Source organism: Quercus lobata, chromosome 2, assembly GCF_001633185.2.
Source record: "Quercus lobata isolate SW786 chromosome 2, ValleyOak3.0 Primary Assembly, whole genome shotgun sequence".
Lineage (NCBI taxonomy): Eukaryota > Viridiplantae > Streptophyta > Magnoliopsida > Fagales > Fagaceae > Quercus > Quercus lobata.
The window spans coordinates 15,940,253-16,082,677 of NC_044905.1; the positions used below are offsets into that span (position 1 = coordinate 15,940,253).

Genomic DNA, 142,425 nt, shown 5'->3' on the forward strand with positions numbered 1-142,425 from the left:
ACCGAAAATCGAAACCCTAGTTCCCCGTTTGGTCTCTGATACAATAAGGTGAAAAAGATAAATGCTTTTAACAAAAAAAAGGAAACAAGAGCCAAATTTTGAGTGCTTTGACTTCGTTTCCCTCTTTTTTTTTTTCTCCATAGCCAAACAGAGCTTCGAATGAGTTTAAAAAAGGCGATAAGAAAAAAACAAAAAACAAAAAAAAAACGGTTATTAAAATTCTAAAGAAAAACGAGGGTGAAAATGAAAGCTTGCCTGTGCAGGGAGTGATTCTAAGGGCGCATCAGAGGAAAAGCTTTTTTTCTCGAGAAAGAAGAAGACGAAGAAGCAAGCGCACCTTCCAGTTCAAACGGCGTCGTCTTAGGGTTTTGGCAGTTAAGAGAGAAATGCAGGTATAGGGAGTGTGAAACGTGAAAGATGAGAGAGAGAGAGAGAGAGAGAGAGTACAGTAATAAAAGTGGGGTTTTGTAATTGTGAGAGAATTCTTATCTAGAAGAAGAATAGATAGAAAGTAACGTGTTCATGGCATGTACGGTACAGGTGGATTTTGAATTGCCGGTGTGTGGAGAGAGAAAGAGAGAGAATTTAAAAAGACGAATCGAGGCCGCAGAAACCCACGGCGGTCAGAGCGTGTCTCTGCTGCCTTTGGAGCTCAAAATTGCCTTTGACTCGACGCACTGATTAACACCTGTACTTTATTTAATTATAGACCGAAATGACCATATTAATGTCCCTTTTACCATAACACTCACTGTATTATTACCCATTTGGAGTGTTTGTATGCGAGGTCATATATGCACTCAAACCGAGTATGGTATAGAGCGGCTCCATGAGACCATCCTGTCATCGGTGAGATCCACGACAAAGGATCCACAAGTTTTTATTGGGGTTATTATGAAATTGTCTTATAAGATAAATTTTCAAGGGGACATTTAACTTATTATGTTTAGGGGTTTGTTTGGATACCGCTTATTACTGAAAATTGAAAATCTTGTAGCAAAATAATTTTTAAATGTGTGAATAGTGCCGTGGACTTAGTTTTAAATAAAAAATTGCTAAAATCCGTACTTGCGGGTCCTGTGAACAGTGCACGGGACCCACAAAAAAAAATGCAGACACAAGTCTGCTTTCCTTTTCAGTGCAATCCAAATCCAGCCTAGATGGAGGAATGTGAGAAAAGAAGATGATTGGAATGAACTAAATGTTCTATTTACATATTTATGATGATGAGGCTTCAATCTTGTGCATTGGAACATTGGATAGGCCACAAGACTGACATGTAGCCAATTTTAAAGACGCATCATGTTTGTATCGTGTTTAGAGACATTTAGTATGTCACTAAACTAAATGGAAGTCAAACCATGTTCACAATCTATATGTATGTCCATGACTACATGGACAAAGTTTTTCAAAATATTCCTCCAACCCACTATGTGCCAGTTGGAGAGATATTCACATATACTTTTAGCATATGACATGTTTAACAATTATGTAACTTTAAATTATTCAATAATTTCCCTGCAAATCCTTAACCCATCCCATTGTGTTTAGATGAGGGAATACAAGAAGAGAAGATTATTAGAATGAACTAAATGTTTCATCTATATATTTATGACGATGAAGCCTCGATTTAATGCACTGGGCATTGGATAGGCCATGAGACTATCACCTATTTAATTTTAGAGACATATTGTGTTTGTATCACGTTTAGTGCCTCACTAAACCAAATAGAAGCCAAACCCTATTTATAATCCATATGTATGTCCATATCTATATGGACAAAAAATTTCAAAATATTCATCAAACTCACTACGTGGCAATTGGAGAGATTATTCACGTATACTTTTAGCATATGAAATGTTTAACAGTTATGTAACTTATTTAAATTATTTAATAATTTCTCAGCAGAACCTTAACCCGTTGTGTTTAGATGAAGGAATACAAGAAGAGAAGATTATTAGAATGAACTAAATGTTTCATCTATATATTTATCACGATGAAGCCTCGATCTAATTCACTGGGCATTAGATAGGCCACGAGACTAACACATGTTTAATTTTAAAGACATATTGTGTTTGTATCACGTTTAGTGCTTCACTAAACCAAATAGAAGCCAAACCCTATTTATAATCCATATGTATGTCCATATCTATATGACAAAGTTTTTCAAAATATTCATCAAACTCACTATGTGGCAATTGGAAAGATTATTCACGTGTTCTTTTACCATATGACATGTTTAATAGTCATGTAATATGTTTAAATTATTTAATCAACTCATTGCAATTTAATACACGTATATAGTCTTATAAATCGTTATATAATGAGTTAAAGAAAAATTCTCTAACATGGTTTGGGTGAAAACCTTATCATATAAATTTAAAACGTGTATTTTTAATGACATTTTATAATATTGTCATCTGGATTTTTTTTTTTTTTTTTTTTTGGGTAATACAATCGACATGTCTAAAGTTTAGCCTATGCTAGCCAGATCCAAGATATTTCAAAACTAACCAACTTAGTCCCTAAAGCGTTTCTCATTTTTCTCATCTCTCACAGTGATTATAGACAAAGTTGGTCAATTTTGAAATATTTTGGACTTAGTAGCCAAACCCTAAGATTGTTGACTGTATTTTACCCTTTTTTTATTATAAAACTAGGTTAAATCTTATCTAAAAAAAACACCTAACTAAATAAGGTAACTTATTTTATTTTTGATGAAAAGGAAACTTATTTTCTAAAAAATCTATAATTTGCCTTATAATTTGTTACTATTTTTTAATTAAATGTATAATTCTAATTCATCTGCATCTCTATATTAAATATAGATAAAGTATTTTCACAATGTTCCTTTAACCCACTATGTGGCATTCTGAAATGTTATATACGCGTACTAATTTATTTATAAAATTTAATGACTCATATGATTCAGAGATGAGTTCAAGTTACACCTGGTATAACTCTAAAGAGTTACACCTTTTTTAAACCATTGGATTTAAGTAGATCCAACGATCAAAAAAGACCCTCATTAATGCTAATTTTTTATTAGGATCTCATTAATTATCCCTCATTTATTATGTTTTATATCTATTTTTAAACCCAAAAAAAGTGTTACTTATGACTCTCTCTCTATGTTTCTCTCACGGTCTATCATAACAAACCTTGAAGCCTGTTCATCCACAGATTCTTCAAAACCCTATGAAATTTTAGATAGAGATGTAGAGCTCTTGTCACTCACAGGACCATTGACATAGCTTGTAGTCACTCCAAAATTAGCACCAAAACTTCCAAAACTCAACTTGGTTCTTTCAGACTTGGGGACATGGATATGGTTTGGAAGAATAACAAGTTGACGTTGTGGAAGATGTAACTCCTCCAGCTTCCTCTGCAGTTTTGAAGTTGCTTCTTCCATATCACAGACACTAGTGTCATGCTGTGTCTAGGCAGTGGCTTCAACCAAAATAGTGGGAGCCTCAAGTGTAGCAGCTATTCCAGAATCTTGAACATTAATATTTGTTGGCTTTGGTTTCCATTCCTTATTAGGACCAACTGTTGAAGACAAAATCATAAACTACTCATAAATATTAAGCAAGTCATCAAAATTTCATTAATAACTCAGACTAAAACAATCAGTGTTATATCACAGAAATAGTTATAGCGGACCATAAAATGTTAGTAGATACAGCAAGAAGTAATTAGGCGAAAGATTGAATCAGCTCTAACTTCCTCATTTATAGCCAAAAAGATTGACAGAAACACATGCCTATGATGGCAATAATTCGTTCAAAAGAGAATTAACTAGGCAATAGACATAGAAATTGACAAAATCTATAGTTTTCAAGTAGCAAAACCCATGTACAATATCTAGAAAACATCATCGGTAATGGAGAATCCGTAGACGTATGGCTTGATCTGTGGGTTCCTTGGCTGCCAGGTTTCATCCCATCCCCAAAGTTTGGCTCAGTTGCCCCCTTGCCTCTCAAGGTGTCTGACTTGATCAACCCTAATCTGCGTTGTTGGAAAGCTTCTTTGGTTCACGACCTTTTCGATCCTACACATGCTCAAGCCATCCTATCTATCCCCATTCCCTTTAGACCCAGATTTGAAAAGCTCATTTGGGTTCCTGATTCAAAGGGTATTTTCTCTGTTAAGACTGCTTACAAAGCTATAACTTCCCACACAAACCCCCACACTCCTCCCAATGTGAATTGGAATCTGCTGTGGAAGGTTAAAGCTCCTAAGAGGATCAAGATGTTCCTCTAGAGAGTCGGGAACAATGCTCTCCCTACCAAAGAGAACCTCTCAACTCGATTGGAAGTGGATGATCCAACTTGCCTGCTTTGTAACCAAGCGCCCGAGACCATCTGCCACCTTTTTCTTACGTGTCCTGTTGCAAGAGCATTATGGTTTTCAACCTGTTGGGGGTTCAAAATAGATGAGCACTCATTAAGGTCCCACACAGACATTGTCCAGCTAATTCTCAACCCACCTCCATCTCTTTGTCCAACTTATGATCTTGGCTGGTCTCCCTCACCATGGCCCTTACCCTTGATGAAATTTGGCAAATTCGTAATACAGCACTTCATCTCAAGGCCCCTATTAACATTCTGGCCTCCAAGCAACGCATTATATCCAGGTTCAGTGAATGCTCTCTCTTCCTCTCAAAACTTGAATCCCCCAACCTTGAATCACCCACTCCCAGGTGGGCTGCCCCCCCCCCCCTCCAAGGCTTTGTCAAAATCAATACTAATGCAGCAATTACCAACTCAAGATCAACCTTAGCTGTCGTTGCTAGGGACAATCATGGAGCTGTTCTCAAAGTATGGGCTAGAACAACCCCTGTCCATCCTCCTCTCCAAGCCGAAGCTTTGGCCTTGTTGTGGGCCGTTCAACTTGCTAAGAGGGAAAGATGGAACCATGTTATTTTCGAAGCTGACTCTAAAGTATGCATCGATACCATAATTTTGGGTGATAAGGATCAAGCTGGGTTTACTTCCCACATCATCTCTGATATACTTGATTTATCCTCGTCCTTCCTATCTTGTTCATTCTGCTGGGTTCGTAGAAGTTGTAATATCGCTGCTCATACTGCAACTAAGTTTGCTTTAAATTCTCGTTTTTCCTGTTTTTTTACTTCGGGCAACCTTCCCCCTTTGATTGCTGATGTTTGTAAGGAGGATGCCCTCAATGTTCTTTCCTTTTCTTAGTGAATGAATTGCAGATTATCAAAAATATATATATATATTTAGAAAACATCAGATAATTATTACAACCATAACTTAGCTTAAAAATCAACAAACTCTTTGTTTTTGTTTTTGTTTTTTTTTTAATTGATTGGATAACCAAATCAACAAACTCTTATTTAAAAGTACACATGCCCCAAATAAGAATAAAAAACATCTTTCTTGGATTACATACAGATTGACTTAACAATTTAAGGAATACAGGCAGCAACAATCAACTTTAGCATCCATGGAAAGTCTAAAAGCACCAAGTTGAGTTTTGGAAGTATTGGTGCTAATTTTGGAGTGACTACAATCTATGTTAATGGTCCTGTGAGTGACAAGAACTCTACATCTCTATTTGAAATTTCACAGGGTATTGAAGAATCTGTGGATGAACAGGCTTCAAGGTTTGCTATGATAGACAGTGAGAGAAACGTAGAGAGAGAGAGAGAGAGTCAAATATAACACTTTTTTGGGTTTAGAGATAGATATAAAATATAATTAATGAGGGATAATTAATGAGATCCTAATCAAAATATTAGCATTAATGAGGGTCTTTTTTTGACCGTTGGATCTACTTAAATCCAATGATTTAAAAAATGTTTAACTCTTTAGAGTTACACCAGCCGTAACTTGAACCCATCTTTATAATTTAATATATATATATATATATGTATATATGTATATGTAGGGACACAAAATTTGGCCCCCAAGGAACCCACCTTGGAATTCTACTATAATAATTCACACAACTTAAATACAGATAAACAATAAGGAATAAACACTTCACAATGAAAAACACAAGCAGTGGATTTCTTTGACCATTCATGTAACAATTATAATTACAAACGTTAATATAAGAGACTTTCTTATTCCCGTGGTGACACTGTTAGTGATACTCTCTCTCTCTCTTTCTATTTCACTCCCTAGGTAGATTTTTTTAGATCCCCCTTTACTTTACCTCCCCTCCCCCTTTTATAGCTTCAATCATTACTCTTATCACCACAGTTGTCCTGTTGCCTACCAGAGCCTCAGGGATATTTTTCTCCACTTTATCAGATTCCTCCTCTCCATTATGCTAGAATTCTGACTTTTGGGGGTTGTTGCTATTGTTCAGGCTATCTCACTTGCATTTGATGCGGCGGAGGTGAGGTAAGAACCTCATCACTGACGCGAAGGTAAAGATCTTCAACCTTCTTGCATATTCCTGAACCTTCCCGTGGTTCCAAGATTCTTCTAGTAATCACACGTGGACCACCCACGCCTCGTACCTCGGGTAAAGTGGCACCTTATCATCTCCACAGGAACTAATCTTTTGCGTCACTCATTTTTTTTGTGATACTTGTTATGATCCAGCTATTCTCTTTTTGTGGTCTAATTCTTTCCGTGATACACAGACCAAACCCAATTCTTTCTCGTGGCCCAACTACTTCTTGGGCTTTAGGCTCGAGAGGTGATTGTTCCACTCCCCACAATATATATATATATATATATATAGGGTGGAGATACTATTTTCGTCCCTATATTTTCACCTGATTCCCACTTTGGTCCTTACTTTTTTATTTTACCTTTTTTAGTCCCTAAAATAAAAAAGACGTTCTATTTTAGTTCCTACAGTCATCTCACTAACGGAAATTGTCTACATGGCAAACGGAGTGTACTGTTGGCACACTAAATGCTGACGTGCCTATTAAAATTAAAAAAAAAAAAATTATTTGGCATTAAAAAAATGCCACATTAGCATTCAAATTTAAAAAATTTATTTATTAATTTTAACTAAATAGAAAAATTAAAAACAGAATTAAAAACCAAAAATCACATGAATTAAGATCTAAGTTTATCTTGAACAAAAACAACAAGAACGCCAACCCAAATTTAAGAACACAAAATTAAAAGCCAATTCTTCTTTCTTTTTTCCTTTTTTTTTTTTTTTTTTTGGATGGGAAGTACAAGCCAATTCATTAATGAAGCACATTACTTATTCTTAGCTTGGGTGCCCTTCAGCCGGCTAAACCAACCTATACCATTTAAACCCTAGTTAGCTTGGGCGCGTTTCAGACCTAGAACCATGCCGAAAGTCAAAATCATCTATCTAACCTAGCTAGAAGGTGAAATTTGAAATCTTTCGAATGATTTAACAAACCTTTTTCCAAATAAGAAAACAAACTTTTTCCCTCCGTGGAATGCAGACTGTAGAGTAGCCATAACCCAAAAAAAAAAAAAAAAGCTCTGGTAACTTCTTGCTTAGCTGGGCGTTATCTATCCAACGGTTTTGTGGAGTTTGCTACTCTCATTGAGCCGATTTCAAGTCTGACGTTAATTTCGTTTGGGTTTGATAGTTTTGAATTTGAGGTTGGAGGTGGTTTGGTTTCAACTTTGAGGTTTGGATCTGAGGTTTGTGTTTGGTTTCTCAAAAAGTATAAGAAAATTTGGGTTTTGAGTTTTATGTTTGGGGGCCAAAAATCTAGGTTTGATTTTTGTGTTTGATACTTTGGTGGTGTACTGGTGTGGGGGTTTGATTTTTTGAATTTGTTCATGTTTAATTTTGTGTTGATGTGGATCTGGTGTTAATTTTTTGGGTTTTAAATTTTCTAGGTTTGTGTTCTTATTCAAATGTTTAATGTGTTCATGTTTAATTTATCAATATTATCTGGGTTTGTCAAGAATGTTGGCGTGAATTCTAATGCATTTGTGTTTAGGCCAACAAATTATCAACCAGCTCATGTCTCATGTCTTTCTCCTTCCCAAATTTTGCCAAATGATTCAAGACCTGAACTAAAAGAGAAACACACACATACACACACAAACATGTAAAGCCAAAAACCAAAATAAAACCCAGAAATGAAACGCATAGCCAAAAAGCTTTGCACCTAAAAACAAAACATCTCAACTTACAATCTTTAACTCAAACACACGCGCAGAGCCAGAACCCAAGAATCTCATTGAATGGAAATTAAAATAAATATAAAAATTTGAGCCTCAAATTTGAAAGAGGGAGAAAGAGGGTTTACAAAACCCAGAAATCCAAATTTTGGATTTTAAATTTTGTGTTCATGTTTAATCTAATGTGGATCTGAAGTTTAATTTTGTGTTATTATTTTATGGGTTTGTGATTTTTGGTTTTTAATTTTGTGTTCTTGAATCTGGGTTAGTGTTTATATTTATTTTTGGGTTTTAATTCTATTTTTTTTATTTAGTTAAAATTAATAAATTAATTTTTTAAATTTGAATGCTGATGTGGCATTTTTTTAATGCAAAATAATTTTTTTATTATTATTTAAATGGCCACGTTAGCATTTAGTGTGCCAACAGTATACTCCGTTTGGCACGTAGACAATTTCTGTTAGTGAGATGATAGTAGGGACTAAATTAGAACGCATTTTTCATTTTAGGAACTAAAAATGGTAAAATAAAAAAGTAAGGACCAAAGTAAGAATGAGTTGAAAATGTAGGGACGAAAATAATATTTCCACCTATATATAGACACAATGATAGTACAAAATTTGGCCTTTCAAACCTTTGTTAGTAGTGTGTCAATTGTAACCCATGCAAAACACGACAAGTTTGACAATATATATTTAAAACAATGAGTAGTAATGAAAAAGAAGTCAAATTATATACTGTATTTTTTTGGAAAAAAACTTACCTAATTTAGTTAGATATTCAAACCTACTTCTATCATTTTTTTTTTTTTGGTTTTGTTTTGATAACTACTTTTATCAAATTTTGTGCCTACTTGTTTCAGCTTTCCCAACCCAAAAGCCCGTTTTAAAGAAAGCTAAACCACAAAGCCCATTTGGTTAGGTATAAAACGCAACTTTTTGGAAAAAGTTACGTTTTGGGTTTGTGAAGAGAACGCGCAAAGTGAAAAAGGAGCTCTGAGGTGCATTTTGGAAAAAGTCTGTGCGCATTGTCATATATCCGTTGGACGATCTTGGGCAATTACCAAATTGCCCTTGCCTTGAAGCTCACTCACGCCATCCTCTCTTGACCAATCCGGACCAATCTTCTTCGTCTTCTTCCCAAATTGCCCACTGTGTTTCAAAAGGCAGATCACGCTATCTGCAGTCCTCAGTTTTAGAACTAGACCTCATCTCTCTGCTACAGTGGGTATTGCCAAAATGAATTGCATCTTGATTCTTGATGAGAATCATGTAGTCACTGATCACTTTGCGTGGGTGTGGTTTGAGAGAGGTATTGAAGATTTTTAGTGAAATTAAGAGAAATTACTTGTGAAGATCAAGATGAAGAAGTGCGTGGGTGTGGGCTGTGTGGTAGAATGTGTGGAGGAAAGTAGAGAAAGTGAAAAAAGAAATGGTATGTTCTAGAATGAGAGTGGACGAATTCTAAAAGCTTTGATCTTTTGGTGTGTTCTGGTGAAGAAGAAAAGTATAAAGAAAAGTCAAAAGTGAAGATAGGGAGAAGTAAAGAATACGTGTGTCGGTGTGTGGAGGAGAAAAAAAGATGAAAAAAAATATAAATAAACATGTGAATGAAAGAAAAAGAGATAAAGAGAAAAACAAAAGAAAGAATAAACAATTAAAACTAAGTAATGCTACTATAATATTTTCATAATAAATCTTAAGTAGTGGGTTGTTACTAGCTAATACTAGTGAAAAAAATAATTTAAGTGGTGTGTTCAAATTAAAATCAGTAACAACTTACCATGTATAATTTGTTGTGAAAATATTGTAAAAATATTTTTACAACAAATTTTAGTTAACAATAAATTATTATTTTTACTGTTATTATTATTATTATTAATAAGTAGTTTTTTTTTTTTTGGAGTAAGTATTATTAAGTAGTTGATTTAAGTATGAAATAAACTCTCTTATATATACATTGTCATTTTTGGTAATTTATAACTCAAACCGCTACTTTTATAAGTTCTAACCAAACACTTAACTTTTTCAAAAAGCACTTTTTAATAGTTTTTACCAAACACTCAATTTTTTGAAAAAACGCTTTTTTATACTGCACTTTTTGAAAACTTCACTTTTTCAAAAAACTGAACCAAACTCACCCTTTATTTAGATGGAAACAATATAAAAAAGTCATTAAAAAGTGAAAGACTTATTTTTATACATATTATCTATTACTGAAATTAAATATATAAAAATAAGAATTATAATCTTAAATTTACGGATTCAGATCCTCTAGATTTCTTAGGGTATTCTACCAATAGATTTTCTTAAATCTTAACCATTTTTTAATGATTTAATAGTCTAGATTCTGCTATGTCAGCATTCCACTAATAATATTCTTAAGATAATAAAATAATGTTGAAAACAAAACAATTAAGATTATTGTTAGTAGAATGCTGACATAACATAATCTAGACCATTAAATTATTAAAGAATGCTGACATGACAAAATCTAGACTATTAAATCATTAAGAAAATCTATTTGGTAAAATACTATAGGAAATCTATTTGGTAAAGTACTCTATGAAATCTAGAGGATCTGAATCATAAATTTACACAATTTAAAGTTTACAAACGTCACCATACAAATATAGGTGGTTTGCTGTTAAGTGCCAAAAAAACGTAATTTTGGTTTTCATAAATTATCATTCTTGGTTGAGCTGGGTTGAGACAGTACCAAAAAAAAAAAAAAAAAAAAAAAAAAAAAAAAAAAAAAAAAAAAAAGAAAGAAAGAAAGAAAAAGAAGGATTTTTTTTAATATAAAAAAAGAACAATAAGTGTCCACAACTTTGGTGACATTCTTGTTATACATTCCTTTGACTTTTTTTTTAAAATACAAACTTTGTTCCACCTGAAAACGATGAAAGATATGTTGGTTTTTAATATTGCTTTTCAAACCTTCACCCTTACCCTCACCCCTAACTTCAATAAAAAAGAGCTAGGCGTCGAGTTTCATGTAACTTTAGCTTTCGCTTCGCCTTCCCAGTCGCCCTTCGTTCCTAACCCGACAACACCAAGTTGTCTGGATCATTTAATCACCGAGTTGAACTATCGACCATTCACCCATTAAGCCATTCGCGCCAGTAACGAGTTCCTAAATAGTAAGGTCTAAGGGATATTAAAGATCCTCTAAATTAGTTGACACATGTGACGAATTCTTCCCTACCAGATGCCAAAGTAGAAGAAACTTTTAATAAAAACTTGTGAGCTATTACCACCACCTGATAATCAAACGGCGATTTCGCCTATCTCTTTTACAAATATTGTTTTTTCAACATTTCTTACCAATCAAATGGTGATTCCGCCTATCTCTTTTACAAATACTGCTTTTTCAACATTTCGACTATCCGGTTGGGCCTTTTCATTCTTCAGAAACTTCTTATCTCACTATTAATTGTGTAACTCCAGCCCATCATATTAATATCCAACAATTAATCTTGTAACACCCACTACATCAAAATAATGGACCTAATTAATTAGATTAATTTGGGTAGTAATTTCGTGAGGCCCATTAAGTCTATAAATAGACTCAGTCAGACCCAATCCAAGTAACTGAAAAAAATACACTAAAAAAATAGAGAGGTTCTTGGCAAGGAAGGGTGTTCTTTCTGGTGGAGTTTTGGGTTTGAACACTTTGTGTAGATGTTGTTCTAGCCATACGACACTTGTTGGGCTGTTGTATCCTGGGGGAGACAAGTCAGAGAAGGTTTGCACCGGTTACAAAGTTTAGCCAACCAAAGGCTTGAATCTTCTTAAAGAGAACGAGTGTCGTGCCTTAGTCGAAATAATGTTGTGTAATTTTTCTCATTGAATTAACAATATTCAGAAGTACTATTTAGCTTCTCTTTGTGTTATTTCCATTATTATTGTGTTTGCACTAACAAATTTAAGGAGATTCAACACATGGAGCCTACACAAGAGAAATCAAATGAACCTGTTGGAGATCTCAACAAGCCTTTTCGTTTTAAGGGAGCCCACTTCAAGAGGTGGAAAGGAAAGGTCCTCTTTTACTTGATTCTTCTCAAAGTCACCTACATCCTCATTGATAAGCATCCATCAAAAGTTTCTACCGATGAGATGAGTGAGGAAGAATATAGTCTCCATCAAGAAAGAATAGATAAATATACAAAAGATTAATGTAATGGTCATTCTTATCTTTTGAATTGTCTTGCCGATTATTTTTATGATTATTATGAACTCTAAGTCTTTTATCACACCAAAGAATGTAGGGATTTTATTTAAATCTAAGCTACTTGATGCTCTCAAAATTTATATTATAAACTTAGGGTATGTTTGGTAATTGTTTTTTCCTCTTATTTTCTGTTTTTTTTTTTTTTAAATTCTATTTTTGAAACTAAAAAACTTGTTTAGCAACTCAAAATGAACAGAAAACGAAAACTGTTCTCAAAACTCAATTTGTGAAGGAAATTGAAAACATGCAAAGGGATGTTTTCAGTTTCTAATTTTCAAAAGTTAATGAAAATACGCATTTAATTTAATGAATCTATCTCATTTAATGAGTTAGCATTAGAGTTCAAATCCTAGTAACAACATATTTTAGTATTTTCTATTTTTTTTTTCAAAAAACTATTTTTTATTTTTAATTTCAACTAACCAAACATGTTTTTGATTTCAAAAATACAAGAAATTTGTTTTTTCTTTATATTCCCAAAAACAAGTTTTTGAAATTAGAAAACAAAAACTGTTACCAAACATATCCTTAATTTTTCTAAATCTTGTTGCCTTATGGTCAAACTAGGGGAAAAAAAAATTTGGTGACTTATATTTGATATAGTGTAGCCATTACCGTTAGATGGTTGAAATCATGTTACTTTCACAGAGTTTAACATTTTAGAGTGATTTGCTAGTTTATTTTGCCTATCTTTTTTTTCTTTTTTTTTGGTTAAAAAACAATTGTTTAAAAAACAAGTTGGGTTCGAATCAAGCCATCTTTGCTTCAAGTAAAAAATTAACAGATTTAGATAAGATATATTCCTTTAGGTTTGAGTTGAGTTAACAAATTGGATCAAATTTTGCCAGTTATTTATTTTTAGAATAGATATTAGGTAGTTCGATAGCATTACTCCCTCCTCTCACATGAAAAATATGTCTCATTAGTCATGTAAAAGGAGAGAGCAATACTCCCTTGCTCTCCAATAGATTTCCTATTTTTCATTAGTAAATTCATGGCCTGCCCAATAAAGATAAATTATCTGCTATAAGAAAGTCCAAGCCAAGGCCTAAACTGTATTCATGACTCATCAATGGACACCCCCACCTACTATATAAGGCTGACCCAATGGAAGTAGATTAGAACTCTAAGGCGGTTCCAACTACAAAATTTTCGGCCCTTAAAAGTTTAAAACGCACCCATAGTGAAGTCAGCGTCTCCTTACACTAGCCGCTAATTTTTATATATTTGACCAGAACAAAAGGTTAGGGTTTCAACTCTCAAAACTTCCTTTTTCTCTCTGGATTCAACATTCATCTTCGCCACGAATTTGTTTTCCGCGATATCTTGCAAAATTTAGGAACTGCTTAATTTTTCTGGTAATTATATTTTCCACTTTTGAAAGATTAGCATACAATTTTTCAGTTTCCAATTTTCGTTTTCTTCATTGTTTGCGTGCTATTATTTTTCTTTGTTAATTCAGGTCTCATATAATCTCAATCACTTGTACTTTCATCACATAATAAAGAACTTGAAGTTAGTCAATCATATCATATAGTTGAGGAATTGTAGAATTGCACGAATTCTTATCTACTAGGGTTTCGAATCTTTTTTTTTTTATAATTGATTTGTTATGTATTGTTTGGTTTGTGAATTCATAGGAGAAAGCAATGGATGAAGGGAAGCATAAATCTAGGAAGGAGGATTCGGAGAGGGGTGAGGTGGAGGACTTGAAGGAGTCGAAGTGGCGCCATCGTGATCGCGATAGAGAAAGAGATAAGGAGAGAAATGGGGAGAGACACAGGGACAGGGACCAAGATAGGGTGAAGAAAGACCGTGATAGCTGGCGTTCAAAGAGAGAGAAGAGTAGTGAATTTGATGACAAGGAGAGAAATGGGGAAAGACATAGGGAGCTAGTTAGGGAGAAGAAGGACCGTGATAGCCGGCGTTCTGAGAAAGAGAAGAGTAGTGAATCTGATGAGAAGGAGAGAAATGGGGAGAGGCATAGGGACCAGGAGAGGGAGAAGAAGGACCGAGATAGTCAGCATTCTAAGAGAGAGAAGTGTAATGATTCTGATGGCAAGCATGATAGAATTAGGGAGAAGCATAGAGACAGGGACAAGGATAAGGATAGGACATGAAGTCGTGATGACGACAGAGAAAGAGAGAGAGCTGGAGAAAAGAAGAGGGAAAGAGAGAAGAGGGAACGTGAGAGAGAAGAGCGAGAGAGGGAGAGAGAAAGGGAAAGGGAGAGGAGGGAGCGTGAAAGGGAGAGAGAGAAGGAAAGAGAAAGAGAAAGGAGGATACGGGATAGGGAGAAGCATCGAGAAGCCGATAGTGATGATGGTGATGATAATCATAGGGAGCATGACAGGAAGTGACGCAGGAGAGATGATGATGGTTACAAGGATAGAGATCGTGAATGGAGCAATAGCAGGCCTGTTTGGTACATGTGTTTAAACACATGTTTTTAGTTTTTAAATAATATTATACGTATTTCTACACATTTTTTCATCCACAATTTAAAGTTTACAAACGTCACTATAAAAATATAGGTGGTTTGCTGTTAAGTGCCAAAAAAGACGTAATTTTGGTTTTTCATAAATTATCATTCCTGGTTGAGTTGGGTTGAGACAGTTTGAAAAAAATAAAAATGGATTTTTTTTAATAAAAAAAAAAAAACAATAAGTGTCCACAACTTTGGTGACATTCTCATTATACATTTCTTTGATTCTTGTTTTTTAAAATACAAACTTTGTTCCACCTAAAAACAATGAAAGATATGTTGGTTTGTAGGAGATGAGACTGACAATGACAAGAATCTTATGAATTTGATGACACAAATATGGGGTTTACTCTAAGTCTTTTATCACACCAAAGAATGTAGAGATTTTATTTAAATCTAAGCTACTTGATGCTCTCAAAATTTATATTATAAACTTGGGGTATGTCTGGTAACTGTTTTTTTTTTTCCTTATTTTATGTTTTTAAAAACAAAATTTTTATTTTTATTTTTGAAACTAAAAAACTTGTTTGGCAACTCAAAATGAACAGAAAACAAAAATTGTTCTCAAAACTCAAATTGTGAAGGAAACTGAAAACATGCAAAAGACTGTTTTCAGTTTATAATTTTCAAAAGTTAATGAAAATACACATTTAATTTAATGAATCTGTCTCATTTAATGAGTTAGCATTAGAGTTCAAATCCTCGTAACAACATATTTTAGTATTTTCTATTTTTTTTTTTCAAAAAACTATTTTTTTAATCAACTAACCAAACATGTTTTTGATTTCAAAAATACAAGAAAATTGTTTTTTCTTTATATTCCCAAAAACAAGTTTTTGAAAATAAAAAATAAAAACTGTTACCAATCATGACCTTAATTTCTCTAAATCTTGTTGCCTTATAGTCAAACTAGGGGAAAAAAATGGTGACTTATATTTGATTTAGTGTAGCCATTACCTTTAGATGGTTGATATCATGTTACTTTCACATGGTTTAGCATTTTAGAGTGATTTGCTAGCTTATTTTGCCTATCTTTTTTTTTTTTGGTTAAAAAAACAATTGTTTAAAAAACAATATGGGTTCGAATCAAGCCATCTTTGTTTCGAGTAAAAAATTATCAGATTTAGATAAGATATATTCCTTTAGGTTTGAGTTGAGTTAACAAATTGGATCAAATTTTACCGGTTATTTATTTTTATAATAGGTATTGGGTAGTTCGGTAGCATTATTTCCTCATCTCATATGAATGATAGATTTTATTAGTTATGTAAAAGGGGAGAGCAGTACTCCCGTGCTCTCCAATAGATTTCCAATTTTTCATTAGTAATTTCATGGCCCGCCCAATAAAGATAAATTATCCGCTATATGAAAGTCCAAGCCAAGGCCCAAACTGTATTCATGACCCAACAATGGACACCCCCACCTACTATATGGCCGACCCAGTGGAAGTACACAAGAACTGTAAGGCGGTTCCAACTACAAAATTTTCGGCCCTTGAAAAGTTTAAAACGCACCCATAGTGAAGTCCGGGGGTCTCCTTACGCTAGCCGCTAAATTTTATATATTCGACCAAAACAGAAGGTTAGGGTTTCGACTCTCGAAACTTCCTTTTATCTGTGGATTCAACATTCATCTTCGCCACGAATTTGTTTTCCGCGATATCTTGCAAAATTTAGGAGCCGCTTAATTTTTCTGGTAATTCTATTTTCCACTTTTGAAAGATTAGCATACAGTTTTTCAGTTTCCAGTTTCCAGTTTTCGTTTTCTCCATTGTTTGCGTGCAATTATTTTTTCTTTGTTAATTCAGGTCTCGTATAATCTCAACCGCTCGTACTTTCATCACATAATAAAGAACTTGAGGTTAGTCACTCATATCATATAGTTGAGGAATTGTAGAATTGCACGACTTCTTATCTGCTAGGGTTTCGAATCTCTCTTTTTTTTTTTTTTTTAATTGATTTGTTATGTATTGTTTGGTTTGTGAATTCATAGGAGAAAGCGATGGATGAGGGGAAGCATAAATCTAGGAGGGAGGATTCGGAGAGGAGTGAGGTGGAGGATTTGAAGGAGTCGAAGCGGAGCCACCGTGATCGCGATAGAGAAAGAGATAAGGAGAGAAATGGGGAGAGACACAGGGACAGGGACCGAGATAGGGTGAAGAAAGACCGTGATAGCCGGCGTTCAGAGAGAGAGAAGAGTAGCGAATCTGATGACAAGGAGAGAAATGGGGAGAGACATAGGGAGCGGGATAGGGAGAAGAAGGACCGCGATAGCCGGCGTTCTGAGAAAGAGAAGAGTATCGAATCTGATGAGAAGGAGAGAAATGGGGAGAGGCATAGGGACCAGGAGAGGGAGAAGAAGGACCGAGATAGTCGGCGTTCTGAGAGAGAGAAGAGTAGTGATTCTGATGACAAGCATGATAGAATTAGGGAGAAGCATAGAGACAGGGACAAGGATAAGGATAGGACACGAAGTCGGGATGACGACAGAGAAAGAGAGAGAGCCAGAGAAAAGAAGAGGGAAAGAGACAGGGAAGAGAGGGAGAGAGAGAGGGAGAGGGAAAGGGAGAAAGAGAAGAGGGAGAGGGCAAGAGAGAAAGAAAGAGAGAGGGAAAGAGAAAGGGAGAAGAGGGAACGTGAGAGAGAAGAGCGAGAGAGGGAGAGAGAGAGGGAGAGGAGGGAGCGTGAAAGAGAGAGAGAGAAGGAGAGAGAAAGAGAGAGGAGGATACGGGACAGGGAGAAGCATCGAGAAGCTGATAGTGATGACGGTGATGATAATCATAGGGAGCATGACAGGAAGCGACGCAGGAGAGACGATGATGGTTACAAGGATAGAGATCGTGAACGGAGCAATAGCAGGCCGCGCAAGCACAGGGCTGATAGTGAAGAGAGCCCTAGAAAAAGGAGTACTGAGGATGATTCTGATAAGGAGAATAAACTGACCCGTGAAGAGGAGTTGAAGGATGAGCAGCGGAGATTGGAGGAGGAAATGGAAAAGCGGAGGAGGAGAGTGCAGGAGTGGCAGGAGACGAAGAGAAAAAATGAAGAAGCTGAGAGAGAAAAGCGTGGGGAAGCGAATGCTGAGGAACCCATGTCTGGGAAGACCTGGACCCTTGAAGGAGAATCTGATGATGAAGAAGTACCTCCTATGGGGAAACCAGAGACGGATATGGACATGGATGAAAATGTCAATCCTACTGACAACGAAGTTGGGGATTCAATGTTGGTTGATTCTGAGAATGGAATAGCTTCCACTTCACAGAATGGGGCTGATGGTGATGCTGGGGATGAGGAAATTGATCCATTGGATGCCTTTATGAATTCTATGGTATTGCCTGAAGTTGAGAAGCTAAACAATACTTCGGCTCCTCCGAATTTTGATGATATGGATGTGGACTCAAAGAACAAACCTAAGAAGGATGAATTAAGTAATGGTGAGCAGCCTAGGAAGGGTTCAAATAAGTCTATGGGGAGAATAATGCAGGGTGAAGATTCAGAGTCAGATTATAGTGACCTTGAGAATGATGAGGATCCTGTACAAGAAGAAGATGATGATGAGTTCATGAAAAGGGTGAAGAAGACAAAAGCTGAGAAGCTTTCTGTAGTTGACCACTCTAAGATTGATTATGAACCGTTCCGGAAAAACTTCTATATTGAAGTGAAAGAGATCGGTAAGATGACTTCTGAAGAGGTTGTTGCTTACCGAAAAGAATTGGAATTGAAGTTACATGGTAAAGATGTACCAAAGCCAATTAAAACCTGGCACCAAACGGGACTCACGAGTAAAATCTTGGAGACAATAAAGAAGCTGGAATATGAAAGTCCAATGCCAATTCAAGCTCAGGCTCTGCCTATAATTATGAGTGGTCGAGACTGCATAGGCGTTGCCAAAACTGGCTCAGGCAAAACCCTTGCATTTGTGCTGCCAATGTTGAGGCATATCAAGGACCAGCCACCTGTGGTAGCTGGAGATGGACCTATTGGGCTTATAATGGCACCTACAAGGGAGCTTGTACAGCAGATCCACAGTGATATAAAGAAGTTTTCCAAGGTACTTGGTATCAGGTGTGTGCCTGTGTATGGAGGTTCTGGTGTTGCTCAACAAATTAGTGACTTGAAGCGTGGTACAGAGATTGTTGTCTGTACTCCAGGTAGGATGATTGACATACTTTGCACAAGTGGGGGGAAAATTACAAATCTGCGTAGAGTTACATATTTGGTTATGGATGAAGCTGATCGGATGTTTGACATGGGTTTTGAGCCTCAAATTACTCGAATTGTTCAAAATATTCGGCCAGATCGTCAAACGGTACTCTTTTCTGCAACTTTCCCTCGTCAGGTAGAAATTTTGGCGCGTAAAGTGTTAAACAAACCTGTGGAGATACAGGTTGGTGGGAGAAGTGTTGTGAACAAGGATATAACACAGTTGGTTGAGGTGAGGCTGGAAAATGAAAGGTTCTTAAGATTGCTGGAACTACTTGGGGAATGGTATGAGAAAGGGAAAATTTTAATATTTGTCCACTCGCAGGAGAAATGTGATGCTTTGTTCAGGGATCTCATCAAGCATGGTTATCCTTGCCTCTCGCTTCATGGGGCTAAGGACCAGACTGACCGTGAATCAACCATTTCTGATTTTAAGAGCAATGTCTGCAATTTGCTGATTGCTACAAGTATTGCTGCTAGGGGTTTAGATGTGAAGGAGCTTGAATTGGTGGTAAACTTTGACGTTCCAAACCACTATGAAGATTATGTCCATCGTGTTGGTCGTACAGGTCGAGCTGGCAGGAAAGGTTGTGCTATCACATTTATTTCTGAGGAAGATGCAAGATATGCACCTGATCTTGTAAAAGCATTGGAACTTTCTGAGCAAGCTGTTCCCGATGACCTGAAAGCTCTTGCTGATGGTTTTATGGCAAAAGTGAATCAGGGACTTGAGCAAGCCCATGGTACTGGTTATGGTGGAAGTGGTTTTAAATTTAATGAAGAGGAAGATGAGGTGAGGAGAGCTGCAAAGAAAGCACAGGCCAAAGAATATGGTTTTGAAGAGGACAAGTCAGATTCGGATGATGATGATGACAGTATACGGAAGGCAGGTGGTGACATATCCCAGCATACTGCCTTAGCTCAGATAATTGCTGCTGCCTCCAAAGTCAGTACAGCGAGTGCACCTATGCCGACCCCTGTCTCTGCTGTACAACTGCTTCCCAACGGTGGACTACCTGTTACACTGCCAACAATTGGTCTAGCAATACCTGGAACAACGGCAGCGGTGTCTGCGACCGGCCTGCCTGTTGTTGCCAATGATGGAGCAGGGGCAGCTCGGGCAGCAGCAATTGCAGCGGCTCTCAACTTACAGAAAAATTTGTTGAAGCTTCAAGAAGTTGCTATGCCAGAACATTACGAAGCGGAGTTGGAGATTAATGATTTTCCCCAGAATGCTCGATGGAGGGTTACCCACAAGGAAACTTTGGGCCCAATTTCGGAGTGGACTGGAGCTGCTATTACTACGAGGGGGCAGTATTTTCCACAAGGTCGGATCCCAGGACCTGGAGACCGCAAGCTCTACTTGTTCATTGAGGGCCCTACTGAACAGTCTGTCAAGAGAGCTAAATCAGAATTAAAACGAGTTTTGGAAGACATCACAAACCAGGGATCACAACCAAACAGTGCAGCCCAACCTGGCAGATACCAAGTTTTATAAGTGTAAGCACTTGATTTCAATTCATACAGCCATTATTGGCATAACATTACCTGCTTCTGTTGGATTTAAGTTGAGACCCAACTTCTGGTTATTCTCTCTTTCTTGGTTTATTGTTGGATAAATTTCTGTTAACTAGTTTTTTGCCCTCCACCTTAAACAAGGGAAGGAGGTGCCATTTGAGCTAGCTCATTAGCTAGGAAATGACCTTTTTGATTTTAAAAAATCTCTACTAGTGGCTTGGGGATTGTTTATATTTTTATGGTGTAACTTTAGTTTGTGAGTAGCACAAGATATGTAATATAATCTAGAATTGAAATCGTGACTTTTTTGTTCTTCTTCTTTTTCCAGATTTCCCTCCCTCCCTCACCATTGTAATACCTTGTGGTGTCTTGGATGTAGCATAAAATGTTATGAATTGTTTCTTGCTTACCACATTTGTTCGACCCTTTTGATTTTTCTTTTCTTTTGGTTTTTCTTTTCTCATGGCACGAGGGATGTTTTAAGCCTATGCCCGCATTTGCTATCGTGGATGTGAAAGAGATGGCGATTATGGTGCGATACTTTTTTCCTCGCATTCATGTTGTTTAGTTTAGTCTGATGTGTTTTGATCTAGGTTTTCATCCTTCATATCTGACTCTTAGTGGCATGAGTTTTAGGATCTGTGATGTTATGTTATGTAAAAAATTTAATTTTGTTCTTGTATGTTTTTCAGGTTCAGTTGGGAAATTTCAGGAGCCAATTGTTGCTTTGTGTGCAACTTTTGTTATGGTGAAGATATCGACAGGACTACCATCTAATCAGGACACCTACTAGTAAGAAGATCTCCATTTCTTGGTTTTTCATGGGGTTGCTTAAAAGTGATTAAATTTAATTGGTTTGGCTGAGCTTAAAATGGATGTCTATATCATACTACATAACAAGTTACTTGGTCTCTTTACAGTAATAATCACCTCGAGTGCAGAATGTGTTCCATACACTTGTGAACTTTGGGGATGTAACATATGACCCCTATTGTTGATGATATTTTTGGTTTGATTCTTTTTCTTTAATTTGGATATTCCTATATGATTGATATTGGAAATTCTTCTTGGTTTGATATTTGGCCATGTGGAATTGTTTAAAGTGAAAGTCTGCTAATGTTTTGTTTCTCTATTTCAGCCTGAACCCTCAGCAGATCAATTTCTAATGGTTATTTTAATTTTTTATGCATCAAAGTTTGATTTAAGCATTTTTAATTGGTTCAGCCACCGGCAGTAAGCCTTCCAGGACTGTCAATCTGAAACTCTTTTCCTATCATATCAGAAGCTAGTAGGGAGAGAACTGAAAGGAGGTTTGGAAGAAGTGGACGAGAGGTAAATCAGCATATTGGATTGGTATACTGGAACTCTGGTATGCTTTTTTCTGAACTCGTGTCTTGGATGTATGTGATGAAGGAATTGCTTCACTTGGTGTTGGATTTCTATGGATCAATCTGCTCGTGCCTCAGAAGGCTGCTTCCTTCGTTTGATTTAGAAGATTTTATGTTATTTTCCTCGTTTTATTGTGATGTGCAATAAGTGTGATGCGGTGCTATAGAGAATTGTTAGGTATCTTGTGGGGGGACAAAAGGTTATGTGGTGTTGAAAATATGAGTCCTTGCAATTTACAGCCTTAACACTTTACTTTGGTCTTGTCCCCCATAGTTTAAACTTTTAGATTGTGACCATAGTGTTTGGAAACAAGTCCATCCCTCAATGGCCGGTGTTGATGTGTCTGTCTAAACAATGTGGTTTTTGCTTAGAACATGTATAAAAAGAAGAATAAAAAATAAAAAATTTTCCTTTTTAACTCTTTATATTAGCTAATTTGTAAAGCTAATTTGTAAATATCGGGTCCCCTCTACAAACACCACCCGCAATTAGCCACCCAATGATGTGTATGAACGGATGGGTTCTCTTGCTTTAAAGAGATAAATCTTACACATCTTTCCTTCTGCTCTTCATGTCATGACCAACGCACAAAACTAAATCTACACTACAATATTGTCACCCAAATAGACAAACGAAACATTGAACCCTAAGCTCTAGCCACCAAAATTAAGGAGTAATACCAACATTGCCATGATTAAACCCACTAACTACTCAACCTACCTGCAGATTAAAGTCAGTATGCTGTCGGCCAAGCTCATTGCCACGGGTTTGAAATTTTGAGACCCTTTCTTAAATCAGGGGGGAGAGAGAGAGAGAGTGTGTGTGTGTGGGGAGAGAGGGAGAGGAGGGAGAGGGATAAGAAAGTAAAGGTAAAAAAAGGGGGAAGCAAAATAAAACAAGGAAAATGAGGGCAAAAAAAGAACGATTATGAATTAATATAATAAATACACCAACATGAGTTTAATAGAGTTTAGAATGAATTACGTTGTTTTGAGCTTAGTCAGCACTTAGCAGAGGGATTACATGTTTCCAAGCGTTATGTAACGTTAGAGATCATAAGTTGAAATTTTAAATTATGTTCACAAACTTTGTTTTTTGTTTTTCAAAATTATTGATCACCACTGCTACATTTTCTTCTTCTCAAACAACAAAAGATTTTATCTCCTCATACAAATCTGAGTCCACCACAACCCCCAATTGGAGAGAAAACTCAAAAGGGAAAAGACGAAAATTATGCAAAATCAACAGTTACATACATTTGATAGGAAAGAGTATTTCAATCCTGGTTCCTGGAGATATCGAGATAATGCAAAATCCTTGGTTCTAAAAGGGATTTTCAAAGCTAATTGCGTTTTTAATCCAAAAAACCAATGGGAGAGAACAATGACAACATGATGATAAGAATATTGAGGAAATAAAAATAATAAAAATATGGACACAACAAAGACAAATAGGGGTAGTGTCGAATTTGGCAAAAATCAACAGGACAAGTAAAGGGTCATCAAATAGCTCACAGCCCGATCTAGAAACCCGACGACCCATTGGGTTGATGGGCGGCCTAGCCTTGTTATTGAGGCCCATGGGTAGTCCACTAGTCTAGTGGGTGAGGCCGTGGGCTAGTTTTTATACCCATGGGTACCTAGTGGGCTAGCCTAGTAACCCAACCCGTTGGCCTAGTCCAATAACTCATAATTTATAACAAAAATATATAGGAAGTGTATGAAGAATTGATCTTGAGATATTATAGAGGAATTTCTTAAGAAAACTCCCTCAATCACTAAGATACTCAAAAGTAATTGCGCTAAACTTAGTTTACTAGATATACATTTTTCTAGTAGTCAAGCAAATTTGAATTAACCATTTGACATTTTTTTATTATTAAAGATAAAAATAAAAAAACTATTTAAAGCCTTAATAAAAAAAATTAAATAGGTTTCCATCAACAAAAAAAAAAAAATTAAATAGATTTGACTGTAAAAAAAATTTGTAATTAAGTATTAAATTCTTTAATTATTTCCTTAAAAAAAATAGATTGATTATTCCCTTATAAAAAATTGATTCTTTCTTTATAAAAATAATAAAATAATATGTTAACACAAGCCCATGAGTAACTCATTAGGCCCAACCCGATAGCCTAACTCGCTAAAGATAAAATGGACATTGCCCATGGGCAGGATCATGGGCTGAGGTTTTTTCTTTCGGCCTAGCAGCTCATTGTGCCCATGGGCCAAGTAAAAATGGGCCGGGTCGGCCCATTGACGACCCTTAAAGGACAACCATCGTTGTAGATGATGTCTTTGAGCACAAGCCTCACATATTCCTCACAAAACTCCTTGTACTCAGAAGTGTCTCCGACAAACTTTGAGATTTCGATCACTGTTACCTTCGGCACCACCTTGAACACCTTCGTCGTCACTGCCAGCTTCCTTTTCTTCCCATCCATTCTCCCATGCATTTTCCACCTTCACACCCATCACACTAAAATTCAGCTTCTTCACCACGACATCCGACTTTGTGACGATCATTGTTGATGAGCACTTGGACGTGAACATCAACTCAGATTATCTAATGCTCTAGAATAGGTTCAACGAAATGAACCTGGACGACATAAAAGAAAGGGCTTTTATTCTTTCACATATCCACTTTTTTACATTATTTTTTCCCATCCACTTTTATATTTTAAACGCGGACAAAGTTTTTTTTTTTTTTTTTTTTTTTTTTTTTTTTTTTTTTCAACTTTTTATAATGTGTATATTTCTTATTTCTATATCAATTATGGACGTGTTAGTGGCGGAGTCAAGATTTGACTTCAAGGGGGCAAAATTTATATACATCATGTGCATTCATTAGTACATGTATATGTATATTACTTGATATAAAAAAACAATACACATATATTCTAGTGATATTTTAATATAATAAGACCTATATAATTTGCCCCAGGAGCCAGGAGGGGTGGCCTAGTTGGGAGAGATCCCGCATGCAAGCACAAGATCCGTTGTTCGAGTCGTGGCGGGTACCGTGTGGGAGGAGGGTTCCTAGCTTGCATTGCGCCTCTCCTGCTGGCTCTCTTGGGGTGCTAGGGTGAGATTTGTGGCGCCCCGGTCACAGTAGCTATGGCTTAATCCAACATTCCTTAGTGGGGGTACCCCTATTAGGTCACGCCCTGGGGGGTTAGTCACAAATGGTCACCTCCGCCCCCTTTTTGTTCATAAAAAAAAAAGACCTATATAATTTAAAATAAAAGAATAGAATAATGCTATTACTTTTTAAATAGAGTATTATAGAACAGTATATCAGAGCCTATTTGTTAACCGATATTAATACTTTAAGAGACTAAGACACGTTGCACTAAAAGAAAAAAGAAAAAAAAGAAGAAGACGTGTGATGCTAGGAGAATATAGCTTAGTTTTCAAAGAATCTAATACCCCACGTAGTCAGAAGAGGGTTAGTCTCATTCCTAGAGTTTAGATCAAATTCTCTTCATGTATTCTATACGTTTAGGATTGAGAAGAAAACAAGAAAATGAAACCATCACAAGACAAAGTTAGGATATCTCTTAAGTACCTAATATTTTTTGGCAGGCCGGGGGAAGTGCCCCCCCGACCCTTTGACTCCGCCCCTACATGTCTATGAAATAATGGATGTAAAGTAATGTGAGTGAATATTTTCTATAAAATAAACAAACTCAAAAGCGTAATAAAAAGGCCACGTAGCATCCACTAGCACAAATATATTATTTTTATCTTATTGTTTGTCTCGTCAGTTTTTTTTCATTCACTATTTTATATCGATAACTGAGATGACACATTTCAAAAGTTAGAAACTATTTTTAATCATGGGACAAAGGTTGAGGATGAAATTAGTAATAAAACAAAAAATATATATAAAGGATTAAAAATAAGAATAAAAATAAAAAACCCGAAGGAGAGATGGACATCTTAAACTACAACTTATTGGATGAATTCAGGCTTGAGCCTTGACCATTGAACTTGATATCTGATCCTCAAAAAAACTTGATATCTCTAACATGGTCAAATCTTCCTCAGCCATTGCAATATTTGCTTAGCGGACCACTGAAAATGCTTGAATGGCCCTATCCACCACCGATCAACCCATAGTAAGGAGAAAGAAAAGGGAAAAATAAGAAGTAAAAGAGGTTTGTACCATTGCTTTTAACCTTGAAAATGCTGAGGCTAGTTATGGAGAAATTATTAGAACCTCTAGGACCACTGTGGTCCTCCTAGCTCCTTCCCACCCAATAGAAAAATGTCACCTATTTTAAAATTATGACTCAGCTCTCTCTCACCACTTACATATTAATTTAAATGTGGTTAAAATCAAAATAGAGACACAATTATTTGACTCAATCTATTGAGTCACAAAACCAACCAGATATAACCTAGAATCACTTTGGATTTAAACTTCTAACCCCAATTATGTTAGCCGCTTCTCACCTAATTTTTTGAAACCCAAATTTTTATTTTACTAGCTCAGTTCTCTTCTCTCTCCCTTCCCACACCATTGAAGGAGCCTTTTGAACAATCTTATGCTGAGCTTGTTTCCTTCTTTTCCCTTGGATGAGTAGTGAGTATAACTGGCTGTAAATTATGACTGAAGTGATTGTTGGAATCCAAACATCACAATTGCAACTAACCATGACTGATCAGGTTTACATGTTAGAATGACTCGTTTCACTCTTCAATGTATCATTTTCTTAGTTTTGTTTTGTTTCCAAGTAATAATTTCTCTTGGTTATGACTGTTAATTGAGCAAAGTGATAATTTTTAAAAGCACAAATTGAATAATATATAATTATCCCTTAAGATTTTATTTAATTTATTTTGAAATTGCGTTTAAATATTGTCATCATCAATAATCTATATTTATATATATATATATATATATCTAAAAGCTGAAGCGTAACATTTATTGTTGCTACGCTTTTATTGAAACACATTAGCAGCCACATTATCCACTTACTTCCAACTCTCTCTCTCTCTCTCTCTCTCTCTCTCTCTCAAGTCCCTCTCTCTCTTTTAACTCATTTTCTTTTTATTAATTTTCTTAGCTTATTGTTACATACTCTCAAATCTTTTCCCCTCCCTTTTACCCTTTCATCTTTTGACTACTAACTACCTTAATATCTCTCTTCTTCTATCCCTTTATCTTCCTTTATTTTTGGCTCTTCTTATTCTCATCTTCTTATTATAAATTTCCAATCCTCTCTCACATTTGGGGCATCTCTCTCTTTCTCTCAATATATATATATATATATATATAATTTTTTTTTTCATTTTTTGGTGGTCTTGATTTCGTATTATGTGACTCCTATGGATTTGTTGTGCAAGAGAAATAATTGTCCACTCCCAATCCTTTGTGATCATAATTCAGTGTATCAGGAGTTTTTTTTTTTCTTCGTATTTATCATTAATATTTGTTTGTAGCTCATTTGTATCAAGCCACATCATAGAATTCATGTTTGTGATTTCAGCCAATCTGATATAGATATGGGAGTAAGGAATAAGTATACCACTAATGCTTGGGAAGCCTAAGTATACCACTGTTAATTGTCAATTACAATTGTTGTTTATGTTATCATTGTTATGTGTTGAACTGAAGTAATGAACCTATATAGTTGGCCTAAATCGAACATGACCGATTAACCGTGCCAAATTTTGAGATGCATATCCTTTTGAGTTATCAAATATGCCTAGACCATATGAGTTTCTAAGTTTTCATTTTTTTTCTTTGGTTGAGATTATGAGTTCCTTTCCAAAGTATTATTGATAATTGTGAATTGGAATTTTTCATAATTATTTTCCTTCTTTTTTATATATATTTTTAATTTTTTACATCCTATAATGTGGTTGATGTGGTATGGCTAGCCTCATATTACTCTATAAAAACTAAAAAAAGTGCAAGTATATTTTCAGTTATTGAATAATTAACATCCTGTTGTAGGTTATTGAATTATTTCAGTCTAATATTATCAACATAAGCTGTTTTCAAAGCTTACTTTAAGTTGATGAATTTTTATGTTTTTTAGAACTTTACTTTAGATTGATGTGATTTAATTTTGTATTTTTATGATGGATTTTTTTTTCTTTGATTTAATAGATGTCATCTTATTACAATATATAGATAGTATATAAAAATATATCATTATTATATTATATAGCATGACTTGAATAATTTGATGTTTATTACTATATTTTATATTTTTACTCTTTTTGTTCTTATCTTATTTTTTATAAATTTGTTTCTCTCTCACTCTCTCGATTTTTTATTCCTTCTTGCAACTTTACTTTAGGTTGAGGAATCATTGTATTTTTTATAACTTTATTTTTTGGTTAATACATTTTAGTGTTATATTTTTGAGTTTTCCATCATAATTAATCTCTCCCTCTTATAGTTTTGGTTTAATTTTTTTTTTGAGTTACTTAATTATTTTGTAAATGAGAATTTGAATTTATATAAAAATAAATAAAAATTCTTGGCTATGCATTTGAATGTGTCTATCAATTATTTAAGTAACATTAAGTGCAATTTTGTTATGATTTTTTATTATCATAATAATCTTCTTTAAGAGAATGAGGAATTTGAATGATTTATTCAAAACTTAAAAAGTTTAATTGAACAAGAAAAAAATAGAAAAACATAGTGCACTATAACATAATTTCAAATAATATGGACCACCTCATAAAAGAATAATATCAATCAAACACAACCCAAAATAATAGAATGATATATCGGTAGAGTTAGAAAGATAAAATAATTTTTGAAATTGTTTAATTTTTTGGGAAAACAAAATTATCTTCAACAAAATTTAGAAAAAAAAATTATACCACGATTATAAAATAATTATCTATTCCCGTGCATCGCATGGGTCTGCGATTAGTTTAAATAAATATAAAAAAAGGTGTTGTATAATTTTTATTTTAAAAAATCTCTCATGTTAATTTAGACAATTTTTTTTTTTTGGGATAAAACAAAGGATTTATTTATTAACTAAGGAGCACTGTTATAAGTATTGTCTATTGGGCACTCGTGAGGAGTGCCTAGTTGCAAAATATCACACACATATATTTTTCATAAACAAAATTTGGACATTCATTATATTCTCTAAAACTGCATTGGTGCTCCCGTCCCCTCTTTGCTAGTTCATTTGCCACACCATTTGCTTCACGAAAGACATGACATGGAAGGACAGTCCATTCTTGACCAAGCAGCATCTTGCAATCCAAAATCAAAACAGAAAGTTCCGATGCCAGAATACCATATGTTGTTAGCCAATTGAGGAGAATTTGAGATTCAATTTCTAGATTTATATGTTTATACCCTAATTCTCTGGCCATTTTTAAACCATATCTAACAGCCCATATTTCTGCAATATTATTTGAGGCAACGCCAATGTGAATTGAGAAACCTTTTATCCATATTCCCGTACTATCTCTTAATACAATGCCACCTCTTGTTTTACCAGGATTATATTTAGAATTACCATACGTATTTAAAGTAACAAAAGGGGGTTGTGGAGGATGCCAATATATTATTTTAGTGACTTTTGTACCTTTTGTTTTTCTATTATATGCAAGATGATAAAATTCTGCAGTTAAATGTAAAGTTTTGTGCATAAGCTAGTTAAGTGTTTTAGAAGGAGGATTGAATATCCTATTATTTCTAAAAAGCCAAAGTTGACAAATTCCATAAGCAAATAAAATATTCCATGGCATTATTTGAAAATAGCTGGGAGATATATTAGTCAAATTTTCGTGTAACCATTCTACTAGTGATTTATGGAAAAAAGATATTTCTTGTTGTCCAGGAAGAGCAATTCAGAATTCCTTTGCCCAAGGGCAGTCTCGAATGACATGTAAAATACTTTCAAGATTTAAACATTGAAGACACTTAGGACCAATATTATGTTGGTGGTGAGCAATAAAGGAACGTATTGGTAATCTATTATGGGTGCATTTCCATATAAAAATTTGAAATTTTTGTGGACATGGGGTTTTTCAAATCCAATTCCATCTACTTTATCAAATTGAATCCAATTCCAAAGGGATACTTCTAATAAGTTCCATGAATTCAACTTTAATTTCGTCTTTTGCATTGGATAATGGGCTCTCAATACGATACCTGAGAGTTCATCCTAGTATCCAATTTAATCTTTCTTGTTTGGTCACTCATTTTCTGTTTCCTCCTACAAAAGTTCAAATTTGGGTATGATTCTTAAAAAGAAAAAGAAGAAGAAGAAGAAAGAAGAAGAAGTTCTAATGGGGTACGTCTCTTTTGCCAATTGCAATTTGTGTTCTTTTTTTCCTCTCCTTCTGGCTTTTCATTTATGTTTGTCTTTATCTTTATCAATCTTTTGGCTGGGGGGTTGCATCTGCAATACGCCAGACAGTGATGGGTATTTGGTTGGATCATAGATAACACGTAAGAGAGTTTATAAACACACAAATATTTAAAGAGAAAAATCAGTACAAACTTGTCATATTAGCAATGTCAACAATATTGTCAAATTTTTTTGTATATGTTGCTCGACTTATAATTAAGCAACGTTACGATTAATGATCCAATATTAATAGTTACGATTAATGATCCAATATTAATAATGAAGGCCATCACAGTTAGCTTAACAGTATGCTTTCAATCTAAATTATCTAATGAACTGGTTTACTAATCAAATTAGTTTTCATATTTGATAAACTGATCAGGAGGTATTTAGAGAAATTGCATAAAAAGCATTAGTTTATAACATCTCTTTTTTATTTTTGGTGTAAAATGTGGATGGTTTCCTTGTCATTTTCTTGTTGAACTAAAGATGAAAGTGCAAAACTTTTGCCGTAATATGATGCAACGTTATTTGGTAAATATTTATTGGCTATTATTAGTTGCTAAGAAACCAACTTTAGGATCAAGTGGGGTGGTATCTAAGTTAACACTTTCTCACTTCATAATATAGTATTTGAACTTGAATTTAAGCACACTGATATGTCTTTTTGATTGTAATGGAAGTGTTTTAGTAATTTTTATTTTTAAGATTGCAACTAAAAATAAAAGTTACGTAATTTCATCATTGATGCACTTGTTATATCTTTTAGTAAATGATGGTTTCTTTAATTTTCATCACTGTTCTAATAATTAAAGCGATAACTTTAGTGTAAAATTCCTCTACTTATAAGAGTTATAGATATACCTTTAGTGCGGTGGTCACTTCACAAGTGCTTGTGGTATGCGGGAGGTAAGGGTTGGAGTTCAAGTCTCCAAAGGAGAGCTTCACACACATATACACTTAGATTATGCTAAAGTAGAATTTCTATTTTTAAGTAGTTTTTTTGTAAAAGCATAGTGTGTTTTTTTTTTGGAGTCAAGCAGAAGACGTAGAAGTCTTTGTTAATACACTCCACAATAAAGTGATAAAAATTGAAATCGAGTGGTTATGGAAAAGTTTGATGGTTTACATCGAAACATTATTTACCTAGACAAAACTTAAGCAAAATTTAAGCATAGTTCTTTTGGTGTTATATTTTAGATTCCTCAATTATATTCCTTGTATTGATTAATAAATCACATGATTAAATTTAATTATTTTTAAGAAAATAACGTTTTTTACACTCAATCTAACTGAATTTAATTAAAGATAAAAAAGGTAAGTATATAAGTTTTGTCCTATATATTTCTTCCCTTTTTTAAAAATAAATAAATAAATTCAATAGTTAAGAGCGGAAGATTTGCACCATGGATGTCAGCCTTAGAAACATTGAATAGTGCCAACAAGCTACAAATAAGGACCTTCTCAAAAAACAAAGAAAGAAGAAGCTACAATTAAGGATGGCATTAGGGTAGATCAGGCTAGATCATGGGTGCCTCGTACCTACCCTACAAGGTAGTTACCTGTCCCGTTTTGCTTCACATGTTGAGGCAAACTACCTTGCCCCGTCCCTGTCCCACCACCTTGCAAAACCTCACCCCATTTTAATTTGCCTATCCCCATACCATTACAATATTTCTTTTAATAAAACCTGTTACGTGCAATAGTATAAATCATACTTGAAATTGCAATTAAATTGATTACATCAAATCAAACTAATTTTTACTAAGGACTCAATAATAAAAATAATACAAAGTATTTAACAAGATAATATAACAATAAAAACAATAAGTCTTAACATTCAAACATTTAAATACTTTGTAATACAACAAATCTAAGGAAATATTGTGAAAATTAATAACACGAGCATTTTTGTATATATATGTGAGCCAAGGCAAGTTAGTCTCTGCCCCGCCCTAGAATGTGGGGCAAAAATCTCAACCCATCCCCACCCATCACCTCTACGAGGTAGAGAAAAAGACCAGGATAGGTTGGATTCAAACAGAGCAAAATTATCATCCCTAGATAAAGGCTTTTGGCCTTCTCAATTATTTTTGAGTCTAATAAATTTGGGGGCATGATATCAATCACAAGCCGTAAGGTCTGTAATCTTTTAAAGATGTGCATTAAAGTTTTTGAAGGGTCCTAACATGCTCCCATTATATAATGAAGGGTCCTAACATGCTCCCATTATATAATGAATGGTCATGTTAACAGATGCCCTTAGAACAATTGTTAATAAATTATAATAAAAAAGTTTTGATACAACTTTTATGAGAAATATAAAATACTATTAACAACATTTACTATTTTTATTATTCTCCCAATAAAATATTTTTAAAAATAACTACCTGGAAATGAAAAAGAATAGATTGCATAGTGAGAGTCGGCGGTCGCAAATGGCAACTAGAAAGTAGGCGGTTTCTCTCTAATTAATTTGCTCCGCAGAAAACATAAAAAACAGATGCCCATCGTGTTACAAACTTTTTACGCGTCTCTTATTTGTTGTCATTTGTGACATTGTTTGCCATTTATATACTAGACAACACACACATATGAGATCATTCATCTACTACTTTCTTTTCGGAGATCATTTTGGTCTTCGACTTTGCTACTACTTCCTACTGCTACTACTTCCTACGAGTTATTAGGTGAGAGAGATAAGTCTTTGTTTTTGTTTATGTGTCAACACGTATTCATTCTATATTTTTTATGGTTCAAAAATTGGGAAACCTTAACTAATATTCTAGAGGTATTTATTAGTGAACTATTTTAAGAAAGTTTTTATGGAAAAAAAAAAATTATATATATTTTGATAGCTTTTTCTACTACTTATAAAAGTGATATAAAAACTTTCTTAAAATAATTTATTAATAATTGTTTTAAGGGCACGTCATAACCCAATTAATATTACAATTTTAATCAATATTTTTTTTCATTATTTAAAATTGTGAATCAGATAGACATTTAAATACAGCTAGGCTCCCCCGTCTTATGTGTCAATGTGTCATGTCTACCTTTTTTTTCTTAAATACATTCATGAAAAGTAAAGTTAATAAGGCGTAGAAATTGGCTTCATTGAGTTCTTCACACACGTGGGGGGTTCATTGCATGGGAGAAAAATAGGGTCGATTGACACGGAGGAAGAGGAGGGTCTCTTGACATTTTGAAGGTGTGTTCTGTTCATGGTTTACAGTTTCTGTGTCATATGACAGCAAACTTTTCTGAATCTTTCTTGTTTGGAAATTCAGAAAAAAAGTTTTTTGATTCAGAACGACTTTTGGTGCCAGCTCTTATTAGCTTTGTTCAACCATTCTTTTATGTAAGCTCCTGAAGCTGAACATATATGGGTTCAGGTTAAATGAATGTATAACATTTAACTTTTTCAATGTCAGTAATCATTTTCTTTTTTTTAACCTTTACACATGTCTTGGGTGGGAGTTGTTTAATCTTTAACAATAGTTTAATGAATGTTTCACGGCTGTCAAATATATATCATAATTCATACATGTTCTTGACTTCTTGTGATATATTTGGTGCAAATATACAGTTCTGTTTCATAAAAGCGTGGCAAGAAAATCTTAAGAGAATTCTTTTGTATAGAAAATTTTTGAAATAGTGGAAAGAGTGCCATGTGAATCAAGTGATTCACTCATTAACCTGTTCTGTTTTTTATGGCATCTGCTTGTAGCGTTTAATTTGTACGAATGGCATTTTGTTTTGTTTTTTATGGCTGTTCTGTTTAAGATTAACAATGCTAACGTTGTGTTATGCCCCATTATTCAGTTTCTGACAGCATATTTCAGATATAATTTAAACTACCAAGGCATTTTTCATAATATTGGCTTTATATATATATATATATATATATATATATAGCAGGTGAAGGTCATTTTCAGAGTTGTGAAGAGATCTCAACATGGGCCTTTTGGAGCTCTTCATCACTGCATCAATTCCGGTGTTGAAAACGCTATTGTTAACCGCACTAGGGTCTTATCTTGCCCTAGAAAGCGTTGATATCTTGGGGGAAGATGCTAGGAAGCATTTAAATACTGTGAGTTGTTGATTTATTCAGTTCATGTTAGTTGTGCTTGTAACATATGTAAGAAATGTTATTGAAAAATTATACATCTGAACATTTAATTTTGATTTTGTTTTGGGATAACAAAAAGGAAAGGTACTTATTTATGTTTTATGTCATTTTTTAAGCATTATCAAATCAAGCTGTAGAAATGGTGAGACATACATTCTGATTATCCAATGCACTGCTCAGTTCCTTAGTAGGTTTTTTGTTTTTTGTTTTTTTGTTTAACAGGTAGTATTTTATGTATTCAATCCAGCCCTTGTGTCCACCAACCTTGCTAAAACAATAACAAGCGAGAGCATGCTTAAGTTGTGAGTTACACTCTAATCACTGCATCAATTCAGTTAATCAATACCAACGCTTTCCCTGGGAAATATTCGACTCCCTTTTAGTATCAGAATTATAGTATTTTGAAGTAAATTTGATTGAATGTGTAGGTGGTTCATGCCAATCAATATCCTCATCACATTTATTATTGGCTCAGTTCTTGGATGGATTCTTGTCATAATTACAAGAACCCCTCCACACCTGAGAGGTCTTGTAGTGGGTTGTTGTGCTGCAGGTAAACATATATAAAAGATCCTAACTTGTATTCGAAAAGATTGCTTCAACTTCTACGTTAAATGCAACTAAATATAGTTTAGAAAGTACAGCTTAAGCGGTTACGTGGGCTCAAATAGAAAGAAAATAAAGTAGCATTGTCCATCCCATCATCAAATTGACTATTACTTCTGCCATGGATAATTTCTTACAAGTTTGTTGTTTCCCCTACTGAATGTCGCCTATGTGCTGAAAGATACCAAGGAGAAGACTAAGACCACTAACTGTTTGTTTCACCAGAATTGAGAGTTAATGTTTTCAACATAGCAAAAACTTAATCTATCAGCCTCATTTTTGCTGTAGAAGTGCAACAATATTTTTCACGCAATAAGCTAGAGTGAAGGAAAAATATATTGGCAATTGCTGATGGTGACAAAATGTAATTATTAAGGATGTCGTTCTGTCACTTGGAGTGTACAAGGACTTTCTTATTAAAGGGAAGGGACTTCAGGAAGCTCTTTGTCCTAACAAAAGTTTGATGTCTTGCTACTGCTTTTCAAGCTGCTTTAATAATTTTTTCTATTATAACTCTAGTTGGCCAATTGTGTATTGGAGAGGGGCATTGGTGCTGACTGTCAAAAACTGGATCACTATAATAGCTTGTGAAGGCTTATGAACTTTACTTACCATTGGCTCATTGCAGAAATGATGGGTTAGTTTGACCATGGATATTGGGATTGTAACAGCTGCTTACCTTGAAAACAAGCAATAAACAGGATATATTCCTATTTGCATAAATTGTTTCCCAAATTCTTTTCTTTGGTATGAAACACAGCTGCATTAGCTGCTTCAAGAAAACACTGTATAAAATCTTCAAAAAATGCTCCAATGTTTGTCTGACTAAATATGTACCACTTTGTAAATCATTGACAAACATTTTTTTTCCTTATAAAAACAGGAAATTTGGGGAACATTCTTCTCATTATGATCCCAGCTATTTGCAAAGAAAAAGGAGGGCCATTTGGAGCTCCTGATGTCTGTCATACGTATGGAATGGCTTATGTTTCACTTTCAATGGCGGTATGTATCTATTCATTTGCTTCATATATCATTTTGGACTGAAGGTTCTTTTTAATCTTCATGGAATTCGAGGGAGAAGGACTTTAGCTATTCTTGCTTCTTGAAATTACAAGGTGTTTATAAGCACTTTTACTATATAATAACCACCTTTAATTCAGTACACATAGGCCAGCTCTTGGATGGGTTGTGGTTGGTATCTCCTGAGGAAACAATATTTAAATCTGGTTGTGAATAATCATATTTATTATGTACAATTTCTCCTTTGCTTCAAATTTGCTTGTCCTAATGTATGTGTAATTTGTGACTTTGTTTCAGTACATCTTGCCCTGTTTGACTATGATAGACTAATTTCCACATATTGGAATTGTTTGTTGTGATATTTCAGATAGGAGCCATTTATTTGTGGTCTTACGTGTATAACATTGTTCGGCTATCTTCAAGGAGAATCACCAGAGAATCCAGAGGAAAGGACATCTCTAGAGAATCCTCCACCTCAGACCTGGGGAGTTGCACGGAGCCACTACTTTCTTCCACCAAGGAATACTCGATATGTGAGGTCCCCAAGGAGTACTCGATAACTGAGGACCATGAAGAGCAACATTCACTGCCCTGCGCTAGAACTGTAACGAAATCTGAGGTTGCTCCAGCATCATATTTATGATGAATTCTATGCTTTCTCTGTGAAACACTTCTTATATTATCTTCTAGTGGGGTGTTATATATGACTTTTCTTTGCCATTATTTCATTTTCACTGCAAAGCTCGCCAAAACTGTTTCAGAACCTAATTTAAGGAATTCTTGTGCAAAACTGTGAGAGAGGCATGAGAGGGTATATCCCTTCACTACTACAGTTTCAGAACCTAATTTTGATTTGGATTTTTTTAATCTCACTGAAATAATTCTAAATAAAGATTTACCTGGTAATGACTATTTACAGGTGGATTTCTTTTTCTATTTTTGTTTTAATGACTAGAGAGCTTTACTTCTATTTAGTTATATAATGTGGAAAGATTTCTATTTCTTTTTTCTTTTGGTAAGTATTTTCTGGTATTGACAGTGTCAATTGTATAATTAGATCACCTGACTCAGTCAGGAAGCCATGTTGGCAGCCTATGATGAGATCGACTTTTTTCTAAGAAAAGTTTCATCATAACAATGATTTTCTTTTATAACTTTATCCCCAAGTAGTTGACGTATAAAGTTGTCTATATGATTTTTTTTATTTGATTCGTTGTGCTAGATCTAGTAAATACTTCACACTGCCTGTGATTTGATAAAACTATGCTATCATATTTGCTCCTCTTCAGTGAAAGCAGCATTCTGAAATCTCAATATTTATTCCATTGCAGGTTGCAATTGCAGATAAAATAAAGCAAAAGTTAACAAAGCTATTTAAAAAGATTAATCTGAAGGCAATATTTGCACCTTCAACAACTGGAGCGGTATGATGTTTTAGCTTATTGTTGTCATCTCATCCCTTTTGACGTACGTTTTAGCACTCTTTGATTAGGTAGGTATAGTCCTAATGAACCTGTCATGATATTGACTAAATTTTATATGAAGACAATATTTTCCCCTTCAACCACAGGAGTGGTATGATCTCAACTTATCATCGTCATTTCATTCCTCTTGATGTACTTTTAGCACCATTTCATTAGGGTAGGTGATGCAGATACATTAAGGAAGAATAAAATATTTTAATATTTTATGTTGTTTTTTTCTTTCATAGTTGAATTAGGGTTTTAATTGTTTTTCTTTTCCAAGTTAAATTGTTTTTCCTTTTTCAAGTAGACGTAGGTTTATTATGTCTTTTCCTAAAAGGAGTAGGAGAAATTCTATTCCTATAAATACTCTTTATAGAGAGGTTGATTATTGTTATGTGTGTTTTGAATAAAAGTTTGCTAGAGAGGTTTTGATGCCCCTTGGAGGATGCCCCTTGCATTTTTTCACAAGAATGAGTTGTACAACTTGGTGAAGGAGATCTATTATGGTTCTTGCTTTTTATAGAATAAAATTTCAATTTTTTAGAGAAACAAGCCATGTGCAACATCCTAGTTCAAACTGAATGTATTTGAGTTTGGAATTAGAACCAGGATCATGTCTGAAGCCACATTCCCCCCAAATTGAACAAGAAAACATGACTCCATTCTTAAGTGCCCAAGCCTGTCCACCCTGGCCATGACTTCTTTATGATTTGGCTAGTGTTGATTGGTTTTCTTGCTATGGTGGCTTCTGAATATTTGCTTTTGATAATTTATTGATATGTTGACTAACCTCATGCACTTTTCTTGTGTAGATTGTTGGGTTCACAATTGGACTCATCCCTGAGATCCGAAAGTTATTCATTGGTGAAGTTGCCCCTCTTCGTGTGATCCAAGACTCTGCTTCCTTGTTGAGGTGTAAGACTTAAGAAAAAAAATCTATTAAACTCTAAATAAATTGGTCATGATTTTGTTTCGGGATGCAGGATAATAGATAACCACTAGTGTCGGTAGATTGAATGGTCTTCATCTGTCTGTTGAACTTAGCACATATCATTTATATAATGTGCACTCTCAAATCTCAATCCTCAAATATAATGGTGTTATATGTCATTTTGAAAGTTCTTGCTACACTAAGTCGCTAACTCTATGGCCTACACAAACTATTTGCATCATATCACACATTAACTTGGATTTTCTCTACAATTAATTGGCTCGTTGTATTTACATAGTTACTTTCTGTAATGAGAAATTTTTTGATATTACTTCTCCCTTTTGCTAAGCTTCTGAATTAATCTATAACTGCAGTGATGGAGCCATCCCAGCTCTCACTCTAATAGTAGGTGGAAATCTTCTCAGAGGTAATACTAATAACTGATATGAAGATTAGTGTAACTTTCGTCGGAACTTCGTTCTCATTGGCAATAGTAAAGTTGTAATTGATATTGGTTTATTTTTTCTTCAGGTTTGCATGGGTCAGGAATTAGTAAATCCCTCATCTTTGGCATTGTAGTTGTTCGTTATATAGCTCTGCCTCTGACAGGGATTCTCATCATTAGAGGTGCACATCGAATTGGTTTGGTGCATTCTGATCCATTGTATCAGTTTATTCTTCTGCTCCAATATGCAGTCCCTCCTGCTATGAACATAGGTACCAATATCTCCATATTTAGATAGAGCTTCCCAACAATTTTACAGTTTTTTTGGGACTTAAAAGTAGAGAATCCACCATTACATATTAAAAATGACACAATCTGTTAAAAGCTTAGTTGGAAATGGAATTTTCTAAAATCACTTAGTTGGCTGCTTTGTTCCCATATTTGATTTTTGACATCCTTGAATGGCAGGAGTTATCACTCAATTGTTTGGAACCGGAGAGAGTGAATGTTCTGTAATCCTGCTGTGGACTTATTCCTTGGCTTCAGTGTCACTTACTGTTTGGTCAACCTTCTTCATGTGGCTTGTGTCTTGAATCTCACAGCTTTCATTAAAATGACTTCCACATCCAGGAATTGCAGATTTGCAGCAGATTTTTAATTCAGAGAGACAGCTGCGTGTAGCTCAAAGAAGATTTGATTGACACACCTTGTAGTTCCACAAAATTTTGAAAGTATTGTCTCATACAGTATTTGATATTCACATTCAATTAATCTATTTTGAGTATAGAAGAAAAAAAAGTCAAGAGAAAGTTAAGTATAGCCCGCTGTTTCCTTAATGGTTTCATGCTTAAGAAAGTTAACAGTTATTAGCATTAAAAAGAAAAGCAAACTTGTGTACCATCTGTGTGATTTAGGTGATTTAACATCTATATCTGCTCAGTAGGTGATTTCAACTTAATATTTTTAATCTTTTAGTCACATTTTGTGTATCGTGTCAGTTTTCTTGATTAAAATTACGCAACTAATTTCTTACAAAAAGCAACACACACCCCACCCCACACAAGATAATATTGAATCTACATTTATCAATAGCTTTTAGCTGTACAAATTTTATTTAACAAATTGTCTTCCTTCCACTTAGATAAAATAAAAGCCATCATTAGTTTGCACAAAGTTTTTTTTGTCTTTCAAAAATTCCAATTTTGTTTTTGTAACTGTCAATATGAATACAACATGCACTAAAATAATTAACTAAAACTTGCTTTACCATCAAAATTGACAACACCACAACCAAGCCTTAATCCCAAAAATTTTAGGATCGATTATGGATCCTCAACAAACATCAAACTTGTTTGGGTTATGACTTTCCATCTAAAGATTAATTAGAATGAAAGTCAATTGAAGTACTCGCGCATAGTGTGGATTATAACTGTAATCTGAACAGTAAATAACTGTAATTTGAAGGACTAATATATAAGCAAACCATATTGTCATTAGAATTGCATAAGCAAGGTTGAGCAATTGTCTAGAACAGATTCTTTGTGCTACAAACACAATTAACATGACTTGAAGTATGCTTGAGGGAAGCAGATACAATTTGCTACAGAACTTCTGTTACAAGCCAAAATAAGATTTCTCATCCGCATTAGCTCTGTTCAGAGAGAGTCCTTGTTCAGATCATCAAAGTAAGGATGTTCCATAGCTTTCTTTGCTGAGATCCGCTTTGAGGGCTCATACTGCAACATTTGCTGCAAAACACAAGTGTCAAGCGAGTGTCAATCATCATATAAAGATAAACATTTTAAATTTAAGCCAACGCCAAATTATGAGCAACCAACTTACTGCTAGCAGATCGAGTCCATCCTTATCCAAGTTAGGCACAGATGTTGACAGATTTTGAGGGCTCCATTGGGGGTACTCATGCCAATTCATTAGTTTGCTGACCCCAGGCCACACTTCTTCATTTGGAGTACCTAGTAACCTGCATTAGAAACCAGAAAAAAGAAAAATTGTGAGGACACATCATTATATAGAAACCAGGGAGGCCATTAGAAATGAATTGTTGTTGTCTTTACTGAACCTGAATATATGAAGGAGCTGTTGCAGTTCAGAATCTCCTGGGAAGAGTGCTTGCTTTGTGACAAGTTCAGCTACAATTCAGACAAAAAAGATTAATTAATCACACATTAAGCAAATGTGATATAATTTGGTAGTCAACAAATTCATGGAGTAGGGATGTGTACCAAATATACAAGCAACAGACCACATATCTACAGCAGTAGAGTAATGGGTCGAACCCAGAAGGACCTCAGGAGCTCTATACCACAGAGTCAATATCTAAGAACAGCCATGACACAAAAGTTTGATTAATTACTTGTTAATCAAGCATAAAGAACAAACATAAACAAGCATGATTGTCACAATTTTTTTTACCTCATGGGTATACTTCTTAATTGGCACAGTAAATGCTCGAGCTAGTCCAAGATCTGCAATCTTAAGCATCATTGTCTTTCGGTCCATCAACAGATTGTGGGGTTTCAGATCCCTGATCATCACAAAAACACAGTTGATTCCAATTAATTACCCAAACAAAATAAACCCCATTTGAGATTGAATTGTTTCAGATGAAATTGAAGGAAAATAATTACCTGTGTAAGATTCCATGACCGTGGCAAAAGGCAACACCCTTGCAGAGTTGGAACATTAAACACTGCATTGAAAAAACAAAATCCCCAAACATTTTCATTTTGTAAATAGAATAATTAAGAACACAGACTTTGATAGGACAACAACTATGAACAATCACAAAAGAGTTTTCAAATGTAAAATTAAGAATAATTAACCTTAACAGTATTAGCAGGAATGTCCTCTCCAGATTGACGGAAACTCCGAATGAATTTCTTGAGATCAGTGTCCATATACTCAAACACCAAGTACAGTACTGTCTTCCCTTCTTTATTCTGACCTTGTTTCACATCCATCAACCTTTTTCATCACCAAAATTAAAAATTTAAAAACACAATATTTTTCAATCTTTAACAAAATTGAAGGATCTAAAAATCTAAAAAAAAAAAAAAAACCTAGAAATCTGACAAGAAAGAAAAGAAATTCAAGAAACCAAGAATCCAAACAAAAAAAAAAAAAAACCCTAGAATTTGAAAATTGGAACCTGACGACATGGGGATCGCGAGAGAGCATGCGGAGAATGGAGACCTCGCGAAGAGTGGTGGGAGGGACGCCTTCTTCGTCCTCGTGGAGGCGAGTTTTCTTGAGGGCTACGATTCTGCCAGTGGCTCTCTCTCTCGCTCTGTACACCTTCCCGTACGTCCCTTCTCCTACTTTCTCTAGCTTCTCGAACGCCTCCATTGCCGACACCGCACGAGTCACACCAGCTTTCTCCATTTCCTTTCTCTTCTTTTCTTTCTCTCTCTAACGCTCTCTCTCTCTCTCTTTGTTTTTTTCCAAAATGTAAAATGTACTTACAGGGGGCTTAAAGTGAGGGATTTCGATATTTATAACGGTTTGGGGGAAAAAAGTAGGGTTGGGTGTAGGGGCGTGGAGAATGGAGTGGGAGTTCTGATCGTTGCTCAACGGATACTTTTTTTTTGAATTTCAAAATGAAAATTTGTCCAGATCAGATCACTATTCACTACTCGTATTTTCTACTATATAATATATTAAGCTTTTATGGGCTTGTGCTCCATTTTTGATTGGTTGGGTACAACTGGACGGACGGCCCATCATTTTTTTTATGGGAACGGCCCATCATTATTAATACTGAAAATAAATCACAAATGGAGTATTTTCAAGCCCATGAAAAAAAAATTACCTTATTTATTAATTATATAAAAAAAAAAAAATTCACTACAATGTTTGAAGCAAAATAAAAATGGATTTTTGTGAAAACTGTTTTTTAAGGAGTTCTATCATTTCAAAGGTGTGAATACATGGTAACAAATGGACAAAACTTATGTACAGTACCTTATGTGTTGTTCTTTAAGTTCTCCTCTTAAGATTCTACTATATGACTACTTAATTTAAAAAATATACTTCTATTCATGAGAGAAAAGCCACATGGTAGAATTGTAAGAAATGAACTTAAAAAAAAGCACATAAATACTGTACCTAAGTCTTGCTTGTAACAAATATACCAAAATTAATACATTCTATTTTTAGTCATTTTTTATTCTCTTTTCCTCCTCTTATCTTCCCCTCATTTAAATCATAGGAAAATAAACCCAAATGTATAATCCTAAAAGAAAGTCACTTTCCACCCTGACAATTTAAACCCCCGTGCTAGAATGACCTTACTAATTCAGTATTAAACCCAAATACTAAGGCAAGGCATACGAAGTGCTTAACCACTAGACTCTCACTTAAGGTCAAGATAGGGAAAGAATGGAAGAGGGGGAAGGTGCCCTAGTACACTATTTTTACTACTTTATGGCTACACTCACTTTTTTCTCTCCTTTTGTCCCTATCTCTCCATTGAAATGCGCTATTATACAATCGGACTTGAAATTTTTTATACCCGAAAGCTTGGCTGTAAGTGCACACATTGAAACATAACAAGCAGCAATAACGCCAATACCTATTCCAGAGATCGAAAAATTGTTTGGTATTCTACCTCTAAGTTAATGAAATCCACCTGAAATTCCTCATTTGTTAGAGCATCACCAAAATTACAAGAACAAAGGAACTGATCACTAAATTATAAAAGCGCATCAAAGTTTATTCGACTTTCACCACCACCCACTACAGAAACTATTCTATGGTCACGTCCAAATATAAGTCCACATAGTTTATGACCATCCTAAACTAGGGGGAAAAAATTTATATCCTCTTTTTAGTTACTAAACAAATATGTTAACAATGAGCACTAAGTGCGTGCACCCTTCCTAGATGTATTTTACAGTCTTCTACGACAGCTTTTCAGTTGCTACATGTATTTTACATGAAAGATGATGGAAATGGCGCCACCAGCCCATCACCAACCAGAAAAGTTAACTTCTTAGATTGAGCCTCACATTCTGAACCTTAACTGATATCTTTAACTTCTGTTCTTCCAAGTTTTTCAAAACAGCTGACAGTTTTGCTCGATATGCTTCACATTGCTGACTTGCATTCTCCAACTCAGCAGTCAATGCCTGAATTTCCTTGTCCTGATCCTACATAAGGGAAACAAAAAGACTATAAATTAATTTAAATTGAGACACAGGTGCACATATAAGAAACAAATTAAATGCATAAAAGAACCAGAATGAAGAAAGCCACTTTTTGCACACAAACAGCTCCAAAATACAAATTATTGAAGAGGTATAATACGAGTTGATTTTTGAAGATTCAGTGTGTATGTTTATTGGACAATCTTCTAGACTCCTGTTCGTTAGCTGAGACTCGGCCAACAGACTATGCCTTTTTTTTGGTTCACATTTTTTGTTTAATATTGAAAAGTTCATTTGAGTTTGAAAATTGAGGTTTGAGCATCTTATTTAACAGTCAAATGAACTCGATCAGTTCTACAAGTCCCATACCAATGAAGTCAAATCCTAATGATAAGCAAATTTATTATACAAATAACAAGAGATTTTATACCAGAGTTGGTCTTTTCAACAGAGATATAAATGAATAGCAACAGTCAAGAGAACAGAAAAGACCAACTCTGGTCATTTTGGAGTGGATTAGGTCATCCATCTCCCCCCACTTCTCCCCAAAACCCATCCAAGTACTCAAACCACACTTCCAACTCCAAAATGACCTAATCCACTCCTCATTGACAGGAACATGTTCAATACCATAGTGTATATCAAGTAATCTTTTTAATTTCTCTCTCATAGGTTATTTAAAACATAGATACTTTATAATGATTGACAGCATATATCTCACAAGAACCTATTCAATAATGCCCCAAGTTTTGGTGAGCTGTGTCTTTGAAGTGTGAAGGATAAAGTAAAGTCAGGTCCAAATCAGACCCACCTGGAGAAGAAAACCTTTCAGCAAATAAATTTTCCCCTAAGAGTAAATTTTGTAGCATAACATACAGCCAAGGATTCCTTCCTTCATATGAATCAAGTGTTACATGTAAGGAGTAAAAAGATAATACCAGAAGGAATGCATTATCCATGAACGGCACATCTTCTAGCATTGTTAAGCAACATTGTCAAGAAGAAAGAAAAGTTTTTTCCTATGCTGGGGTTGCTTATCTGCTGTTATGCTAATAATAGGCAGAAGCAAAGCTTCAAAAGAAAACTCAAACAGATACATAGAGTAAGATGTATCTAGAGTTCAAAGAATACAAAATTTCTTGATTGCCTGCTGCTGATCCCATTATAGAAATAGCTGATTTTCTTGATGCAGTTTTTTTCTAACCTCATAATCTAACTTTTAGTCAAGAGATTACATTCAGATATTCAGTAGAATATGCGACAGCTTAGAATATTGCTCCCTATAACTTTAGTTTTAGTTTGTCCTCACTTTTATGTTTGTTTGTAGCCATTCTGGTTTCATCAACCCACATAAAGACATCTACAGACCTTCAATAGACAACAAATACAAACGATGAAGTTCTTGAAAGATAAGTAGAGAACAAAGTACCCTTACAAATAATAATACAGTTCAGTATTAGGACTTTCTAACCTCATAATCTAACTTGTAGTCAGGAGATAACATTCAGATATTCAGTAGAATAACTTAGAATACTGCTCTCTATGACCTTTTCCTCTTTTTTTTTTTTCTTATTATTTTTTTCATTTTTTATTTTTATGATGAGGAACCCCCTCAAGGTATGGGGCAGTGGGACCACCCCTGAGGGGCAAACCCTGAATGTCTACACACCACCATTGAGCAGGCATCGGGTAAATTGCAAAATACCTCAGTTAGGAGTTGAACCAGATATTTCTAGGTTTACAGTTAGTCCAGGCACTCTCCCTTACTGCTGAGGCACCCTGGGTGGGGGATTTTTTTAATAACTTTAGTTTTAGTTTGTTTCACCTTTAAACCTATAAAAAAAAAGTTTGTCTCATCTTTAAACCCTCAAGATCCATGCAATGGACCCACACTTTTATGTTTGTTTGTAGCTGTTCTGGTTTCATCAGTCTACAGACCTTGAATAAACAATAGACACAAACGCTGAAGTTCTTGAAACATAAGTAGAGAATAAACTCCCCTTACAAATAATAATACAGTTCAGTATTAGGACATATCCAAGGTTCATGCTAATAAACCAGCATTTTTATCTAGCAATAAATCAGCTCTTATTCCTGTGGAAGAGGAAGATTACTGAAGAAAAGACTCAGTGAATTAAGTAGAGCATGTTTACTAGGGGGGGTAATCAGAAGATGATATGATGCAGAGGCCATGAAGGTAGGATATCTTTTATGAGAAAATAACATACCAAGGAGTAAGACTGAAGCTGTGGACTCCCATTATCCAGCCCACTCTGATGAACCCCAGAACCATGCTTCTTGGCAGCAGCAACCTTCTTTGCAGCCTCTTGAAGAGCAGCCATCGCCACATTATAAATAGGCACAGATTCAGCCCCTTCTTCTACATATTTGATAGCTTCTTGTCGTAGATTGTCATAACGAGCAGCAGATGACTCTTGAGAATCACTGGGCAATCCAAGAGTGCACTGATCCAACAAAACCCCACTCTTTGCATTTCTTGTCCACCGTTTCAAGATATAATGAGATGGAAGTGTCAAAACATTGGTTACTCTAAATACTGCTAATATGTGCCTACATATAATACCTGCAAATTCAAACATTTGACAGCTACAACTGGCTTTCTTTTCAAAAATGTTGAACCTAACAAAGTGCGTTTTGTGGTCTTCCCCAAATTTTGCCACCCGGTACATAGTTTCTGATCCTGTATCATCAATTATAGTTGCAGGATAAGCAAGAGTTTCAACCAACTCTTCTTGGAATATCATAAATATTTTCCTTGTGTAAAGATTTGCTGCTTGTTTTTCCATGGGAGATGGTGTTTTTAGAACTGGTAAAGTATTAATTGTATCATAATCTGCCTTTACTTCTTTTTCATACCGACTGGCAATTGCCTTTTCATACTGCTTAATCAGCACCTGAACATTAGTTGATGCATTTATATAGCCATCAAAGTATGAGTTTATGTTATCACTTCCTTGATTAATTGACATCTCCCCAAAGAATGTATCCCGTAGATATACCGGGACCCATTGGTGGCGAGCATTATACATTGACTGAAGCCATTCATTATCCCCAAGATCATATCTTTGAAGAAGGGACTCCCAACATGACTCGAACTCATCGTTTGTCTCTGTCAAATTGATGCACTTCTGGAACTCCACTTCAAAATTAGGACGTGCGTGATACACATCAGACAATTTCTCTTGAGCTTCCCTTAACACATTCCATTTACAAAATCGGTGACGGGTTTCGGGAAACACTTGCACAACTGCTGCCCGTATGATCCGGTCTTGGTCTGTTGTGATTGAGATGGGAAAGCGACCAGACATTGCAGCTAGCCAAGTTTGGAATAGCCAAACAAATGAGGACTCTGACTCATTAAGGAGTAATGCACACCCAAACAATACAGGCTGTCCATGATGGTTCCACCCTGTAAATGGAGCAAAAGGAACTCGGTAACGATTAGTTCTATATGTTGTATCAAATGTAACAGTGTCTCCAAAGTAATTATAATTCATTCTTGAATTTGGATCAGCCCAGAAAATGTTTCCTGTTAAATTTTCAAAATCACCCTGGACTGCACAAAAGAAATCAGGATCCTCAGCCTGCATCTGCTTCAAATAGTCAAAAACAATCTGACCCCCACTCCCTAGACTCCTTTGCCTGCTACTACTCATATAATTCTGGCAATCGACTTTAGTAAAACCAACATTGTTAATTCCACCAGATTCTTTGATCAACACAGACATCACCCCACTAGGGCCCATCCCAGCTGCTTGAAGGGTATCAATCAAGCTTCGAGCAGGGCCCGATACATGCCTATGTGACCGGAGGCAATGCACCTTATCCGGGGGCACAAGCTCGTGATTATGATCCTTCACGAGTTTTGACACAGCCCATTTCCCAGAACTCTGCTTCTTCACCGTCATCTGCGCTTTACACCCAACTCTAGTAACCGTCCGCTGTCTCTTAGACCTATTTTCACCTCCCTCACGACGAAACCCTTCACGGGAACACACAATTTGACGGCATATGATGGAGCCATCACGGCGTGAACGCTGGTACACACTGACCCGGGTACTAAAACCAATACGTCGGGCATACGAGTTATAGAAAATACGTGCAGCCTGTTCGGAATCAAATTCCATACCTTCATAAGGTTCAAGATTGGGTTCTTCCCCATTGTGGGTCAAGAACACATTAGACGTACTAGGATTAGAACCCTCAAATGACTCACCATTGTAATCTCTTTCATAGTCATCATCATGGTTTTCTAAGTCTAGTGTGGCAGTGTCATCTTCCATAGAACCACTAGCGTCAAATTCCATAACCTCATTTTCAATGTTCAGTGGTTCAAAATCCATAACTGGGTTAACAAGTTTCTAACTTTTCCATTAAATTATCACCTTTTTATAGCAATAAACAGTGTGGGTGCTGGAAAGTAAGAGAGAGAGAGAGAGTAACTGACCGGGAGATCAGGAGTGAATAGAGAGCCCAAAGTTGCAGATTATCAATACCAGGAAGAGAGAGATTGATTGTACAAAATGGGTTTTTGGTGAGAGAGAGAGAGAGAGAGTGGTAGCTCTGGTTTGTTCAGTTGAGGAGGGAAATTGGGGTGCTGAGGGTTTTCAGTTTGGGGAAAAAGTTTTGGGTGTGAGAGAAAGATATCAAACTTTGTTGTTCCATAGGACGAGTACTGATCTCCTGCCACACGACACAAGCTTTCTTTTTTGTTACACACACTGACACTAGTACACTACAGTCCTCAAGTCTGGATAAAGATCAGGTTGCAATTGCTAAAACCATGCAATTAGCCAATTACACCATCTCCTTCAATTTTTTTTTTTTTTTTTTTTTTTACATTTTTAACTTTTAACTTTAACTTTTTACATTTTTAAAATTTTTTATTTATTTAATAATTGAGATTGGAAGTTACTTTTAATTTCCATTCTTCAATGTTATTGTATCAGATCTACACTATTGCACCTGATCTCAATCCTTCAAGTCTACACTACTACGAGAAATATTTAGTATTAAATGCGTATCAAAATTCAATACCTTACAAACAGAGGAAAGACATATGTTAATAAATAGTTAGTATTTTTATACACACGTCTCTTATTTATTGAGTTTTGATACAAATGTCGTGATTTTATTTAATACAAAATAATTTTTCTTAAGCTGCCGACTCTCTCTCATATATATATATATATATATAAATATATTTTTTTTAATTATAAAAAAGAAAAGAAAAAAGGACTACTTGATGTAGTCATTGACTCATTGCTTCCAACTTACTTAAATTCTACTCATGATTCGTGTGGGATCATTAGTGCAATAGTGAGATTTGTTTTACTTTTGAGAGGTTGGTGAAATTGATTAGGGTAATTTCTATGTTTTGCATGGAGAACAGGGGAAGAAATACACGGAATAAGACTTACAACCACTTTGAGTAGGCTATTTTCAGCTAATCTAACATTTGGAAAACAATATGGATATATTAATGCAAATAGAATAATATATGTGGGGGTAATAAACAGGGAAGCCCAGACCAATGTATATATTGGGCCAGGGGCCCAACCCAAGGAAGAACTCCTCCTTGGACAGGCCAGGTTAAGGAGAAAGGGGACGGTCAGCCATTTGAAGGTGACGCATCGGATCACTCCACGAAAGAGGATAAGTATTAAGAAAGAAAAAGGACAAGGAGAGGCATAGAAATATCTGAGAAAAAGCTGTTGTCAATGCATTAAGTGTTCTGCAACTAACTGAACCCTGCTTTCCAACCTTTACAACCACTCCCAACGACTCTAGGGAGGGGCTGATGGGACAAGTATCAGCACCATAAATCTAAATCTACATGTGGGCGGTGGAGATGAAAGGAAGATAATATAAAATAGAGGAGAGAGCAAAAACAAAAGGGGGGATGGGAAACAAAGGAGAAAAAACAACATATTAAGAATCAATCTCCTCCTCGGATCTTATCCGAGGACGACACTCCCTAGTGAACTGATGTTATCATTCTTTCTTTATCATTTGGACATGTTGGTCGCTCATTTGACTCGCTAAGGCCCGAGTTTCCAACCAATTTCTCTACAAATTCATTGTATCGGGCTCGTTGGACCAAGACTCCATACATTTTGGGCTTGGGCCCTAAATTGTGACCTTACAATATATATATGCAAGTGAGTAAACTTTATTTTTATTAAGTATTTGAATTTTAACCTTAACATCTTCCGTGAAAATACAAAGAGATGCAAGTTCAGATACAAAACTTTAATAAAAATGGATAAAATATTTTTATTTATTTTCCATTGTGTAAATCTCAAAAACTTACACAAGCAATAGAAAAGTCTTAACTAAAGTACAAAGTTATGGATTTTAAAACTATTTAAGTTTTAGAAATTGATATTGATGTTATTAAAACTGATCTTTTTTTTTTTTCTTTTTTTTTTGGGGGGGGTTTAAGCATAAATAAGAGGATTCAACCCCATAACTAAAAATAAAGAGATAGACGTAGTCAATTATAAGAGCATCTCCAACAATTTAGCCAAATTTTCACACTATGTAGAGAGCAAATAGTTTTACTTTTCTACTTTTTTAAATACATTTTTCAACTAACTCTATATTCATTATCTATCACATTTAAATATTACTTTTTCATTATTCTTTAATCTTTATTCATAATGTGCACAAAAAAGAGAGTGGTTAAATATTTTAATTAGTGGAGAGAGGGGACTGAATATTATAATCATAAAAATTCATTTGGAGAGCAACAGTAACTCTCCATGTGTGGGGAGTACAGTAGCTAATTTATTCTATTTTTTACAATTTGGAGAGGTTGTTGGAGCTAATTTTTGTGGGTTTGCTCTCCAAGCATGACTTTAGAGAGCCTATAGGAAATTCTTTGAGACCACTAACATCCATTAAAAATTATACCTGGTAATGACAATTAACAAGGGTATTACTATTATCCATTAAAAATTATACTTGGTAATGTCAATTAACAAGAATGCATTACCAATTAACAAGAGTTATATGACAAGGTACCAACATGTAGTCGCTATAAACATAACATCCACTCAAAATAATCCTTTTGTACCAGTTTAATAATCTCTACCAACTTGGGGGAAGGACAAAGGACAATTTCCCTAGACACCAGTTTCTCTAGGGTCCCAAGTGTTGACTAGTTTAAATTTTTCTTCTTCCATAGTTAGAGCCCCTTGATTACACTTTGGAATGGGTGGAGAACTATCCAATTATTAAACCAGAAGTTAATGGATTTTTCATGATTCAGCCAGCCACTTTATCACATATAGCATCAGTATTGCACAAACTAGTCCAAACAATGAATTTTCTCCTTATTTTGGTATTTGCGTTTGAGAGTAATCACCCACTTATCCTCCGATCCAATTCGTAGTGCCTAATTGCTCTTTGATGAAGAGCTAGGTTCCATAATGCTTTTCCTAATTCTAATACCCCTTGCTTTTAGGTCTAGTAACAGTGTCCCAATTGACAATGTTTTACCTTTTGTTTTCCTTGCTATCGTCCTAAAGGAAACCTCTATTATGCTTGTCCATTAACTCACATACTCTACTTGGTAGTTGGCCAGATTGCATAAAGTGTGTGGGAATAGTTGTCATTACCGAATTTGCAAGATCGAGTCACCCTGCCATCGAGAGCTTATCCTCTCATCAGTGATGATTGGAACTCCCAAGTATTTTCCAAGACTGATGATTTCAACAACATAAGCAACAACAGTTCAAATTCACATCTAGCAATTATTCTAGAACAATTATTATACTGTAAAGAATATGACATTATTGCAAACTGGATATAATCAAACAGAACAGAAGCACATCAATAACCTGTTTTGAGGTTTCATAAAGGAACTAAAAACGAAAATCAGCAGTACAGTTGGATAGTACATGTTTAATTGAAATAGGTGCAGACTTAAAGAAAACAATGTTAGGCACCTGTTAATCGAGCAATAATTTCATTTATATACTTATCTGAACTTCCACCCTCATCCACTGCTTCCTTGGCAAACTCTTTCCACTGCTTAGCATTCGTCTTAATCTCCTCTGTTCTCTCCCCATGCATAACTTCACTGATGCATCTGTCAATTTCTTCCCTAGTAGCAAGATTATTCCCATTTACCTTTGGTTGAACACCCACTGCCCAAACTTTCTCGACAAAATATGCATTAGTCATTTGATCTAAAAACTGTGGCATTCCCACCATTGGCACTCCAAAGCTTATTGCCTCAACAGTGGAGTTCCATCCGCAATGTGTTATAAAGCATCCCAGAGCATGATGGGCCAACACCTCCAACTGTGGGCACCATGTCACCACCAATCCTTTTCCTGCTGTCTCCTCCATAAAGTTATTAGGGAGATTGCTATCTTCGGTTATCTTCACCACCCATAAGAAGTTGTAGCTAGTTTGCCTTAGGGCCCATGCCATTTCAGTCATCTGTTCAGCGTTCAAACTTGCAACACTGCCAAATGAAACATACACCACTGAACCAGGTTCCTTTGTGTTAAGCCAACTCACGCATGACTCAGTTTTTGGCTTATAGAGATTGAAACCATAATCTGTGTCGTCTTCCACCCTCTTGTCCAGATAAAAAGATGGCACGGTTGGTCCAATAGTCCTAACAGGCCAGAGATTGGCCATCCATTTTACAACCTACACCTTCCCAAATTTACTTTGTCAAAAGTTGATATGACAAAATTGTGTTGATAATGAATTTAAATTATATAATTTAGGTCTGCATACAGATTTGGTTTTGGCAGATCATGGTTCATCTATATCCAAGCTTCCACAACATGTATCAAAATTTCCATTCAAATTACATTTCTATCAGATTTGATGAAACCTATTAGATTATGAAATAATTTATCATAACCAAATGGAATAAGTAGATTATCAATTTACAAATAAGATGTAAATATGTCCGTATGAATCTGGATAATGCATCCATTGATATAACTGCATATGTAATCTATGACAAGTACTCACATGCATGTGTGTCAGACTCAGGGCCGGCCCTAGGCTTAGGCCAATTAGGCCATTGCCTAGGGCCCCCTTACTAGAGAAGGCCCAGATTTTGGGGCAAATTTTTTTATTTTTTTTTATATATAAATATTTTTGGGACATTTAAACATTTTAATTTCACTATTAAGAAAGCTCAAAGAATTAAGTAATGCTGGAGATAGAGATAAGAAAAACTTAAATAAATAGGTCTTACAAATAAACATATTACTAATCACAAGTAATTCAAAAAATATTCAAGTCCCGCCAATGAAATGGTTTTTTTTTTTTTTCTTCTAAAAAAAAAGTAATTCAAATAGGAAAACATTAAAAATACAATAAATTTTACTACATAATTTTTATTTATTTAATTATTTTTACACATGATAAAAATTCTACTCTAACCTAATCTAAGTGTATATGTGTGTGAAACTCTCTTATAGAAACTTAAATCTCAGCCATTGCCCTCCACACTCAATAAGAACTTATACTTGTGGAATGATCACTGTACCAAGGGTGCGTGGTGGTCTTCATAACTTTTATAATTTGATGTGACAATGAATATAATAGGTAAATTTCAACAAACTATTGAATGCATTTTTAAATGAATATTTGTGATTGGTGATATATCTTTGTAATTCTCATATTGTAAATTTTATAATATTTCTAGTATTTTTGTAAGTCTCATGTCACTGATCACATTCATTACAACATCAGTTTGTAGTAAAATTTGTTATAACTTTAGCATTTTCTCAAAAAAATAAATCATATTAAAAATTAAAAAGAATGGATTTTAAAAAAGTTATTTTATAAAATGCTAGTTAAATATTATTTAAGTGATAACATAAAAGCCCCATTTGAAGATTTCGCCTTAGGGCCTCCGAAAGGCTTGGGTCGGCCCTGGTCAGACTTAGATAGTTTTGAACGAATTGAAGTAAATTCTATGTATGAACCTCTTGTAAATGGATCTAACAGGGTGTTCATCTTTATTGGACTTGTGGATTAAGAACACTGTCAAAATCACATATTGATAGTTGTGCCAATCAACTAACGTCCACAGAAATAATCTTAAGGATTGGAACTTCAAAGAAAGTAGTGGATAAAGAAAATTTAAGAATGTATTAACTGTCTCACTAATATTTCAATGCACTGAAAAAGAGTCAGAAAATATAGTACCAAACTCACCTCTTCTTCCAACTTATCAAAGGAGTTAAAAAGGACCCAATCCGCTTGCTCAATGTTGCTGAATTGGTTCAATATGAGCCTGACTACAGGGGGGTAGGGTCCTGTATCTGAACCAAGAGATGCCAAGTTTGGAAATCCAGGCTTTGGCATTCCAGGCATTGAAAATGCAGGCATGGTTAGTTGCTCGCCAGATAGCTCCACATGCATTGGATAGTAGCTGGCAATGGCAGCACATGGTTGAGTGAAGAATGCAGTACCAGCAACACCTAGTTGCTTGGCTATATTCAGAGCCCATGGTAAATTAGCATCATACACTAGGCACTTCACAGGGTACTTGGAGTTCTCTAGTTTCTTGATGAGGTCAACTAAGCCCCGTTTGCCACTAGCTTCAAACCTCTCAAGGAAGCCCTTAAACCCACCTGGTCCTCCAATCCCACCTTCAATGCAGTCATCATATATTGGCTCAATTGTAACTGATCCAGCTCCAGTTTGCATGGACTTACTGACAGAAAGTAAGGCTGCTATTGTGATTTTGAGCCCTTTAGAGGCCAAACGTTTAGAAAATTGGAGCATTGGATTTATATGGCCTTGTCCATGGAAGGGAAGAACCACAACATGAGCACTGTAAGCTCTCTCTTCCTCCATTTCTCTTTAGATTTTTTTTTACCTGCATTATTTCCTGAGCTGATATAATGTTGGCTTTGTATAGAGGTCATATAGACAAAGATGCAAATTTTATAAGATTGATTTCTAAGCAAATGACCATATAACTGGCCAAGTAGATCCAAGCAAGGAATGCATCATGAAGTGCACGAGTAGAAGTAATGCATGTCTCTCCCGTGTACCGCATGAGGGTTCAACTCGGCAAAAGGCGGCATTGTGAAAGAACATATGTAAAAGTAAAACAACTCTGAGCCTCTAAAGCTCATTTCACGGAAAGGGTATCTCATATTTTGGATTGAGATTAGGTGCAATACCTAGAGAATGCAATACTTAGGGTATTGCACTTGATGCGATTGCTTTTAATGGCTGAGATTGATAGTGGTAAAAAACAACTTTCAATCTCAACCATTGATTAAAAAATGTTAAGAAAAACTTTATGAGAAGTAAAAAGTAAAAGTTGAAAAAATAAAAAGTAAAAAAAAAAATTTATGAGACAAATGAGGTGAATTGCACCCGGTGCAATATCCTAATCCCTCATATTTCCATATACACCTCCAAATTTTCAATAACTAAACTATGTCTAGTTCCACTTGTCAAATGGAAAGTACAATTTACAAAAGGGAGCTACAAATGATGTTCGATGAAGATGTCATCATTGTTGTCATGGTGCTACAAACAATGCCGTGCCACTAATATGCATCAAAATCTGTATGATGTGAAAGGAAGGTAGATAACCAGCCTTATGTGCAACTCATCTTTGACAAAGCATTAACTAGTTCTGTGCGAACAACATGCTGGTAGATTAGTTTTTTGTTGGTGCAAAAAATGCTACAACATTTTTATTAAAGCTAAACTTGGTAAGGTTTCTTGTCAAAATAAAAAAAAAATCAAAAATTTTAATCCTGCCTATCTATCAAAAATAAAAAATAAAAATCAGTAGCTAAACTTGGTAAAGTTTCTTCTCGAAGAATAATTTAGATCTAAATTCCAACTCCGCCTATTTATTTATAAAAAAATAAAAAATAAATAAATAACCCTAGTACCTAAACTTGGTATACCAAAATTTAAAAGCCACTAAATTTCTACCCTTCTTATGTTCACTCTGTTTCTTAAGTTGGTAAGTAGCAAATAACAATCATAAACTATCATCTCAAACAATTAATTTGGCGTTAATTTAATGGCAATGAACTCACTAAACGCCATCTCATACTGTAGTACAAGTAACCAAAAAAAGAGTCTCAAAACAATATCATTATCATATATGGTTAAGAGAATAGAATGTAAGTGTCAAAAGAAAGGACAAAGGAGGCCCTAAAGCACAGGTCAAAGCCTAGCCATATTGTAAACAATCAAAAACCAATGACAAAATAATAATACGATCTATAAATCTAAAGATTAAAAAGAAAAAGCACTCTGATTAAAAAAGAGCAAAAGTGACCAATTCTAAACCAATGAAAATAGTTGTCCGGAAAAGAGAGAGAGAGACAGAGCTTACCAAACTGTCAAAGCAAAAACCCTTTTGAAAATCAGAGCTCTCTAATTCTCCACCAACCCCCAACCAAACCAAACCAATGAAGGAAGAAAGAAAGACGGCAGGTCCCAGTTTAATACTTTAGTCACAACGGTCAAAGGTGCTTTACTATCACGTGCTGCTGTTTCTTTGAACCAATGCCCTGACAACACGTGGCTCTCTTGAAAGAGTATGGAGTGGATTCAGCTGAGTGTGTGTTCAGAACCCACGTGAATCAGTGCATGCATTTACTGGGTTTCAAACTTTCAATCTACAACCATGAATATTTTGGCTCGGTTGTTAAAAATGAGCTTTTTCACTGTTTACAGTTTATAATGCTTCAATCCAAAGTTTTTAGCTGATTACACTGCTTGAAATAAACCTTGCTTGTACTGCAATTAAGGTTTCATTGGACTCGTTCAGGGGAATCCAAATCACTTGTGTCTTATGGTCTTTGTCTCTGCCATTGAACTACATGATTTAGGTAAGACGTACTTGTAAAATTGATATGAGAGACAGAGAAACAATTTGGGCGGATTTGGAGAGAAAAAAAGGAATAAAAATAAGTAGATCCCACTTATTTAAATTTTTATGAACCAATTTTACATTTTTGCCCATAACTCTCGTTCATCTTTTACATTCGTGTGGGCATAAAAGTAAAATTACATATATTTTTCTTCTGGTTTCCTTTCTCTAGAGTTCTCTTTCTTTTCTCTTTCCCTCCTTATTCAACCATATGTGAGAGAATTATTTTCTTTTTTCCTCTCTCATCTTCTTTCCTTTACTTATTTCTTTTCTAGTAGTGAACCAAAAATTTATATTTGGGAGGCCAAACATAAAATTAGAAAATTAATTTTTTTCTCGGTATATATATTAATTATATCCATACTAATAATAATGTACATACAATTTAATAATCAAAATCCAAAAGTGTATTATTTCTGAATTACCGTCTCCTAAATTTGTCCATGAACCTAAATTTTTCAAATTAAATTATCGTCCATTAAATATAATGACTAAAATTTGAAAAAAAAAATATTAATAATTTAAAGATTACTAAATAAAAGACAAACAATCATTCAAATTTCAATATATAAAAAAATAATCTAATAACTACAACCAAATACATGTTATATTATTTTTTATATAAATTAAATGATAAAAATAATATATTTTAATCTTATACATTTATAATGTTTTGATATATTGATTATTTTAATTTTTTAAGAACAAATAAACCTATGAAAAAAAAGTCAAGTCAAACAAAATGTAAATAAAATAAAAGTACACGGGCACACTTGCTTTTGTAAAAAGGATTTTAACCACACACATCTCTCTCCTCCCCAGACTCTCTCAAGTCAAGTCTTCTCTAGAGAGACCAACCTCTCTTCTCCCCAGACGCTCTCAAGTCAAGTCTTCTCTAAAGAGAATTCTAATCAATACTGTCAAATATGCTACAATGTTTCAGGGAACGGAAAAAAACCATAGCCCAAACAGAGGAGAGTTTCTACTTGGAAAACGGGGGGCTGATGTTGGAGCAGCTTATCACTTCTTTTGATGGCAAATACAATTCCTTTCGAACATTTTCCAAACAAGAGCTCGAAAAGGCAACAAATGACTACCATGTGGATGGAATACTATATAAGAGTTTCCACTATATAGTATACAGAGGAACCCATGATGGTCGTGAAATATCTGTCAAGAAGTTTATGTCAAGCTCGTTTCAGACGTACAAAACATGGTGCATAAATGAGGTAGCAGTTGTGTCCCAGATGAACAACCACAACAACGTTGTTAAGTTCTTTGGTTGCTGCTTAGAGACTGAAATCCCAACATTGGTGTATGAATTTGCAGAAAATAGAAATCTCTCTGATCATATCTTTGATGATCATCGATTGCTATCATGGGAGAGCAGGCTTAGAATAGTGACCGAAGTGGCACATGCAGTTGCATATGTTCACATGGGAAGACCCAAGACTATTGTCCATCGGGATATAGAATCAAGAAATATTTTCTTGGATCATAACTATGTTGCCAAAATTTCTGAGTTTGGTTTCTCATTACCAATTCCCTTGGACAAAAAATATGTAGATGCCGAAGTTGTGGGCGCTGTTGGGTTCATTTCTCCAGAATCACACTATACTGGCCGATATACAGAGAAGAGTGATGTTTATAGCTTTGGAGCTGTCTTGTTTGAGGTTTTAACAGGAAAGAGAGCATGGAACATATTGCATAATGAGTTTGAAGTTCCTGAAGAAAATTGCAGAGGAGAAAGTTCAATTGTAGGGGTCCAGAGTTGCAGTTGGGATGAGATTGAAAGCAATATTAAATCCTACTTTAAGGCTAATCTGTTGGATGGAGGAAACAGGAAGCAACAAATTGAATGTGCAGAGCTTGCACAAAGATGTCTCAAAATGAATTCTGATGAGAGGCCTACCATGAAGGAAGTTACACAATCTCTTAGAGAGATCAAAAGGCTCCTGTCTCATTAATAAATATCATCATTTAATATAATCTAGTTGTAAGGATAATATCCATGTCTCTCTGCTTTGAATAGTTATATTTGCACCAAATGTAACATGTGGATCTGTTTAATTTGCGAAGGATTTTTTTCTTTTTTCTTTTGCTGGGGATTTGTACCTTTTCCAGTTCATTCCTTCAGTAAGCCCCTTCAAAGAGCTTCTCTATCATATATAAGAACATTTATAAATCATTCTTCAATGGGTGGCAAGCAGGACAATATGGATTGTATACTGCCTAGAAGTAACATTGCCCGGCAACGAAAGTACTCATGCATTTCATTCACAGAAAATAATTTAACTCGCTTCTTTTCTGATGTGTGGTTTGTCAAAGGGGAAAGGAAAAAGAAATAAAAGATAATGAAGATAGATCTTCCTCTCTTTACTTTCTTTTTAAAACCTGCAGATTGAGAATAATATAATTTTCAGTTTTTTTTTTTTTTCTTCAGTTAATTTTCCATTCTAAATTGTGAAGCAAACGTTATGTAAAATATAAGCACAATATATAATCCAACAAAAACTGAAGCCGCACACCTGGCTTGCAATTCAAATCAGAAACTGGAATTATCAATCACAAAAATGTCATCCCAATACCTCTCCACTTTAAAAGCCTAACCAAAGGAGGAAAATTGATTCTAATCCACAATATCTAACAGACAAACTTCCTTCGGGCTCTGATTGAGATTTAAAAACAAAAATACAAAATGATGAAGAATAGTTAAAAAAGAGGCTGTTTCCTTGAGCAGGCACACAATAATCTATCAAATAATGCCACACGAAATTGTATCAGACCACGTCGTCAAATTCCATGAAGCCATTGATCTTATAGAAGCTTCAAAACAGAGAGCATAATCAACCTTCCTATCATAAGGTAAACAAAAAAATTTCTCTTCCAAAACTTGAATACAATCCACTCATAATTATTTTGTACCAAAAGAAAAATGTTAAATAACAAAGAAAAGCTCAGTTTAATAACATCATCTGTCAGATCTGCCTACAATATAAGGACATAAAATTTGGGGGAAAAAGAAAAAGAAGCAAAGAGAAGTGAAGATAACAAGTATTTTGGAAGACAAGTACCACGGCCATCACAACCAGAAAGGTAACAACTGTGTTTAAGGGGATGTGGTAGTTGAAGGTGATGCCAATGCAGTAAGAACGTCTGTCACAGACGCCATGACGCTCAAAGCTGCTTTCAGAACCTCCTGTGAACACCCTGGCTTTACGATGGTTCGCACCTGGAGAAAAGAGAAAAGGTAATTTTCAGAAAAATAGATGACAATAATGGAGAATACATGTCAAATGTTGATATTCACATCATGACTAGAAAACAATTTTGCACAAGTGCAAATTTGAGAAGAAATAGAATTTGTGGCTTTGATCCCTAAATTAGGTTGTCATGTCACATGTGAACATACAAAAAATTATTAAAGTCATGCTTGAACATCCCAATTATCAGAAACATCAACAGAAAGTGACAGATTAGAAGATCTTGCGGTCTGAATAATTGTCCTTGTTTTTTCCCTTTTCATTTTAGTTCATAGCATGTACAAAGAAGACCTGAGAGAGAGAGATCAAAGAATAGTAAGCACCTTGTCAAGATATTCCTGCAGTTTCTTGATACGGCCCATGTAATCCTGGTCTTCAACACATAGAGTTACAACCTTAGCATCAGCACCAGGACCATCGAACTGAAGGGGTCCTGGATTTCTGTAGATATCATCCATCAGAAATTTTGCTGCATTTTTCCTCAACAGACTGCAAACAAGGTCATGAATCAGTTGACAACCAAAGTGATAATGGAATCTCACGTGAAGCAGAAAGACCAATGTTTCATTTGATTTATATGAACATCAAGCAAAGCTGTGGCCACTGGCCCACACACACACACAGATTCTATAACAAAAATAATGCCATTTAAAAATAAAATAAAATGATCAAACAAGTCATATAATCAGTTAGAAATTTTTATTCTTTTCTTCCCTTCTTCCTTTATCCTAAATCCCAACTCTATATCAATCAAGCATCTTGATTCTTGCGTGCAATGATGAGGAGACTTACTCATATGCTTTGCCTCTCAAGTCCACAGTTGCTGGATGAATAGCAGGTTTTCCTATTGACAAAGCCCCCGGATTTTGAGACCAACGCTTCACAGTCATCATTGCCTAATGTCCAACAGATAAGGTCAATGGAGTTAACATTCTTGACAAATGCAAGCATTACCAAAGAACCAAAAATGCTGGACTTTCACTTGACTTGAAATAAAATACATTTAAGGAAAACTACAAAATCCATATTTGTGAGTTGCAATAGATGAGAAATGCCTTTTTTTCCTCTTTTATTTTTTTCCTGATAAGTTAGTGGCCCAAGGGGAGGGAAGAGTTGAACCAGTGATTACACCTAGTAAATATAATTTTACTACTAATTTTTAAGATCGTAGGTCCGCACCTTGGGGTTTATGGAGGAGAAAGGCTATATATAAGTATAAAAAGAGAGAAAACCCTACTGTCATTGGAGCAGCAGCACAACGCCATTTATTCACAGGATTCTTCAAGTTAGTTACAGTTGCCAAGTAACCATTCAAACCAGCTGCTAACATATGATAGCAGATGTGTCCAAGAACCTGCAAGGATATCAAATCACTATGATCATGACAGGTGATAAAATATTTATAGCTAAAAGACTGACAAGCCAAAGCAATGCCAAGTGTTTCCATACATAGGCATAGTCACAGTCAAATTTCGAGGGTAATGATCCCCGAGCCTGATAACCAAAGAAGTGACAGATAGCATTGAATTTCTTCCCTTTGTATGTGCCTTCTTTCTGCTCAAAACACCAAACACATCAGCAACAAAGCGATTTGTTACAAAAAATAACTTAGTATAAGCAGTTAATTGTAACCAATTCTAAGCCAATTATGGTTTTCTTATCTCAAGAAGCACTTATTATCTCACCTAGAATCATGGTTCAAATATTTTAGGCATCAAAAAGAAAAACGTACATGATAGAAGTAAAACAAGAGGTTAAGGAATGCCTTCTTAGAGGTGTTTAATGATAAAGCAAAAGGAGAGCTAGATCATCATATGGCACATAGATTATCAAAACTTTAACGACGGCTACAAGCTTTGAAGAATGACAACAAAATGCCATGCTAGCATAAAAGAAGAGAGATAAAAATGACAAGCAAAGAACAAATGGACACAATGGATTATGGGTAGTTAGGCCAATTGGACTCATTTTCCCATCCTCTTAAGTGATTAGCATTTCACTTCTATTATCATTTATTGACATTTCCTTTTTTAATAGAGTAGAGGTTTTTTTTTTTTTTTTTTTTTGGAGAAAAATAGAGTAGAGATTCAAGTATGAGAAACAGAGAGGGAACATCATTGGATAATTTGCAACCAGAAAATTATTAGCAGGAAAAGAGAAAATTAAAAATACAGTATTGACAGTATAAGGGGGAAAAAAAAAGAAAACAAAAACTGAATGGAGATTAATCTATAATACCAGACGCTTGTTCATTTCTGCCTCCACAAGATGTGCAAGAAGTTTCTCTGTCTCAATCTGTAATATAAAGCAAAAAGGATATAAAAGATCTTGAAGTTTGATGATTCCTTTTCAAAACACAACTCTCTGAAGACCATTACCTGGGACAACTGTGCAGAGTCATCGGATTCAGGGTAAAGGAGCAGCTGTAACATTCAAAGACACAATCTTAGATGAGCCCCATAACTCGTTTGAATAAGATTAAGTACAATGTCTTTCAAAGTGATTTTTTTGTGGCAAATTGGTACCTGTTTCTTAATAAAGGGTGGCAAAAACTCAAACAAAGCAGATGCCCAAGGTGAAAGTTGAGTAGATATCTTGTCAGTGGAAATTCCTTGCCTGAGCAAACTATGAATTTCCTGAGGTCCAAGATGTTTATGTTAGAGCATAAAATAATATAACTCATTAGTCTCACATGAAACTATGAAGAGAAAATTGCAACATCAGTTTTTCATGGAAACAGAAGCCACTGGTATGAAATGATGGTTCAAGATAATTCATCTCAACAGGGGGGTGGGGAGAGAGAGAGTTGCTATGACAGGAATTATTAGTTTGAACAGCCCGTTACCTTCAATAGGGCATATATTTCAGGGATGCTTTCAATAAGACCTTCTGGTAGTAAGATGACTCCATGATACTTGTCTGGTCCCCAAAATGAAGGGGGGAAAAAGAGATAGGTCAGATAACAAAAATTGAAATTATCACCAACAACATGAAAAGGCTTGAATTATTTAGAACCTTGCTCTGCCCTAGCTTGAACTGCATCACAAATTTGTGCTGCAATATTAAAAAGTGTAAGCTTTGAGGCAGCCACCTCCTCCCCAAGAATAACCTGCAAAGAGCATATCAAGTTATATTTAGAAAAGAGATTGAGAAAAATATAAAAAATGTGTTGATAACTTCACAAAGGCATAATCAAATTGCATAACACCAGACAAGAAAAGCTAACCATATTGGGATGGGATTGGAGGGTGCACTCCAAAGCAACATGGGATGCCTTCCGGCCCATGAGTCTGATAAAATAATAATACTGGAACAGAAAAGAAGTTATGGAGACTTTTAGATTGAAAATAGAAGAGAAAGGAACAAAACAGATAGCATACTAAAAGCAATTACAAGAGCTCTTGATTCACCATAAAAGAGGTTTATGGCGCAACAAGATCAATAAGGCTACAGAAAAATTCTAACGTCAGTTCACACTTTACCTTCTCCGCGGAGAGTGCATCAGTGCAGACATTGCTAATGAGCTGGGAATTGACCTGAAAGAAAAGAAGAAAATTGATTTCTCATCCTCAAGATTCTTTAATTACACCTAATTGCAAATAGAGGTTAACGTGCCCCAGCTGCTACTTGCATGTAATCTCTCAAGGGAATAAGAAACAGAACATAAAGGTAAAAGGGGGTAGTTTAAAAGAAAAAATATAAAGGGGGAAAAAGTTTGTCATCTTCCTTAATCAATAAATTTGCATGCATATATTTCCCTACCAAGTAAAAGGTCATTACCATTTGGCTAATTATGCACTAGGGAGATAAGGGCTTCCTCCGGGAACCTTTTTTTTTTTTTTTTTTTTGGGTTCCTTTTTATAGGTGACTTCCTCTGAGAACATGATGGTTATTACTACACTTCACTTTCAAGTAAAAGATCAACATCAATTGACTAATACCTTACATATTGTATCAAAACCAACATTGGTCTCCACGAACTGGTTCTTCAGATCTCCATTCAGAGTAACAGGTACACCAATCACCTGTCAAATTAATAGAAGTTCTATTAATAGACTGTGGTATCATAAAAATATATCTAGATTAAAATAACAAATGATGCAAGGAATAAAATTGCAACAAAAGCATTTAAAAATTCAATTGCTTTATTCTGGAGACAAATACCTATAAATATGAATCAAGTAATACATAAACTTATAATAAATACATCACATGCAAAGTACCTTCGTTGGGCATTTTGCTACAGCAAACGTTTCAGCAAGCTGAGCAGCATCTGTGTTTGATGTCACTCCTACAAAAATATCATAGATTTATACTCAATAACTTCAAATTTAAAAATATATATATGTGCTAACTGCAAACATATTCTACACCTTACCTCCAATAATGACAAGGCCATCCAATTTCAACTCTTTGCAAGCATTTAGGGCAGAATTAACTTGCTCAGTTGTTCTAATTTGATCCTTTGTCCGTCCCAGCAAATCATAACCACCTGGCCAAGCACAGCCAATTTATACAGTTCATAAAATTCAAATAATTTAATATCTCAAAGTGGTGATTTTCTTGCAGGATACCTACCTTGATTTTTGTAGGTTGAAAGAATGTCATCTGTAATCTCAAGAGTTTTCTTTGCAAATAAACCTTCTGAACCACCTGTTACCAGTTACAAAGGCACTGGCTTAAGTAATAATATTTGCTTCAACAGAGAAAATGCACACACCATTCACTTATATCCCAACGAAAGCAAAAATGAAACATAATCTAGAAATGAAACCCATGCATAATTCTTTACGAGATCTAATGTTTTAAAGCAACCAAACAAGCCAGTTTAAGCGTTGATGTGAGGAAAAAATCATAGAAAATAAATAAAAACAAAGTAAAATTGAAAATGATTATACATATCTAGATTTATACACACACACACATATGGATAAAATAAAATAAATACAAAGACACAACAAACAAGCATACTAATTTAAATTACAAAAAACTAGATACTAAAAACTCAAATAGAAAATGCAGCTTACCGAGAAATCCAAGTAAAGTACTCTTGGGGTTGTGAATTTTAAGAGCACTGTAAAGACCCCATACAACATTATGTCCTCCAGGAGATTGTCTCCCACAAAAGACTATTCCCACCCTGTTAAAAGATATTACGTTAGATAAATAAGATGTAAGTGTAATATAAAAAATGCACATGAGAGGACTATGCAATTATAATCAGATGTGCACCTAAAAGCCGGATGCTCGGTTATGATCTGAGCATCTGGGACTTTTGCAGTGGCCCTGAGAAAGTGAGCCAAAGGCTGACCATAAGTGTTTGGAAAGTAACGAGCTATGGAGTGGGCATCAGCGGGGTCTGCTGCTGCAGCTGCATCACCAAATTCAACCCTGACAGTGGTTCCCTGTTTGATGACAATGTAGGATTGCCTCAGTCATTATTCCAACTCTGTTAAAAATTAAATTATTAACCAGAAAGCACCCTTTCATGGCACGGATTAATAGATATCTCATTTATGTTAATTTTCATCATCAATAAACAGTAATAACTACACTACAATACATGAGTATATGATTTATCGCCATCAAATCAAAACCCTAAACTAAAAACTGAAATACAAAAGAAAATATTTCATTTTTTGCTAAACCAAGAAAATATTTCAGAGTAACACAACTGACATGGGAAAATTCTGAACATCAATGCAATGGAACAACAAATACGATTGAAAACAGTAATACCAATTAACAAGAAACCAATAGTCAAACTCAAAAGCATAAATCTTGAGCTAAAAAAGTTGAAACAAATGAATGTTGCAGGGTTTTGAAGATATTACAATCCACAATTCTCAGTGTCAAAACAAAGCAAAACAGAGTGGCAGTAAACAAAAATAGATCTAGTCAACCAGTTCCACGAACTCTTTTCGCACGTAAGTAGATCTAACACACAATCAGATCACAGGTTTTTTGTCAAACACATAGTGAACAAGCCACTGCATGAAAAAAAAAAAAACCAAAACAAAAACAAAAACCAAAATATATTCACCATAATAAGAGAAAACCCGATCGGAGATCAACCACAAAAACACAAAACGAATACGAGTGTAAAATAAAGAACAGATTTTTAACACACGACAAGAATTTCATAGTAAAAGAGGGCGGGACCTGGAGACAAGGAGGGAGTTCAGGTTGGTAAAGAGATCGGAGTTGTTGAAGGTCGGAGAGTTCTCTGGGAATGCCGTAATCTGAATCCATGAGAGAATTCCTTGGTGTTCGCTAACTCTGTCTGCGACTCTTTGAAGTTTTTTGTTTTTGTTTTTGTTTTTTTTGTTTTACCTAGTTTTTGAGGTTTTTGGTGTTTGTTGGTTGGGGTTTGAGTTTGAGAGTAGCAGTAGTAGTTGTACACTGTGGGAGGGTTCTTAAAAAGACCGTTTTTATAGGAGGGGGAAAAAGTGGTGACTCGGCGATAGATACAACCAACCATGTTGAGAACACAGGTTTGGTTGTCCAGTCCTTGCTCTTCTTTCTAATTCGCCTCTGTTTTTTCAATTTTATTACGTACATGCCATGGGTTTTTTTTGTTGGTTGACTGATTTGCCCTCCGCTTCTCGAATCCTTGAATTTTATTCGTTGAGACTTGAGATCCTCATCTGAACTTCACCGACCCTTTTGTCAATTCTCAATTTGTCATCGTTGGTACTTGGTATATACCAAGATCAACGTGATTACCACCGTTGATTTAGCTCTTTCTTACTATATTTTGTTTTTTTTTTATCAAATATTTTTTCGAAAAATTTAGAATTATTTTTAAACCAAAATAAAAAATTAGAAACGTAAAATATCAAAATAAAAACAACTCAACCATTAAGGCACAAAAACATACTTTAGTGTTTTTTTTTTTTTTTTTTTTGTCAGTTTTATTGGATCTGGATGGTATATCCATGATTCTAGCATGAAGTCATGAGCTCGTAATGGCCCATGCTGGTGCTTTGAAAGAGACGGGAGTAGTTAAAAAGTCACAATTATCATCGCAATTATCTTACATGATAGACTGTAATTGGATACTTGTCATTTTTACATGAACTTATAATTTTTTTTTATTACTCACACTTTATCACATCATTATTGTAGCAAGAAGTTGTGAAAATTTTTGTGATCCTAAACTTTTTCAATAAATTATGATATATACGATATAGACACCATCTTTAATCCTTCACGTGAACTTAATTTAAGAAGATAAGTGTTACGATTTATAATATTTTCAAAACAAATCATATATAGTGTTGTAAAAACTTACCATTTAGAATTTGTTGTGAAAAATATTATATACATGACATTTCTCATTAAATAATGATTAAAACATAAATCGGTTATTAGGCAAAACAAAGTTACATATTCTCTCAGCTAACAAAAAAGAAAAAGATGAAAAGTTAGATATATTTAAGAGGAAAAAAATTTCAAGCTTTTGGTATATGCTGAATACCAAAAGTCAAAACATCTCAGTTCCTTTTTCACAGTTCCCAAGTATTCATTTTCATTTCATGTCCCTTTTTAGTGCCAAAAATAGGTATTCTATTGAATATTTCATTCATTTTAATTTTTCTTAAACGCTTTTATAATTTTTTAATACAAAACATCACGTTGAGAGGTCAAATGCTACGAAGCATGGTTGATCTAATCATCAATGTTATTATTATAATTAATTAGTTCTCTCATTTTCACTTGCTTTCATTATTTATCTCTTTAAAAAATTCGTTCATCTCCTTAACAGTCTTTTTCTTTATTTTAACCGTTTTTACTTGCTTTCTTCATTTATCTCTTTAAAAAAAATGCTCTTTCTTTCACAGTTTTTTTTAATGACAAAATTTGGCTACAAATTTAATTATATATAATCGAGTTTATAACCAAACTTTATTCTTATTTTTAATTTGAATTCGAGCCATAATATTACTTAAGTGGTTTCGGCCGCCGTGGGTTTAAGGATGTAGCCTACAAAATAATATACTAATACTTTAAGATAGAATTTGAACCCATTAGCTAGGGAGCAAAATTGGTTCGCAGATTTGTTTAATTTGGTTGAATCAAGATAATTTTGTTTAACATTGTACAAAAGTGACTTTTAGTAAGATAATTTTATAACTTAGATGTGAAATACAGAAAGTTGAGGGGCAAATTCTAGAAAGACAGCACTGGTCGCACTTATAACAAAGCTGACCGGAAGATGGGAGATGAAGATGGAAGATAGGTGCTTGCTTTGCTTGTGATTCATTGTGCACATTCGGTTGGAATATCCTGTTAGGGACATTTTTGTAACTTAATGGAGGCCCACTGACTTACCAACCAATGTTTTATGTAATACTAACTTGAAAAACACTGGCTGTATGTATCCTCCACCTAACTCTCCACCATGAACTTTTTTCTCTAACATCATATCTCTAGGCAGGTCAAGGCATTGAGCTACTCTAGAAATAGGAAGGGTCAAGGGTCAATTTTCTTTTTCTTTTTCTTTTTTTCTTGAGCTCTAGAATAGGGAAGGGTGTTGGTAATGGGACAAGATGGTTGGATTTTGAATGCTCCGTTCCCTTTTTAAGACCGAAAAAACTCACATTCACGTGAGGTGAGGAGAGCAGAATAAATCTGCGCAGGATGTAAACATTTTATCATCTTAAATATAAACAAGATTGTTTATATTAAATTTCTATGAAGATCAGTGAAGGGTTTTTAAGATAGAAATTAAAATGGTGAATTTGAAATACTAATATTGAATTTGAAAATATGATATTCTAAAAATACTTCAAGCTAAGACTATGTTTTAATGCATACCATTTTTTTTTTTTTTTTTGAGAAAAAGGTAAATGAAACTTTATTACTGAAAAAAACAAAACTAAACAACATTCTCCAAGTCCCGTGGAAGTTCTTCTATCCACACATCGATGTCAGCAGATAAAACTGCTCGTCTAGCAAGGGCATGAGCTAGCTTTTTGCCCTTACGATTGACATGCATAAAATTACAAATAAAAGACGCAGATAACAGTCTTATCTCATCAATAATATGTCCATACAAAGTCTGCACTGGCCTAGTATCGATAATGGCTTCAATAACTTTCAAAGAGTCACCTTCAATCACCACATTGTGAAGGCTGAGTTCCTGAGCAAAGCAGATGGCTCTTCAAGCTGCCAAAGCCTCCACCACATCAGCCGAACCTGGGAGCCGCACTTTCTGACTAAACGCAGCCATGACAAGCCCAGCCGAATCCCTCACAACCACCCCTAAGCCAGCGCACCTCTGTTCCAGGAATAAAGCGCCATCAAAGTTTATTTTGTAAACACCTGAATCAGGTGGCTTCCAACGCAAATCCATACTCCGGGCAGCCATCCGTGGATTCATCGATTGTACATCCCGAAATTCCTGCAAAAGCTCTGAAGCTCGGTGCATCAACAAATTCGAACCCCAAGTTTTCTGCCCCTCCCTTACCCTGTTTCGCCTCTCCCAGATACCCCAAGCAGCCATAGCGAACAGAGCAATCAGATTAGATGACCCATGCACACATAAAAACTGAAACAGATCACCAAAGTTAGAAAAATGATGAGCTCGAAGAAAAGAAAACCGAGCATCTGACATCCAAATGGGTTTTACTGCATCACAGAACCACAAGGCGTGAATCTCGTCTTCACCATAGTCACCACAAGCATCACAAATACCAGAACTTAATACATGTCGCCTGTGCAGATTACATTTAGTGGGTAACGCCTCACGAACCGCACGCCACAGAAAATGTTTCACTTTGTTAGGTACCTTTAGCTTCCAAATACCATTCCATAACCCCTTTCCCGCCTCCACATCCGACGAGCTAGGTTGATTCTGATGCTGAAATGCTGCCAATAAGCGATCCGCGCTCCGGACTGAGTATACACCATCATCCGTGTGAGGCCATATCAGAGCATCAGCTGCCTCATGATTGCTAACGTGGATGTTTTTGATGGCTTCAGCTTCCCACGGATAGAAGTTCAAATCAAGAAGCTCCTCATTCCAGAGATTAGAACCAAGCAGCAGCAAATCCTGGACCATATTTAGAGAAAGGTCCCTTTGTGGAGATAAAATCCTTCCCCCACCGTCAAAAGGCAGCCAACGATCACTCCAGATCTTAATATCTCGCCCGTCCCCCACCCTCCATCGAGCACCCCTCAAAACACCTTCCCTAGCTTGTAAAATGCTTCGCCAAGCAAAGGAGCAAACCGGAGAGGCTGCCGCATCAAAAATATTACCAGAAGGAAAGTACTTTGCCCGAAACACCTTATAAGCCAACGAGGTCCTATCATGAAATAAACGCCAAACTTGCTTCCCCAACATGGCATCATTAAACATACGTAAGTCGCGAAAGCCCATGCCTCCAATTGACTTTGAAGAACAAAGAGTCTCCCATTTAACCCAGTGGATCTTTCTAGAATTCTCAGAGCACCCCCACCAAAACTTACGAATCATAGCTTCTATATCTTTAAGAAGACCAATAGGAAGCCGAAAGACATTCATAGAATACGTTGGGATTGATTGAACCACCGCTTTGATCATTATTTCCTTGCCGGCCTGAGACAACAATTTCTCCTTCCACCCTTGCATTTTAGCCCAAATCCGTTCCTTGATGTGATTGAAACACGCTTTCTTCTCTCGACCCACAAAGGAGGGGAGTCCCAAATACTTCTCATAGTTTTGAATAACCGGCACCCCTAGCAAAACTTTTAATTCTTTTTGAACCTCCGCAGAAGTGTTTCGACTAAAGAAAGCTATAGTCTTATCCGAATTCACCTGCTGACCGGAAGCAGACCCATACCAAGCAAGGATAGTCTGGATTTTAGCACATTCTTCAGGAGTTGCTCTACAAAATAACAAGCAATCATCGGCAAAAAACAAATGAGTAATTTTTGGACCCGCTCTACAAATAGAGTATCCTCTGATCTCCCCAGAATTTGCAGCTTGACTGAGAAGGGCATTCAAACCTTCTGCACAAAATAGAAATAGGAATGGTGACAAAGGATCACCCTGTCTCAGCCCTCGCGAAGGATAAATAAGACCCGTAGGTTCACCATTCACCAGAATCGAGTAAGATACCGTTGTTATACATTGCATGATCATGGCCACCCAAGTATCTTGAAAACCCATCTTCAATAAAATTTTCTCTAGAAAGACCCACTCCACTCTATCATAAGCTTTGCTCATATCAAGCTTTAACGCCATAAAATTTGTCCTCCCAGAACACTGAGTTTTCATATGATGCAAAGACTCAAAAGCAATAAGAATGTTATCTGTAATAAGCCTATCAGCAACAAAGGCACTCTGAGTCTCAGAAATAATGGACTTTAGAATAGGTTTTAACCTATTAACAATGACTTTACTCAAAATTTTATAGATAACATTGCAGAGACTGATGGGCCTAAATTGAGCAACAGTTTCAGGATTGTTTACCTTAGGAATCAAAGTAATAAAAGTGTGATTTATAGACTTCAGAAGATTACCTGAATTGAGACAAGAGAGGACAGCATCTGAGACTTCCATACCAATATCAGGCCAAAAGGTTTGATAAAATAGAGGGGGCATCCCATCAGGGCCCGGGGCTTTTAAAGGAGCCATATGTTTTATAGCCATCTCCACCTCCTCTCTACTATAAGGACAAGTCAAAGCTTCATTCATAGAGGTGCTGACCACGGGCTGCACACCAGCCAATACACGCTCCAAATCTGAAGGACTTGAAGATGTAAACAATCTAGTGTAAAAATCAACAAAAACCGCCCTTACTTCCCTTTCATCCGAAACCCAAGCACCCCGAGAGTCCCGAATACCTTTAATAAAATTCCTCCTTTTTCCTTGAGTGGCTACCCCATGAAAGAATTTTGTGTTCCGGTCTCCACAAGCCAACCATTGAGCTCTAGATCGCTGAGCCCACATACGATTCTCCTTATCTAATAAGACATTCAGCTCTCGTCGCAATTGTACCACCACCTCATAGTTACCACCCTTGGCCGAATCCTCCTCAGCTTTCCAAAGCAATTCTTTTTTCAGTCTAAGCTGATTTTTAATGCTTCCAAAATGATCCTTGCTCCACGATTTCAGCATTTTTTTTACACTTCTTAATCTTAGTCACTACTCGGTACATCTGATTCCCAATCGGCTGAATCTCCCAAGCCCTTTTAACTGTTGCACCACATTCTTTCTCAGCCAACCACATCTCTTCAAAGCGGAAAGGTTTGCGCTTCCACCTAGTTGCTTCCCCATTTGGATCAAACACCAACAGGATCGGTCTGTGATCTGAAGCTACACAGTAAAGATGTCTAATGGTAGCTACTGGGAATCTAGCCATCCAGTCATAGTTAGCAACCCCTCTATCCAGCCTCTCCCATATAATTTGCCCATGTCTATTGCCCTGCCAAGTAAACTCCGGACCCGTAAAGCCTAAGTCCACAAAACCACAAGTGTCCAAAACATCCCGGAAAGCTTGCATCTGTCCATGTGGCCGAATCCTACCACCACGTTTTTCTTCAGAAAGTAGAATTTCATTAAAATCTCCCATACACACCCAAGGTAGATGAGGCTTTGAATTTAACATGCGCATCATATTCCAAGCCTCTTCCCTATCATTAGTATCCGGTTCTCCATAAAATCCCGTAAATCTCCAAGCCTCACACGAACCACCTTGAATTATAGCATCAATATGAAATCTGGAAAAACTATCAACCCATACCTGAATTCCATGTTGCCAAAGGAGTGCCAAACCACCCCCTCTATCTTGATTATGAACTACAAATAAACCAGCAAACTTCACCTTATACTTCAACCTTTCTAATTGCTCTTTATCAGCCCATGTTTCTGACAAAAAAACAATTAGGGGAGCTTGTGCCTGAATCAACTCTTCAAGCTCTGACTTTGCACTTGGGTTCCCAAGCCCACGGCAATTCCAAGCTAAGCAACTCATTAGGCTCGGCGGGGCTGAACATCAGCCTCCACCGCTTCATTGCTTTTAACGCTAGCACATCGTCTCTTAGTAAGCACCAAATCCACCACCCCCTCCAAACACTCAACACTTCTTTTCCCGCCACTTATACTATCAGGCTGCATCACCACGTCTCTCTCTCTAGCTTGCCTTTTCCACCCTCTAAGTGACCCACCCGATGGAGTAAAATTCTCCAAATCAGCAGAGGCCCTGTGATCTACCTGCACCTGTTCAGCATTACCATCTATCCCTGTCCCCGTACCCATGATTGTCTCACCTAACGGATTAGCAACTTGATCTAAAGCATTACCATCAAAAGCAGCCAAGTCTGAATCTATCTCCCTAAGTTTATCATCAAATTTCTCTTGGCTACTTCTATCCGTCCCAACAAAGGCCCCCATCAATCCAACTCCCTCATCAACACCAATTTCCTCCACGACCTCACTAGGTTGAGAGACTCCATACCTCTCCAAACCACCAACAGTATTCTCCCTAGTATCCATCTCTTCGTTATCTAGCCTAGAAGGAGACTGCTGCCTTTCCTTTTCCACGTACTCCTCACACCCTTCCACCTTCACCACAGAACACTTTTTTGGAGCAATCATAGGAGCTCTCATCCATCCTCCAAACTGTTGATCCTTCTCAATAAGGCTGCCCTGACTTCGCACCCACAAATCACAGTCTTTGTCACAATGCGTCAACAACCCACACCAATAGCATAGGTTAGGCAATCGTTCATAACGGAATCGAACCCAGCCAACCTTACCATCCTCCATGCAAAGTTTACGCCCCCTGCACAACGGTTTTGAGGTGTCTACCCGCACCCTAATCCTCATAAAACTACTTCCATCATGAGTGCCCCACTCTTTCATACCGGACTGGACTTCTCCAATAACCTTTCCAATTTCACATGCCGACTTCGAATTCATATCACCAATAGGAAGGTCGTGGAGTTGGACCCAAAACCTTGTCATATTAAATCTCAACTCCTTAACCGGAACACTCTTATCCAGGCGCCGGAGCGAGACTAGGAACTTATCATAACTCCACGGCTCACCCATGATAATCCGCTCGGCATCCACACTATCCTCAAAGACGAACAACACCACATGATTACCCACATCCTTCACCTCGAAACCCCTCTTTGTACGCCACACAGATTTAAAAGTCCGAGCAATCGCCTCCATATTCAAGCCTCTGCGAGTATAAAACTTCGCCGCAACCACATGACCGCTCCCCTGTTCAAAAGTTTCAGACTTATACGTACTCCCTTCTTCCTCCGTCAAAGACAAACGCTCCCACTGAACCGATAAACTCTCCATGCTAATCTTGTGACCTCTCACTCTCTGTAGAAAACAGCGACGAGAACTAAAGAACCTGCACTAGGCAGAACAACGTTCTACTACACTGGCTAGGGTTTGAAAGCCACCCCCTAGGTCAGAGAGAGAAACTCCACATCTTTTTTTTTTCCTACAACTTACATGCATTTAATGCATACCATTTTATAATATGTGTTTAGATTTATCTTGAAATAAATCATATCATATACTATATAATAAAAGTTTGGTTTAGAAATCGTGGTTACGCCAAGTGACTACACCAAATTGCAGAAATTTTTTTAGATTTTAAAAAAATAAATATAATTTTTTTTGTTCTTATCTTTTTCTCCTATAATTTATATAATTACTTCTAATTTTTTTTTCATTCAATCTATATGACGTTTTTTTTTTTTTTTAAACATACATTCTAAGTTAATTCTTCTTCTCTTATCATTCCTAGAATGATTATAAATCTAATTTCCTCACAATTGAAAATTAATTCTCTCTCTCTCTCTCTCCACCAAATTGCAAAAAATTTGTTAGATTTTTTTTTAAAAAAAAAATAGACATTTTTTTTGTTCTTATCTTTTTCTTCTATAATTTCTAAGTTGATAATTTAAGTACAATACAAATTTTTCATCTAATCATTTTCTTATTATAATTTATAAGTTAATAAATAATATCAATTTGATTACAATCCAAAATCTTTAACTAATCCTTATTTTTTTAATTTAAATTATATTTCTACACGTATTTTTTTTTTTTTAAAAGCAACGTTTTGCATTTTAAAAAAATAGCAATGTAGTACATGTAAAAAAAGCAGCAACTACTCTTACTATTTAAATAAAATGCTAAATTCTTTGAATTTCCTTTTGCACTTTTTTTAAGATTTAGACTTCAGCTTTACACTTCCACAAATTAGACTAACATTAGACTTTTTGTTCATATCAACTTCTTCAATGTGGAGTGTATATATACTAAATAATTTATAATGAATATGTACCGTACGGTTCTTCTTCTTTATTCTTTACTTCTTCTACCTACAACCTTTCAAGTATGTATTTGTTTGCTCTAATTTTTTTCATAAATTGAATAGGTTTTGTGTACTTTTTGTTTTTTGTTTAACCTAATTTGTTAATGTTTTATACAATTTATATGATTATGGTTTGATAATTAATCATTAAATATGCTTAGGCATGATTTTTTAAATTATTTTTTGTTTTATGACATGGGTTCTAAGGATGATATGTTGCTTTCATCCTCTCAATTTTGATTTAGAGAAAAATATTCTTTTTAGCTTACTATTAAGCATGTCTTGATATAAATTAGATTATAAATTGTTCGTAACAATTTGATTTTTTTTTTTTTCCTGATTGAATTAGCTTTGGCTAACTATTAGAGTTGTACACTTTGATCTATAAAAGAAGTCAATCTATCCATTTAGTTTTTATTTTTATTTTTATTTTTTTATCAATCATTAAATATGGTTTGACATGATTTTTTATCAATCGTAAAATTTTATAATAAAGAACAATGACAAACAAGAACAAGGATACACTAAAAATATAGTGTATAAAGAGGTATTCAACAATCTCCTAAAGATACAAAATTCTTGTTAGAGGACAATTGGTAGGTTACAAAATAATAATTTTTTATTAGGTGTTATCATTTTATATTTGATAATTATTATACCAGAACAAATTTTTCCTTTCATTATTATAATAATTATTTGAGAGATTATTATTTATCAAATAAAATGTATATTCTATAAGTTTATGATAAAACCATGCAACGCACAAGCCTTTGACTAGTAAGATACATACAACACAAACAAAGTTTTTTAGCATGCTAATTTAAGTTATTAAGTTATTATTAGTTGAATGGGCTTTACGAAGTTTTTTACTAAATACTCTCTTTGTGGTAGGGGTGTGCAGAAAACCCACCGACCTGCCAAACCCGGCCCAACCCGACCCGACCCACGGGTTGGGTCGGTTTTTAAGGCTTGGTGGGTTGGGTTGGGTTACCAAAAAAATTATTATAGTGGGTCGAGTTGGGTTTGGGTCATAAAATTACAAACCCGCCAAACCCGACCCGACCCGGCCCACCCATATTTAATATATATTTAAAATATATTTTATATTTAATAATTTTTTTTAAAAAAAATCAATTGTAGGGCACTTATATATATATATATATATATATACACACATATATATTTAAATATATATTATATATTTAATAATTTGCATTTCCTCAATTCTTTCTACTAATACTAATTTAATATATATATAAAATATATTATATAATTAATAAATTTTTTTAAATAACCAATTTTTCTTATCCTATATAAAAGCCAATTAGTTCACACAAATTCTAATAAATTACTATTGTTGTTTAGTCATTAGAGTTGAGCCTTCAAGGAGTTACATTGATACTAATCTTTAGGTTTTTTTAATATATTAATATTTATATTTTTTTTTCTACTCAATTTAATAATAAATAAAAAATTGTCAAACCCATGGGTTCAACCCGACCCAACCCGACCCACGTGGGTTGGGTTGAATTTTTTTTGACCCACCATGGTGGGTTGGGTCAAAAAATTCCCTCAACCCGACCCATGCACACCCCTACTTTATGGATAATTAAACGTAGCAAATTGAAATACCTTACTTTCTAAAAAAAAATTAAAAAATTGAAATGCCTTAAATTTTTAAACTTTTGCTATAAAACACTCCTTAAAAAGGTTGTAGTCCTTATTTTATGATTCTAATAAATTTAAAAGATTTAAGTAGCTTTGCATCTTCAAATCCTTTATACATGTTAATCTAAATAGAAAAAATAATTAAGAAACTAATAATTTTGTAGATTAATAAAAATATAAAAAAAGATTGAGATATTACAAGATGTCAAGATTTAAATCAGGATCTCACAAAGATCCTACATATTTATAATTTTACCTAAAGAGTGAATTAGATCATAAAATTTGAAGATTTTAAGATGTAAAACGAGAATTTACTAACCATACAAAGGAGGTGACTTTGACATTAATTTTTCTTTTTTTAGAAAGTTGCTTTGACAATTATGGGATAAAAGATACGAGAGAATAAAAGAATCGCTAATGTTGATAGTAACCAAATATGTATAAAAAAAATTATGAATAAGATATATATTTAATAAAGATTAAATCATACTCCCAAATGATAAACAAAAAAAAAAAAATGATTCTCAAAAAAAAAAAAAAAAAAAAAAAAGGGGGGGGCAAGCAAAACCCATTCCTCCTCTCATCCCTCTTCAAGAGGGGGAGAACCCAAAGAGCAACTGAACAAGACATTTTTACCATCCCTGTATTCACTACATGAGAACATATTCTTTTCAAAGAATGTTATATACTTAGTCCAATGCCAAACAATCAAACAAAAAATTAATACGGATATTATCATTAATTCTCGCCCCAAAGGCCCAGATTATTTATAGTTGATCTGTTAGAACTCTAGGTTAGGTCAAGTTCACCTAACCTGATAGAAGCACATTCACATTCCAAATGAGGAGAAGAAAATGAAATCACACCCAAAGCATATGGGTCATGTGGCCAGAGATCTCCAACAACTATCTCTCAAAAGTCAAAATGTGTAAATCTCACAATAATGCAGTAATCTCTCAAAGTGTGTAAATCTCACAATATCGCAATAATTTCTAATTACAATGTGTAGAGCTCGCAATAATCGTTCAAGTTTTCTGCTAGTTAAGATCATCTCCAATAGATGCTCTATATCTATTTTTGGAGCAAAAACATCACTGTTCACACTCCATTCACACTCCAACAGATTCTCTATCTCCATTTTTAGATTAGCTTTGTTAGAAGAACACTATAGCTTTTACTATTCATTATTCAAAAAAAAATTCTATTAAAATAATCAGGTATTGAATAAAAAAATATCAAAAGATGTGTAGTTGTTAAAAAAAGAATAAATAATGAATAAAAAATAAATGAAGAAATAATATTTAAATAAAATAGAAAAAATGATAGAGAATCTGTTAGAATGTTACTGTTTATTGTCCAAATAATACAAAAAATTGGCTAATTCACTGGAGATGGTCTAATCTTTAGCCCTTCAAAAATCGTACCACTATGCTCCAAATTCTTGACAAATATTCAGAAAAGGAAAATAGGTAGATATCGGGTAACTTTTTAGCTCACCCGCCAAAGACAAAGAAAGCAGTCCCATATTGGCATATTCTGTGCCTGTCTCTCTAGCAAACCTCACACCCCCTTTATTTTGGGGTTAGGCTCAAGAATATTGTCTTCATTTTTAACAGATGAATTTAGAATGAGTAAACATTCGGTCTGGGCGTGGCGTAAAACCAGTGTTTTACGCCACGCCAATGAGAGCAAGCCACGTCAAAAAAAGCTCTAGACAGCCAAAAAAAATTAAAGACTCTCCCACAAAAAACCCTTCACGCACGCACAGAGCTTCCTTCACAGCCTCCTTCAAGCTCAGAAAAAACCTCCTTCACACCGAACCTCCACAACATTTGGTTTTTGAAGTTTATGTTGGTTGCTGGAGTATTTTTTTGTATGTATATGCATGTGTGTATGTGGGGTTGCTGGAGCTTTTGTATTTGTTTGCTGGAGATTAAGGGCACTTATTAGTCATTGGTATCCACAACAAAATTTTGTTTAGTGTTTTTTCATCTATGCTTGATGCTACTTGGGAAGTCTTGCTAGCTTGCTATTTTGGAAGCAAACAAATTAGCTTTGTCTTCTATAGATGAACTTTGCAGCAGGTGAGGCTTAAAATGTGTTTCCACCAATTAGAAAACCAGAAATGGAGCCCAAACTCATTTTAGTTTGTCTTTGTAGTTAAAATTGTTATGAGGTGAAGATGGTACAGTTTTGAAATTTCTTCTGCAAAAGATGTAAGTAGATGGTTTTGAAACAATATGATCTTGGTCTATCATCATATCAAAACACAACACAACATCTTTCATTAGATTCGAAATCCAAATTGGGGAAAAGGGAAAATCATGAAAAACAAACCTTTAGATCGTAGCTCACGACGGCTCCGGTTTGTTTCCAAGCTCCGGCGAACTCTTCTTCTTCGAAATCGTTTTGCTCTGGCGATCTGTGTGGTGGAGGTGGAGGTTCGGCGTGAAGGAAGAGAGGAAACAGAGGAATGGCGTGAACCAGCGATCTGTGTGGCGGTGGTGGAGGTTCGGCGTGAAGGAAGAGAGGAAGCAGAGCAGATGGCGTGAACCGGCGAGCGTGCGAGCAGGTTGTGGAGGTTCGGCGTGAAGGAGGTTTTTTCTGAGCTTGAAGGAGGCTGTGAAGGAAGCTCTGCGCGTGCGTGCGTGAAGGGTTTTTTGTGGGAGTCTTTATTTTTTTTTGGCTGTCTGGAGCTTTTTTTGACGTGGCTTGCTCTCATTGGTGTGACGTAAAACACTGGTTTTAAGCCACGCTCAGACCGAATGTTTACTCATTTAGAATATTGGTTAATAATCCATTTAAAAAAAATTATTAAAAAAACAAATAAATAATATAACTTTTTTTTTTTTTTCATAAAAGTAGGGTCAAACATTTCCTAAAATGAATTGTTAACTATTACTCTAAAAACACTCGTTAGCATGACCCAATTATAATAAGGATGAGTAATAAGGCTAAGATTTAGGTTCGATTAGAAACAATTTATTTAACTGAAACTGAAAATTTTTTGCTGAAATTAAAAACTTTTTGTTGAAAGTACTGTAGATAAAGTTAAAAGTTAAATGTTAGTTGAAATAGTATAGTAAAACTCCTAAATATCAAAAAATAAAATGAAACCCATAAATAATAACAAAAATTAACTAAATAGTAAAAAAAGGAGTCCAATATAAGTTTATCCCAAATGCAACCTTAGGGGTGAGGAACTGAGGATCTGTTAATTGAGAATATATCACCTTCGCCAGATATTCCTTCTCTTGCCTGAAGGAAGATGAATATGGCTACTCCATGCACAAAACTCAGTCACCATTGTGCTACAATGAGCATGGTAATATACTAATATACATCCAGAGTTTTTTCATGATTTTGAAACTTCAAACTGTAAATAACCAGCATGAAAACTTATATATGATTTGATAAAGATGATTTGTGTTGAGGAAAGCTCCTTTTACTTTTATAATTGCTTCATTATAGTCACGATCCAACAGAGAAAGGTGGAGGAACCATGCCTCAATAATGGAAACAAGAATACATATTTTCAACCCAAAATAATATACCATGCAAAAAGGCAAAGAATAACGATTCGGCTATAATGAATAAACAGGGAACCATAACTTAATTTACTCATTAAAAATCCACCAGCATGTCCGTTAGTAACTTAGTATCATTTATTATCACTTAACTAACTACTCTCAACACCTAGACATCAAAAGAGAGACAACTGAGCATATAAAGGAAGAAGAAGTCTCCCACAAAGACTCAGAGAACAAGGTTTGTGACAGCAAGGTAACTCGGTTTCATTTTTGTCCTCGAAGCTTTGCATCTCCTACTCTTTACAAAAGATTGTACCATCAAGTCTCCAAACATCTTACTTCTTGCCCCTCTTAGAGCTACTCCTGGGTTTCTCTGTCCCACGTTTACGAGTGGAACCATTTCCAGGATTAACTGGGGCATTGCTGGCAGATTGAATAGGCACATGATGCCCAGGAACCAAAGCAGGGAACCCAACAGCAGGGATTCTGCAAAGTAACCATGGTCAACATCATCCAAGTTAAAATACATGATTAGATTAGCCATCACATAGGGCAGAAGCATTATGAAAACAATACTCTTTCTTTTCCCACCTTTAAATGAACTAGGTAAAAGCTAAAACTAAAGATTTACTGAAACCATAATGGTAATCCAACCAAACTTTGCAAGCACAGGCACGACAACCTCTTACAAGTAAGGTCATGAGAAATGAGATTTAGTAGTATAAGGAATACATAGAGCTGATTAATCAACTGAATACAAACATGCAAGTTGCACGATGTAGCTGGACAAGAAAAACCAAATAAGTTACACACCCATGTGAAGGCCAAACTTCTAAAAGATCATCAAGGCTACAAATTTTTTTTTAAAGCATGGGTGAGTGTAATTTGGTCAAGATGAAGTTTTGTGCAGAATGTTGCTAGTTCAGAACAAGCAAACCTTCAATTATATATCTATCAAGAGATACTTAAATTCAACTTTCTGGAATATATTTGAATATCATCTTATCTAAGTTTAGTCAGACTCAATAAAAAAGAAGTGCTTTAATACTCTCCCCTCAAAAGAGGGGGAAAAAATCGGACCTAGACTGACCAAGTGAAAGATCTTCTAGTTAAATTTGTCAAATCTTATGCCACACTCAGCCAATTGTAAGTTCAAACCAGCTGAGCTCAAACAGAAACACCTAGCTCAACCCGGTCCACACGATAGTTCAGTTCACTAGGCAGTTATACATGGCAGGTTTCCAATGGTAATTCTATATTTCTCTCAGAATTAGCTATTAAACTACTTAGTCCCCAAGCAAAAAAATAAAATATGGTAATAGATAAAAAGCAAGAACAAGATGGTTATGATTCATACCCAAAAAGAGCACAGCAGACTCCTGCTTGGTCGCTGAAGCACCAAATGCGCTGCCTGAATGCAAACTAAGCCGTAATGCTTGATTCTCGGCGTAACAGCACTGAAGCAAATGCCCCAGTCTCCTACATTCCCCTTCCAGATACCTACTCTTTAACTCAAGATCCCTCACATACATCTTTTTCCTCTCCCTTGATCTCACAGCCGCATCCCTATTTCTCAGCTGCCTGAAAAATCAGACCCATCATGACATACAACTCTTGAAGACTCTTAACCATTCAGATAAAGTAATGTATCAAACATTCATACTCTTCCCATTGTATTGAAAGTCACAAATTCCCCACAACATCTTATTTTGCCAAAAAATTATTGCCCATATCGATAAAATGTAATAAAGCACCACAGACAACAAAATTCCCAACATAATTGTTCTTTGTCATACATAATTTCCTAATAGTAATTTAGTACCACGAATGAACAACAAAATTCACCAACATAATTTGTATTTACTAAGCAGTTCTATATAAAATTAAATAAAATATATAATACACAAAGACTTGTTCTTTAAACGATTATTATACAAAATCAAACCCTAATTAAACAATACCTATAATAGAAAGTCCCTTTTTTTTTTCAGATTTAAACAATAAGCATAACGCAAAATTGATATTCAAACCCTAATATAAAAAATTAGCAGTACCTTCTTCGTTTCTTGGAGGTAGGATCATCAGCACCATCATTATCATCATCTTGAGTTTGATCATCGTTATCGACCTTCTCCTTCACCGAACTACCGTTTCCGTCATCGGAATCACCGGAAGAGTCCTTATCGATCGGAGAAGACGCATCGACGACCTCACCGGAAGCCTCTACAGGGGAATTCGCGAGTATATCGGCGAAAAAGCTGTCACAGAACTCGTTGCTCGGTTCCGCCGCGCCAGAATTGTTGTTGCCGTCGTCGTCGTTCATCAAAAAGGTCTGGATCTCGTCGATTTCCGGTGAAACCGAATCGGGTAAACCCATGGGTTCGAGAGAAAAAGCATTTACGTCCTCTGGTAATTCATCGAAGAAACCATCCCAATCGATTTTTTCGAGTATTTCATCGTTTAAAAAATCAGCATCATCCATAATAACCCACTAATTGGGATTTCTAAATTAAAAATTTTAAAACCCTAACTGAAATTTTACAATAAAAACGAAAAAAAAATTAAAAATTAAAGGGAAAATGGTGTTCTGGTTGGGTCTAATCAGAAGAGCAGTTGTGATTTATAGCTGTATTTAGAAACGCGTATTTTCGGTTTCCTTTGGGAGTAAGAAAAGGAAAGGTCAAATTTTATTAAAGTAAAAAAAAGGGAAAGGCTACAGAGTGGAAACTAGTTTCTATGCAACAGCACGGTGGTCCAATCATGGTGGTCCACGTGTTATTGGAGGAGATTGGGGTTTGTGTGTGATGACGTGGACGAATAGAGTTTTTGTTGTACAGATTCTAGTGAGATCCTCGGAGCAGAGGATTAATGTGTGAGCGTTCCCGTCACTCAGCCAATAGAATCGCAGTTAGTGGACGCTGAGAAAAGTTGTGGCGTTAACACGTGCAAATAGTGTGCCTTTTTTTTTTTTTTCTTTTCTTTTTATATTCTTTTGGGATTGTTTTTTTAGGGTGTTTCATTGCATTCCAAACAAAAATTTGGAAAAGAAAAAGATTTTCAAGTCCATAATTCTTAAGATAAATAATAAACGTAAATCCACCACGAGACCAACGATTACAATATCAAATTCATCTATTTATGTCAAAAATATTGTGACTTAATTGATTAATATTTGTTGTTGTTTTTAATAAGGTTTTCAAACCCAGACCGTTCATTGAACTGTAAAAGTGAGAGATTTAAGGTTTTAGAAGTCGAAAGTCGAATCGTAATGACGTCATAATTAATTTAATAATTAATTAAAGCCTAAATATAAATATTAAATTTATAAAACTAGCAAAATTGACTAATATATCTATATATGTGAGGGAAATTTAATGATTTTCAAGCATATATTTAATAATTAAATAAGAGAGTTAATAAAATAAAATAATAAACATGAAAATATTAAAATTTATGATTAATTTTTAAAGTAAAGTTGAATATCTTTGAAAGATTTTAATTATAATTTTTTTTATTCCTTATAAAAGATGGATAATTTAATTAAATAGAATAAAATTGTATTAAGTTGTTTTTATAAAAAAAAATTGCTAAGGGTTGGACCGCACGGTTCTTGCCACTGGTTCGTGCGGTCCAACCCCGGTTTTAAGAGTTCACGAAATTGTCACATGTGCCTGGTTCTTTATGCTTAAAAAATCGAATTTCAATCCGGTTCCCGCTTTTCACGATCCAACCTCCTAGTTCGGTTCGGGTTTGAAAACCTTGGTTTTCAATGGAACCATCAACTCTCCCACACCTATCAAAGCTTAACCCATAGGCCATAGAGTTCTAGCCAAATCAATAGATCAATGATCAATTGATGTGGAGGCCGAGTACACCTAGGCTTTGTAGGATGGTCAATAAATGTGCCCTGCTCAGGATTATTTAGTAAACAGTTAATCGCCTTCCACGAGAAGAGAATATAAGATTAATGTTATTGTCATTAGAAAAAAGTAATAATAATAATATTAAAAACAAAATGCCATATGGGTTGAAGAAACACCACCTTGTATTAAAAATATTTTACAGTTTTGTGTTCAGTTGGATTAGTTGCCCCTTCCTTGAATTAGTGTTTTTGTATTGGTTGATTTTTTATAATAAAACTATCGTTTATTACTCAAAAGAAAAAACATAAGATATCATCAAAAGCTAACACATTTATGAATTTACTTTCCCTTAAGAGCTTAGCACATTTTTTTTTAGAGAAAGGTTTTAACTTAGCAATTGCTTTTGATTATTATTTTTTATTCTTAGACTAAAATAGAAGTTGATTTTTTGTGTAAACGGAGTTATATATGAGTAATAATAGTCAAATATGAATGAAAAAATTATTCAATACTCGAAAAGTAATATTTCTTCCTTTCTCATATATATATATATATATATAGCGAGAGAGAGAGAGAGAGAGAATTTCATCCTCTCATATGAATAATAAATTATACCATGAATTTAATTAATAGACCTCATTATTATATGAGGGAAAAACAGAATAATGAATAATTATCCCATATGAACAAATAGCCCAGCTAGATAAAGAGGTCCAATGGACATGTACTTTTATTATATATTAAAGACATGTTTAACTATGTTTAGAGCTTGAATATTTGTCACTTGAATAAATCCATCATTTTGAGGAATGGAAGAGAGCAGGTTGGTTAAATCTGGGACAGGGAGACTTGGTACCAGGTAGGTATAGGTAGGTGTCAATTGGATAACAAACCTGTAGACATTTTCTTAAAATAATTCTATCGCAAGCATCATATATTATCACTCGTGTTAAATGACTAGTTCAAAATTATGAATAGAATTATTAAGTTATATAGAATCTATAAATAAAGAGAGATACTACATCCACAACATTTTCACAACAAATTATAAGTGGTTAGTTGTTATTGGTTCAAATTTAAACCTAACACTAAGATTACTTTTTTGCTCCAATAATAACAACCAGTAACAAACTACCACTTAAGATTTGTTGTAAAAATATTCTGAAAATATTATGAACATATCATTTCTCATGAATAAAACCATTCAAATTATTGAACAACAAACCCAACCTTAACGCATACAATAAGAGCCCGTATAGATTAAGATAAGCGAAGGAAAGGAGAATAGAATTAACTAAAAATAGGCTAATTTTGAACTAAATCTACTCTACACTCCCTTCCGTCCCCTCAATCCAAACGGACCATAAATTACTACAGCATTCTCTACACAAATCACATGTCCTTGGTCATGTGTCTCTCACGTGACAAGCTTCACATTTTCTCAAATAAAAAGACTCCAGGGGAAACAAAACAGCATAATCCCTGAAATTGAACCACCAAGAAACATGCAGCAAAGGTCATCGTCGGATGAGTTTGCAGTTTCTGTGTAAGCCAACACCATCTAAAATAACCATAACTAGATAAACAAAGCAAGAAATATCTTGCACATGACCTTCGATTGTTTTTCAAATTAAGGAGTAAAATTTCCATTCAGACATGGAAGGGAAAAACAATCGCCAAGAGCTTCACAGCACGTTGGCACATCTGGCCCTCTCCATACAGAAGCCAAGTGGGCTCAGTTCAATTTCCTGGGGTCATGTTACTCTACTCAATGTAGCAAAAAAGAAACAAAAGATAAACAAACCTACGCTACACCTCAGACATATAGCTACAAAGTAAAGTTGGAACCAGAACTAAACAATAAACAGCAAGCACAGTTGCAACAGAGAACACAACACATGACAGAAATGCAAAATCATCCCAGATGCCTAACACCTTAAAGGAACCAAGCTTTTTGATAATTGAAAAAGATAAAAGAGTCCATCTTGCATGGAGGACGCAGTAAAGGAGGGAATTCTTCCCCGTCTTAGAAGAGAGCTTGACATAATTTTTAACCAAGCAATACACTCTTGTACAGATCCTACCATTATGAACCTGAACACTTCTACATGACCATGATTTACTCCTTGTTATGCAATAAGCACATGATTATTGCACTTTGTCATAATTTTTTCACGATTTCAAACATCCTATACACCTTTAAAATACACACACTCACAAACGATAGGATTTGAATTTATGGTATCCACTCCATGAAGATTGCCTTTTATCATTAGGCCAAGATACCAATTGGTTTTTAATTTAGGATCAAACCCCACCATTCTATGCACTTATTAAAGAAATGAACAAAGACGTGTCACATTTTACATAAATTGCCCTATAAAGTATGTTGAATTAAACGTCTGCTTGAGATTTGCTTATTTCCAGTAGCTAAAAGCCAGTTTATTACCAAAAAGCGAAAAGTTAGATTGTTTGCAAAAAAAGTTGAAACAAAAAGCTAATAAGCAATTGCCAAATGCACACCACATATTCAAGCATGATTATCATAAAAGAATAAAAGAATAATTTTTATTGAAGATGACAAGCTTTGAGCACCAAACTCCAAGGACATCAAAGTCCTGCACATCTCATATGACCCTGTATTTTGTGCTGATAGATCAGTGTCATGGAATGACTCCAGCTATGAACTTCAATAAACTGGTAGTAAGGTAACAGTAGATAATCAGGCTCTGTATAGGTAAAGGTGGGGTGAAGAGTTCAAATGTTTAAATAGAATATGTATAAGGTGCTCCAAATTTCCTTCTCACATTATGTAATTCTGAATAAGTGGAACTTCACCATTTCCTGTAACATCAAAGGACCTGTCACTACAGATCACACTGCCAAACCCCATGAAACTTGAAGACATGTCAATATTGGAGTTGCTGAAGTTATGAAACTTCAATCCTCGACTTCTTTTCACCTCCAACAAATGAACACTTTTAAGTTGTAACCCATACATTAATGTGTATTGTCACCCTCCAAACAAAACAAGTTGTCTTTGCCAGATCAAACATGGGTAGACCCTATATCTGCAGTGCTAGGGCAAAGGGTGAAAGAGGTGAATTTAGGACTCTCAATAGTAGATGGGTAAAGAGTGTTTTTGTTCCTCAGGGATTCAAACCTAGTATCCTATAAAGCCACAAAACATTGAGAGAAGCACTACCTCAAAGCTAGATTTAAACTCAGACTTCGTGTTGTCAATATTCCCGCGTTAAACATAACCTGTTTTTGCTTTCCTAGAGGCAGAAAAGCAGAATATTATTCCCTGATAAACATGTTTATTTTGATTAGAAGAAAACAAAACTTAGATACACACTTCATAAACTAACCAGACAACTTGCCCATTTTCTGACCCACTTTGAGTACGGCAAGCCCAATTTTCAGGGCTAACAGACCTGGCCCTAAAAGCATAAATAAAAATCATTAGAGAAAGAGAGAGAAAAAAGAAAAAAGATTCTGACTACAAAATAACACCAGGAACAGATATATAAGATAATGCTCTAAATCTGTTGATCAATGACCTCCAGATGCTCAGGAAGTACCTACATATTGCAGTGACATCTAGGATTACAGAAACAATCACAACCAGTTACCTAAAATAGATGTGGACTTATAACCACAGCCCAAATTAAACTCTGATACAAGACTAGCAGAACCCACTGCACAATAAGTGTGCCGAGGTCCTACAGTAAGTTGATATTGACCAAAGACTACATTATATTATACATCTTCCTGGAAATTTACACAAAGGATAGTGTCAATAAACCCTAAAATATTAACCTTGTCATTGTTATTTAGTTTTCCAAAATCTACAACTCATCAAGTCAAGCTCGATTATCAAAGGAACATGGGGCTTATGCCTCTAACCATTGAACTGTCAACTTATTGAACAAGTAAAACCTCAAATGAGAGAGATTGAAAAAATGAATGACAGATACCTGCAAGCCAATTTCACAGCTCCTTTGTCCTCAAATGACAAAAGACTGTCTTTTATATTATTTCTAATTATATTTTAAGCACTAGGATTATTTACATAAATGCATTTAAATTAACGGATGCTCTTCAAAAAACCCTGCCACTCTAAGAATGGGTATTCCTATTTGATTTATGTAGCTGCTTAACAACCTACTATAAGATCAGTGCAGCTGAAAACTAACTAACTTGGCACTGATAGCCAAACCTCAAATAACACTCAAAATTGCAAAAGGCCAACCAAACCACAAAGACCTCACCAACTTCCAAATACAGTGCTCTAAAATCTTAGATCATGAATTGAGCACCAAACACTCCAGAAGAGTTCCAACTTTCTCTAAATAACAGAATTAAATTGAAACTACCATATCCTAGGGGGATTACTATTTACTCCAAACAAATTGATGCTCACTTATGATCCCAAGATTTCACACCTAGTTAAAAAGAGCGTATTCTATACAAATTCAACACAAGCTCTGAAAGCTTTAACTATCACCTTGAAAGCAAACCTCAATTGACAACTCCCAAATTGGTCCAAATTATTTACATTGCAATCCTAGTATCAAGCGAAGACTAAATGAATAGCAACAACCTGATCAAACATTTCACTCAAAATGCATAACGATTGAGCAACATTATGAAGCCTGACGATGGGTAATATCATCCACTTGGGCTAATTATCAGGTAACAGATAATAGGCCATTGATAAGATCAAGAAGAAATAATAAGAAAGAGGCCCAATTCTAATGTAAAAAGTATAGAGTATCCTATTGAAAACTGTTTAGCATTTGGAAAGCAAATGGTTCGACAGCACCTTAAGACTCCTACAATCAGACCAGATGCGTACCACAAATAACATAGATTCTGGATTGGCAACTCAAACTTAAGCCAATACACTTAAATTAATGCAGAAATTTGAACTAAACACTAACCCCATTAAAACCCATACTTGAACAATGAAATTTCAACATAAAGGAAACTTAGAAGCATAAAATTTTCAAAGATGATCAACATTACCCAGTACCAGCAAAGTTAAAAGATTAAAAAAAAAAAAAAAAACTACAATTCAACATACAACATTTAATCTACTATCTTAAGTTGACACTACAATCATGGCCCAATGGTTCAATTTAAAAAGAACACCAATTTGGAAGTCTCAAGTAAGCATTAAAACAAACACCTGAAGAACAACCTAGAACGAACTAGATTTAAAAAGTAAATTACCAATGCCAAAGCCAAAGTGAGCTATATATATATATCATATCATATCATATCACTCCCTCTCCTCCCTTTCTCGATTCCACTGCTCAATTCTAGCTCGGCGCTCCTCGCTTCCGTCCCTAACAGGACTCCTGCTCCGCTTAGGACTCCCATATCTTCTCTTAGACCCATCTCTATCATGCCTATCATACCTGTCCTTGCTGGATCGCCCGTTTCCGCGATAATCACGGTCCCGAGAATCCCTCTCACGCCTATCGTGATCCCTCCGGTGCCGCAGCGGGCTCGAACTCCGGCTCCGGCTCCGGCTCCGGCTAACCCTATACCCACGGTACCTCCCAAACAGCTTCCTCCTCAATTCTCTCCCAATCAGCTTCACGTGCATGAAATTGCAGTACCCACCTCGGTTACAGTTATTCTCCTCGAATTGCCGACACGTGGCTTCGCGAAAATCGGTCACCGGCGAGAAATCGGCGATAATGGGTCGACCCGAATAGAACCGGCCCTGTAAGGCCTGTAAAGCCGAGGCGGCTTGGTCTTCTTCCTTGAACTGAACGTACACGTTGCCGATCATGTGGTCGGCGAGGTTGTCGCAAACGTTGAGGCTCTCGATCTCGCCGAACTTGCTGAGTTCCTCGAAGATGTCCTCGTAGAAATCCTCGAAGTGCTCTTGGATCTTGCGCGGGTCGATGGTTTGGCCCTGGGCGTCCACGCCCGGCGTGATCATGTCGGGTCGTTGGTACATGTTGGACAAAAGCAAGGTCGGAGAGATCGTCGGTCGGTTGTGGAGGCGAGAGCAACGATCGCCGTGGCGACACGCGCCGATCTTGAAGTAGAATGGGCAATTCACGCGGTCCTTCTCGGTGCCGAAGATCGAAGCCAAGTGCTCCGCCATGTTAAAATCGTTTGATTAATTTTAGGGTTTGAGAAATGGGGGAAAAAAATTGAATAAAAGCCTTATTTAGAAGAGGGGGGGAAATTGAAAATGAAAATGAGAACCCGGGGTGTGAGGAAATTTTAAAAAATATATATATAAATTTGGGTTTTTGGATTTGAGGAAGGTTCTAGGCTTTATATTTAAGGCTACGTAAGAAAATGAACTTCAATGGCTGGTTTTTGATTTATCCATCGATTAGGATTAGTGACTCGAAGGAGGAACTTTTTTGTTCACCACTCACTTTATAATTGGGTATATTTATAAATGACAATCACGAATCAGAAGGTGTAAAAAGCGTGGGTAGCATCATGAGCGTTTATTGCGTTGACTTTTCTGAGTTCTTTGAACAATGACAATCTTGTGGGTTTTTTTATATTTTTTTTAATGAGAAAGTTAATAAGTACGTGCTTGTTAAGGTGAATCTTATTTGATAAAAAATTAAATAAATAAATAAAAAATGATATAAAATTAGTTTTACAGTTTATTTTGATTTTTTTTTTTTCTATAAAGCTGGCCCATAGTTTATAAAGCTGAAAGAAATGATATAAAACTGTAAAAAAAAAAAAAAAAAAAAAAAAAAAAAAAAAAAAAAAAAAAAAAAAACTGCAAAAAGAAAGTAAAAAAAGTTGCTCTAACACAGCCCTTTTTTTATTACCCAAGCTCTACTTGGGCTTGGGTCAATTCAGCCTAGTTCGTTTGATGATCTGAATAAGCCCAAGGCTAAACTTATTTGGTTGGGTTTTCAACATTTTGTGAGCATCTGTACAATTTGATCGGATTGTTCAGGTCTAAATTGTCTCTTTTTTTCTTTTTTCTTTTTTTAAATGATAAAAAAATGTCTCACGGATGTGGTCACAAGCCATGCCCACTTAAATCCGAATTTAACATAGTGTGAGGCACCGCTAGATACGTTAAGACTATTCATGACAGCACAACTTTTTTTGTTGAAGCATGTAACTCGAGCCAGCATACCCCTGCAAGCATCACGTAATGCCAATCCGAGACTCCTGCCAACAACTCTAAATTGTCTCTTTTGGTTCATTGAAGTGAAGTTGCTTTACTTTGTGCGAGTTTATAGTCCTATATTTAGAGTGACAATGTAAACAATATCCTAGAGAGTAGAGAGTAACGGCTACCCTATTGCATACTTGTCTTAAAAATACATTGTCATAATCACTTTACCCTCAATAGAACTAGAGTGAGGATCTCACATGCTGGCGCTAATTGAAAAATGATTTACGAAATACTTATGTTGTAGTATAAGCTTGATAAAAAAAAAGTAAAAAAGAAATCATAATCAAAATGGCTGATTTTGTGCGTATCCGTTGATAGTTACAATGGTCTTAAAGCACTGCTTGAACATCTGGATTATGTGTCATATAGTACAATTGGAACTTGATTATTCGCAAATGTTATAAGCACCGATTCATATTTGTTTTGATAATTATTGTGACAAGATTATTAACGTTTATATAGAGCATAAACATTATCACCTTTTTGGGTTCCTTCTTCCTTTGTGAAGAAGTATTGTTAACATGCCCATCTAAAATATGTCATGTAGCTTATAGAAGACCCGAGAGAGGCGCTTTGATAGCAATTGGACTTACATCTATATAAAGCGTTACAAAGATGTTAGACGAACGCTCTTTGAAAAATGTACTCAATTGTAGCATGAAATTCATACTAGATATGCTTTTTCAACCATTTTAGGAGGTGGACGAAAAGATATCTATTACGACTATGTGCCTTGTGACTATATTACAAGGGACTCAGATATATTGAACTCAAGAGGGATTAGATATGCCTAATTTGATGTTACCAAATGAGTTGGGGCATATTTGGATGAGTTTGAGGGACATGATATGCTAATCCTTAACAAGGCCTAGTGGTAGTGCTCCTAAATTTTTCTAGCAAGCATGCTCGACAGTTGCATGGCCTAATTTATTTACCCATTCAAACAAATTTGGAAGTAGCACAAAAGATGCATTATTTTCTCGTGCCCAGCGTTCAAATGGAAGACTTATAAAAATGTTGGACCAGACTTCCAATAACTACCAAAGTCAAAATCTATAAATAGGGGCAGTATAACTAACTTGTGAATGAATAGAGGAAGAGGTTGCAGGACAGCAGGAGCAATCCAAATTTATATTTCAAATTGAATCATTCAAGAAAGAATGTGAATTGAGCAAAAACAGCGTGCTTGCTCAACAATGCAACAGTGTTTAAGAGGGGAAAAAAAGAGAAAGAAAACTAATCAATCCAAATTTAATGGTTCAAATTGAATGAAAGAAATGGATAAGCATAGATCAGGCTTTAGAGATAAAAGCTGACCCCCCACACATGAAATCATGCAACACTGCAAGAAGCAAAACCACAAATGATTGAAAATCATCTCGGAAGGCTGTTTGGAGGGAAATTACGTAATGGATTCTCCCTCAGTAGCTCCGTTTCCCTGCACAATTAAAATAGTAAAAGGCTGATAAGTATCACACTACCACTTAAGAGATTGCCAGTATACTGAAATAGACAACAACATATATATTCTCAAGTAGATTTGCTTACTTTTTAAGGTCTCGGCCATCCCCATGCCTAAGTTGCAACATCGACTTATCACCACCCTCATTATTCCTCTTATGAATTCTGAAACAACAATAATAAGAACAACACATTATCAGAACAGAATTTGAAGAATGAGAAAGAGATCTAGAATGCATTGACACTTTGATTACATGTCAAATGAAAAACCATTAACTAATACAGTAATACTCCACTTGAAAATTAAAATGTCCCTTAAAAACATTTCAAATTTCAACACACATCAGCATAACAGCTGCATATTATTACAAATGATGTACAAAATCATATGACTTCAAATCCTGTGTTCACATCTTTTCTTCTTTGGACAAACCAAAACAACTAAGATTGTAATAAACATATTCAGTAGGGTGCAATGCAGGATATAATTGGGAGACAAAGCTAATATATCTAATAATGGTTGCTTTTAATAAAATTTAAAATGATACTCACTCTTCACATTCTTCATCGACAAAAACCTCAATACTACTGGCAGTTATTCCTCCTGTTATAGACCCAGGTTTCTGAGGAACCTAAAAGAAGCAGAATTAGAGTTACTTAGATGCTATAAGAATGATGCAAGGAAGAAAAAGTCTAAGGCTTTTAAGGGAAGAGTGGGAAGAAGGTGAATGGTAAACCTTGTATGTTGTCCACTTGGTAGGGATTGCATTATTTTCTTTATTTCTCTCTGCACGAGCTCCAAGAGTGCGCCAAGAATTCAAGTCTGTCTTTGATGTATCTGGCTGACGATCCACATTGCTTATATCTTTGAAAATAGTGAGCGGAGTTGCATGAGCCCTATAACCAGAGCAAAAAATTTAGAATGGAAAAATGAAAATGTATAGTTTACACTTGCTACCATCAATCATATCTAGAATGTCTTATTGACATATTGAATGAAATCATCCGATCCAACTTTAAGGAAGAGAAACATCAATGGACTAGTCTATATAGATGGCATCAAACATGCTCATGATAACTCTGCATATGGAAGAAAGACAAACAAAATGAATACCTAAAGAACTTATGTCTGAAACTTGCATTGATTGGAACTTCCCCTTTTCAAAGCTGGAAGGTGAGCTTCAACCCAAGTAAAGGGTAAGTTTAATGCATTTTGTTTCACTAAAAATATGTGAGCTGCCAACCAATTAATATGAGAATCAAAACACTAAGACAAAATTGTGCTTTACTCCAGTTTGGAAATGTAATCATGTTGGAAGGGGCGTTTTGGAAAGAGAAGCAATGGGGAGATATGGAAAACTATTACTTTGGAAAGAAAGGAAAAGCTCATAGTTTTGAGGGGAAGGAGCAAAATTTGGTGAGTAGAAGTTCTTCTTTTTGAATATTCTAGATGATTGGACTTCAACTTCTCATATTTTTTCTACGATGAACTTTCTAGCATTCCCAGATACTTCGAGCTGTTGTTAATTGTTTTTGTACTTCTATTTTCTTCCTTTTCACTTATTTTGTTTGGGGTTTCCTTTGTAAACTCCCGGTGTACGGCTGCATCCCTATTACTTACCAACAAATAAAAAAGGTTCTAAACAGACTAAACAGGAAATTTTGACTACCAGAAGTAATAACATCACGACAAACTTTGAATGAAAGGCCATTTCTGCAATGGTTTGGGTATCCTATAGCAACTTTCATCATTAAATTTTTAGAAAGCTTTGAGGTTTCTGTCTAGAAAAATTAAGTAAATAAATAACTCCATATTGCTCACCTATCTGGCCTAGCATTTTTCTTGACAAGATCAGAGTTCTCAGTGGTCTGCATTCCTGAAACATTAGAGAGAGTTTAAAAAGCATATATTTTTATAGTAGAATGCAGAAATTCAAGAAAGCAAATCAGAGCAATGGATCTTACGATTTTCTCCTCTGGAGAGGACAGTTCCAAAACTCCGTCCTGGTAACCGCTTCTCCACTGTATCTTCCTAAAAATGGGGATAAATGGAACAATAAATGGTTTATTAAAAAAAAAAAAAAAGTGATATTAAAGTTCTTAACGAAAAGTTGCAAGCATACATCTGTTGGTTTTGGTCTTCTCATTGAGCGAGCAAAATATTTCCTATAAGAATCCTTCAATTTTTCGAGTGGTTGAGCATTCCTATTTAATGGAAAAATTAATCAGAGATGTATTTCTGCAATGCACGAATAAAGAAGAGAGAGAGAGAGAGAGAGAGAGAGAGAGAGAGAGAGTGAGAATAAAAAACTGAACTAAGGCTCAAAGAAAGAAATTGAGAAATTAAAATCAGCATAAAATTATGGTTAGAACATATGTAAATAACTTATAAGTGACAAATAAGGCTACTCAGTATGCACATACTACAGATTCCATTTGTATTATAGGTTAATACATATGTGTAGAACAATCTCCAAGAATCTCATTACCAATGTGATGCATTTAAAACACGAAGTCTAAAAAAATGAGGTACTATAACAATCATGAGAAAGAGAGGAAAAGCACATTTTTTCTCAAAATTAGATCTTGTAGCAGGATGCAGGCAATATTACAAACCACACTCCCAATGATGTAATTGTAAACATTGTTTTGACCCTTAATGAAGGCCTTACTAAACCATAAAACCTTAACCAAATAACAACTAGAAACTTAACACCACACTACAATATTTCAAATACCAATGAAACAACACTACAAACTGTGCAAACATTAAAAACTAACTCTGAAAAGAACTCGCATTAGGAGATCTCAATGTGCAAAATCTTTTAATTCATTCCAAAATCAAAGAGTTCTCATCAACCAAAGCTTACGGGTTACAGTTACAGCCACGTTTTTCTTGTTCTTCGAATACTTCTTTTCAATTAAAAACATAAATTACATTTCATATATGAATACCATCTTCAAGTTACATTTACTGATCAAATACAACAAAAACAGCAGAATATATAATAAAACATTACAACAAATCTTACCTAGATATGCCAAGATTATAAATTTCGTTGGCAAGTTTCATCTTATTCTTGGATTCTAAGTGTGAAGCATAGGATATATAGTACACAGCATGAGTCTTCCCAATTTCATTTGCCTCTAGAAAACTGTATATGATTTCTGCATCACTACAATTTTCAGCCTGCAATAGCATTTCATTTTCAAACATCAATCCAAATAGGCAACAGTCGCGATGACACATGCACTATATTAAAAGAGAGCAATTAAAACAAAATTTTAGAAAGTAAAAAAAAACCTACATATTCCAACCACACTTTCAGGTAGCGTAAATCATCCTTATAGCGGTCTGAATGCCAAAAAGTGCGCACACATTGTTCATATATGACAACCAATCCAGAGTAGTCTCCTCCCATTGGAAATGCTTCTTGAACCCACTTAATACACCTTGCAAAAGAAGCAAAGATACCACTAATCAGTTTGAGCATGTGTGACAACATTTGAAAAGCTGGTTGCTCGAATAAATTCTTTACAAAAAAAAGAAGCGAATATAGTGCATTTTTAGCAATAAAAACCCACAAGTTCAGGAGGAAAAAAGTCATGGATAACCTGTACAGAAAACAAGAACCCAGTATCATGCAGGAATAGCAATATGAAATGGGCAAAACTTAAGTACAGTTTCTTAGTTGGTTGTAACTTAAGTTCCTCAATTAAATTTAACCATGTTTGTCAATGAAGGCATTAAATCTAATTGTCTTCCTCCAAAGACAATTAGATTCAACTATGTGACTTATTGGCTAATGCCATGATTGAATTTAATCAGAAACCTAAGGTACAATGCCTAAGAAATTGTAGGTAAGTTTTGCACATGTGGAAAAAACGTGTTAGAAAAAGCTAACTTACATAAAAACCTTATTCTATTTTTTCACAAATCTGAAATCTCAATCTCATTGTAACAAAATACAAAATTAGTGACAGACCCTAGCCCTAAATAAGGTTGTGAGAGAACAAACATGAAATATTGAGGAACAAAAAAAAAAAAAAATCATACTTATTTCGATTATGGGTTTTCAGATGTGACACAAATTTCTTCGAATGAAAAAATAAAATCAAGCAAGAAAATCGGGAAAGAAAAATGGAAGAGTTGAGAGTACTCACTCGAGCCATGGGTGTAGAGGATCATCTCCTTGATACTCATCGATAGCCTCAATCAACCTCCTAAAACCCCACATGAAGAAATCAATCACAAAAATTGATCAAAGAATATTTCAAAGAAAAATAGTCCAAAGAGTGAAAGAAAGAAAGAAAATAAAACCTTCGGTTCTCAAGCAGAGATTTCTTGAGTTGATTGTCGTTGTGGGATTTGAGAGCTTCGTTTAAGAGATGAACTTTTCTGCCTCTCTTCAAGGGCCTCACGTTTTCTTTGAAAAGTTCCCACTCGTTCCCAGTCTGTCTCTTTGAGAGAAGAAACTCCGTCTCTGGATCCAACCTCTCGATCTGAATCTGACCCTCCTCCATCGCTGCCTGCTACTATTACTTACTCTTTCTTCTTCTTCTTCTTCTTCTTCTTCTTCTTGCTGAAGATTCAAATTTTGAAACACAGATTGGTTTTGGGTTATTGCTAACTAACCGTTAGAAAGGGGTTTTTATAGAAATTGGAGTTTGTGCGCTCTGCTGGCCCTACCTCCTATGAAATTTGAACTTTGAACCTGCACTAGCCGTTGGGCCCAAATCATTACGAGTTCACTCAACCATTCAGCCCAAGAAGGAAAAAAAGATCTTTGAGCCTAAACAAATTCAGTCGAAGCTATGGTCCAGATTCTAATTTGTTAGTTTATACCCTTGCAGGCTTTGCCCACTGTACCCATATCGTGGGCTTTGGCCCATTGAAAATTTACTATTTTGATTTAGCTTTCTTGAAATAATCTTCTTTTTTTTTTTTTTTTTAAGCTTTTTGTAACTCATTTAAAAATTACCGAAAACAGTATCTTTTAATAAACAGGGTACAAATAAATTACAAAAAATAAGCTGATAACGATCAAGGAATCAGTGAATTGAATAGCACGGATAACGATGATGTTGAGGGCCTGTAAGATAAGAAATAAGAGATCAGAGGAGACTGGTGAGGACCGGCCAAAAGTCCTCCGATGGTGAAATTAGTGAACTTGGAATTCTCTGTAAGAAAGGAGTGATTTCTTGAACAAAAATGTCTGAATAATATACCTTCTCATCGAAGAATCCTTATATAGCATGTGTGGAACGGTTATCTATTTAATAATTGTTCCTAATGTCGAGGAGTCTGGAGAATTTGGAGGTAACTTCCATAACCGCCATGGAAGTTACCTCAGTTGGACTTGCGTTCCATGGAGAATTTGGCACTTAGTAGTTCAATCAAATGGGCTCATCCATCCTTCATCAAGGACGGACGAGACTATCAATGACGGGTCGTCCTTGTCCAAATGATTCCAAGGATGGACAAGCTTCCCATGGGATCTCGTCCGTCTAAAGACGGACGAGGTCAACATGGACGCTTGGGACGATCACCTTGTTTGCTTGGTTCGCCTTAGCTGGTCTTTTATTTGACGGGCCATATGGACGAGTTCAGGAGTTGTTTTTTGTGACACCATCATAAGCAATTTAGAAACTGATACTTAAAGTGGGTCAACAAATAAGATAAATTGTCGAGTTGATGTATTGCTGATTGACTATAATGGACATTCCTTCAAGACACGCTTCAAGTCTAAGATTTTCAATAGTTGATCTTATTATGCCTTGTGTAATGACCTCAACTATTTCCATTTCTTCAAATAGGACAACAACGAGTCTGTCTCTCCTCTCATTCGCTTTCATTTCTATTTGAATGAATGACATGTGGCATACTAACCATCCAAATGGGTTGTCTTTGACCCTAAAGAACCAAAACGCCAATCCAAACACTATATTTATAAGAACTTAGTCAAATCCCTAGCAATCCTAATTTAAACCTGAGTTTTAATTATGTTGTTGATATAACATCAATCATAATTATTGTTATACCAATTTGTTAACATTTAATAAAAGTAGTAGTACTTTTAGCATTTTATTAAACCTATTAATTTGTTTGAGTTATAAATTAAATACTATTATGGGGGTAAAAAAAACTAGCTATGAAGAACAGTCCTTGAGATCTTGATCAACACAACTAATTTTTAGATAAATTGGGTAAAATTCTACAATGGGAAGATTAGACAGATGATTGAATATGAAGATGGTTGAAAAAAAACACTTTGATTAAGAGAATCTATTTCTCGAGGTACAATGTATGAATCAAAGACAAATACAAGTTCTTGCTCCCTCTTCTTCTCTCTCTTACTATTCTTTTATAATTTTCTGAACCCCCTCTCTTGTTGGCTATTTTCTCATTTTATCCTCTCCTTGTGCCTCCTTTACGACCATGCATTTCTTAGCTGGATCAAAGAGGATACTTGTTCTATCAGACACCTTTCCCATCATTTTCTTGATCATGAAGGGAGACTTTCGGGGGGTATCTCTACTGTTCAGACTAGTCATTCATCGTTTAATGAGGCTAACATTAGGTAGGAATACTTAATTAATGCAGAAATGATTGTTACATTGGGTTCTACGTCATCTTCATTCTCCTTGGGAATGGGGACCGAAGTTGCATCCTTGATAAATCTATTGATATCCTCTTGGTTAGGTTTTTCTCGGATTATCTCAACGGTTGGTCTAGTTTGATTATCACCTCTCAGGCTTGGGCTCTAGTTCGATTTTCACCTCTCAGGCTTGGGCTTCTCAATGGTGGGATTTGGGCCGAGTTCTCATTTCGAAGGTGTCTCTTTGGCCTTTCTTCTTCGGCCCAAGTTCATGGGATGGCTACTTTCCAACCCCCATGAAAGTTCAAAAACGTGTAAAAACACCTTTGAACGTTTAGACCCCCAAATAACAACTTAATCAATTCAAGCAATATGTCAAACAACTAGTGTGCGGAAACTTAACATATGCTATCATACGAAATTGATTAAATACTATCTAAGCCATAACAAAATAAAATCCACAGCAGATAATTTAAAGGCAAAGATAGAGGAAGGAAGATGCAAACACAAAGACAACACGCGATGTGTTATCGAAGAGGAAACCGAAGTCCTCGGCGAAAAACCTCTCCGCCGCCCTCCAAGCGGTAATCAATCCACTAGAAAATATAGTTGGGATACAAGGACAGCAATAGACCCTCCAAGCCTAATCTACCCAGTGCACCTAAGCCCTCCAAGCTTCTTGCTCCAACGAGGTTGCGCCGAACCTTTTTCTTTTCTAGCTTTCCGGATTCCGCTACTAGACCGTAGCATCAACCAATGAAGATTGGTTCCTTCCTAACTGCTTCCCAGAAATCCAAACAACAGACTCACAATGATGATGATGGTGAGAACCTGGTTTGGTATAATGCCTCTCAAGGATTTGACAATGGAGAGGAAGAGAGTTGAGGAATTTGAAGAGATTCTAAGGTAGAGATTGTGGGTGAAACAATCTGGTTTTTCTTTAGGGTTTCTCTCTCAAAATTCTCTCTGGAAGCTCTCTTTCAATCGTGGGTAATAGGGGTATTTATACTGGAGTGGAGAGGAATGTGAAACGTCAGGTTTTTACAAAACAGGGGTGGCTCGCGGCTTGACCTCGCGGCTTGACTAAGTCGCGAGATCCAGTCGCGAGATAACCGTATGGCCAGTTGTCCTGTTTTGTCCTGTAGTGCTCCAGCTAGCAGACTGTTCACCTTCCAGCATGCTTGGCACGTGAGGTTGCTTCTGGCGACTTGAAGCCGCGAGTCACCCGCGAGACCCAGCCGCGACACTCTGTTTTCTTGCACACTCTTGAGCAAACTTCACTCTATCTCACTCACTACCCTTACATCAAACCCACCTAAATACAGGGTTACTAAATGCTGAATTACAAGCAAATTTGGCACGGAATAAAGCCAATAAGATGGTTGAATAAATTCAACCTTACACCCCATAACTATAATTTTGGGATATTTTTCAAATTAAACCTAATAATTTTATACATAACAAATTAAATACTGAATTTTAAATTCGTTTCAACTCAAGAAGCTTTGTGGTTTAGTGGCAGAAAGATACAAGAGAGGATTTAATTTGAAACAATTTAAAAATTCAAAATTTAATTTACAATTTATATATATATATATATTTTTTTTGATGAACCACAATTTACAGTTTACGAAAATATAGAACCTTCCTAAAATTAAATTAGGATTTATTTATTTCAATAACTTTATATAAGAAAGAAAAGGAAACAAACAAGTAAACAATAGTTTTTAATTTTTTTGAAAATACATATAAATAAAAAAGTGTAGTAATAGTGTTAAAAATGGAAAATATGAGGCCTAATTATCCGAACAGTGTGAAGATGTTGAGCAGGAGGATTCTGGATAATGTTAGAAAAGACACATCACAAATTAGAAAGATGGGTTTAACTACACACATCCAGATCGAGCCCACAAAAATTTTAAATCCTCACCGTTCGCTAGAAAAACTATGGATCGGGGAAGGTAAGGAAGCAATTTAATTATTGAAAAAGTGAACCATAAATAGTGGTGGACCATGGTCCAATCCATATTCCACAAATACCCCAATTGATACAAAGTTCCTCCTCTCCAATAAAAAAAATCACCACATAGTGCTAGAGGGGGAGGGTATTTACGTAATTCCATTACCAATGGATGGAGACAAATCAACAGACAAGAGACCACCACACACAAGGTAAAGTAACTCATGGTGGTTAAGCTCACCAAACAAAACAGTAACCCTGGTTAGAGATCAGAGACTCACAACACAACAAATTCTAGAAAATAAACAAACAAATATAAAATAGAAAAAGCACGAAGAAAACGAGAGAGAGATCACGGAGAGAGAGACACTTTTTTTTTTAAAGTTAAAACTATTGTTCACGCTTCCATTGTAGAGATCGAACGAAGACCACCAAGATGGCGTGTTTAGTGGCAGGGACAGGGGTCGTAGGTTGTTGTCCTCGCACAGTACGAGGAGGAGGAGGAGGCTCGTCGTTGTCGCCGAGATCGGAGGCTTTGTCGTTTTCGAAGGAATCAGTACTGGTACGGATGGGTGAGGCTAAGAAGGGTTTGACGGTGAAGGCGATGGCGGTGGCGCCGAAATTCATAGGGACGCAGAGGAAAGAGCAGCAGCTGGCGGAGATGATAGAGAAGAAGGTGATAGAAGCGAAGGAGGTGTGCGGCGAGGACGGGAGATCGGACGAGTGCAAAGTGGCGTGGGACGAAGTGGAAGAAATTAGCCAAGCCAAAGCCGATCTGAGGCTCAGGTTGGAGAAACAAGATCCTCTCGAGTTCTTTTGCCAGGACAATCCTGAGACTGATGAGTGCAGACTCTACGAAGACTGATCACTACTTTTCCATGATTTTGGGGGTTGTCTTTGTCCTATTAAGTCCTTTTCTTTTTTTTACTTTGCTTTTGTGTATATGCTTAATTAGTTGCATCTATCTATGTTTTATTTTTTGTTGCTGAATAGTTGCATCTATCTATGTTGTGCTTGGTTGCCCCGGCATAATATTTGGGAATGGTGGACCTTGATAACCTGTGAAATCAATCACAAAGTTTCGATAAAATTAATGTAAAATCTTAGTACTCTCTATTTGCTATCTTTAGTTAAAAGTGGCATTATTTTATGTTAAAAAGAACTTATTTAATTATGTTTTCTTAAACTTAACTAGAGGTTCTTCAATTCAATTTGTCAATTGAGTCCTCAGCTTTTCCAATTGGTACCCGTACCACTCTCAGGAGTAAGGACATGATTCAGGAACACCTGAATGTGTAACTTATCAATAAAAAATAAAGAGGTTCCTCAATTCAACCATATGATTTATGTATAGTACAGCCATTATTGAGGGCTATCAAGATTCCCACCCCAAATTTTGTTTCTTTTATGTCACAATACTCATCCTCACGAGTGAAAACTATCGCTCCCCTTTTTCCACACCACTTTAACACTAAAAAGCATTTGGTAAGTTATAAAACATTTAGTTAATATCTTGTCGTTTTAATAGTATCAAGAGATAATTTTGGACCTAACCCTAACTTTACATATGAAAGTTGTCTTTGTGAGACCCACGCGTGTGTGAGTGAAAGATGTTTTATGAAATTGTCTCATGAAATAGTTTCTCCAAAGATATCTCGAAAATCTCATGAATTGATAATATAGTAAATTGAATGTGATGTCTCCAAGTCTTTCATCATATCCTAGACCAATGAATCCATCACCCACATACCTCCTAAGGGTTGAAGACTACTTTAATTATAATGGTAAGTGATATGTACAACAATAATCATCTTCCATTAATCATGGATGAACAATTACAATATTAATGAGCATTAATAACCCTTAAATAACCAACAAGAGACCACCGGGCCTTATATCCTAGTGTACCCAATTCCTCTTGTAACCATTAGCACGGGGTTCTATCCCCCGCAATAAACAATTACGCAGAAAAAAAAATGTTAAGAAGTTAGTAAAGAGACATTAATCACATTATGTCTTTAATGGTCCTAAATGATGAATCTAATTGACGATTTTGCGTTTAATTAATAAGTATACATTATGGATGTATTTTAGCACTATCAAAAGAGCTCTAAAGATTTCTTAGCAAAAATTTGTCAAACGACAATTTAGCTAAAGAGCTTTTCAAAGGGTCCTTATACCTAAAAATAACTTTAATATTAGGTTAAAGAAAGAATTAAAAAACTTTATATTATAAAAATCCAAAAGTCTTTTTTTATTGATTTCCAAACTCCCTCTAATCTGAAACGGACTGGTGGGGTGGGAATGCGAAAGATCAAGAAAGCCCAGTGAAAAAAAGTTGTCTCTGTGTGCTTTTTATTTTTTATTTTTTTTATTTTTTTTTTTTTTACAGTGCAAAATAAATTTGCAACGGCTAAAAAACCAAAAGGATGAAGAAGCACCTCCGGTCCACGCAAATCGCAGACAAGTCCCATGGCTCTGTTTCAACCTTGTTCAATAATTTCATCTTCTTCTTCCTCTTTCTTTCAAGGCTCTCATCCCAATCTCCGCTCGAAGTTCTTCGTCCCAAGACATCAAACCCACCTCATCCCCAACCCCAAGTCTCGTTCACTTTGCACAGCTTCATGGCAAGAGGTCCGTCTCGTCCTTACTTTTTTTTTTTCTTTCTCTCGGAGGGTTTTCATGTTATTCTGTCTTTCTATTTTACTTGGGTTTCTTCTTTTTGAAGCTTGCGGGAGTTCTAATATTCTCGGCGATTCCTTTCACTGCTGTTAAAGCCATAGCTAATAGCCCACTTGGAGAGTCGCTTCAAAGAAGAATGGAGGAGAGGAAGAAGTTTGCTGTTCGAAATTCCTCCAAGTTTAAGACCTTGTCTGAGAAAGCAAGAAAAGAGAGGTAATTCCGGGTAAGCGATTAAACACTGTAAAAGCACTCGTTGACAAAAATGGTTCCTGTTTAGTTACATATTGATAATTTAATAAAATAAACGAAAAGAGAAAACCAAAAGGTGTTGAAAGTTTTGTACAACATGAAATTCAAAGAAAGCTAGTTGTGGGGCTGTTGATGCAAATTAGAGTGAGAGAACATGTTTTCCACGGTACCTCCACGCTATAAATATACTAATTCTGCATGAGCAAAGTTGTAGTCTTTCTTAAAAGAGAGAGAGGAAATAGGAGATGAATGAACATGGTTCGGCCTTACGGCTTGCGCTTCACATTGAAAAGCTCTTAGCGGTGATATCTTTACTATATTGAAGTGTGTTACTGTTACAACTTACAATGAAGTCAATGTAGGAATATATAGGAACAAATTAGGCTTAGTATGGTAACCTTACACAGCCACACAGTAACCCATGGTATGCTACAAAACAATACTCTAACATCCCCTCAAATCTCAAGTTGGAAGCCTAGTGAAAACATGAGTTTGGAAGGAAAATCTTCAATGCCCATCCAATGAATTAGGACCCACCAAAAACCCTTGAAAACTATCATTATTGAGGAGGAAGAAGCCCATGAAGTGCATGATTTGAAAAACCTAGAAGAGCTCTGGCACAAGAGTACAACTGTGTGTATCCAATGATTTAGGACCCACCAAAAACCCTTGAAAGCTATCACTATTGAAGAGGAAGAAGCCCGTGTAGTGCATGATTTGAAAAACCGGGAAGAGCTCTGGCACAAGAGTACAACTGTGTGCATCTTCAACATTTGTATTGTGTAGCAAGGACTATGGAAGTCAGATACTAGATTAGGAGCATTCGCAGGAAGAAAATAGCAATGAGGGTTCTAAGCACATGTGAGATGTGGAAGGTGTGTTTAGAGTAGGAAGTGCATGATTGGGACTAAGACGATGCGCGAGGGTGTCTGTGATGCCGAAACAATGATTTTGAGAGGACCTGAATGCAAATATAAGGAGTCTAGGTATAGATGAGATCCCCATAATATCTTGGGTGTGGGCTCTTATGCAACGGAAGAAGTGACAATGAAGGTTGATGAGGAACAAAGATTGTGGTTCTGATACCACGTTGAGAGAGAGAGAAAACCACAGTAGACATAGATTAGATTTAGTATGGTAATCCTAATACCATGGCAGCCCATGGTATTACAAAACCACAGTAGTACGTGTTATTCTACAAAACCATGATCTACATATTGTAGTAATATCCTAATTTGTTCTAACCAACTAGTAAGAAATCTAGTCATTCTATTATGAATGCATCCTAATTTATTTTATCAATCTTTGCATTTACACTTGTTGAAGCGAGAGTTTATGCAATCGTAAAATTTCTGTTAAATGCTCTATAATTTCATTGGTTCCCTAGGAAACCTTTCAATGTAGTCCATGATTTGGTTATTTGGTTTGTGTCATCGTAAAATTACGGCTGAATGCTCTTCAAAGCATTGTTAAATCTTGTTCTTTTTTCCCCTGAAAGTTTTGGACTGTGAGGCTTTGGACTTTCGGCTTTTATTAGATTTTTGTGGTGAGTTTCAGAGACTCATGTTTTTGTATCATCCTGTTTTCTTATTAGTGAATTAAGTTTAATGTGTTTTTCTTCAACTTCATTTGCCCAGTTATGGGATTTTTTAGCACTTTCTATGGTTACCACTTACAATCAATTGGACTGATACATTAAATGTGTCATTCATTGACGTGGTCAGGTTGATGTTCTTAAATAAGGCAAATAAACTAGCACTTTATGTTGTCTTAGTAGCCTGGCAACCTTTTTCCTTTGATAAATTGAATTATTTTCTGTGAAAATTAGTAAAGCCATACCCGCTGTACTATAAGCAAGAAGCATTAGGTTGGTATACCTACAATTACCAATGAAAGATTTTCACGTCATGCAGTTCAGATATTCTGATTCTTTTTTATGAATTTAATGATATAGAACAATTTTATCTACCATATTCAAAAACAAGTAGGGCTGTAGAAAATTTCTATTGAAAAAAAAAAAAATGTAGGTGTGGTGAAAAATTTCTGCCATTAGTTTTGTCGGTTTAATAGCTTAAGTGCGTAACACTTATCTGCTACATGCAATGATGCAATACTGCAAATGATCTGTGAATAGATCATATTAGTGTTATAAGAGGGTGGCAGATATGCAAGTACCTGAAGACATTACATATTCAGATATGTATCTACATGGTCAGAGTTACTGTTGATTGTACTTATCATGAGTTATATGTTAACTTTCTTCTCTGATGTTATAGCATGTGGTATGGAGAAGAGCGCCCTCGCTGGCTTGGTCCACTTTCATATGACTATCCTAAATATTTAACTGGTGAACTACCTGGGGATTACGGCTTTGATGTTGCAGGTCTGGGCAAGGATCCTGTGGCTTTCCAGAAATATTTTAAGTACGTTATGATTTTCACTTTTGACCATTGCTGCCTCAATAATGCCTGTTTAGTAATAACCTAATCCTTTGAATTGTTATTTCCATAGTTGATATAGCACTACAATTCCCTCTGAAGTGTTGGTATTTGGATTCAAAATGTCAAAGTTTTCTTGATGTTCCCTTATTATATTAATTTGGATGCAAAATATCAAAGTTTTGTGCATTGGGATAAGATAACAACAACAACAACAACAATAACAACCAAGCCTTAGCCCTAACATTTGTGGGGTTGGCTATGGATCTTCAATAGACAAGTCAGGGTTAGCCACAATAAAGCAAGGTGTGAGGTCATGGGTTCAAGACTTATTATGCGCGTGTTTAATGACCAATTCAAAAAGTTGTAATGTAGTCATTAACTATCCAACTACTCAGGCATGTGCAAAATGACAGAGTTTTGAACTTTGGACTCAGATTAGGGGGTGATGAGTTGTGTAGTCAGACAAGGACTCTGCTATGTGTTGTGAACATTAGCTATCGAACTATTTGACTATCGTCATAAATTTATGCTATGACTCTGAGTAAATGTTTTCCCGACACTCTTGCATTTTACATGACAACTCTATGAAAATACAACGATTATTTATTCCAATTTGGTTTACTTTGCTTACTATGAATGTCAGTCAAATATGGCTTCCATTGCGTTAAGAATGTCAACTATGGGTTGCATAGTCAACAAAGTTTGTTGAGTCTTATGTTTAATTTTCCAAATGATTAGTTTAATCTGTATACAGCTTTGAGATACTGCATGCACGTTGGGCTATGCTTGCATCACTTGGTGTTCTGGTTCCAGAAGTATTAGACATATTAGGAGCCTTTCACTTCGTTGAGCCTGTCTGGTGGCGAGTTGGCTATTCAAAGCTTCAGGTAATTTTCTGCCTGAGTGTATGTATCATCATCCGGGGATATGTTCCTATTTGTTCGCTTTCTTCCTAGTAATTTATGTGCTATATTGTCCATTAGTTTGCACATTCAACTTTGAAGTAGATACTCTTTCACTATGGCCTTTTCATTTGCTTAAAGAGATCACGGCTTGTCTTATGGGTTCACATCTCAATCTATGGCTAATGAGCATCTCTCTGATGATCTGATTGCTCATTGGATTGAAATTACGGATACTTTACAGCCATATAACAAGATCAGTTGGGGCGATTTCTAGAAGGGGGAGGGGTTGTGGTTTTACTGTTTTGCAAAGTAATTTTTACTGGTTCCTGATATATAGTTAGTTATTAGTGCTCGGACAATAATATATAAGTTATCAACTTGTTGGTTTCTGTTATTTTTAACTAGATAGGTAATCAAGTTAGTGCTCTGATAGTAATATTTAGGTTATCAATTGTTGAAACTTCTAACATTAACAGTTCACACAATGTTTTATGACTTGTGAATGCTGTTTGTATAGAATTTTTAGGGAAAATTCAAAGTTTATTAATGAATAGGACGGCTAGGATCAATCAACATGTCTGCATACTGTCCGAGACTCTAAGGTAATATCTAGGTAGGGCCTATATATTATGTATAGGTTGATGTGAGTACTATTTAGGTGTACAGTAAACATGATGGTGATATAAAAGATGATTGTCTAACTAGGGACCAGATTTTGGACAATATTATTTAACAGAAACAGTTTGGACTAAATTTGGAAACCGAGAACTTATTTAATTTTCCTAATTTTAACCCAAGTTGACATCAAACAAAAATTTGAGAATTAAAAGACGTAAAGATGAAGAATTAGAGAATTGGATATGAACATATTAAGGAAACAGATTTCTTCTGCAAGGCATGTTTTTAAAGCTTTACTTCCAGATTTGGACTACTCAGTCCTACTAAACCTTAAGAAGTATAGCATTGAAGCTAGAATGGCAAATATTTGAACTCTGATGCAGTATGGGGCTGTTGGGCTCTTGCTATGTTCTATGTGATCTAAGAGTTCTATTTATGAGTTGCAAATTTATAGCGTGGATCTCTTCAATGGAAACTAAGGTCATAAATGTTGTTTGTGGAATTATTTGGAAACACATTAATATATTTCCATGATGAGTGAGAATTGAGAAATATTTTGAAATCAAGCTTCTTACTAAATTACTCTTCTAACTTTAAAATGAATAATAAATTACACTTCTACATCATCCTTTCTCTAAATTAGGCAAAATTGAAGATTACTAAAATGTCTGGATTTTAAAAATAAAAATTTGACTGAAACTGATTTGCCATCCTTCTTCTTGTCTATATTTTTAATGCAGCATAATAACTATTCAGCCGGGAAAAAAAGTTCTTTCTGAGAACTAGCCACATGGTAGTTGATCTATTCAACTGCTTAAGCATGGTCTGCCCTTCTTGCTTGAGCAAACTTTTTGAATTCACTCGGATTTTTTCTCATCTATTTGTGTTATTGACCTTTTGAGCTCACCCTCACTATAATCATAAGTTGATTCTACACTTCTGTGAATGTAATCTTAATAAGCAATGATAACAAGAGGCATTAATGATTTCTTTTTCTTCACTTCTTCAATTTCACCAGGGAGATACTCTTGACTACCTCGGCATCCCAGGACTCCACTTAGCTGGAGGCCAAGGAGTGATTGTCATTGCTATTTGCCAAGCACTCCTGATGGTAACAACTGTATTTTGCATTCTTTTTCTTTCTGTATTCTCATAAGACTATCACCAATTTTATGCTCCCATAATCATACATTCTACTTCGTGGCTTTGTGCCCATGTAAGGAGTGCAATTATCAATTTTAGAGGTGAAATTTAGTTCACGATGGATTGTCTGAGATGGGGCTTCTTCCAAAGCTTCAGGCTGCTTGTTCATGAGCCTTATTCTTCATTTCTTTCCATGCGAATTGTCACTAAAGCAGAAACTGAAAGTGTACCTGGGACAAAGTCCCAGGTTTGAAGAGATGGAGAGCCAATAACTGTATTTTGCATTCTTTTTCTTTCTGTAATCTCATATGACTATCACCAATCATATCCTTCCACAATCATGCATTCTACTTTGTGGCTTTGTGCCAATGTAAGGAGTTCAATTAACAAATTTAGAGGTGAAATTGTTGTTCGTGATGGATTGTCTGAGATGGGGCTTCCTCCAAAGCCTCAGGCTGCTTGTTCACGAGCCTTTTTCTTCATTAATTTCTGTGCAAATTGTAACTACAGCAGAAACTGAAAATGTACTTGAAGAGATGGAGAGCCAATAAGTCTGTTCCAAACTGAATTATTAAAGTTTAACAAATAATGTTCTTTATTGACACTATAATAGTTTCTAAAGATGGGTATCTATTTCTTTGTTGGATATTTTTCACATATAGGTTGGACCAGAATATGCAAGATTTTGTGGGATTGAGGCGTTGGAGCCTCTTGGCATTTACTTGCCAGGTGATATCAATTATCCAGGAGGAGCACTTTTTGATCCCTTGAACCTATCACGTGATCCTGTAGCTTTTGAGGAGCTGAAGGTGAAAGAAATAAAAAATGGGCGCTTAGCTATGGTTGCTTGGTTAGGCTTTTACACACAAGCAGCTTTGACTGGTAAGGGTCCTGTACAGAACCTTCTTGAGCACGTCTCAGATCCCTTCCATAATAACCTGCTTACCATTCTCAAATCCATGTAAAGACATTCTTTTGATTCTACATGCATACAACTCCAAAAGCTTTGTTCCATCAAGTTCCAAGGTCATGTATATTAAACAGTTAGTTTTTCCCAGTTCACAAAACTATATTCTAGTCCTGCAATTTGATCTAGATGGATTCAAAGTAGTACTATTTCTTTTGCTTATGCAATGTTAGTGACACACTCAAACAGATCAACCCACAATCTCATAAGTCATACTATCATCAAGGATGGAATGGCATTTGACTATAATCCACTGGTACACAAAGTAGTACTATGCCAAAGGAGTTGAAGGCTAGGTTGTTCCAGGGGTGATCACTTGTCAGTCGAGCTTGGGTTGGGGATCAAATCATCACTCAATTCAAGCCTTTTAGGTGAAGAACTCTCCCACACATTGCCAACTGGAAAATCAGACAAAGCCATCCGCACTCCACATTCAAGTGTAGGTATTCAAGTATTCCCTCAAATATAAATTAATCCCAAAAAAAAAGGGTATAAATTTTCCTTTGTTTTCCAAGAACCAAATAGAAATAGATTGCAAAAAAGTGAATGAAATCAAATTAAACCCATACAGCCAGTCACACAAAAAAAACTCAATGACTAGAGTTGTAATGATATCAATAGAAATTTTTATTGATTGTTGCAATGACCATTGAAGTTATGGAGAACCAGTAATGTTGTGGTGTTTGAAAGAGGTCAAGTAAAATCAGAAGCTATTCCACTCAGAATTTCAACAAGTTGTTGCTATGTATTCTCAAGGAATGGAGTTGAGGGATAGTGCGGGCTGTTTGACAGATGAGCTGCTACTCCTCACCAATGATTAAAAATAAATGTTGATTCTGCCTGGGTTTTGTGCAAAGCCTGCTTGGCTGTTGTTGTTCTTAATCATAAAGGTGAGTGTGGTCTAGCATGGGTGTCACTGTCAAACAATTTTACGGCTCTGCTGAGGTAGCTGTGGCTTCAGATTTGAAAAGTGCAGTAGAGTTTGCAATTGCTGAAGGTTTTTCCAAGTTATTTGTTGAAGGTGATGCAAAGGGGATCCTTGATTGTATTGAAGTCTCTCAGAAGTCTCTAATCTGGGAAGTGGTTCAGACTGTGGATGATGTCTGTGAGTTAGTCGATAGTAAACTTGATGTCAAGTTCTGCTTCATTTGGTATCCAAGGTTTAGAAATAAAAAACTGCTGATTGCTTGGCTAAATTGAGGCCTTCAAAACTTAAGAGCTGACTTCACATTATAGTTTCTTAAGTTTGTTGGGTCATTCTCTATGTTTCTTGTTTTCTTTCTTTTCCTCTGGTTTTCGTTTGTTCTGGTTAGGTGTGTGTTGTTTTAGTCTTTCTGTGGGTTTGTTTTGCTGGTGTTTGCCTTCTAGTTTAGCAAAAAGGATGGATGAGGTATGATAAATTTGGTGCAACCAAAAAGTACCCTGAAAAAGTATAGGGGTTTTGATTCTCTTACATCCACACTTTCATATATCATTTTTCGCATTCACTTTTATGTTTTATGTATTAAAATGTAGACATTTCTACATCAATGGTTGATATGTGCGTGAAATAATGGATATAAATGAGAGTGAATATTTAGCCAAAAGGTCATTTGTCCTCTCACCCTCTCCCCCAACTCGCCCCCCAAAAGGACAATAATGTTCTGGTCCCAAAAAAACTGGCAATAGCAGCCAACTGAATAAGCTGAAGGCCCAAAGCACAGCACGTGCCATAATGAACAGCACTTTTTGAGGTGGTTGTCCTCTCAATGCGTTTCCATCTTTGCTCTTGTGTGTTTTGGTTGGGATTTGGGATTAAGTGACCGTGTGGATACAAATGCGTCAGCGTTTGGATACAAACACGTCAGTGTTTGTGCATGTGCTGGCTTTTTGTGTGTGGGTTCTGTGTACTGTTTTTGGAACCTACATGTACAGATTTCAGCAAATTAAATTTTTCTTTAAAATTGAGTTTTACGGTACTATTCACACATTTAAAAATTATATTACTACAGTGTTTTCATTTTTTAGTTTTCAATAATAAGCGATATCCAAACAACCCAATTGAATTCGAATTCTCGAGGTCTAAAGTGTTTCTCAGAATGTCCACTTGTTGATGTTATTAGAATCTTGGTGGGGTTGGGATCAAACTATGGTTGAGACCATCTGAGGGAGGGTTTGTAGTCCCTTATCCCTTGTCTAGGCCTCACAAGTATTGATTTCTCAGCCAGTAGCCGTAGCTATGGTCAAGCCTAAGTAAGGTTTTTCGTAGACTGATCACTCATTCCTACCTTTTTACCTAAAAAAAAACGTCTATTACAATCCCCGAAATGAAATTAACTGGATCTAGATCTTGTTTAAATCAATTCTCATGAAGAGAGACCTGTGCCCGAGGTAACCATGTTGCGATCTAATCAACTACAGCAAATCAAGGTGTTATTAGTCAATAAAATAGAGCAAAACCTAACATAGGTGGAAAAGGCAGGGAATCCCAAGTGAATGGTCAACAAATTAAAATCAATTGTATAAGCATTGGGTTACTTCAAAAAGTGAATATCTAGGGGAAGGGAAATTCCAATAGATGACTTCGGCCCCATGTTTTGGCTTTGAAAGTTGACAAATTCTATTGTGTACAGCCAAAAGCTTTAAATGATTTGATTTTGTCTTAAAATTTGAAACCCCAATGGGATTTTTTGGGGGGTTTTGGCTAGTAGTGGCCGTCAAGGAGAGAGTAAAAAAAAGGGCACCATTCTATTTATTTAATGGCAAAATGTAAGGGATGTTGACAAAAACAGTGAATTGATCATACCAAAATAACTAAATTGAAAGTTTTAGGATCAAACTAACAACCCATGTAAATTTTAAATGATTAAATTCAATCTCGTTATATATTAAATTTGGAGGATTGATAAAGAAATTATGTGTTTAGATGCATACAAAGGGAAAAAGTTGGAAGACTTATTTTATTATGAATAAATTATGTATTAACCGTTTAACTATTTGTGTATTATGTATGAACTGTCTACTAATGGGACAACGTGTGTGTAGTGTAGGACTAGTTTTTTTTAACCATCTTGCTTCTTTTTGTGTTTATGTGTGTGTTACAAAAGCGCCATGCAAACAGAAATACAAAATTGAGCATCTTGTTTTATCTTTTATGCGACGCAATTGTAGACTTGTAGTAGAGTAGCAGACTAGTTGGTCTCCTCTCCTCAAATTCTTCCGCTAATCCGCTTCCATTTATTTTTAGAAAACATCAAAATGATGTGTCTTGAAACTGTATTCTATTTTAAAAAAAAAAAAAAAAAATAGGACAAACAAAATTATTCTGAACAATTTATTTGTAAATTGTTTTATTCTCTAAAATAATTTTTAAATTCGGATGTCTAAACTCTCGAGTTTTTTTTTTTTTTTTTGGTAGAAAAGAATAATGTATTAAAATAAGGATGAATTGAAGTCTCAGGACAACGTTTAGTTAGGTACCAGCCACTACCATCTAAATTGAAAATACCGTAAGTCCACAGAAGAACAGTTAAATAAAATAAAGTATGAGATTGATGAAGCCCTAATCTAACAAGGTTGTTCGCATATCTGTTCGTCTTGTGGAAGTAGATCTTAAATACGAATCTAGTGAAACTGGGAGACCAACTGCCTGCAAGCATCCACAAGAGGGAAAATAGCTAAGTTAAAAATGTGATAATTTGCTATCCACCATGTGTGGCCCGAAATCTGAGGTCCCAGTCCACTTTGTGTTAAGGGCCCAAAGCCCAGGCCGAGGAGCCCTACTGCCAAGGACGCGCGATGAAAGCTCCTTGAAGGCCCAAGGATCTGGTTGAGGACAATCTCACGCTCAACACCTCATAAAAACGCATGAAGAAAAGGACAAACTTAGTACAAGAGCAGAACGCGGGAGAAAGCTGCCAACACCATAATGTGGAGTCCAGCACCTGACAAGCCCATACTCATACCATGCTATCCAGTTTTTCCCAACCACTCTGACGTATGGATTGATAAGACGAGTAACTACCCCGAACAAGGAAAAACGGACACGTAGGTGAAGAACGGGAAGGAAATACTAGTATAAAAGGGAAAGAGAGCTGAGAAAAAAGAGGGGGAGACCCCATAAAAAAAAAGAATGGCGAGGATGTCCGAGGAGATAAACCTTTCAAACCACATCCGTGTAAGGCTTAGCTATACAGGCCAAATCCCCCTTCGTATGGGCTTCTATGTAAATTATGACTAAACCGCCGTCTGACGACCAAGGTCCTGCCTTTCCAAACCCACTCTCTACAAATCGTATTGTTCGGGCCCTTTACATACGAGCCCAACGTCATCCTTGAGTCGTGAAAAATCGTGTCCCTACACACCACATTATTAATCCATGAGATTTTCAGAGTGTCTCATGAGTAAGGAGTGAAATAGTCTTTACTAGAGGCTCGACATCACTCCCTTATATCTTTTATTTTATTTTATTTTAAATAAAGCAAAGAGAAAGAGCCAAAGACACTACTAAAAACAATGAAGTATTTACGTTTGCTAATGGGGCGAGATAATTTAGCGATATCATGTCCTTCTATAGTATATTGTTCTTTAAAAAAGGGATTATTGGATGGGGCTTTGAAGCATCTCTGGATTGGAATATCGGTAGAATATTACAAAAAAAATATGACTAGCGAACAAGAAAGGGACGAGTTTAAGTGTAACCATTATCCTTTGAAAACGAGATTTGACTTGTGAAAATTATTATTGCACATGATGTAGAGAGAATGAGAAAATGTTTTGCCTAGCTGGTGATTAAAATGTTTCACGTGGGTTCATGTGGGGAACAAGCGTGCTTGGTTGCATTTGCTTCTACTCTATTCATGGATCTCTCTCTTATAATGGGACAAGTCTAGCGTAGCTGCTTTAAATTCTTCTATAGTGACCTGCTATTGAAAAACCTCCTAAAATAATGTGCTAAGATTCAAGATCCATGGGCTCTTAATTTGCCACACCACTTACTGCTTTTTTACTCTACGATTTATCTTTCTACTATGAACTCTCTCTCTCTCTCTCTCTCATTTGTAAAGTGATTAAAGAGATGACAGATATCTAAATCTTATCCTTATGCAATGCACTGTGTCTTGACCAGGAAGGCTAAGATTTAACACTGAAATAGACTTATAACATTAACTTTTATATAAATTTGAATTAGATAAGAGCGTGGGACTCTTACCAATAGAGGATAAAATCCTAAATCATGAATTAACGTGGGACATTGATAACAATTTAACAAATGAACATCTAACAATGTTTAGAATAATACAATTATGTTTCTCTCTGTATCAAATTATTGGTCTTGTGTTCTATCGTAGGATGTCCCAAAATTTTATTAAATTTTTTTGATAACTTTGTTTAAGGATAAATTTAAAAAGTTTTATCTTTTTAATTAAAAAACAAGACAATAAAAATTTGTTTTCTTATAATGTTGGATTTTTTAAACAGGATCAACAATTTAGGACGAAAATAAAATTTTCTAATTATTTATCTTTTCTTCATGGGAAATTTTCGCTTACATAGGTACATGTACATACTTAGCAATTAAATCTGCTTCCAAAAAAAAATTTTAAAAACTAACTTCAATTTGAAAATTCGTCCTTTGGTGAGGATCAAATTGTTTCATTTAAGTTCATAATTTAGGGATGGCAATTTTTCCCCGCCCCGCATAACCCGCCCCTCCCCGCGCGGGTTTTCCCCGCCCCGCAAAAGCGGTGGGGTGGGGATGGGGCAAAATTTTACCCCACACCATGGGGCGGGGCGAGGATGGGTTTAGGCTTTTTAGACCCACCCCGCCCCACCCCTCCCCGTCCCCGCCCCGCCCCGCGTTACTAAAAGTTATAATTGTAAAGTTTTCATACCCTAAAACCCTACTATTTAAACAAACATATTAATATTAACATATTTTATTCTACCCAATGTGATTCTTTGCCTTTATTTTGTTGTGTTGTACTATGAGATTTTTTTTTTTTTTAATGATTGTCCTTTAAACACTTGGACATATTATTCAATTTTTTCTAAAATTTGATTTGATTTGATGAGATAAATTTAGTTGTAATTTCAAGTATATCTTTATTAATGAAATAGGTTTCATTAAAAAAATTGTACTAGTTGTAAGGCAAATTAACAAAAAGTAGAGTTTTACGGAGTGGGATGGGGCGGGGCTTCGTGGGGCTCCAAGGGGCGGGGATGGGTTGAGAAAGTATTCCTCGTCATGCGGGGTAGGACGGGACGAGAATGAGGTAAAACAAAACCATGCGGGGTGGGGACGAAGATCCCATCCTTCGGCCCCGTCTCGCCCCATTGCCATCCCTAGTTCATATTGATTGCCTAGAGATAGTCGTAAGCAACAACCAAAAAAAAAAAAAAAAAACAAAGAGTTATGGTGTTTATCAAAAAAAAACCTCTCTCTCAACTCTCACATAACACGTCAAGCATGACGTATAGTGTTGGAGCTGAGTGATTCTAGTTTAATATAAAAACCTTAAAAACTTTTGACATAGCTATCTTATACAGCAAATTCTGAACCATAATTTGTGACTTTCACATTATTATTATTATTATTTATTACTCACAATCTAACATGTGAACAATTGTGATAAAAGTTGTGATTTTTTATATAATCCTATAATTTTTGCAAATAAAAAAAGCGACAGCGCTGGGTGCCCACAGCACACCGACATCGAAGAGGATAAGTAGACCCAGATTGAACATCATGTGGTCTCTATGGAATTATTATGCGTCTCAATCGTCCTATTGAGGTTCTGGGAATAAGGCATGCTTTTTTAATATTTTTATGTCCTCTCTGCTAATAATATGTCCCAACCATTTTAGGCACCTGTCTTTTTGTAGTATGAAGTTAAAAATAAAATTTTCAATAAATCATATTTTTGACCGGAAAAAAGTTTTATCTTCAGACCGAAATAAATTTTTTTGTACGTAGTGATTGATCAAACTGACCGTATGTACTTTTAGATAGTGATTTGAATGATTTCCACGTTAATAATTTAGTGCCTTCAATAAAAATAAAAATAAAAAAATAAAAAAAGAAGAAGAAGAAGTTAATAATTTAGTTTTCTAAAATTTTCAATTAATCCTCTACTTTTCTATACAGGAGAAATTTAGGACGGAGGAAATAATTTATTTATTCCTCCTACCGCTATTGATGAGCTGTTTTATTGGAATTTCAAATTAAAACATTGTTTTTCATCGGTGATGATATTATAGGGGAAATTAATGGAAGGATTGATTTGAATTATCTGAAATGTGTAGAATTTAATTTGAAGCCACCCTCTTTAAACATAAGGTTTAAAGTATAATTTGTTCAAAATAAAATGTTATAATTGCAACAAAAAAAATTAAAAAAAAATTAAAAATTGAGTATAGGTTACTAGTACCAATGTGTCCAAGTCAAGAGGCAAGCTTAGGATTGCTTTTTTACAATTCCATAGCTAATTAGGGAAGCTTAGAATTTCTGTGGTCCTGTAAGTTTACCTTCTTCTTCTTCTTTTTTGAGAAAAAAAAAATTACAAAGTTTAATTGGAAACATAAAAAAATATCAACCAATTGAAATGTAAAATGATAAAATTTTTCTACAAACTTAGTTGTAACCTAAATCTACAAGTTCCTTTAAATAAAATTAGTATTATTATATATTTTGAAAATTTAATCGTTATATTATATGTTTTTTACACTCTTAACACACATGTCAAATTTTATACTAATTGGATATTATTTACTATATGATCTATAAACTTATTTTTTATATATAATTATAGATTACAAAAAATTGCAATTTAAACAATTAATTGATGACATAGCTATTGATTTTTAATTTTCTAAAACTTTTGTAAGTATGGAGAATATAAGAAGAAAATATAATCCAATTAATGGTAGATTTGTCAAAATTCTCATCAAATAAAAAGATATTGAGTAAGTTGTAATCTTAGGCTACAACTAAAATTATAGTCAAACTTTGTCCAATGCTAAATTCTGTGTATCTAAAAGTTAGGTTCTTTTAGATATACATCATTATTAATTTCTTTAAAAAAATTTTCACTTTCCATTATGTGTTAAATACTTAATATTCTTAAATAAATAAATAAATTGCCGCCACCAACGTCATTCTTGCCGCCACACACGATCACTTTCTATTGTGACTTTATGATTGTGTTATGCGAATTGCAAATAATTTTTGAAGACTTTTAAATGAGCATTTAAAGCAAATGGGAAGTGTGAATAAGATACAAATTTTTGTCCTTCTCAAAAAAAAAAAAAAAAAAAAAAATTGATTGCTAAATTACAATTTCTTCGGTTTGTGTCCTTTTCGACAGTGCTATGACGTTGTTTATGTTATTATTATTATTATTAATATTATTGCTCGAATTGCACACAATTATTATTTTTGTAAACAGATTCTTTCAACAACGCAGAGCTTAGACAAAATGCACCTACGATCTTAGGCTTCTTAACAAGCAATGCTAACAAAACCTTAACAAGTAATTATTTACACTCAAAAACTAACTTGGTGAAGATAAATTGAGGAGCACTAAATAGATCAGCTTAACCAAAATGCACCTACGATCTTAGGCTTCTTTAGCCAATAACGCCGAAAATTGTAATGCCCACAAAATCTTAATAAGTGTAGTAGTAGTAATTATTTACACGCAACGCAACAACCATAATTACTACATTTGACTTAAGATAAACTAATGACCCTTTTAGTGCATGCTATGGAGTATGGAACTATAGTTGCCAAAAGTACCTTTTTTTTTTTTTTTTTTTTTTTTTTTTTAAGAAAGAACACTGTAATTTTATTTAAGAGATAGCCGAATTGGCTTGAATTACAGATGTAAGGTGTGGAGGAACATCCTCCACCCACACCGTTAACTCGCTAACATGTCTTGCATGTCTAGCATTGTTGTGAGTTGCACTATTACTCTGTCTCATTACATGACTGAAGTCGATCTCCAAAAACTCCTTAACTAGCATCTTTGCCTCATCCACCAAGTGGTCATAGTCTGCCAAAGATGGGTCCTCATTGAACAAGGCAACTATAGTAATCTTGGAATCTCCTTCAAGCACAATGGATGATATACTAAGATCAAGTGCAAATCTAAGAGCCTTAATGACTACTATGACCTCCATTTTTTTTTTAGCCTTGCTTCATCCGTCCATGTCTTGGCAATGAACACAACGAAGGGATCTTTTGCTTGGATTAAATCACCAAGCTCCTTTTCTGTCACTAGGTTCTTAAGCCCGCAACAGTTCCATACTAAGAGAATCATGACTCCTGGTGGGGTTGCTCGGCAACCTCCACCATTAACTTAGATGAGTATTGAGTACCCTTCGCCTGCACCCGTTTACATGGAAAGTCTGGGAGAGATGCCATGCATGTACTCTGCTTCCTCTTCTTTCCTAATTCAACAATGCTTATGGCCACACTCGGGTTGACTTGGCGCATGATTCTTTTCCACGACCTAATGTTTGTTGGTTACTCGCTGATCTCAGCCATTGAGTCACTTAGTAGAGCATCACTTGAAGTGTTTGGCACATGCATATCCTTTTGAGTGGAGGCTAAGGTTGTGAAGAAAGCCACGACCTCCATTTGAAGAAAGCGAGAAGTGAATAATTTCGCAGCAATAACAAACTCCCTTTTCCTATGATCTTTAGGGAGGGTGAAACCAGTTTGCTCCTTCTTTGATAGTGATAGGTTGTGCCAGCTCATAGTCAATTGCTCCATTATCCACCAGGGAAGCTCAAACATTCAATTTCAAAGGAAAGTAGGATAAGAGCTGATGGACGACCATAAATCCCTCAGGCAACCTCCACATCCAGAAGAGGAACCAATAGACGAAGGAATCGTTCCACTTCGTCATTACCTGAATCCATTGGACGAAGGAAGGGCCGCCAACTCATAAATGATAGCAATACATTACGGGGCCACAATAAGTTTCTTTACCGTTGTGAAGACGACGATCCTCTCATTAACACCTTAAGGAAGCATTACAGATACCATATTTAGACCTCCAATAAGAGCACCCCAACGGCTAGGAAAAGGAAGTAGGTATATATACAATCTCAAGACCAAAAAAGGTACACAATTCTAGGACAAAAAACTCTGATATTTTGATATAGAAACTCCCCTCCCTCTCTCAGTTATCTGACTTAACCATCGGAGACTCTGTGACAAGCACCACACCGATGTTCCCTCTTTCCACTTGTTCTTGCAGGGCTTCCAGACGATCTTGGTCAACAATCCTGCTGGACGATCATCTTAACTGACGATCTCAGCATCATCAATTTGGCGCCGTTTGTGGGAATGACTTTTTCGCACCTAGGTTTGAAAGCATCGTTCCATTCAACTTACAAGTCCAGATGGAATCCAATGTTAACCAAGATCTTGTAGCATTAACTCTACAAATTCAAACACTTGCAGCCACCATGGAGGAATTTATCGGACAGAACCAAGAGATGAGGCAGCGACTACAACAAGAAGACAATCGCTCGAAGACCAACCTGGATGATGACAGAGACAGCCAGAGAAAACAACTAGGCACTCCAGAAGGGGTACATTTGGATCTTCTCAGAGAAATGAGAAAAGAGATGGACAAGCTGAGGAATACGATCAAGGAGAAAGCATATCAAAGCCTGGATAGAATGGTCAGGAGGATAGATTCACCCTTCACCGTGGCAGTCCTGGAATGCTCGGTACCCTTAAAGTTTCGTCTACCACAACTCAAGCCATTTGACGGACTGAAGGATCCTTTGGATCACCTTAACACTTTCAAGACGACTTTGGGTCTTCAATAGCCCTTGGACGAGATACTATGTCGTTCTTTCCCCACCACCCTCAAAGGAGCAACTAGGAAGTGGTTCACTAAACTACAAACATCGTCCATTGATAACTTTGAGCCGCTAGGCAGTTCCTTCCTTCGTCACTTCGTCAGCGTGCAACGACCAAAAAGGCCAACTGACCACTTACTCACCATCAGGCAATGAGAGAAGGAAACCTTAAGATCATATGTAACGTGTTTCACTTGAGAAACTTTGGAGGTAGACGAAGTAGATGATAAAGTACAACTAACAACCTTCAAGGCTAGATTAAAGTCCAGAGAATTCGTGGTCTCCCTAACGAAGAATCCCCTTAAGATGATGGCAGAAATGCTCTTGAATGCACAGAAGTATATGAATGCGGAGGACGCCTTGGCAGCAATAGAAGGGGTAGAGAAGCCCAAGGAGAAAAAGAAAGAAAAGGAAGAAGACCGAAGAGGACGAAAAAGGGATCGAGCAGATCGCCAGAATGTTGAAGGGAATAGACGGAGAGATGATAAAAACCCTCGTATAGTAAAGTTCACTCCTTTATTTATGCTCGTTGACTAGATTTTGGCATAGATTAAGGACAAACATTACCTCAAATGGCCTAGACCATTGCACTTGTCGCCTAACGTGCATGACAAGAGAAAATACTGCCGTTTCCACAAAAATCATGGACATTACATAGAAGACTGCAGAGACTTAAAGGAGCAAATAGAAGAGCTCATACCAAAAGGAAAGCTGCAAAGATTCATGAAAAAGGGAGATCCTAGTAGATCTAGGGATGATAACAAAGGTCAACACGAAGTCCCTCAAAGGGACGAAGATCGCATGCCCCTTCGTCCACAAAGTGCCATAGGGGAGATAAAGACAATCACAGGAGGACCGTTTATAGGGGGGTCATTCAAGTCCCTCAGGAAATCATACCAGAGGCAAGTGAACAATGTTCATGGGATGCCACCTCTGAAGCAGAGGCAGACGGGCCAAGATATGCTATTCTTAGAAGAAGATGCCAGAGGGGTGAAACAACCTCATGATGACCCATTGGTCATTATGCTCATGATTGAAGGATTCAACACCAAAAGGGTTTTGATAGACAACAGGAGCTCGACATATATCATTTATTTCTTTGCCTTCCAGCAGTTAAAGGTAGACCCGAAGAGTCTTCGTCCATTCAAATCCCCCTTCGTCAATTTCAGCGGAGACAATGTGTACCCTAGGGGAATAGTAACGTTGACGGTCACGGCTGGCTCATACCCACTCCAGATAACCAATAAACACAACTTCTTAGTAGTAGACACACCTTCGTCCTACAATGTGATCATAGGAAGGCCTACCCTTAATTGTTAAAAAGCAGCCACATCCACATACTACCTGAAGGTGAAGTTCCCAACAGAATAAGGAGTTGAGGAAATAAGAGGAGACCAGGTGCTGGCACGAGAATGTTACCAGACAGTCTTAGCGTCAAAAGAAAACCATACATGAATGATTAAGGAAAAGACACCAAAAATTGCCGAGAAGCTGGAGACAGTAGGGTTGGTCGAAGGAGATCCTACAAAGACAACTCAGGTAGGGACGAGTTTAAACCTCCAGACAAAGAAAGAAATTATCAGCTTCCTGAAAGATTACCTGGATGTATTTGCCTGGAGTCACGAAGATATGTTAGGCATACCGGTAAATATCATTCAACACCACCTAAATGTAGATCCTGAGAAGAAGCATGTCCAACAACGAAGAAGAAGAGTTTTCTCTCCAGAACGAAACAAAACAGTCATGGACGAGGTGAACAAACTCCTCGCTGCCAACTTCTTCAGGGAAGTCTACTATCCTGAGTGGTTGGCCAACGTCGTCATGGTCAAAAAGGCAAATAGAAAATGGAGAATGTGTGACGATTTCACAGATCTGTATAACGTCTGCCCAAAAGACAACTTCCTTCTGCCCCGGATTGACTAGCTTATGGACTCGACAGTCAGGCACAAGCTTCTTACCTTTAGGGATGCCTTCTCTGGGTACAACTAAATACAAATGGCAGAAGAGGATCAAGAAAAGACTGCCTTCATCACCAGCTAAGGGCTCTACTGCTACAGGGTCATGCCTTTCGGTTTGAAGAATGCAGGGGCCGCATACTAGAGATTGGTAAACCATATGTTCAACAAACAGATTGAGAGGAATGTGGAAGTATATATGGACGATATGCTCGTCAAGAGTAAAGAAGAAGAGAACCATTTGGACGACCTTAAGGAGATGTTCAATGCACTCAGACAGTACAGCATAAAGTTGAACCAGTCCAAATGTGCCTTTGGGGTCTCCTCTGGAAAATTCCTCGGTTTCATGATATCACAAAGAGGAATAGAAGCAAATCCTGAAAAGGTGAGAGCTATCCTCGAGATGTCCTTCCCGAAGGCGATTAAAGAAGTGCAATCTCTCACGGGAAGGGTGGCAGCTCTCAACAGGTTCGTCTTAAAAGAAACAGATAAATGTCTTCTTTTCTTCAAGACCCTGAAACAAGCTTTTGTCTGGATGGACGAGTGCGAAGCAGCATTCCAAGAGCTAAAGCGTTACCTAAGCAATCCCCCACTCCCAAGTCCGTCTAAGGGGGGAGATGACTTGTTCCTCTACTTAACGGTGTCCACAACTGCAGTTAGCGCAACCTTGATTAGGGACGAAAATAAGATACAACTCCCGGTGTATTACATCAGCCAGGCCTTCCAAGAAGCTGAAGCCCGATACCCACGGATAGAAAAGATCACCTTCACCTTAATAGTGGCGTCCAAAAAGTTTCATCCATACTTTCAGGCTAACCCGATTATAGTAATGACAAACTAGCCCATTAAGAAAGCAATGAATAAACCTGAGGTTGCTAGAAGGATGGTATAGTAGTGGGCCATTGAGCTCAGTCAGTTCGATATAGAATATCGACTCTGGACGGCCATAAAAGCCTAGGCACTGGTAGATTTCATAGCAGAATTCACCTCCCCCGAACACAAAGATATTTAGGGAAAACTTTGGATGATATATACAGATGGGTCGTCCACGTAGAAGAGAGACGGAGCAAGCATCGTTATCATATCCCCAGATGGGGACATTTTGAAGTATGGAGTTCAACTTAAATTTCCCGTGACCAATAACAAAGCAAAATACGAGGCTATATTGACAAGGCTAAAGATAGCTCAAGCGCTTAGAGCTAGAAATGCCTTATTGAGAAGTGATTCATAGCTCGTTATAGGACAAGTCAAGGGAGACTTCAAAGCAAAGGAAACAAGGATGCAAAGATACCTCAAGTTGACGAACCAATTGGTAAGCAAGTTTGATCAGGTAGAGTTTGCTCAAGTCCCAAGAGATCAAAATGAAGTAGCCGACGAAGTGGCTAGAAGTGCGTCAATAGATAATCAATCAAAGGTGATTGATTGGAAATTGGAAGAACATAACTCCCCCAAGATTGAAGAATTTCAGAATTTTCCGGTACACACCTAATCATGATGGACGAGCCCAATCCTATCCTACCTTAAAGATGGACGATTATCGCCGAATCTTGTGGAAGCCAAACAAATCAAGAAACAAGTTGCCTGGTTCACGGTGCTAAATGACGAACTTTACAAAAGAGGCTTCTTATAGCCTTGCTTGAGATGTGTTGAGAAAGAAAAAGCCAAGTATGTTCTGGAAGAGGTTCACGGGGGCATTTGTGGTGATCACATGGAAGCAAAATCTCTCACAAGAAAGATCATAAGGGCAGGCTATTTCTGGCCTCCAATGCAACAAGATGTTGCAGATTTCGTAAAGAAGTGCGACAGCTGTCAAAGGTATGGGGACGGCCAACGAGTCCCAAGAGAGAAGATGACGACCATCACTTCCCCCTGGCCATTTGCACAATGGGGGATTGACATTATGGGACCTCTACCACAAGGGAAGAGGTAAGTAAAGTTCTTACTCGTCGCTATTGACTACTTTACAAAATGGGTGGAGGTAGAAGCACTAGCCACACAATCACAGAAGCAAAGGTACAAAGTTTTGTATGAAAAATATTGTGTGCAGGTTCGAGATCCCATAGACGATCATCTCAGATAATGGTCGTCAATTCGAAAATCAAGGATTCAGATCGTTTTGCTCAAGCCTCGGCATCAAGAACAAATATTAATCCCTGGGGCATCCTTAAGCCAACGGACAGAATGAAGTAACGAATCGAACATTGCTAAAGATCATCAAGGCCCGATTAGTGAGGGCAAAGGGAGCATAAACTGAAGAGTTACCCAGTGTCTTATGGGCTTACAAAACTATAGCAAGAACCCCTACAGGAGAAACACCTTTCAACCTAACATATGGCACAGAAGCAGTCATCCCCATCAAAATAGGATTCCCTAGCCCGAGGACAGAATTTTTTGACGAACATAGCAATGATGACCAATTAAAGTTGAACCTGGATTGCTTGGACGAAGTCAAAGATCAAGCTTCTCAAAGAATAGCCAAGTATCAGCGAAATATGGCAGAGTACTACAACCAGAGAGTAAAGCTCAAAAGGTTCCACATTGGAGATCTTGTCCTACGAAAGGTGACACCTGCAACGAAGGATCCAGCACAAAGCAAATTAGGGCCAACATGGGAAGGACCCTACAAGGTCGTCCACTATTCTCGGCAAGGAAGCTATCACTTGGAAGATTTGGACAAGAACAGATTACCTCGTCCCTGGAATGTTGAGCACCTAAAGAGGTATTACGAATAGGAACTGTAGTCCAATTGTAAGCAGTCAACATTACCTTATACTTTTTAATGCAAATCAAATAAACGTATTATTCAGCAATTGATGTATTCTGACTATCTTTTTCACATTCAAACTAAAACCGTCATCCGAATGTAAAAACTCCAGTCAAGTTAAAATGATAAGATTCCTCCAAAGGATCTAAATCATTTTAACGAGAAAAGACGATAAGATTCCTTAAATGGATGTACATCATCTAGATAAAAGGCGAGATTCTTTAAATGGATGTACATCGTCCAAATAAAAGATGATAAGCTTTCTTAAATGGATGTACATCGTCCAAATAAAAGACGATAAGATTCTTTAAATAGATGTAAATCGTCCTAGATAAAAGATGACGTAATTTAAGTCTTCTTGCCAGAAACTAAGGCAAGGAGATCCCAAAGACGGAAGGTCATCCACTAAGAGGAAACAACAAAATTCATAATTGGGAAAAATTTTCTCTAAGTCCCCAAGGGACAAGATCCTTAGAAGGAACATAAGTCTTCTTGCCAAAAACTAAAGAGAGTGGATCCCAAGCGCAAAGGAAGGTTGTCCATTGAGTTAACTTGGCAAGGTTAGTGAATGCACATCTCTAAGTCCCATGAACGAAGGAAGGTCATCCATTGAGTTAACTTGGCAAGGTTAGTGAATGCAAAATTGTTTTTCACAATTATTTCTCTAAGTCCCTAGTGGATGACGAAAAACAAATAGAAAATACTCACAAGCAATATAAACACGAGGTAAACAAGCATATATATATATATATATATATATGTAAGAACTGTAGATTGTTCAAAAGCCCCAAAACAAGCAGGGCATTAAGTGGTTAATCATTCAAAAGCCCCAAAACGTGCAAGGCATCAAAAAAAGAAAAAGAAAAAGAAAAAAGAGAGATAGTAATAATGAAAGGAAAGAGAAGTAGACAACTTGAACTAGGAAATCAAGCTTCAAGTGCATCATTTTCACCCCTCTTAGGCACCAGAGGATCTTCACCAATAGATGTAGTAGCCTGTGCAGCTTGCGCCGCCTCATCCACCTCGATCTCCTTGTCAACCGCCTCAAAATCTAGGTCCTCCAAATCCGTCTTTGGACCATGCTTTATCAAGAATCTTCTCAGCAACTCAAATCCCATAAAATACCAGCCAAACAAGATGGCGTTGTACTCCTCCGTGAGTTGAAAAGCATGGACAGCCTTGGCCATGGCATTCTTCATTTTCTGGCTAGACCCTGCCAACTGCTCGTCTCTTTGCTTCACTAGCTGCTTCTCAGCATTCAACTCCTCAATTAAAGTTTTTATTTTTTCTTTGGACAAATTGTTGTTGTCCATCGCCACAATCAAATCCTTTCTCAAACCTGAGGCCTCAGCTTCCAACGCCTCTACCTTCGAAGTGGCCATCACGGCCTTCTCTTTATTCGCCAAGTATTGGGAAGTGATGTGCATCGCATCCCCTAACACCTAGCATCCAAAGTTGCATCATGAACAAATGATATACTTAGTGTTAAAATGAAAAAGAAGAACAAATGGGAGGGCAAACAAAGGAAAGTTACCTGGACGAGCTTATGGGCATGGCGATTCACCATCTCATGAGAGGGAACGCCAGAGATTTCCTTTAGCTTATCTGGGGTCACAAGTTCATTGGCACGAGCCAAGGTCGTCTCAACGTCAGCCCAAATACTGGCCCCCACCTTCTCTTTACCCTTCTCGCTCGTCTTACGCTTCTTATGACAAGGAGCTATCTCCTCGACTGATAGGGCTGAAGAAGCAACCAGACCCTCATCCAAGGCAGGGGTGGAGGAACCCTTTTCTGTCACTTCTTTTTCCTTTTCTTTCTCAACAACCCTCAACCTACGCTAGCTAATGCTGGAGAGCGGTTTGTTTTTCTTTGCCTTGATCCGGGCGTAAAACTCCTGATTAAACTTAGTTATCATTTCTGCAAAAAGAAAAGAGAAACAAAAATGAAGTTAAGAAGAGAGGAGAAAAAGATAAAAAGAAGGGAAAGGATAGATGATCTATTTTCATCCTATAACTTACTTTTTTCTTTGCGGTGAATGGCACGAAAGACGTAATGGAAAGGCTCTGGTCCCAAGTAGTGACGAGCTAAGGTTTGGGGATCCACTAGGTCGTCAAAGTCGTCGATAATGCTCGCGTACTCAACAGCCGCACGAACATGCTCTTTAAACTTGCTCTTCAACTCTGGACGATCTTTGACTGTGAAATAGGAGCAAAAGCACACAAGGTCAGAATGGACAATTCAAATAAAAAGACAAACCAAAGAAAAAAAATGCAAGGTAAACGCATCAAGTTGAGGGGTCTCCCACCGATGTAGCAGCCTAGGGACATCCCCCCAAAAGTCATTAGAGAAGGTCTCCCAACCGTCACCTGACACAAAGAAGTACCTAGACTTCCAGTAACGAAAGGACGAAGGCAGATCGACGATGAGCCGAGACCTTCTATCCCAAGGCACGAGCTCATAGTAACCAAATTCCTTGGACTCTTTTAGACGGTAGAGATGGACAAACTCGTTTAATGTGATCATATCACTGTTAGCTATGATCGTCCAAATTACCATATAACTTATGACGATTCTCCACAAATTCGGCATAAGTTGTTCTGGGGCTATGTTTAGATAATGAAGAAGCTTCATTATGAACGGATGGACGGGGAACCTAAGGCCACACAGGAAGGGAGCCTCATAGAAACAAACCTCCCCGTGGGCAAAAGCACAGAATTTCTCGCCTTTCCTAGGAAGACGAACCCTAGTCTCCTCAGGGAATTGAAACCTATCCTTGAATCTAAGGAAGGTATCCTCCCTCAGGGAACACTTTTCCTAAAAGGCGTGAAAGGACTGGGGTGAAGCAGAGACAGAAAGACGGGAAGACAAAGGCATGGAAACGGCTATGTCCGTCTCAACCCCACCCATACCGGCATTAGAAGACAGGTTGGCCTTTAAGCCACTAGATCTAACTTCAGAGCTCATTTTTTCCCTCTTTACAACCCCTCGCATCGAGTTAAACCAACCCAAGGACTGACATAACAATGGGTATAGATCACCCAACGCTAGACTTAAACTACTATCACCTAAGGCAAAATCCCCAATCTGTGGGTAATGACGACTAGAACAACCTATAAGCACACCCAAACGAGCGAAAAAGAAGGCAATTGAGGGGGAAATGCACCTAATATCAATATAGTCCATAAAAAAGGAAACAAAAAAAGCAAAGTTCAAAAAGGGAACCAAGCACAGAAAAAGGAAGCAAATAAAACTTTAAAAGGAAAGAACAAGAAAGACAAAGGGATGTACCTGAAAAAGAGAGTGAAACTGAAGAATCAAGGGGATGAGCACAAAAATTGCAATAGTAAAGCACAGAGGAAGCTAATGGATTCGGAGCAATGAACACAAAAGACTAAAATTTCGAAAAAGTAAGCACAGAGAAGAAGCACAAGGGGTTTAAAAAGGAAGCGCCTCAAAAAACGTGAGAAAGCTAAAAAAGTTTCACCGGAATTGAGAACCCCTCAACCAATCCTGGCGTGTGTGGCGTGACACGTGGCCATGACACACGCCACGCTGCCATTAGGTAATAATTGCAGAGAGGGAAACCCCAAGCACCATAACCACCAAAAAGGGGGGGGGGGGCATCATATTCCCATGGCCGTCTCCAAATTGAATGACCTCAGAATAGGGGGTAGCTGATGGACGACCAGAAGAGGAACCAACAGACGAAGGAATCATTCTACTTCGTCATTACCCGAATCCATTGGATGAAGGAAGGGCCGCCAGCTCATAAATGATAGCAATATGTTACGAGGCCACAATAAGTTTCTTTACTGCTGGGGAGAGAACGATCCTCTCATTAACACCTCAAGGAAGCGTTACAGATGCCACATTTAGACCCCTATTAAGAGCACCCCCAATGGCTAGGAAAAGGAAGCAGGTATATATACAATCTCAAGATCTAAAAAGGTACACAATTCTAGGACAAAAAACTCTGATATTTTGATATAGAAACTCTCCTCCCTCTCTCAGTTATCTGACTTAACCATCGGAGGCTCTGTAACAAACACCACACCAGCGTTCCCTCTTTCCACTTGTTCTTGCAAGGCTTCCAGACGGTCTTAGTCAACAATCCTGCTGGACGATCTCGACATCATCAAGAGTTGTTTCCCAAACCCCCCCCCCCCCCCCACACACACACACACACACACACACACACACACACACACACACACACACACACACACACACAGAACATACTACAACTAGCTCATGGATTATACTTGATACTCCTTGAGAACAAAATAGTAGAAACAAACTCTCATTCGAAGAAGGGACAAAACTTCTACAGCCTAGGCGAAGTAGGAGACCCTACATTCCTTGTGACTGAAAGACTCGTACATATGTAAGTTGATATGCTAATTTAAGTTTATAAACTAAATTATGATATAATCAAACCACGCCAAAAATACAATTTATTAAGTGGGGATAATACATGTTATAAAACTATATTGACATTGCAAATTTAATAAATAACGATAATAATTAGAATGAGCCTCCTCATTCAATGCTTTGTAGAATGCTATTTAAAATTTTGAATTTAGTGATAACTGATAACAAATTGTGTCTAAGTATTAGAAGCACTATTTCACAATTCCAGCTTTGATGAAAAAAAAAATAATAATAATATTGGCTGCACCTGGCGCTCCCATGTTTATCAAAATCAAGCTATTAATCATTAAGTCATCATTAATTAATTTTTTATTAAAAATAAACGTATAATGAGACTAATTTTGGCAAAACATAAAAAGTAATGTTACAATCACAAATTATTTTACAATATTTTTACAAAATATTGATGTGATCAATTTCTTATTGGTTTTCATCTAAGCCCATTATGAACATCATTTTTTCATTTACCAATCACATTAGCAGTTTGTAAAAAAATTTATAAAATTTTTTTGTATGTCTAGCATTACTCAACATAAAATGAACACATAAATCCTATTCCTATTATTATTATGGGCAAGACTTAGGTACAATACTTAGATTCTGTTACTTATGTTCCCCTCTTAAGATTCTGCTATGTGGAATTTTTCTCATGAGATAGAAGTTTATTTTTGAGTTAAGTAGTCACATGGCTGAATCCTAAGCCCATTATGAATATCATTTTTTCATTTACCAATCACATCAGCAGTTTGTAAAAAAATTTATAAATTTTTTTTGTATGTCCAGCATTACTCAACATAAAATGAACACATAAATCCTATTCCTATTATTATTATTATTATTATTATGGGTAAGACTTATGTACAATACTTAGATTCTGTTACTTATGTTCCCCTCTTAAGATTCTACTATGTGGAATTTTTCTCATGAGATAGAAGTCTATTTTTGAGTTAAGTAGTCACATGGCTAAATCCTAAGAGAAGAACCTAAAGAACAACACCTAAGATGTTGTACCTAAGTTTTGTTCTATTATTATTATTATTATTATTATTATTATTATTATTATTATTATTATTATTATACATTGCACTTTTTCTTATATCGATAAAACTATCTTCTTCTCATAAAAAATAAAACTACTTTCTTTATTAAAAAAGCAAAACAAAACAAAAAAGACACATCACTATAATAATACCAATATGCTTGCAACTAGCTGGCATCAAGTGTTCCTCTAAAAAAATTATTATTAAAAAAAAAAAAAATTGGCATAAGTTGTTGTGATTGGACTCAACCCCTCACATACTTAGGTACAGTACTTAAATAATGTTACTTAGGCTCCCCTCTTAAGATTCTGCTATGTGAAATTTTTCTCATGAGATAGAAAACTATTTTTGAGTTAAGTAGTCACATGGCTGAATCCTAATATAGGAACCTAAGGAACAGCACTTAAGATGCTGTATCTAAGTTTTGTCCTATTATTATTATACATTGCACTTTTTCTTATATCAATAAAACAAACTTCTTCTCATAAAAAATAAAAATAAAAATAAAACTACTTTCTTTATTAAAAAAGCAAAACAAAACAAAAAAGACACATCACTATAATAATGCCAATATGCTTGCAACTAGCTGGCATCAAGTGTTCCTCTAAAAAAAATTATTTAAAAAAAAAAAAAAAAAACTGGCATAAGTTGTTATGATTGGACTCGAACCCCTCACATACTAGTATAGTACTTGTAACTAAAGTGATCATAGTTACTTGGTATAGGGCAAGTAGATTGAAAATTTTAATTATACTAAGTAGAAATTATTTTTGTCAAGAACATTGTAACTCAATCAGTACTTCGAAATTTTTTTAACAAGATGATTAGGGTTCAATCCCTCCTTCCCCATTAAACTCCAACTTAACTTCTTAAATTGAATTTATCTTCATAATCCTATTAAATAACAATTAACTACGTAATCCATAAAATTGTTAAATTTGGTTATACTACATCGAATTTAGTCTTAAATGATTTGATTTTTTAATAGGGAGCCTCAAGCAAAATTTCGTAATAATTGATGTTGTTTGGTCAAGAAGAAAGCAAATCTTGCTTTATTTAGTAGTTCTCCCTCAATAAAATTCCAACCCCCCCCCCCCTCACCACCTCTTTTTTGATGGGTAGATGGTAAGGAAGGGGGGAGGAGTGAAGCCACAAACACAATGGTAGAGCAAAAAAATTTCAAGTAGAACCAATCTAACTATATTAATAATTTTTAAATCCATGAAATAACACTTATGTATAAATAAAAAAAAATTACATTTAGTTGGTTTTATATTATTCAAAACCAATATTTTTTCTTTCATTTTTCCATCATCTCTTAAAAGTTACCATAACTTTTGAGCAGAGTTTGTGGTATATCTTTGTGTTAGAACCCATTTTTCTCTTTCTTATACGTGTGTGCATGTGTTTGTTTCTCAAAAAAATATATATATATATATATATATTTTTTCTTTCATTAAACATATATTTTTTGAAAAGTATCAATTAAACATTTTAAATCAAGGGTTTTCTCTTAAATAAATTGAAGATTACAAATTAGATCACAACAATGATTTTTGTAAATATAAAATATGTACACATCAATTGATTTAAAATAAATAAATAATAAATGTCACTTTTATAATAATGACACAAACTAAATAGATTTTTTTTTTTTTTTTTATGGATGAAAATCTATGACGTGTCCCTAAATTTTAACATGAATATTATAAAATCTTTTCTTCTGGTGAAAAAAAAAAATAATGCATATCTCCCTAACTCTCTAATGCTCTGTTTGTTTCGATGGAAAATCTTGTGTGAAGACAGTTTTCCGTATTTTCTAGTGTTTGGTAGTATTAAAAAAAAGAGTCAAAGTAAAACTATTTTTAGTCAATATAAAAAAGTATGGTTTATTTTTAAAGATTGTTTTCCAATAAATTTTTTTTTTGAAAAACAACTCTATACCACATGATTTTTTTTTTTTTTGGTTTAGAGAGTTTCAACATATGATGTCTGCTTCTAATAATAGTTCTTTATCATCAGGTCAAGAAACCAATCAGTTTTTGGTGTAGGCAGAGATTGAACCCCATATCTCTTATTCAACAATTAGAAACTTTACCAATTGAGCTAGATGGAACCCACCACAAGAAGCTAAATAAGAGAGATTAGAAGATTATTTTTCAACTTATTTAAGGTTTCTACCAAACATAGGAAAATGAAATAGTTTTATAGAAAATGCTATTTGGAAAATGACTCATTTACTAAATAGATTTACTTTTTTTTTTTTAAATGAATACATGCTTTAAATGCTCCTAAAGTTGAAGAGTAATATATGGTAAAAATGTGGATATTAAAAGAAAAAAAGAAGAAGCTAACCTATCATAATTTACAATTTGAATTTTTTTTAATGGCCCATGTGTTAGGAGTAGGCTAATTTGGAAATGTTATGAAATTTTGTTGTGTCCCTAGAAGGAGAGAGAGATATGAAGGTTTGTATAATTTAATTAATTTATTTATAGAATGAAAAGGGCATTGTATAAAACTTTGACATATATTTTTTTGTTCTTAATAAATAAAGGGGGAGGGGGAGAATATCCCTTCAAATCACCAATGCAAAAAAATGCATTGGTGATTTTACACTGCATTTGAAAATGGATAAAAAAAAAGGAAGAAAGGAAAGTTAGAGGGGAAAATTAGGTCTCTATCGTTTGGTCATAGGAGAGGAGAAATAAGAAGGAAAATAATACAACCTGGTGCACATTTTAATTTCCACCCAAGTTGGGCAGAAATGGAAACATGCAGACGCAAAGTTTGACATACAATGATTATAAAATTACATATTTTGCCCATCAATTTTCATTCCACTTTCCATTTTATCACGGTAAAAAGAAAAAAGAAAAAAAGAAGAATATTTTTCATTCCACTTTCCTTTCGCTTGCAAACCAAACAATGGAAAGAGAAATAATTTTTCTCCTTTTCTTTTCTTCTTCCCTTCCTATTTCCAAATACATATAATAAAAGAATATTTTATTTTCCTATACTCTTTTCTTTTCTTTTTTTGTCCCTCAGTTTCAACCAAACAAGTGGGTTATAGACTTCCAGTTAACTTAATTGGTAAATTGGTAAAATCTTAAATAATAAATTTGAAGTTTAATCTTCATCTACACCAAAAACTGATAGGTGTCTTATTTTGATAATCATCATAAGCAGACATAAGGAAAAAAATAAAAAAAAATAAATAATTCAACCAAACAAACTATTAAAGATTGCCATGACAAATTGCCAAATCCAGTAAGTTTGACAGAATTAATAATAGGTGAGGAAGTATGTGCTGCGAAGGAATATTTCCAGTATTGTTTATTCGAGAGCAATCAGCCAGTAAAAACTAATTGAGGCACATGCTTCGTTCTTTTTTCTTTTTTTTTTTGCTAAACTATGCTTCGTTCTTATTTCTACATGTGATGGACTTCCCAGCCATATAGGCTTCTTTTTTGAGCCACAAGCCAAGGTATAGCATGTCCTAGAGTTCAGTGTAACTTGTCTTAGAGTTCAATGCATTTCTATGATATTTTCGAATGCTTCTTTCTTACGTCAACAAAATATGCATTATAATAACTAGTAAAAGTAGGAAACTAGTGAGTAGTTATACTAGTATACAACTGGAGTGAGATATTTCTAATTTTCCAGTAACTTTGGAGTGACGGCAAAATCTGAGAAAGTGCATTTTTGCTTAACGTAGTGAATTAGAATGTATTGTATGATTAAAAGAAAAACGAGGAATAGGGGAATAGCTAGGGATCAACAACCATATATATAAATTGTAACTTGCAAGGCTCTCCTATATCTTAATGCATGTTAGTCCAAATGCCAGTTTGTACTTATCAAATCATTGTTTGCATGATAAATTATCCACAAATAATAATAATAATAATAATAATAATAATAATCATGGTTTTGCATGATAAATTGAGTTGTGCATGGTACTCTTGGAAAAGGACTTGAAATCTCATGAAACTAATTGCAAACAATAATTACCCCCAACAAAAAAAAAAAGAAAAAAAAACTAATAAACCATTAATTAATTGTGACTAGCTTGTAAGCTCATGTATATGTATGAATATATTTAAAGATAGACAATAAGATACATAATATAATTCTTATATATATAATTTAAATGCTATTGATAGTCACTTTTATATTTTGTTAACTCTTAAAAAAAATTTGTAAGGATATTATTAGGTATAAAATGTAAATTGTCCATGTTATTATATATATTTTTTAATTATGGTGAAGCACTTTTTTTATGATTTATTTTTTCTAAACTCTTTAATTTTTGCACTTTTTTTTTTTGAGAAAAATGTAAGCGAAATTTTATTAAAGAAACAAACTACAAAAAAACATGATTTTTGCACTTAATAACTCACTTGAGTGAATATTTATGATGTGGCCCTACATTTTATTCTAAAATTAAGAAATAAAACTCTTTAAGAATAAATAATTTAGGACACAAGGCACAAAATTGGAATTCTAATTTAGAATTTTAATTTGAGTTTCTCTCAACTTCACATATGATTATTATTATTATTAGAGAGAGAGAGAGAGAGAGAGAGAGAGAGAGAGAGAGAGATTGGTGATAACCCCACCTATGTCAATGTGGCCATATTTATGATGAGAAGGTACCACTTCTCCTCTTAAAACAAGAGGTTTAAAATTCAACTTGTGGGCAAATACTAGAAGGTTTAGCTACCTAATTTTGGATCTCTCACTAGAATTTTGATAATAGAAAACAATAAGGTTGAAACTGACTATAAATATTAGTCGGTGATTAATTTTTATTTATTAAACAATTAAAGCTCATTCATTATGTGTGTGTATATATATTGCCTATTCTTAGGCACAAATAGTCAAAGGCACCTATGGTCACCTTTATTTATGGGGGATAAGTGATGGGTAGGGTCACTTTCTCTTCTATTTTATTGATGGGTAGGTTAGGTTCCTAATGAATCCGCAAGATCTGTTAAGAGATCGGCAATCGCTTTTACACTCTCAAAAAGAAAATATTTATGTGTCCCTCAATGAAAATAAAGGCAATTTTGGGGACCCGTTCTCTCTGACAAGGTTTCAGTTTCACACGGAGGTACTGATCCGAGGCTTTTATTAATAATAATAATAATAAAAACAAATACTTAATTTTATATCTTATTATATATGAATTTTGAGAACTTTAACATTGAAAATTTTTTTTATATTCTTCGTACTTGCAAATTTTAAAAATGATAAAAAATTAATAACTATGTTATTGACTAAATGTTTAAATTTCAAGTTTTTGTAGTATAAAATTATGAATAAAAAATAAGTTTATGAATCGAATAATAAATAATATCTAATTAGCATAAAATTTGACATGTATATTAATAATATAAAGATTGTGCAATCCCACAATTAGATTTTCAAAGTATGAAGTTATGGTAATTTTTTTATATCAAAAGTTGTAGTAAAATGAGACATTTTTCAAAAAAATGTTTTTTTATAAAATTATCTCATTTTTCTATGTTTGGTAGTAACTTTAATGAGTTGAAAAACAATCTCCTAACTTCCTTTATTTAGCTTCAAATAAAAAAAAAAAAAAAAAAAAAAAAAAAAAAAAAAAATCTCTAAAAACTAGCCTCATCACTTGTGCTCTATGCATGCGATGAGACACTTTTTTATTTTTTATTTTGGGTTTAGTGTCATAATGTTTAAATGTGAGATAGAAGTAGTGTTCAAATTCTTTTTTTTTTTTTTCCTAATTAGTTATATATATATATTGAAGACAAAGGTAAAGTAAAGTGGAATAATATTTAAAAGTGAGATAGAAATAGTGTCCTAATTTTTAGAATTTTTCTCTATGTGAGAGTTAATAAAAGTTTGAAATTTTGAATTAAAAAAAAAAAAGTGAAAATACATATTGGCGGAGAGAGAGGAAAAAGAGGCTAAAATTTAGGAACTTCTTAAAAAAAAAAAATTACATTTTTAACCGGTTTGTGTTTTTAAATTTAAAACTATTTAACTAAAAGATAAGAGTATTTTAGAGAATTTAAGAATTTGTGTGAGAATATTTTAGTACACAAAATGATGAAACCCAAATAAGAAATCTTGTTATTAATAGTATAGAAGACAAATCATACTTTTTATGTTAAACAAAAGTAATTTTCCTTTAACTTATTTTATATGATGCTATCAATTACTGAAAATTGCAAAAATTAACTAGAGGTAACTACAGCCAAACTTTCTATATATAAAAAAAGATTAAATTAAATTAAATGTCCTTATCCCATTAGCCACAACGTTTCGTTTCATGTATGGCTAGCACCTAAAATCATAGCAAAAGGGCTCTCTCTTTCTAGTTTACGCGTTTGGGTACAATTTGGTTAGATTTTTTTAGCCTCTCTCTCCAATCACTTTCCACCTTCCCACCTTCTAGAATAAGGTTGACCAACTCCTTATTCATATTCATAAACCTCTATTCAAACTATAATAAAACGTAATATTACAACATCTTAGGACCATGTGGCTTGCTTACAGTTACAGCAGATTAGCAAATAAATTATTTACGTAACTCCAAAAGAAAGCACTGTGCGTAGCCGTAGTCCCCTTGTTAAAAAAAAAAAAAAATGATTATTGGGATTCGGGAATTTGAAAGATCCTCAAGCCATTTTATAATTCAAAGATCACACTTTTCTTTGATTGCGATAACATAATTCATAAAAAAATGAAGAGAGAGAAGAAGCTTAAAATTATAGTGTCGGTCCAGAGAATTATACACCAACTTGTTACATATACTCTTTTTGAAAGGTTACATATACTCTTTAGTACTCCTTTTATAGTAAATATTTTTCTTAAAGAACTTTATTAGGAAGCATGATCTACTGTTCTACATGTAAAACTATCTGTATATGGGTAATGTAAAAAACAATCATTATAGAATGGACTTTAAAGGCAAACATCATGAAATAGATACTGGATATAAAAAGTAATGGTTAAATCTTCCTCAAAAAAAAAAAAAAAAAAGTAATGGTTAAATTAACGAATGTTCTTAGGGTAATTATTAATAAACAATTTTAAAAAAGTTTTTACACTATTTTTATAGAAAATATAAAAAGTTACCAAAAAAATTAATTCCTTTTTTTTTTCTTTTCCTATAATAAGATTTTAAAAATATATCATAAAACAGTATCTTTAGGGTATTCATTAACTTTTCCAAAAAGTAATTACTATGGAACATATCTCATAAGTTGAAATTCTATTGTATTTATAGATTAAAAAAAAAAAAAAAAACTCTTTTTAAGAGGTATTATCTATCTATAAAAATATTAATACACCCATTTATTTATTTATGCTTTGTTTGTTTCATTGGAAAATTTTCTATAAAGATAGTTTTCCACATTTTCTAGTGTTTGGTAGCATAAAAAAATATTGGTCAACGGAAAACTATCTTTAGTCAATGGAAAACTTTTATAAAAATAAGGCTTATTTTCTATAGGTTGTTTTCCAAAAAAAAAAAAAAAAAAATTGGAAAACAATCCCTCTCTCATATAGTGTATAACTCCTATAAATATTATCTTCTTCTGATTTAGAAAAAAAAAAAAAAAAAAATTTCGCTCATTTAGCGTTTCTCACAATAAACTCTCTCACTTCTTCTCCTCCTTTTATTTTTTCTCTCTTCTTACACCCTCACTATTACCCCCTATGGCCTCTTCTCTTCCCATAGATTTCTCTCTCTATCTGCCTCTCTTCTCTTTTTTCTCCCTATTTCTTCTCCCCTCTATAACACCGTTATTTAATAAGGTTTTTTTTTTTCTCCTCACAGATTGGTCAACGGTTCTATATCAATTTTTGGTATATTTATCAAACTATTTGTACTTGATTAGTTTACCAGTAAAACTATTTGGCCTATGTGCCATTTTGAACTATTTAAAATGGAACTTAAGGTTATAATGATTATTTTGAATTATGATTTATATATATATATATATATTGTACGTTACTGTTCATTACATAAGCAAGATGAGTATTTGAGATGATGAAAATTGGATTAGCTAATTTTGATTGTATCCGTTGTCAAAATTTTAATTTGAAAACCAAATTCATTCTTGGTTTGTTTATTTATTTATTTATATTGATTACATTAGGTGGGTTTACACAATACACATATTATACATGTTTAAATTATACAATAAATGTTATAAAAACTGTGGATACTAAACAATAGAAAACATTTTCAAGCCCATTTTCAAGATTGTTACCAAACACCGAAAAATGAGATAGTTTTCCAGAAAATGCTCTCTGAAAAATGAATCATTTTCCAGAAAACGTTAATGCCGAAACAAACAGAGCTTTCAATTTGTTTTCACCATTCTCTTAAAAAAAAAATCACCATAAACAAAAAAAGAAAATGAAATAGGATAAATATATATATACCGCGAGGTTAATTATCAGTTTTTAATTTGTAATAGGAAAATTTGAGTGACACACCCTAAATTACGTCCAAATCCACAACAAGCTTATATGTCAATTTGTTATTGGTGCACGAAATCCACTTCTTCATTGTCTATGTTTGGTCAAATAAAAATTGATTTTCGGAAAATATTTTTCACATTTATGGGTGTTTGGGGCGACAAAAAAATTTGGTTAACGAAAATTGATTTCCAGGAATAATAAAGGCACTGATAGCAGAAAAAGATAAAAATAGTTAGTTTTAATTAAGTCCTATTTAACATTCATTCAAACATGAATATAAAATCTTTAAAAAGAAAATAAGTAAAAAATTTATTTCTTTAGAAAAGAAGCATATCCTCATCAACAACAGGGCTATATACACAATAATTTTTACTATTGTTTTTCATAACTATTAAGGTAGTTGGATAGAATGTTTTATACTTCCATAAATAATAATAATAATAATAATAATAATAATTATTATTATTATTGTGGGAGGGTTTTTTGTCTCAGCCTCCAATTAGCAGGTACTGTTGTATAGTAGCGGTATACATGTGTCTTGGGCTCAAGCTTATAAGGTACATGTGGGAGGCGTCTCTCCCCGATGTGGGATTGAGCAAAACCGTGAGGTATAGTCAAAGCGGACAATACCTGCTAATTGGGAGCGGACAATACCTGCTAATTGGGAGCTGAGACAAGAAACCCTCCCACATTAAAAGGCACTTTTGAGGATACACACATGTGTCTTAGGCTCAAGCTTATAAGGCACATGTGGGAGATGTCTCTCTCCGATGTGGGATTGAGCAAAACCGTGAGGCATAAACCAAGCAGACAATACCTGCTAATTGGGGGCTGAGACAAGAAACCCTCCCACATTAAAAGGAGCTTTTGAGGGCAATGCCCATTAAGAGTATTGTCCGCTTTGGGGTGGGGTGGGATTGGCTTGGCCATGTCCCGAACCCGACACCCGCACGATTTTGTTACCCCTGTGCAGGGCACGCCTCTACCACTACTACACCCGTTTCTCTGTTAGTTAGAATTTGGTCCGAAGGGAAATACTCTAAACGCACTCCTTGCGAGATATGATACCTGGCCCCAAAACCTTCCATACCGGCCAGAGAATCTATTAGGTTCTTGAACTTACCCATCTAGGTGATCGGAAATGACACAAGGAGAGGTTTATAAAAGAAAGAAGGCCGAGGAAGAAGGTCGAGAGAAAAAAAAAATGAGGAAATGAAAACTTACGGGAATACGTATACTAAATTGCTCAAACTTTCAAAAAGATTCACAGGGAATCCTTACAAAAAATGGCTATGAAACTCAGGAGCTTAGAGTATTTTGTGAGAGAAAGAACATTGTAGCGATCTAAACTGTCATAGTATCCAACGGTGATAAATATATTATCATTTAGCCTCCTTAGACTGAAAGTCTATGGACATCAATGTGTTTTATTTGTGTTTAATCGTCGTTTAACCCAATACTAACCGTTATCCAATTCACTAGGACCTAGTTCTTCTTCGACCTATTCTCTATAAATTTATTGTTTTGGGCTCGTTGGACCAAGACCCCATACATCTTGGGCTTGAGCCCCAAATCGTGACCCTACAATTATTATTAATTATAGTTTAAATAAAGTCCCATATAACATTCATTCAAACATGGATATAAAATCTTCAAAAAGAAAATAAGTAAAAAGTTTTTTTAATTTTTTTTTATTTTTTTGTTTGGTTTAAAGAAGCATATCCTCATCAACAACAGGTCTATATACACAATAATTTTCACTATTGTTTTTCATAACTATTAAGGTAGCTGGATAGAATGTTTTATACTTCCATAAATAATAATTGTTATTAATAATGATAATAATAATTATAGTTTTAATTAAGTCCCATATAACATTCATTCAAACATGGATATAAAATCTTTAAAAAGAAAATAAGTAAAAAGTTTTTTTTTTTTTTTTTTTTTTTTTTAAAGAAGCATATCCTCATCAAACAATAGGTCTATATACACAATAATTTTCACTATTGTTTTTCATAACTATTAAGATAGCCGGATAGAATGTTTTATACTTCCATAAATAATAACAACAACAAC

The 142,425-nt window shown here is 35.3% G+C and overlaps 14 protein-coding genes across 26 annotated transcripts in view; 6 read left to right on the top strand and 8 right to left on the bottom strand.

The window, feature by feature from the left end:
- The window catches only part of LOC115974717 (AT-rich interactive domain-containing protein 5-like), a 14,813-nt gene extending 14,067 nt beyond the window's left edge, over positions 1–746 (bottom strand). The window contains exon 1 of the mRNA XM_031095206.1: positions 256–746. The gene's annotated coding sequence lies outside the window, so the exon portion shown is untranslated. The remainder of the gene's footprint in view (positions 1–255) is intronic.
- Positions 747–13,990: 13,244 nt separating this feature from the next.
- LOC115960133 (U1 small nuclear ribonucleoprotein 70 kDa-like) lies at positions 13,991–14,461 on the top strand. The gene has a single exon (XM_031078859.1). The coding sequence runs from the start codon at positions 13,991–13,993 to the stop codon at positions 14,459–14,461; it is 471 nt and encodes a 156-aa protein (XP_030934719.1).
- A 1,854-nt stretch (positions 14,462–16,315) lies between these two features.
- LOC115974718 (DEAD-box ATP-dependent RNA helicase 42) lies at positions 16,316–22,305 on the top strand. 6 transcript variants are annotated; one of them, XR_004087999.1, is made up of 6 exons: positions 16,316–16,521; positions 16,634–16,686; positions 16,819–20,528; positions 21,239–21,338; positions 21,771–21,878; positions 21,960–22,305. XR_004087999.1 is itself a non-coding variant. In XM_031095207.1 (4 exons), exon 3 carries the CDS (start codon positions 16,828–16,830, stop codon positions 20,524–20,526), a length of 3,699 nt encoding a protein of 1,232 aa, XP_030951067.1. In that variant the 5' UTR covers positions 16,316–16,521; positions 16,634–16,686; positions 16,819–16,827; the 3' UTR covers positions 20,527–20,528; positions 21,239–21,675. The 6 variants fall into 6 exon arrangements, 1 of the variants encoding a protein (XP_030951067.1); XR_004088001.1 differs by having other exon boundaries at positions 21,829–21,878; XR_004087998.1 differs by having other exon boundaries at positions 21,771–22,305.
- Positions 22,306–32,901: 10,596 nt separating this feature from the next.
- Positions 32,902–39,698, top strand: LOC115974720 (protein PIN-LIKES 3-like). 6 transcript variants are annotated; one of them, XM_031095213.1, is made up of 11 exons: positions 32,902–32,966; positions 34,195–34,369; positions 34,631–34,710; positions 34,837–34,961; positions 35,898–36,019; positions 36,405–36,656; positions 37,369–37,461; positions 38,316–38,416; positions 38,809–38,861; positions 38,966–39,151; positions 39,348–39,698. In XM_031095213.1, exons 2-11 carry the CDS (start codon positions 34,235–34,237, stop codon positions 39,470–39,472), a joined length of 1,272 nt encoding a protein of 423 aa, XP_030951073.1. In that variant the 5' UTR covers positions 32,902–32,966; positions 34,195–34,234; the 3' UTR covers positions 39,473–39,698. The 6 variants fall into 6 exon arrangements, with proteins under 6 accessions (XP_030951073.1, XP_030951069.1, XP_030951068.1 ...); XM_031095209.1 differs by lacking the exon at positions 32,902–32,966 and adding an exon at positions 33,307–33,487; XM_031095208.1 differs by lacking the exon at positions 32,902–32,966 and adding an exon at positions 33,308–33,487 and having other exon boundaries at positions 34,198–34,369.
- A 629-nt stretch (positions 39,699–40,327) lies between these two features.
- On the bottom strand, positions 40,328–42,462 carry LOC115974721 (cyclin-dependent kinase B2-2). The gene is made up of 8 exons (XM_031095215.1): positions 42,049–42,462; positions 41,723–41,864; positions 41,528–41,589; positions 41,313–41,424; positions 41,123–41,216; positions 40,960–41,029; positions 40,722–40,860; positions 40,328–40,627 (listed from the first exon to the last, which is right to left on the bottom strand). The coding sequence occupies exons 1-8, from the start codon at positions 42,279–42,281 to the stop codon at positions 40,535–40,537; spliced, it is 945 nt and encodes a 314-aa protein (XP_030951075.1). The 5' UTR covers positions 42,282–42,462; the 3' UTR covers positions 40,328–40,534.
- Positions 42,463–43,513: 1,051 nt separating this feature from the next.
- LOC115974722 (protein FAR1-RELATED SEQUENCE 5-like) lies at positions 43,514–48,790 on the bottom strand. Its single transcript, XM_031095216.1, has 2 exons — positions 46,273–48,790; positions 43,514–44,047 (listed from the first exon to the last, which is right to left on the bottom strand). The coding sequence occupies exons 1-2, from the start codon at positions 48,406–48,408 to the stop codon at positions 43,883–43,885; spliced, it is 2,301 nt and encodes a 766-aa protein (XP_030951076.1). The 5' UTR covers positions 48,409–48,790; the 3' UTR covers positions 43,514–43,882.
- Positions 48,791–51,822: 3,032 nt separating this feature from the next.
- Positions 51,823–56,493, bottom strand: LOC115978104 (UDP-glycosyltransferase 74E2-like). Its single transcript, XM_031100126.1, has 3 exons — positions 56,421–56,493; positions 54,263–54,929; positions 51,823–52,732 (listed from the first exon to the last, which is right to left on the bottom strand). Exons 2-3 carry the CDS (start codon positions 54,905–54,907, stop codon positions 52,010–52,012), a joined length of 1,368 nt encoding a protein of 455 aa, XP_030955986.1. The 5' UTR covers positions 54,908–54,929; positions 56,421–56,493; the 3' UTR covers positions 51,823–52,009.
- Positions 56,494–57,764: 1,271 nt separating this feature from the next.
- On the top strand, positions 57,765–59,347 carry LOC115977944 (wall-associated receptor kinase-like 10). The gene has a single exon (XM_031099978.1). It carries the CDS (start codon positions 57,887–57,889, stop codon positions 58,925–58,927), a length of 1,041 nt encoding a protein of 346 aa, XP_030955838.1. The 5' UTR covers positions 57,765–57,886; the 3' UTR covers positions 58,928–59,347.
- A 257-nt stretch (positions 59,348–59,604) lies between these two features.
- LOC115974723 (pyrophosphate--fructose 6-phosphate 1-phosphotransferase subunit alpha) lies at positions 59,605–66,659 on the bottom strand. The gene is made up of 19 exons (XM_031095217.1): positions 66,386–66,659; positions 65,456–65,628; positions 65,251–65,363; positions 64,802–64,876; positions 64,602–64,715; positions 64,447–64,514; positions 64,165–64,248; positions 63,706–63,759; positions 63,450–63,530; positions 63,239–63,332; positions 63,069–63,142; positions 62,749–62,859; positions 62,602–62,646; positions 62,462–62,518; positions 61,673–61,777; positions 61,461–61,577; positions 61,016–61,119; positions 60,547–60,712; positions 59,605–60,192 (listed from the first exon to the last, which is right to left on the bottom strand). Exons 1-19 carry the CDS (start codon positions 66,473–66,475, stop codon positions 60,070–60,072), a joined length of 1,848 nt encoding a protein of 615 aa, XP_030951077.1. The 5' UTR covers positions 66,476–66,659; the 3' UTR covers positions 59,605–60,069.
- Positions 66,660–80,765: 14,106 nt separating this feature from the next.
- LOC115974724 (bZIP transcription factor 60) lies at positions 80,766–83,398 on the bottom strand. The gene is made up of 3 exons (XM_031095218.1): positions 82,808–83,398; positions 82,111–82,334; positions 80,766–81,239 (listed from the first exon to the last, which is right to left on the bottom strand). The coding sequence occupies exons 1-3, from the start codon at positions 83,233–83,235 to the stop codon at positions 80,980–80,982; spliced, it is 912 nt and encodes a 303-aa protein (XP_030951078.1). The 5' UTR covers positions 83,236–83,398; the 3' UTR covers positions 80,766–80,979.
- Positions 83,399–87,143: 3,745 nt separating this feature from the next.
- On the bottom strand, positions 87,144–91,001 carry LOC115974725 (splicing factor U2af small subunit B-like). 3 transcript variants are annotated; one of them, XM_031095222.1, is made up of 4 exons: positions 89,855–91,001; positions 87,988–88,059; positions 87,822–87,894; positions 87,144–87,695 (listed from the first exon to the last, which is right to left on the bottom strand). In XM_031095222.1, the coding sequence occupies exon 1, from the start codon at positions 90,741–90,743 to the stop codon at positions 89,904–89,906; it is 840 nt and encodes a 279-aa protein (XP_030951082.1). In that variant the 5' UTR covers positions 90,744–91,001; the 3' UTR covers positions 87,144–87,695; positions 87,822–87,894; positions 87,988–88,059; positions 89,855–89,903. The 3 variants fall into 3 exon arrangements, with proteins under 3 accessions (XP_030951082.1, XP_030951080.1, XP_030951081.1); XM_031095220.1 differs by having other exon boundaries at positions 87,144–87,894; XM_031095221.1 differs by having other exon boundaries at positions 87,144–87,894; positions 87,975–88,059.
- A 1,884-nt stretch (positions 91,002–92,885) lies between these two features.
- LOC115974726 (mitotic spindle checkpoint protein BUBR1) lies at positions 92,886–97,907 on the bottom strand. The gene is made up of 11 exons (XM_031095223.1): positions 97,582–97,907; positions 97,425–97,484; positions 96,569–96,713; positions 96,293–96,450; positions 95,384–95,465; positions 95,226–95,292; positions 95,083–95,137; positions 93,998–94,157; positions 93,813–93,892; positions 93,348–93,425; positions 92,886–93,237 (listed from the first exon to the last, which is right to left on the bottom strand). The coding sequence occupies exons 1-11, from the start codon at positions 97,782–97,784 to the stop codon at positions 93,174–93,176; spliced, it is 1,152 nt and encodes a 383-aa protein (XP_030951083.1). The 5' UTR covers positions 97,785–97,907; the 3' UTR covers positions 92,886–93,173.
- A 4,224-nt stretch (positions 97,908–102,131) lies between these two features.
- LOC115974727 (calvin cycle protein CP12-3, chloroplastic) lies at positions 102,132–102,955 on the top strand. Its single transcript, XM_031095224.1, has one exon. The coding sequence runs from the start codon at positions 102,256–102,258 to the stop codon at positions 102,682–102,684; it is 429 nt and encodes a 142-aa protein (XP_030951084.1). The 5' UTR covers positions 102,132–102,255; the 3' UTR covers positions 102,685–102,955.
- A 1,275-nt stretch (positions 102,956–104,230) lies between these two features.
- LOC115974728 (chlorophyll a-b binding protein 7, chloroplastic) lies at positions 104,231–110,981 on the top strand. Its single transcript, XM_031095225.1, has 6 exons — positions 104,231–104,453; positions 104,548–104,714; positions 107,027–107,173; positions 107,946–108,078; positions 109,733–109,825; positions 110,520–110,981. The coding sequence occupies exons 1-6, from the start codon at positions 104,292–104,294 to the stop codon at positions 110,820–110,822; spliced, it is 1,005 nt and encodes a 334-aa protein (XP_030951085.1). The 5' UTR covers positions 104,231–104,291; the 3' UTR covers positions 110,823–110,981.
- The last annotated feature ends 31,444 nt before the right edge of the window (positions 110,982–142,425 follow it).

Bases quoted from the DNA above. Each gene is read 5' to 3' on its own strand.
- LOC115960133 (XM_031078859.1), top strand. From the start codon at position 13,991: ATGGATGAAGGGAAGCATAAATCTAGGAAGGAGGATTCGGAGAGGGGT.
- LOC115974718 (XM_031095207.1), top strand. From the start codon at position 16,828: ATGGATGAGGGGAAGCATAAATCTAGGAGGGAGGATTCGGAGAGGAGT.
- LOC115974720 (XM_031095213.1), top strand. From the start codon at position 34,235: ATGGGCCTTTTGGAGCTCTTCATCACTGCATCAATTCCGGTGTTGAAA. The intron at 37,462-38,315 runs GTATGATGTTTT...TTTCTTGTGTAG, and splicing joins CACCTTCAACAACTGGAGCG to ATTGTTGGGTTCACAATTGG. The intron at 39,152-39,347 runs GTACCAATATCT...CTTGAATGGCAG, and splicing joins CCCTCCTGCTATGAACATAG to GAGTTATCACTCAATTGTTT.
- LOC115974721 (XM_031095215.1), bottom strand. From the start codon at position 42,281: ATGGAGAAAGCTGGTGTGACTCGTGCGGTGTCGGCAATGGAGGCGTTC. The intron at 41,865-42,048 runs GTTCCAATTTTC...GTGATGAAAAAG, and splicing joins CGCGATCCCCATGTCGTCAG to GTTGATGGATGTGAAACAAG. The intron at 41,217-41,312 runs GTAAAAAAAATT...GGCTGTTCTTAG, and splicing joins TTAAGAAGTATACCCATGAG to ATATTGACTCTGTGGTATAG.
- LOC115974722 (XM_031095216.1), bottom strand. From the start codon at position 48,408: ATGGATTTTGAACCACTGAACATTGAAAATGAGGTTATGGAATTTGAC. The intron at 44,048-46,272 runs GTATGTTATTTT...TCCCTTATGTAG, and splicing joins AGCTTCAGTCTTACTCCTTG to GATCAGGACAAGGAAATTCA.
- LOC115978104 (XM_031100126.1), bottom strand. From the start codon at position 54,907: ATGGAGGAAGAGAGAGCTTACAGTGCTCATGTTGTGGTTCTTCCCTTC. The intron at 52,733-54,262 runs GTGAGTTTGGTA...GGGAAGGTGTAG, and splicing joins TTGATAAGTTGGAAGAAGAG to GTTGTAAAATGGATGGCCAA.
- LOC115977944 (XM_031099978.1), top strand. From the start codon at position 57,887: ATGCTACAATGTTTCAGGGAACGGAAAAAAACCATAGCCCAAACAGAG.
- LOC115974723 (XM_031095217.1), bottom strand. From the start codon at position 66,475: ATGGATTCAGATTACGGCATTCCCAGAGAACTCTCCGACCTTCAACAA. The intron at 65,364-65,455 runs GTGCACATCTGA...ATCTTTTAACAG, and splicing joins ACCGAGCATCCGGCTTTTAG to GGTGGGAATAGTCTTTTGTG. The intron at 61,120-61,460 runs GTAGGGTTTTCT...GTTGGACATTAG, and splicing joins GTGCTGCTGCTCCAATGACA to GCAATGATGACTGTGAAGCG.
- LOC115974724 (XM_031095218.1), bottom strand. From the start codon at position 83,235: ATGGATGATGCTGATTTTTTAAACGATGAAATACTCGAAAAAATCGAT. The intron at 82,335-82,807 runs GTACTGCTAATT...CTGATTTTTCAG, and splicing joins ACCTCCAAGAAACGAAGAAG to GCAGCTGAGAAATAGGGATG. The intron at 81,240-82,110 runs GTATGAATCATA...GTTACTTTGCAG, and splicing joins GTCTGCTGTGCTCTTTTTGG to AATCCCTGCTGTTGGGTTCC.
- LOC115974725 (XM_031095222.1), bottom strand. From the start codon at position 90,743: ATGGCGGAGCACTTGGCTTCGATCTTCGGCACCGAGAAGGACCGCGTG.
- LOC115974726 (XM_031095223.1), bottom strand. From the start codon at position 97,784: ATGGAGGAGGGTCAGATTCAGATCGAGAGGTTGGATCCAGAGACGGAG. The intron at 97,485-97,581 runs GTTTTATTTTCT...GTGGGGTTTTAG, and splicing joins TCTCTGCTTGAGAACCGAAG to GAGGTTGATTGAGGCTATCG. The intron at 96,451-96,568 runs GTAGGTTTTTTT...ATGCTATTGCAG, and splicing joins TGAAAGTGTGGTTGGAATAT to GCTGAAAATTGTAGTGATGC.
- LOC115974727 (XM_031095224.1), top strand. From the start codon at position 102,256: ATGGCGTGTTTAGTGGCAGGGACAGGGGTCGTAGGTTGTTGTCCTCGC.
- LOC115974728 (XM_031095225.1), top strand. From the start codon at position 104,292: ATGGCTCTGTTTCAACCTTGTTCAATAATTTCATCTTCTTCTTCCTCT. The intron at 104,715-107,026 runs GTAATTCCGGGT...CTGATGTTATAG, and splicing joins GAGAAAGCAAGAAAAGAGAG to CATGTGGTATGGAGAAGAGC. The intron at 107,174-107,945 runs GTACGTTATGAT...ATCTGTATACAG, and splicing joins GCTTTCCAGAAATATTTTAA to CTTTGAGATACTGCATGCAC.